The 144179-nt window shown below is 38.4% G+C and overlaps 1 protein-coding gene across 1 annotated transcript; it reads right to left on the bottom strand.

Moving 5' to 3' along the window:
• Window positions 1-46010: 46010 nt before the first annotated feature.
• Window positions 46011-101045, bottom strand: PLPPR4 (phospholipid phosphatase related 4). The gene is made up of 7 exons (XM_086394452.1): window positions 100491-101045; window positions 69347-69532; window positions 61687-61816; window positions 59360-59555; window positions 57559-57616; window positions 56658-56831; window positions 46011-49885 (listed from the first exon to the last, which is right to left on the bottom strand). The coding sequence occupies exons 1-7, from the start codon at window positions 100566-100568 to the stop codon at window positions 48557-48559; spliced, it is 2151 nt and encodes a 716-aa protein (XP_086250578.1). The 5' UTR covers window positions 100569-101045; the 3' UTR covers window positions 46011-48556.
• Between the last annotated feature and the right edge of the window lie 43134 nt (window positions 101046-144179).

The raw sequence follows: 144179 nt of genomic DNA, 5'->3' as shown, positions 1-144179 counted from the left end.
ACCCAGGAGTCAAAACTTCATCTCTTGCACTGGCAGGCAAATTCTTTGCCACTGTGAAAGAGGAAACAGAACAGGCTCTATCTTGAAAGCAAGACTCCATCTTGGGCCAGACTGTGGACTTTGAGCTATATGCCCAGTATCTATGGAAATGATGTACAAACTGCAAAACCAGGCCCCTGGAAGGAAGAGACCCAGGGCTCTCTGTTGCCTAAAAGAATACCGTAATTATCTATGTAACCGAATAGAATAATGCATTATATTATGCTTATTGGGAAATGACCACAGGCCTGTTGATAATTGTTCACTGTTAACTACCTAGGCTTAAGGCATATGAATCATGGGTTAACTTTGTATCTTTCTTTTTCCTTTGTTCAGACTAGTTTCAGGGAATTTGGGGAGGCGGGTTTGTGCACGTACACTTAGGGTATATAAGGTTTTCACAAAAACTGGTCGGGGCAAAGAGGAGACTTGGCAAAGAGGAGACTTGGCAAAGAGGAGACTCTTCCTTGGGCCCACCAGTGTAATAAGCTGAACTCCACTCTCTGCATTGTCTTTCTGAGTGAGTTTGTTTCCCGGAACGCGTGGCTACAACAACTGCACCACCTTGGAAGCCCATATTTAACTATCTGCTGCTGCTGCTAAGTCACTTCAGTCGTGACCCCAGAGTCACGACTGTGTGATCCCAGAGACAGCAGCCCACCAGGCTCCCTGTCCCTGGGATTCTCCAGGCAAGAACACTGGAGTGGGTTTTAACTATCTACTCCATATCAAAACTTATCTAGAAAACAGAACTATTGATTCTGTCCCCAAACTCCCTTAGTTTCCATCTTTGTAAATATCACTTTCCTTCCTCCATTTGCTCAGGCTTCTTCTACATTTCTTCCAGTCCATCAGCAAGTCCTGTTAGCTCTACCTTCAAACTATATCCTGAATTACCTTTATGACTACTATCATTCTTCAAGCCATTATCATTTCTCTCCTGGACTGTTGTAATAGATTCCTAACTTACCTCTCTGCTTTCAACTTTGTCACCCTGATGTCTCTGCTCTGCATAGGATCCAGAATGATAATTCTAACAAGGAAATTACACCACATCACTGCTGAATCTTCATTGCCTTCAGCACTTTCTGCTATATAGTTGTCACTCAGGATATTTTGTTGAATGAAGGCAAAAGAAATATACTTTAGAAAAAGGGATTCAATATAATAGCTCTGGTATGTATGTATATGTTAGTTCCTTTCATGGTTCAGTCTCATTATCACTCATAAACTTCCTTCTTGAATTTTGGGGAAAATTTTCAACCTCTATCATTCTTCCTTACCAACCCACAGCTGAGCGCCCCAAAATGTGATATTGAGAGTAGCCTTGTGGGTTTATCACAATAGAGAGCATATGCTGATGTTCTCCCTTTTGCTCTCTAGCATGCAATAGGAAATTCACTGACATGTTCCACTCCATCAATTTAAGAGACTATACCTTCATGATAGTTACAATTATTTTCAAGAACCACCATGTTTGTGCTGCAACTCTAAGTGTCAGGCATATAGAGCCTATAATATACATCTAACTATAATAGGCAAGGATTTCCCTAGGTGTCATTAGTAGTAAAAAGCCCACCTGCCAATGCATGAGACATAAGAGATGTAACTTCGATCCCTGGGTCAAGAAGATCCCCTGGAGGAGGGCAAGACAACCCACTCCAGTATTCTTGCCTGGAGAATCTCATGGACAGAGGAGTCTAGTGAGTTGCAGCCCATAGGGTCACAAAGACTTGGATATGACTGAAGAGACTTAGTATGCATGCATAATAGGCAGGATCACAGAGGGTTGGCGAGAGGATTTGTTGACTGATGAGAGAACTTGTACAGCTCCTCAGATCACACCATATACTTAATCCACCAATGTATAGCATCAGTCCTAACCTTGACATTCATTATTCAGTATGTAGATATTTTAGGAGGTTAGTATTCTGATTGGTTTCAGTAGTTTATCAATTTTTTTCTGAAGCTCAAATATGACAAAATGGGAAAAATCAGAAGTCTATTTTCTCTTTTTTCCTAAGAAAACTAAACTTCTTGTAATCAATCTACTGACTAGTTAATTAACAAGAGCTGAATAAAACCTTCAGGCCATGAAACACTTAATTTGCCTTGGGATTCTAATCTAGTTAAATGCCAAGTCTCTGGGGAGAGACACTATCTTGCTACATTGTATTCTTGGTAAACTGTTTGGAGTTAGAAAGAATCAGGGAAGCCCAGAAAGAATAAGTAGCTTTTGGCCCAAGCAGCTCTTTGGCAAGATAGACTTGGATGCCTGTGCTTGTCAGTCTCCATTAAGCGCTAAGAAAAGGAAAGAATGAGGAAAAAGCAATTTATGTCTCTGAAAGCCTTCTTGTATGTAACACAAGACAAACCAAATTGGTAAACTAATACAGGTTAGTTGTGCTATGTCTCTGTGACCTTGTTGTAACAAATGGTAAAAAATAATAGAAAGCTGTTGCCTTTTCACTAAATCTGCTATATCTTAAGATCATGAACTACTTCAATATATAAGAGAAAAACAATGCTTTTCAGTGTGAAACAACAGATGCCAAGATTTTATGGCTTCAGGGTCAGCATCCTGAAGAAAATTTAGTCACAAGAAGAGTAGAAAATTGAGTCTATAGTAATTTACACTCTAGCTTCTATTTTTGGCTTTATCTGATGACAGGAGACTCCAGGTTAATTATGGCAGGTCTAGTATTCAGGAAGAAGCAGAGTCAAGGCAGGGGTTGTGTGCTGTACAAACAGCTACTCCCATTAACTAGCCTTGGGATATTTCATTTGGGATGCCAGCGTTCAATGCTGCTGAACTTGACACCAATCGAGTGATATTTGAAAGGCTCGTTTTGCTTCAATAGCTTTCACTTCCTTGAGTCACAGTTAACGATGACACATTTGTTTGTCAGGTGAAGGTGAGTGGCAGTTTATGCTCATTAGGAATTTATTGAGGAATTTAAAGTCTTTTAAAATCTAACGTAATTTGCTTAAAGAAATTCATGTTCAATGCAGTGGCGGAAATCATAAATATGATCAATTATTGAAAAGAGAAAGTGGTTATGTTGCTGAAAAATGAATGGAGAAATAATAAAGTCAGGGGAGCCCTGTGATAAGGTGGGCCCTGTGCCCAGACCCAACAATGAAAGGGATTATTGTTAGTGAGTGTGAGACAAGGCCAAAGGCTCTTTGCTCCCATGGTCTGGCAGAGATAGGGAAAGACCAGGACGAGGTCTGCCCAGAAATAGGGCAGCAGATGGTGGATTGGATTGAGTAAGGGGTGACGTGTAAATGCAAGTTTTTAAGCCATATGCTTGTTTGTACAGAAAGTGAAGCACAGATAAAAATATGGAAAAAAACAATATTTTGCCACAAATTGAAAGTTAATATTAGAGTTATCTTTGCCAAGTGCAAGATAGCAGAGGATAGCTCAAAACGTATAATTTGATTAAAAGAAGTTAACACAGAATCCTTTCTTTGAGCTCAGACTCTTCGCATGCCAAGGAAAATGATCTCCCCGATCCCATGTTTCATATTGGAAAGGACTCAGAGGGTTGTATTTATATGCTGACTTTTAATCTGCAAGTGAAATTTTCTTTTAAGTAAAGAATAAATAAATTATTTCAAAGAGCATTTTGTTTCCCTGAAGTGTGTTAAAGATTCCAAGTATAAAAAGAATGGAATATTTTTGTTTCTTAATTTAAGGAGTTGGAACAGCTTCATTAATCTGTGCATGTGAATCTTTGAAGTAGACAACAATCATATGATATCCTTTCCATATTTCACATGGGAAATCTCTGGTAATAAGAGTTAATGAATGGGCTTCTGAACCTTAACAATAGTATGGGACTGGGAGGACCTACTAACGTAAGGTCTAGATTATAGTCTTAAACTTAGGGATCTTGTTAGTTAAGGCATGTGGCACTTAAATACATTTTAAAGATGCAAATGAAAGCATTTGGGTCTTTTGTTGGGCATATGTCTTGAAAGGCTGAAATTGGAATTAATTATTTGAAAGATGATTTAATTTTATCTGGGCTTTCCCCCAAACAGCTTCTAGCATAGATGTTGTAAATGTGCACAGATTCCTCAGCATGAATAAAAGATTACCATCTTCTGTCCCATGGGAAAAGTATAAGCTTATATGGATACCACTATAAATAGTGCTATACTTAAGAATATATTGATGTATATTCTATATGCCTAAGAGTATGCTAAAAAAAGAGTGCATTTACCTTAAGAACATTAAGTTAATGATAAAAAGATGAAACTATCCTATATCTAGGTATTTGCTAAGGTCAATTCTTGTTTTAGATAATTTTCTAGTTAATAATCTTGGTAATATTGACACCAGATAGGTGGTGTCTCTTTTACTCTCTTCGAACTGCAAGTCCACATCTTCCCATTGTGAAGTGCACTGTTTTAGACATGTCAAGGTGTCTTGGCGTCCCCATTCATGAGCAAAGATGATACCACTTAGCTCAGTGCTGTAGTGAAGGATAAATGAGAAGATGTGCATGTAGCAGGGACTGAAGGTAAGACTCACATGAGGTTTATGTGCATAGACAACACCACTTCATTGCCCTCCCTTAGATCTTCTCTGTGTTATCAATAGTCTAACAGTCTGAGAACATCCCAGGTTTGGTTCTAAACTATTTTTTGCATAGGACCACTCAGACTGCAGGGAAAGAACTTAAAGCTTGTCCACTGTGAGCTTCCCTGGTGGCTCAGTGGTAAAGAATCCACCTGCCAATGCAGGAGACACAGGTTCGATCCCTGATCCAGGAAGATCTCACATGGCACAGGTCAACTAAGCCCGTGCACCACAATTACTGAGCCTGTATATATGTAGATTCTTAAAAATCCAATAAACTAATGAATATAACCAAAAAAGAAGCAAACTCACACATACAGAGAACAAACCAGCGGTTACAGATGGGAGGCAATACAGGGGTGAGGGAGTGGAAGGTTCACAATATTGAGTGTAAGATAGGCTATAAGGATGTATTGTATATTATGGGGAATATAGCCAATATTTCATAATAACTGAGTATAACCTTTGAAAATTGTATTTTAAAAATATAAATGAACACTCAATGAAGTGAACAGTAGCATGGGAGGTGGTGGTGAAGATGAAGTCCAAACAGCTCTGAGTGGCTGGGGGCAGCTAAGCAAAGAAGCAATTCTTTACTTGGTGTTTAAAATGGTAGCAACATTGAATATGTATATCTTTCTTCTGTGGAATGCTAAAGTATTTTTTAAAAGAGAATCCTGACTCATCACTGCAGAAGCACAGAGCACACACTAAAAATAGCAGAATGGCTCTGCAGTGGGTGATAGTCGGTTTTGCTTTTCAAATAGAGGGGCGATCTACAGAGAATAGAATCATCTCCTGGCTAGAGGACCCTGTCAGGTGCCGGGGGGATTTTCCTTTCAGATGATTAATAGGGAACAGTGGACATAGAGGGAGGAAGAAGTATGTGGATTTTGAGGAAAGTGAGCTTCGTAGGTGGCACTAGTGGTAAATAACCGGCCTGTCAGTGCAGGAGATATAAGAGTCATGGTTTGATTCCTGGGTTGGGGAGATCTCCTGGAGAAATGCACGGCAACCTGCTGCAGTCTTGCCTAGAGAATCCCATGGACAGAGGAGCCTGGCAGGCTAGAGTATTTAGGGTCGCAAAGTCGGACATGGCTGAAGCGAATTAGCACGCATGCATGGTACTGTTTGTTGTAAGCATTTCTCCTCACTTCTATTAATGGAAATTAACATACACTCTGGTTTCCTCAAGGTCTAGATCAAATTGACTTTAGCCAAGAAGCAAGCCCAACAGATACCTTTACAAAGTCCTCAATTCTATTTTGGCTTAGATTTGGGAAAAGCTATTCTTCACAGCAGCCTGGTTTTGCCTGACCTCATGTCATGGCCTCAGAGGAAAGTCAGTTGCTGAGAAAGTTCATAAGAACAACAAGACACCTTCTACTGAATCTAATGTTTGGGCTCTTGACCATCCTCACAGTTGGGTTCACTGGTTTTTATGAACAAGTGACCAGAGTTACCAGCTAAAGAGCCTCAGTGTGAAACTGAGGGTATCTCCTGGCCAGAGCTACAAAGACTGGACCATCTCTCTGTTTCCATGCACAGTGGCTCTTTCCAAAGACAGACACTGCATCTCCCCACTGCAGTGAATTCTGGTCAACTCCAAGTGAGCCTACACACCCCATTAAAATATAGTTGATTTATCAAATCATTGATGAATGGCACATTTAAAGTAGAATCATTAAATGCTGTGCTTTAACATTTTGTAAGAAATTAGTTGAAAGTAAAAGGAGAGAAAGAAGGATTTTTTTAAAAAAAACCTTCAGCTTATATAATGAAAGACTGCAAAATTTAGTCTAATATTTTATTATACTCTAACATATATTCAAACATATTTCCTTCATTTTACAAACATAGTATGAATATATTTTGATTAAGAAAATTTTCTATTATTTTTATTCAAGTTTCCAGCTTCAAGAGGAGATTTCTGAAACCAACTGATTCTGCTATTGATGTTTTGATAGTTTATGCAACCTCTTTTGGTCCTATTATCTATCTATGACACTTTAATAGAAATACTTTGAAAACAGAATTGTTGAATATTTTAAATAATAGCAGGTGTGCATAATGCTTGCTTTAATGTTCTTTTCTTGTATCTTGACATGTTACCCCAAATCTTCAATGACTTGAATATCATAAAATGTACAGTAATGACTCTTAAAAACACCTAAACTATGTTTTATCTTGAGCTGAGTGGGAGTTATGCTAGTGAGTCTCATTGTGGCCACTGCTGCAAACTCTTCCCTGAGACATTGATAAATGCAGAAATAGGCCTCTTTACTGTTAAGTTTCTCTGATTTGCCCATTCTATAGATATCACTGAATATTAAAGAAGAAAAATTTGTGGGTCCTTTAAATAGCCTTTAAGTTTCAATATAAACACATTTATTGAGTAGTCATTTCAGTATCAATTTCTATGAAAAGAAATTTTCAAAGATGAAATATGTAACATTCCATTCCATATCAGCTTTCAAGAATAAACATTTGCAATGATTTTGATGTTATAGAACACTAACTTAAATCCCAATTAAGAAGATGTTATTCTCCCTCAAATAACTACTTTCATGTGTGTACCTGTATTAAAGAAATTGTTTTCAAATATTATAGTTTGAATTCTGTCAGTAAAAATTTTGTGAAATTTTGTCATCTCTCTTGTTATAAAAGTGCCAGGTATTATCCTTGATTTTGCCTCCAGGCTTACAAAACCTAAAATATTTGTTGTTTAACCCTTTATAGAAAAAAATATGCTAACTCTGTTTTAAGGAAATCGTCCTAGTTGTAGGAGGGAAGATGGATTGTAAGGTGGTGAAGGGTTGGCTGAAGGTGCTATTGTAGATGTTCAGGTGAGAGAAGATGGTGTTTAGAAACAGGCAGGAGTGTCAGAGTGGTCTTCTGCCTGAAAGGAGAGTGTTACAACCTTTTCCACGTACCCTTGGCAAGAGTAGGGAGGGATGGAAGTCACATTCCCCTGATCTAAAAGAGTTTCTTTAAAACAACCGCTACTAGAAACTAGGGTTGATAATAGATAACACATATTGATTGGTACTTTTATCAGGTACTATTATAAGAATTGCTGCCCAGGTGGTGCTGGTGGTAAAGAATCTGCCTGCCAGTGCAGAAGATGCAGGAGATGCGGGTTTGATCCCTGGGTCAGGAAGATCCCTGGAGAAGGCAATGGCAACCCACTCCAGTATTCCTGCCTGGAAAATTCCATGGACAGAGGAGCGTGGCGGGCTATAGTCCATGTGGTCACAAAGGGCCAGACAGTACTGAATGATTGAGCACACACATTTTAAGAGTAGTACAAGTATTAACTTATTCAATCATCGTAATAACCCTATGTGTTAGGAGTTATTTTATCTCGATTTTACAGACTGGGTGTCTGAGTTACTGAGAAATTTTACCAGTGTCACAAGGGTGGTAAGTAGAGGCACTGGGATGTAAACTGAGGCAGTCTGGCACCTGCGCTTGTGTCTTTCCTGACTATGCTGCCTCTTCCATAAAGAAGGCAGGCAGCTAGTGCAGGTCATGGCTGAATATCTGCAGAGACAGTAAGCTCGTTGCTCTGCTCCCCATACTTAGTAGGGCAGGGGAAAGAGAAGAGGTAGCAGGTGGATTCTCAGTGCTTGGTGTGGCAAGGACAGAGGGATCAGACAGACTCTGTGGAAGAAGCTGGGCTGCAGCCGTCTTGTGAGTACCTGATGGCAGAGTTCTGCCTGCTGAGGTAGAACTCCGCAAACCAAGAAGTGAGAAAGAAAATGGGGGAGATGGAGCTGCAGAGTATCTTTCGTATCAGCCAACTGTGCATTGTGGAGACTTGTGTATATTTTCCTGAAGAACTTATACACGTGCCACTTGCTGAGTGTGGCTGGGATGGGGTGGGTAACACCAGGACGCCTGCCACTCAGAAAATGACGATAGCCTACACAAGTGTTCAGTAACAAAAGATGCTTTTTAAAAAGTGTCTCTTTTTCTCTACCTCAGCTCACCCCTAACACTGCTAGAGATGTAATGAAAGCAAAATTGGGAGTGGCAGGCTGGTGGGGAGCAGAGACAGAATGAGGGCAAGAGAAGGACAGATAAGTCCAGCTTACTTCTCACCTTAGTTCTTCCATGTTGTTCTGAGTGAGTGAGTGAGTGAAAGTCGCTCAGTCGTGTCCGACTCTTGGCGACTCCATGCACTATACAGTCCGTGGAATTCTCCAGGCCAGAATACTGGAGTGGGTAGCCATTTCTTTCTCCCAGGGATCTTCAAAACCCAGGGATTGAATCCAGGTCTGAGCCTGCCTAAATGGAAAGTCCAAATTTCTCTCCTACATAGACATCATATACTTAGAGAATGTGAGTCAATTTTTACTGTGGAATAATGCCAATAAACAGATGTGATTATCCAAAGAATGCTGTAAAAGCATTTCATGGGGCAGAACAACTTGATAGTATTGACTACATGTCATGTTATATAAATTCCTTTGCAAATAGATTTATCTTAATTTTGAAAAATCTTCAGTGAAAATCGGTGGCTCTTTCCCAGGTTACTCAGCGGTAAAAACTCTGCCTGCCAATGAGGTAGATGCAGGAGATTCAGGTTCAATGGATCCCTGGGTTGGGAAGATCCCCTAGAGGAGGAAATGGCAACCTGCTCCAGTATTCTTGCCTGGAAAATTCCATGGACAGAGGAACCGAGCAGGCTACATCCATGGGGTCGCAAAGAATCAGACACGACTGAATAAACAACAACAGCATTCACTATATACAGTGTAGTTTCCCATTTCCACCCTCAGTTTCAATCTGTGATGAGCCCCAAGTCATGCAGACAAATCTAAAGTGAAATGAAACAGCTTGATTCATGGTAAAGAACTGCTCATCTTAGAATCTGAGAGAACTGTCTGTATCTATGTAGGACTTGAAGATTATTATAGTTAGTAAGCCAACTGCAACTGATTTGCCAAACAATTACATCATCAATAAAACAGAACATTGGATCCTATAATGAAAACAGATCCTATAATATTCAAAAAGCCACACTCTTATTCTCAAATTTCATCCATTCAAGCAGTGTAAAAATATCATAAAGACTATATTCATTCATTTATTCAATAACATTTTATTAAGGGAAAGCTTGCTTTAGGCACTGGTGATTCAAACGTGAAGGAAATAAAATTCCTTTTTCTTGTAGAGCTTATATTTCGTAAATATATATAGATGTGGGTGGTTTGTGGGGAGGGAGATAGAGAAGAGACAGACAATAAACAAAAAATAAGTGAATTATATAACAGGCTAGAAGGTGACAGGTGTCATGTGAAAAAAAATCTAAAGCAAGGTTGGGAGTTGAGGGTTGTGTAGGGAAGTGGTTTGCAATTTTAAAAAAGGGTTTTTCCCAGTAATATATGTGTATATGTAAGATTAGTTTTCATGTGGCAAAACATTTTACAAAGGCTAGAGTTTTTTTTTTATTGGTTAGGGGAATTACAATATAGGCATCCGTTTTCCAAGATGGGAATATGTAATCTTGTAATGAAGAATGTACAGAGGTACAGAATAGCCTACTTAAGCATTATGTGCTCATCAAGCATCTCTGCACCACAGTCCCTAATATCTTCTAGTGAAGAAATAAAACTATTTCATTGGAACCGGATGCCCTTATGGTTCTTATAAGGAATGTAAGGAACAGTTTAGAATGGAAGACTAACATAAGATATATTTATTTCTATACTGCTTTTCAAAAGCATCCAGGTATCAATCATCTATTCATCCATCCATCTATCAACCCATTCATCCCAAATTATTTACTGAGTATGTATCATATAAGATGATGCTGTTAAAGTGCTTCAATCAATTTGCCAGCAAATTTGGAAAACTCAGCAATGGCCACAGGACTGGAAAAGGTCAGTTTTCATTCCAATCCCAAAGAAAGGCAATGCCAAAGAATGCTCAAACTACCCCACAATTGCACTCATCTCACATGCTAGTAAAGTAATGCTCCACATTCTCCAAGCTAGGCTTCAAAAGGACGTGAACCATGCACTTCCAAATGTTCAAGCTGGATTTAGAAAAGGCAGAGGAACCAGAGATCCAATTGCCAACATCCATTGAATAACTGAAAAATCAGGAGAGTTCCATAAAAAACATCTGCTTCTGCTTTATTGACTATGCCAAAGCCTTTGACTGTGAGGATCACAACAAACTGTGGGAAATTCTTAATAAATGGGACTACCAGACCACTTTACCAGCCTCCTGAGAAATCTGTATGCAGGTCAAAAAGCAAGTTAGAAGTGGACATGGAACAACAGACTGGTTCCAAGTTAGGAAAGGAGTACATCAGGCTGTGTATTGTCACCGTGCTTATTTAACTTATAAGTAGAGTACATCATGCAAAATGCCTGGCTGGATGAAGCATAAGCTAGAATCAAGACTGCTGGGAGAACTATCAATAATCTCAGATATGCAGATGACACCACTCTTATGGCAGAAAGTGAAATAGAGCTAAAGAGTCTCTTGATGAGAATGAAAGAGGAGAGTGAAAAAGTTGACTTTAAACTGAACATTCAAAAAGCAAAGATCATGGCATCTGGTCCCATTACTCCACGGCAAACAGATGGGGAAACAGTAGAAACAGTGACACGCTTTATTTTCTTGGGCTCCAAAAATCACTGCAGAAGGTGACTGCAACCATGAAATTAAAAGACTCTTGCTTCTTGGAAGAAAAGCTATGACCAAACTAGACATCATATTAAAAAGCAGAGACACTGCTTTGCTGACAAGGTCCATCTAGTCAAAGCTATGGTTTTTCCAGTAGTCATGTATGGATGTGAGGTTTGGACTATAAAGAAAGCTAAGCACTGAAAAATTGATGCATTTAAACTGTGGTGTTGGAGAAGACTCATAAGAGTTCCTTGGAAAGCAAGGAGATCCAACCAGTCCATCCCAAAGGAAATCAGTCCTGAATATTCATTGGAAGGAGTGATGCTGAAGGTAAAACTCCAATATTTTGGGAAGATCCCCTGGTGAAGGAAATGGCAACCCACTCCAGTACTCTTGCCTGGAAAATTCCATGGATGGAGGAGCCTGGTAGGCTACAGTATGTGGGATCACAAAGAGTCAGACAGGACTGAGCAACTTCACTGATGGGAAGAACTGACTCATTGGAAAAAACCTTGATGTTAGGAAAGATTGAAGGCAAGAGGAGAAAAGGATGACGGAAGATGAGATGGCTGGATGGCATCATCGACTCAATGGACATGAATTTCAGCAAGCTCCTGGAGTTGGTGATGGACAGGGAAGCCTGGTGTGCTGCAATCCATGGGGTCACAAAGAGTCAGACACGACTGAGCTACTGAGCTGAGTGATGTATCATATTGTAGGACTTTTGAAAAAGGGCTGGAACTATAAAAGTGTTATAAAGCTTCTAGGTGAAAGAGATAATAGAATTAATATTAATATCTAATTAATAATAGAATTAATTAAGGATTATATTCTAGAGATTTAAGTGCTCGCTATACTATTTAAGGAAAATGTCTACAAATTTCACTTAACATTAGAACAAAATACAAACAATTCCTTGAAAAGTGAAGTAACATACCTTCTTATATATGGTATGCAGAAGATCTTTAGTTTAATGGTAGAAGTGATGAGCCAAGACAGACTTCCACAGGAAATTTCATAGTTTAAGTATTATAAAAATCAAATGGAAAATAAGAAGAGTTAGCTATTGAAATGTCTTCCAAATAGTATTACTAGTTAATATTAGAAAGAATTGCTATTGTTGTTCAATTACTAAGTCATGTCCAACTCTTGGCAACCCCAAGGATTGCAGCTTGCCAGGCTTCCCTGTCCTTCTCCCTGTCTCCTGGAGTTTGTTCAAATTCATATCCACTAAGTCAATGATGCTATTTAACCATCTCATCCTCTGCTGCTCTCTTCTCCTTTTGCCTTCAATCTTTCCCAGCATCAGGGTCATTTCAGTGAGTTGGCTGTTTACATTAGGTGGCCAAAGTATTGGAGCTTCAGCATCAGTCCTTCCAATGAATATTCAGGGTTGATTTCCCATAGGATTGACGGGTTTGATCTCCTTACACTCCAAGAGACTCTCAAACATCTTATCTGGCACCACAGTTAGAAAGCATCAGTTCTTTGGTACTCAGCCTTCTTTATGGACCAACTCTTACATCCTTACATAACTACTAGAAAAACTATAGCTTTGAGTATACAGATCTTTGAATTCTAGTTATTGGCATAGTAAAAGCCACATTTGAGTAGAAATAGTTTTATTTCCTTTTGTGCAATTTTCAAGATGGCACTGACAACTTCATGTTAGATCATTTTCAAATTCCTGTGTTTATAATCATTTACTATTTTAAACATTGTATGTTTTAATTATAGAAATATTAAATAAATGCATTATCATAACTATTTTAAAAAGTCAGATAAAATAATAGTTTCAATTATCATTGTTAATTTTTTCTATGTGCTTATTTCATACATATACATAGAGAATCTATAATTTTGTGTAACTAGTTTATAAAATAAATGATACTGTAAATGCATTGATCTACAACTTGCACTTCTGCTTTATAGTATACCCTGGAGATTGTTTCACACTGTGTAAATACTGATATATTTTTTTTAAGAGCTACACTGCATGATTTTACATAATCATTCTTTTGTTAATTGGACTTAGATTGTTTTCAATTTTCGGTGTCACAGACAAAGTTATGAAGAAAGTCATTGTATATACCCTCTACACGTGGGTAGGTATTTCTTTAGAAAAGGCGCTGAAGAGTCCAATTGCTGAATGACAGCATAGAATGGTTAAAAGTATATTTTGACTTCTAATGGTACTTAGAAATTATTGTCTAAAAGAACTGTGCCAATTTTCACTCCTACCAGTAGTGTATTTGGAGAAGGAAATGGCAACCCACTCCAGTGTTCTTGCCTGGAGAATCCCAGGGATGGGGGAGCCTGGTTGGCTGCTGTCTACAGGGTCACACAGAGTCGGACATAACTGAAGTGACTTAGCAGCAGCAGCAACAGCAAAGCAGGAGAGGTGGGTTTGATCCCTGGCTCAGGAAGATCCCCTGCAGAAAAGAATGGTAACCCACTCCAGTATTCTTGCCTGAAGAATCCCATGGACAGAGGAGTCTGGCAGGCTACAGTCCATGGGGTCGCAAGAGCCAGACATGACTCAGTGACTATCACTGTTTTGTAAATTGACAGTACATTTGCCTAATCTATAGCTTTTAAAAATCTGTCTATGCTGTGCATCTGGGCTTCCCTGGTGGCTCAGCTGTAAAGAACCTGCCTGCCAGTGCAGGAGATCCAGGTTCGATCCCTGGGTCAGGAAAAACCCCTGGAGAAAGAAATGGCAACCCGTTCTAGTATTCTGGCTTGGAAAATCTCATGGTCAGAGGAGCCTGGCAGGCTACAGTGCTTGGGATTGCAAAAGAGTTGGACACGACTTAGCAACTAAAACAGTAGTAAAAATGCTGTGTATCTATCTATGCACCTATAGATGCATCTATATAACTACCTACCTATCACATCTTTTATTTTTTTCCATCCATCTATTAATGATACTTTGGTTGTTTCTGTATCTTGACAACTGTAAATAATGCGTGACTAAGTGGTTACACTAATTAACATTCCTACAAACAGCGCAAGAATGTTCCCTTTTCTCTATACCCTATACCCTCATCAGCGCTTCTTATCACTTGTCTTTCAGTAATATTATCCTTACTGGTGTGAGGTGCTATCTCATGGTGGTTTTGATTTGCATGTCCCTGATAATTGGTAATGTTGAGCATCTTTCCATGTATCTGTTGGAATGGTATTATATTTTTAAATTTCAGATCCTATTTACTTATTCCTGGTATATAGGAAAGCCTTTGGCTTTTCTATATTAATCTTGTGTCCTGAAAACTTGCTATAGTTCCTTATTAGTTGCAGGGCGGTTTTGCTGTTGTTGTTGTTGTTCATCCTTGTATGTGGTTGTTTAGTCACTAAGTAACGTCCGACTCTTTTGTGAGTCCATGGACTATAGCCCACCAGGCTCCTCTGTCCATGGGAATTTTCAGGCAAAAGTACTGGAGTGGGTTACCATTTCCTTTTCCAGGGAATCTTCCTGACACAGGGATCAAACCCACCTCTCTTGCATTGGCAGGTGAATTCTTTACTGCTGAGCCACCAGGGAAGCAGTTGTGCAGTTGGTAAAGAATCTGCTTGGCAAGGTGAGAGATGTAGGTTCAATCCTTGGGTCAGGAAGAGCCCCTTGAGGAGGAAATGGCAACCTACTCCAGTATTCTTGCCTGGAAAATTCCATGGATAGAGGAGCTTGGTGACTGAGCACGCACTCACTCCAATCCTTGTATGTTTTCTACATAGGTCATCATGTCATCTGTAACAAAGTGTTCGGTCTTTCTTTATGCTTGTCCGTCTGCCTTTTGCATTGTTTTCTCATCCTTTTACATTAGCTAGTATTTCTGGAGAAGGAAATGGCAACCCACTTCAATGTTCTTGCCTGGAGAATCCCGTGGACAGAGGAGCCATGTAGGCTACAGTCCATGGGGTCGCAAAAGAGTAGGAGACGACATAGCAACTAAACAGCAATAGTACCTCCAGCACAATGTTAAAAACAGATGGTGAAAGGAGAGATCCTTGCTTTGTTCCTGGTCTTAGCCTGAAAGCTTCAAGTTTCTCATCATTAAGTATGATGTTAACTATAGTCTTTTAATGGATATTCTTGATCAAGTTGAGGAAACCCAATCTATAGCTGTTTTCTACTTTTTGAAGTTTAAATTTTGGCATAGTCAAAATTTCACATGTTTCCTTTACAGCTTCTGTGTTTCTATATTGTTTTTAAAAGCCTCTTCTATCTGAAGTTATAAGCATAGGTTTCTATAATGTTCCTGTAATGCATAATATAATTTTTCTTATAACGTGTTTGAGGATTTGACTTTTACCTATATAGCTTTAATCTGTGTGGAATTTCTTTTTGCCAATGCTATAAAATAGAGATTCAACTTAATTTTTTTCTCTCAATTTGAAACAAAATTCCATATGTGTCTATCCTCTCCCTGCTGAATTATATTAACTGCCATTATCAATTATTGAACATTTATCCATATGTGGGTCCATTTCTGGACTGTATTCTGTTACAGTAATCCATTGGTCTCTTCCTGTATCCATATCATGATGTTTTAATTCCTGCATTTTTCTGACTTTACATTGCCTGCCACTTACATGTTAATGTTAGCAAACTAAATACCATGTTTCCCAGAAAGGATCCTGGCAGAGAGTAGGAGTTAAACTGACGTTTATTGAATTTTTTTCTTTAGACTTTGAGTTGCCTTTGGCAGACTAAAAAACTAATGCACTTGAGAATAAGATAAATTGGCTTTTCTATTCTCTTTCCCAGCCTCCCATCTTAGAAATTTTGGATTCAAGTAAACCTGATTTATTAATCTCCACCTAGGGGAGAAGTTGGCAGGCCACCATATTCTGCTTATAAATAGTTGTGTTTACCGAAAGATATGTTGGGCTGGAACCACCAGTAGCCCTTACCGTCAAGGGTTTAAAGAAGCTGCAGTTCTTCCTTTGGATTGTTATTATGTATCTTTGAAGAAAGTAGCAGGATCTGAACATGTTAACTACCTGAGAAAAGTGTATTCCACAAGCATTGCTTTCAAAAGGTTTTATTGATGATTTTAAAATGGAAGTAAATATCAACAAAGCAGCAGAATACACAGCATGACATAATCAAAAGTAAAATAATTTGAAACTTTCACTAAAAGGGTCAATTATATTAATAAGAATATTGTGAAAAGAAGTCCTGAATATGGTAGAAAAAAAGTAAGGAGGATAAGAGATGAAATAAAATACCCCTAGAGACCATTACCCTATTTGGCAGTTAAGTCATTTCTCATTGCTGGATGGGAAGTAATTTTATTTTTGTTTTTATTAGCTATAATAACTTTCCAAAGTCATTTGGATTTAGGTCAGAATAAAGAGCAATATACTTTCAACTGTTCTAAAATGTACATTAGAATAACTTACTGCTTAAATGAGCTAATTAATGCATGGTAGCATTTCCCTTCTTGCATTCCCACAAACTTTTCCTTTTATTATTCATCATTGAACTCTTTTGCATTTATGACCCTTATTCTTTCTGCATGTTTGTGCTATTGGAGTAAATTTAATGTATTTGACATTTTTATCTTGAGAAACTATGGATACAAATAAAAAAATCATTGATCATTATAATTCATCAGACATTGTAGACCATAGGAGGTAGAATATGAATGGCACCTATGTGTGGTCTACAGGAGGCTGATGGAGACCTGGGAAACTATAAGCTGAGTTTGGGGAAAAAGGAAAAGTGGATCTTGCTCATTCTGTGCTAAGGTCCTTCTTTTGCTAAAGCCTTTAGGTTATTGATTTTTAATCACGTGCCAGGCCTAAGAAGAAAAGCACTTTGCAGCACCTGGGAATCTAAGTGTGAGTCTGTCTGGCATTGATAAACCACATCTTCTTTGATCCTTCTTGACTCTTACTCATATTCTATAAGATGTCATCTAGCTATTGTTGCATATTTAAAAAATAATGAGAAGACATTTAATCAAAATGTAGTTCCTATGGTAAAAATTACTTTTTGAAAACCAAATTGTTTCCAAATATGTTCGTATTTTAAACTGATCCTCTTTAGTGTTTAGGGGTAAGGTGAAAATCTTAAGTTTTTATTTGTATAATGTTGATATATGCTGCTGCTGCTGCTGCTAAGTCGCTTCAGTCGTGTCCGACTCTGTGCGACCCCATAGACGGCAGCCCCCCAGGCTCTCCCGTTCCTGAGATTCTCCAGGCAAGAACACTGGAGTGGGTTGCCATTTCCTTCTCCAATGCATGAAAGTGAAAAGTGAAAGTGAAGTTGCGCAGTCGTGTCAGACTCTTTGCGACCCCAGGGACTGCAGCCTACCAGGCTCCTCTGTCCATGGGATTTTCCAGGCAAGAGTACTGGAGTGGGGTGCCATTGCCTTCTCCGTGATATATGCTACTGCTACTCAAATAATTTTAATCCCATAGGGTTTAGCACTGCTGTTAGATCTTATTGAAACTTTTTAAAGTTTGTAATCAGATTTCCTAAAGAAAAGGAAATAAAAGCAAAAATGAACAAATGGGACCTAATTAAACGTAAAAGCTTTATCAACAAAACAAAAAGGCAACCTACTGAATGAGGGGAAATATTTGAGTTGGTGAAGGACAGGGAGGCCTGGTGTGCTGCGATTCATGGGGTCTCAAAGAGTCGGACACGACTGAGCGACTGATCTGATCTGATCTGATTTGCAAATGATATGACTGATAAGGGGTTAATATCCAACACATATAAACAGCTCCTTTCAAATGTTAATTAAAGGTGGGATATGACAAGGGTATATCTGTTAGTCCTATTGGAGTTTCAGCTTCAGCATCAGTCTTTCCAATGAATATTCAGGACTGATTTCCTATAGGATGGACTGGTTGGATCTCCTTGCAGTCCAAGGGACTCTCAGTTTGTCAATTCTAAGTATATTGTTTAACCTTGCTTTGGCACTGTTGCTTAAATAACAAAACAGCAATATAGTCACAAGAAAAGAAGAATTCAAGCTAGACTCAATTAATTTCATCATTGTGATACTAAGAAAATTAATCTCATGACTACTTGACTTAAGAAATAATTCAGTAAGTCATGTTGTACAGCAGGCTCTTATTAGTTATCTGTTTTATATGTAATAGTGTGTATAGGTCAGTCTCAACCTCCCAGTTTATCCCTCCTACTTTACCCCCTGATAACCCTAAGTTTGTTTTCTACATCTGTGACTCTACTTCTGTTTTGTAAATAAGTTCATTTGCATCTTTTAAGATGCTACATATAAGTGATAAATACGATATATATCTTTCTCTGTCTGCCTTACTTCACTCAGTATGACAATCTCTAGAACAGGGGACTCTACTCAATAGTCTGTAATGGTCAATATGGGAAAAAGAATCTAAAAAAAAAGGAGAGAGAGGGACTGTATATATGTACAACTGATTCACTTTGCTGTACACCTGAAACTGATGCAGCATTGGAAATCAACTAGACACCAATAAAAAAATTAAATAGATCATGTGTTCACAGGGCTATATGCCTGACAAAGTATCTTCTGTATTTTCCTTCCAGTCCCTGGCAAAGTAGTAAAATGCATGAATTTGAAGTTCAGGTCCCTGGATTTGCCTGCTACTTGGTACTAGAGTGGCTTTGACTAAAACACCTAGTCTGTCTGAGTTCTGTTTTCTCTTGCTGAAAAAGTGGCAAATGTCTCCTTCCTCACAGACCTGTTGAGAGATCAAATAGGTCTGTGCATAAAAGCACACAGTAAACTAGAGAAATATATATTAAACTTGTTAGGCAAATATTAGGCATTCCTTATGAACAAGTGCGTATAGAATTAGTGTAGAACACTTAGTTCAAAAGGTCCTCTGATCCATAACAATATTTCATTTGCCTTTGGTCCCACCAAAGGCTTTACTGCAATTATATTACAGCTAGGCATCCTGCAGTTACAATTGTAAGGTCAGAGAAGATTGTTTCCATTCTCCCTCAAACCATTTTCCAGTTCATTTTTCTTTTCATATCCTATAAGATGAACATTAAGACATAAGACCTGCTTTTAAAATTCATGTAAGGATGTCATGAGAAATATGAAATTCCTTTCAAAAAGTGCTTTAGATATACAGAGAGATATTCTTTGTTTCAAATTCTTTCATTTATGCAGGTGAAAATACCTTGAATACTCATACTCAATACAAGCTACACAGTAATTTAAGACTGTCTCATACCTTCTATGTGATGAGGGTCAGAAACAGATTTGCCTTATTTTGTTTGCTTTTCTGTGAACCTCTTACTGTTACGTTTTCCATTTTTTCTTTGAATTGTAATTTTATTGTTTTCATTTCTAAAATCTGTATTATTTTTAGACTCTTCTGTTACATTTACAGATTATTATCATTACTGGAGCTTTCTGACATAGGCAGTTTCTGATTTTCCCTTATATGTAATTAATCTCAGTGCTCCCAGAGGCTTACACAATCTGCAGACTCAGATTCAACAGTAGAAGCTCAAAATGAAGTAAAATCAGATACAATTTTAGATTATGCATTTAATGTATAAACAAAATTTGCATTTAAGTTCCCCTTCTTCCAAGTAATCTAAAAATAATTCATCCCAAATCTTTTCTGGATGAACATGAATGATTTATCAGTCTCAAATTCCAGTCCTTGAGTATTGGATAGACATATTGTTAAAAAAAGAAAATTACTGATTAACATCTCTCCATTTCTTTCTCTGTTATACCAGTCCTTCAAACATGCATAAACTGGATTTCAGAATGCTTTGAAGGAAGCATAAGTTTTGAAAAGTCTGTTTTTTGGACAGGGACCTTGTGTTTGTATTAAGTACATTTCAGGTACATAGTAAGTTGCTCAGTGAATCCTTGTTGATTTTAAGGGAATAGAAAGAATGGAGAAAGACCTTGGCAGTTGAGGGTGGGAGAACATAGAGACAAAAGTAATGCACAGGTTGGAAACCAGTCTTAAAAACAGAGGTGTATGAGCCATGTGAAGAGATCCAAAATAGAACTTAGAATGAGTCAAAGTTCACACGGTGTAACCAATGCTGTATTCCATGAGAAATTTGAAATCTGAAAGATGTGTTCAGCAAAGCTGGCTGAGGGAGTCTACATGCTGGCAGAAGAAGAAACCACACCAGAGTCAGAAGATCTCTCTTTTAGAGAAAGCTGGGAACATCTTGAGAGAAGGGAGCAGTCAGAGGACCCTAACTCAAAGACATTGGGTGAGTGAAAAGACCATCTGAGTATTGTAGTGAGAATAAATAAAGCAGAGCAGAAGGAAACATGATGGCAAATTGTTGGAAGAGGATGTTTGCTATGACCAGTGCTTTCTCTTGGTAAAACTCTGTTAGCCTTTGACCTGCTTTGTTTTGTACTCCAAGGCCAAATTTACCTGTAACTCCAGGTATCTCTTGACTTTCTACTTTTGCATTCCAGTTCCTTATAATGAAAAGGACATCTTTTTTGGGTGTTAGTTCTAGAAGGTCTTGTAGGTCATCACAGAACTCTTCAATTTCAGCTTCTTCAGCATTACTGGTCGGGGCATAGACTTGGATTACTGTGATATTGAATGATTTATCTTGGAAATGAACAGGGATCATTCTGTCATTTTGGAGATTGCATCCAAGTACTGAATTTCAGAGTCTTTTGTTTACTGTGATGGCTACTCCACTTCTTCTAAGGGATTTTTGCCCACAGTAGTAGATACAATGGTCATCTGAGTTAAATTCACGCATTGCAGTCCATTTTAGTTTGCTGATTCCTAAAATGTCAGTGTTCAGTCTTGCCATATCCTGTATGAGCACTTCCCATTTGCCTTGATTCATGGACCTAACATCCAGGTTCCTATGCAGTATTGCTTTTTACAGCATTGGACTTTACTTCCATCACCAGTCACATCCACACCTGGGTGTTGTTTTTGCTTTGGCTCCATCTCTTCATTCTTTCTGGAGTTATTTCTCCACTGATCTCCAGTAGCATATTGGGCACCTACCGACCTGGTGAGTTCTTTATTCAGTGCCCTATCTTTTTGTCTTTTCATACTGTTCAAGGGGTTCTAAGACAAGAATACTACTGTAGGATAGTCAAGACACAAAAGCTTTGCTGTCCAACGGACTCTCAAGAGTCTTTTCCAGCACAATTTGAAAGCATCAATTCTTCAGTGTTCAGCCTTCTTTATGGTCTAAATCTCAAATACGTACATGACTACTGGGAAAACCATAGCTTTGACTATGTGGACCTTTGTTGGCAAAGTGATGTCTCTGTTTTTTAATATGTTGTTTAGGTGTGTCAAAACTCGCCTTCCAAAGAGCAAGCATTTTTTAATTTCATGTCTGCAATGATTTTGGAGCCCAAGAAAATAAAATCTGTCACTGTGTCCACTATTTTCCCTTCTATTTGCCATGAAGTGATGGGACCAGATGCCATGATCTTAATCCTAGTTAACAGAATTAGCCATTTCCTCACAGATACTAAGATCTGTTTTTTAGCATCACCGCCCATTTTTAAAATTATTGCTTTTCTGATAACTTATTCAAAAAAATACCATTAACAGTGATATAGATGGAATAAGTTCTGCTTTGGATACATTTCACTTCTTTGAATATATCAGGAAATGGAAATTTTGCTGATATTTGATTTTTGAGGCTATTTTTTCCTTCCCAAACTTACAACAATTATGTGTTTTAAATGTATTGTTTGTTGTAAGCATGCCAAATATAACCATTTAAAGAAATTGCTGAGTTTCCTTAGCATCAGAAGTATGTATTTAATCATAATCTACTGTGCCTCATAAATAATACCTGCGTGATGTAATTGAATCTCATTTCTGTTATAATAGAAGATATTTTGATTATTACAAGATAGTTACTTCACTTAATAGGCATCTGATAAGGTCAACTTATCCTTTTAAATACAGAGCAGTTTAAATGTCTAACAGACATTAAATATCTGACATACACAGTCTCCTCTGAAACAAATGCAAAAATGCATCCATTAATGGAATATTGTACTGCTTGCAATAAAATCAATACTATACTGCAACTCTTTCATGCTATCACAATCATTCTCTGAAGAAACCTCAAAAGAAGTGATTAATGTGAGTCTTAACTGTTAGGAGTAATTTATATTTGTCTATGCTAACATGTTTTCTGTATATTAAAAGAGCACAAGAAATACAATTTATTGATTTGTGTCATGAATCTAGCCAGAAAGTACAATGCTAACGATGTTTACAATCAAAATGCAGAATAAAAGGAAAATGAGCAGTATTCAAATTATATTAATGTTTTGCTTAAAAACTTTTTCTAGAAAATTAGATGTTTTTTAGTATAGTCACTTTTGCTATTTTTGTTTCCTTATGTGAGACACTTACAGGTAGCCCTTTGATGATTCTGATTAAGGTGAAAAACTTTTTTTTTTTTTTCAGTTGAATGCACAATAATCTGGTATGTAAAAAGCATTTAGGAATAAGACCAAATGTGGTAAAAGAAAATACAATTCTTTCAAAGTAGAGTAAAATTTCATAAGCATAGACTTCAGTCAAACTGTGGGTTTCTTTGATAATCAAAAATAATTAGGTAGTAAGGAGTGGTCAATTTATCGAACAATGTTGAATGAGTGCATTGGGTGGGCCTGGGGTACTAACATTGTTAGGTGGATCTATACAATTTGAGGAGTTCACAATTCATTGGTGATTATATCATGTGAACATTTATAATGCACTTTAAATCTAGGAAAACATTGAAATTAATATTTTTTATAAGAAAGAGTGAAATGTTACTTATTTTGCAGAATTACAGTTCCCACTGTCTCTAGATACATATTAATTGGGACAGGTATGTACAGACTCATGTGCATTTATGTATATGTACAATCTTGTTTTTCTCCAGGATTATGGTACTTTGGAGAAGGCAATGGCACCCCACTCCAGTACTCATGCCTGGAAAATCCAGGCATGGATTTTGATGGAGGGGCCTGATGGGCTGCAGTCCATGGGGTCGCTGGGAGTCGGACACGACTGAGCGACTTCATTTTATTTTTTCACTTTCATGCATTGGCAACCCACTCCAGTGTTCTTGCCTGGAGAATCCCAGGGACGGGGGAGCCTGATGGGCTGCTGTCTATGGGGTCGCACAGAGTCGGACACTACTGAAGTGACTTAGCAGCAGCAGCAGCATGGTACTTTTATTTTTAAAAGCATACAAAAATCTTGAGAGCTATAGAAATTGGTTTACAAGTTTTGTAAGATATGTGGTAGTAAAGGAAAGTGTATCTTAACATGCCTTTAAATATTTATATATAAAACAAAAAAGCAAATAGAACTAATAACAGAGTATAGTTGAATGATAAAATGCAAGATAAGCATGCTAACCTTGTTGTAGTTCACGTACAATAGCACAAAACTACACAATTCTATCTGAACAGGGAATAACATGTCACTGTATTGTTGAACATAAAACCAAGCAGAGTGTCTACGTTTGTAGACACTTCCTCTGTCTCTGATTGGGAAAATAAAAGGTTATATAGATGTAAATTGTTCCTTAATTAAATAATAGACTAAATGCTAATAGTAATAGGGATTTTATGGAACTTTAAGTTGATTTTAGGCTCATATAAAAAAGCAAATAGAATAATAACACATTTGAAACACACTTATTTATATTAAACATGTTATTTAAGAACTATCATGGTACAGGGAGGGAGGAGGGAGTGGGGTTCAGGATGGGGAACACGTGTATACCTGTGGTGGATTCATGTTGATGTATGGCAAAACCAATACAATATTGTAAAGTAATTAACCTCCAATTAAAATAAATAAATTTATATTAAAAAAAAAGAACTATCATTGTGGGGACAGAAAAACAAATGAAGGAGCTATAGTACAGGGACCAAAAATAGATCTACGTACCTTTGAAATTTAATACATAATAAATAGAATACTTAAAATTATCAGGAAAAGGATAAGTGCTAAAATCCAACTGCCTTTCTATAAAAAATTACTATCTCACACTAAACAAACAAGAAATTCTGGAGCAATTAAAAGCATAATACATTTAAAGACTATTTAAAAAGAGAAGAAATGTAGGGGGATGTTTTTTATCAATATAATATTGCAGTAGGAAAGACTTCTAAGTGAAACACAAAATCACGTGCCACAGAAGAAAACTGACGTATTTAACTACATCAATTAAAATAACTGTATGGCAAATACAGCCATAATACAAATAAAGTTAAAAGATAAAGAATAGGATGGGAGATTTTGTATGTGTATGTATATATATATATATATATATATATATATATATATATATTCTAAATGGAGAAGGAAATGGCAACCCACTCCAGTACTCTTGCCTGGAAAATCCAGAGTGGACGGAGGTGGCTGGTAGTCTACAATCCATGGGGTTGCAAAGAGTCAGACACGACGGAGCGATTAAACTTTCAAACTTTCAATATGTTCTAATGGATAATATTCATACAAGAGAGTTTCCACAAAGTCACATTGAAGAGCAATATTAAGATGCCAGTGAAAGAAATGGAAGCTAGATAGTTCATATGTGGTTAATAAATATTATTTTTTTAAGTATCATGAAATTTTTAGTGGGGGCTAAAATAAAACAGATATCCCAACTGTACATTTTTCTTTTTAAATACTCACGTATTCTCTCTTCTCACTGTGTACTTGGCAACCTGCACCTACATGAATTTTTAATTTTAGTCTTCTATTTTTACACCCTGACATGTATAAGATATCTGTTTCCTTAAACGTTTGCTTCATATGTTATTTTTCTAGCAATTCTTTTTGCAGAAGGGTATTCAAGAAATGAACTTTCATAAGCCTGCTGTTACAAAATATCTATTTATAGGTAGGCAACTGGCAGAGTTACCATAGAAACTAAAACAGTAATCAATTCAGAAACAATGAAAGAGTAAGTAAAGATGTATTATGAATAGAAAGCATTAAAACACAAAATGCCTCATAATTATTAGAAAAAAGCAAAATAGAATTTTTTCAAAGGATGATGATAGAAGGGAAAACAATTATGGTTTATCTACCAGTATAAGTTTGTGCAACTGTAATAAAGGTTGGCATACTCTTATTTTAAGATGCCATCAAGAAATCAGTTAAGAACCAGAAAATATAAAACTCTAATGTACTTTGAGAGCTCTATATACTAAGACAAATGACTATTATTCCTCTTTCTTAATTTCCAATATTAGACATATTTCAAGTGCAATTTCCAAATCATTTTGATTTGGCAGGGAGATATCTTGACTCAAAGGCTTCCCAGGTGGTACCAGTGGCAAAAAAAAAAAAAAAAAACAAACCCGCTTGCCAATGCAGGAGATGTAAGAGATGTGGGTTTGATCCTGAAGCCTTGGAAAACTGATGCTTTCAAATTAATGCAATTATTGCATAGGTGTTTTCAGCTGACCTATTTGGTGCACTAATGAATCACAGTTTGAAAGCATCAGTTCTTTGGAGCTCAGCCTTCTTTATGGTCCAGCTCTCACATCCATACATGACTACTGGAAAAACCACAGCTTTGACTATATGGACTTTTGTCGGCAAAATGATGTCTGTTTTTAGTACGCTGTCTAAGAGTCGGACACAACTGAGTGACTTCACTTTCACTTTTCACTTTCATGCATTGGAGAAGGAAATGGCAACCCACTCCAGTGTTCTTGCCTGGAAAATCCCAGGGACAGGGGAGCCTGGTGGGCTGCCGTCTATGGGGTCGCACAGAGTCGGACACGACTGAAGTGATTTAGCAGCAGCAGCAGCAGCAGGTATAGCATAGCTTTTCTTCCAAGGAGCAAGTGTCTTTTATTTTCATTGGCTTCAGTCATCATCCAGAGTGATTTTGGAGCCCAAGAAAATAAAATTTGCCACTCTTTTCATTTATTCCCCATATATTTGCCTTGAAGTGATAGGACCAAATGCCGTGATCTTAGTTTTTTGGATGTTGAGTTTTAAGCCAACTTTTTCACTCTCATCAAGAGGCTCTTTAGTCCCTCTTAGCTTTCTGGCATTAGAGTGGTATCATCTCTATATCTGTGGTTCCCTCTGTAATTTAAAAAGGATTATATTGGAGGACAGGGAGATTTCAGAGTTAGTTCACTTCAAAAATAATTCTCTTAATGAAATAGTAAACTTGCTATTTGACTGAAAATGTTAAAGGTCTCCCATTCATTTTAACACCCAATTAGAACACGGTAAATATGAGAACAAACTAAGTGTGGGCCATTTTAACTAAGTGTAATGAGAAAAAGAACAGTGGTTGGCAACTCTTAGCATAAGAAACCCTAATAATAAAGACAGTCATATGATGACTTTTATGAATCAAATTAAAAACAAAGGAAAATTTTTCTTCTGTTTTTATTTGAGTTTAATTAGAATATTACAAATAGACAATATGTGTGAAAAAAAATTCTATGAAAGAACTTTCACCGCGTGAACCCTCAAATGTCAACAGTATACAAGTTGAGGAACAGTATATTGCCAGCATCCCAAAGCTAGCTTTATACCCCTTAGCAGTCACCACCCATCACTCCCAGGGCAAACCATTATTCTTACTTTTACTATTATGAAATAGTTTTATCTGATATGAAATTTATAGGAGTAGGATCACTCTGTTGGTACCACTTTATCTATGGGGTTCCTTTTACTCAACATTACATTTATGATATTCAGTCAACTTTTACATGCATTTGCATTTTTTCATAGTCATTGCTGTATAGTGTATGGCTATGTCAGTTTTTTCTTTTAAATTTATTCTACTGTTGACAGGTGGTTTTTATCTGGGTTTTTCCAAATAGAGCTACTCTGAATATGATTGTGCATATATAGTTTTTATCAACATATTAATAAACATTTTTGGAGGGTGTTCACTGTTAGTGGAAGGAGAGTCTGGAGATCCTTCCTTCTGTGGGCCTTGGTTTACAGTAAGGATGAAAAGAAGAATCTAAAGTCTTACCCATTGCAAGAAAGTTTATTACCTAAGGAAAGACTAGGTTGCAGAGAATTGGAGGCAACTGAGCACAGCAAAGAAAGAACAGAGAGAATGCAAGAGAGAGGTGGGCCACGCTGAGGGAGGCAAATGGCCCTGGAGGACCAGGGTACAAACTCAAGGCAGTCATTTGCATAATCCAGTCATTTGCATAATCCAAGGGAGTTGTTGACTGACAGACTTGATTGACAGCTGCAGGTTATATAGCAAGATGCTTTACTGTGCATGATCTTCCCATAATTCAGCCTATTATAGTTAGATGTACGTACTGATGGAATTGAGGTGGTGGTATCTGCCAGTGCAGGAGATACAATAGATGTGGGTTCAAGTCTTTGGTTGGGAAGATGCCCTGGAGTAGGAAATGGCACCCCACTCCAATATTCTTGCCTGGAAAAGTCTGTGGCAGACCAGCCTGGTGAGCTATAGTCCATGGGGCTACAAAAAATCAGACATGACTGAGTGACTAAACAACATTCCAACAGATACTTGGAAAGAGGCTCAACATCACTGATTATCAGGGAAATTCAAATCAAAACCAAGAGATAGTACCTCACACCTGTTAGAATGGTCATCACCAAAAGATAAGGGATAAGAGGTACTGGTGAGGATGCGGAGAAAGGGAACCTTGTGCATTTTAGGAATGTAAATTATTGTAACCAGTAGGGAAAACAGCATGAAGTTTCCTCAAAAAATTGAAAATAGTACTATTGTATGATTCAGCAATCCTGCTTCAGGGAATATATACAATGGAAATGAGAATATGCTATTGGAGAGATATCTGCTCTCCCCTGTTAAATAACACATTATTTACAGTTATCAAAATATAGAAACAAAGTATCCACAAATAGATGAGCGAATGAAGAAGATGTGATAGGTAGGTAGCTAAAACAGATGGAGAGATACACAGCATTGTTGTTGTTGTTTTAGTCACTAGTTCAGTTCAGTTCATTTCAGTCGCTCAGTCACATCTGACTCTTTGTGACCCCATGAATCACAGCACGCCAGGCTTCCCCTGTCCATCACCAACTCCCAGAGCTTACTCAAACTCATGTCCATTGAGTTGGTGATGACATCCAACCATCTCATCCTCTGTTATCCCCTTCTTTTCCCACCTTCAATCTTTGTCAGCATCAGGGTCTTTTCAAATGAGTCAGTTCTTTACATCAGGTGACCCAAGTATTGGAGTTTCAGCTTCAACATCAGTCCTTCCAATGAATATTCAGGGCTGATTTCCTTTAGGAGGGACTGGTTGGATCTCCTTGCTGTCCAAGAAACTCTTATGAGTCTTCTCCAACATCACAGTTCAAAAGCATCAATTCTTCTGGGCTCAGCTTTCTTTATAGTCCAACTCTCACATCCATACATGACTACTGGAAAGAGCATAGCTTTGACTAGATGGACCTTTGTTGGCAAAGTAATGTCTCTGCTTTTAAATATGTTATCTATGTTGGTCATAACTTTTCTTCCAAGGAGTAAGCGTCTTTTAATTTCATGGCTGCAGTCACCATCTGCAGTGATTTTGGAAACCAAAAAAATAAAGTCCCTCACTGTTTCCACTGTTTCCCCATCTATATGTCATGAAGTGATGGGACCAGATGTCAATATCTTAGTTTTCTGAATGTTGAGGTTTAAGCCAACTTTTTCATTTTCATCTTTCACTTTCATCAAGAGGCTCTTTACTTTCTGCCATAAGGGTAGTGTCATCTGCATATCTGAGGTTGTTGATATTTCTCCCAGGAATCTTGATTCCAGCTTGTGTTCCTTCCAGTCCAGCATTTCTCATGATGTTCTCTGCATATAAGTTAAATAAGCAGGGTGACAGTATACAGCCTTGATGTGCTCCTTTCCTGATTTGGAACCAGTCTGTTGTTCCACGCCCAGTTTTAACTGTTGCTTCCTGACCTGCATACAGATTTCTCAAGAGGCAGGTGAGGTGATCTGATATTCCCATCTCTTGAAGAATTTTCCAAAGTTTGTTGTGATCCACATAGTCAAAGGCTTCGACATAGTGAATAAAGCAGAAGTAGATGCTTTTCTGGAACTCTCTTGCTTTTTTAATGATCCAATGGATGTTGGCAATTGTATCTCTGGTTCCTCTGCCTTTTCTAAATCCAGCTTGAACATCTGAAACTTCATGGTTAACATACTGTTGAAGCCTGGCTTGGGGAATTTTGAGCATTTCTTTACTAAAATAGCCTCCAACTCTTTGTGACCCCATGGACTGAGCACATTCATGGAATATTTAAGAGGAGTTAATGAGTCCAATATTGTCACCCTGCTTATTTAACTTTTATGCAGAGAACATCATGAGAAACGCTGGGCTAGAGGAAGCACAAGCTGGAATCAAGATTGCCGGGAGAAATATCAATAACCTCAGATATGCAGATGACACCACCCTTATGGCAGAAAGTGAAGAGGAACTCAAAAGCCTCTTGATGAAAGTGAAAGAAGAGAGTCAAAAGTTGGCTTAAAGCTCAACATTTGAAAACAAAGATCATGGCATCTGGTCCCATCACTTCATGGGAAATAGATGGGGAAACAGTGGAAACAGTACCAGACTTTATCTTTTTGGGCTCCAAAATCACTGCAGATGGTGATTGCAGCCAGGAAATTAAAAGACGCTTACTCCTTGAAAGGAAAGTTATGACTAACCTAGATAGCACATTCAAAAGCAGAGACATTACTTTGCCAACAAAGATCCATCTAGTCAAGGCTATGGTTTTTCCAGTGGTCATGTATGGATGTGAGAGTTGGACTATGAAGAAAGCTGAGTGCCGAAGAATTGATGCTTTTGAACTGTGGTGTTGGAGAAGACTCTTGAGAGTCCCTTGGACTGCAAGGAGATCCAACCAGTCCGTTCTAAAGGAGATCAGTCCTGGGTGTTCTTTGGAAGGAATGATGCTAAAGCTGAAACTCCAGTACTTTGGCCACCTCATGCGAAGAGTTGACTCATTGGAAAAGACTCTGATGTTGTGAGGGATTGGGGGCAGGAGAAGATGAGATGAGGGGACAGAGGATGAGATGGCTGGATGGCATCACCGACTCAATGGACATGAGTTTGGGTGAACTCCGGGAGTTGGTGATGGACAGGGAGGCCTGGCGTGCTGCAATTCATGGGTTCGCAAAGAGTCAGACACGACTGAGCGACTGAACTGCATGAGTCCAATGGCCACCAAAAGTTACTTCAGTACAAGAGAATGTGAGGTGTGTGCATGTGCTAGAGTAGGGAAAGTCCTGCCAGTTGGTGGGTGGGGGGTTTTATGCCCCCTGACTATTTTTGGATTACTGTGGGCATGTTAGGAGCAGGGCTGGGAAATTGCTTGGTGGGATTAGGCAGCTATTGACTGGATGGTTAGCTGAAGGGTCTGCCTCTCCTTACAGTCAGGTAACTTCCTACTTATCATTCACTAAGGAAGTAAACTGCTGAGTCATGTGTTACATGCGTATTCAACTATAGCTATCACTTTGAAGAGCAGCTCTTCAAAGTAGTTAAACCACTTTAAATTCCCATCAACAGTAGATGAGGGTTCTGGTTGTTCCATGTCTTTGAAATACTTGGCATTTTCTGCCCTTTTCTTCTAGCTATTCTATTGGGTGTGTGATGAATTCTCATTGTTTCTAATTAGCACCTTGCTAAAATGTAATGAAATTGAAGGCTTCTGCATATGGTTTGTAGACACATGAATCTCCTTGTTGTGAAGGGCATACTGCAACAACGATTGCTTCAGGAGGGAAATCTGTAATTTGGTGTACATATTAATGACTCTACATTTTAATGAATATCCCTGGTGGTGATTATGATAGTATATACAACGTTTGCCATCTGTATTCACCATCAGGACAGGGACTGTATTTTTGTTACCATTGTATTCTGGTATCTAGCAGAGTGCTTTGTTTTAGATAACCGGCTTTGCAGTTAAATATGAACATTTTAAACCATAAATTTCTTTATAAGTACTGCATCAGCACTACTTTAGCTACATCCTGCTAGTTTTAGTCTATTATGTTTTTATTAGCACTTAATAGGAAATATTTTCTAATTTCCCTGTGGTTTATTCTTTGCTCCATCAGTTACTTAGAAGTTAATTTCTAAATATTTTTAGATGTTCTAGATATCTTACTGATTTTTTTAATTAAATGCAGTTATGATATGAAAACACATAATTTTAGTTTTTAAAGATTTATCCTGATTTGTTTTATGGCCCAGCATGTGGTCTGTCTTAGTGAGCATTTCATAGTACACTTAAAAAGTATATTCTGCAGTTTTGTATAATGAGTAAACATTAGTTAGGTCAAGTTTGGCAATGTTAAATCAAAACTTCAATGTTGTTACTGATTTTTTTTGTTTTTGCTTGTTCTATCAATTACAAAGAAACAGATGTTAAAATTACTACCTGTGAATGTGGATTTGTTGATTTCTCCCTCTTGTCCTGTTAATTGTTTTTTAAGTCTTGAGGCATTGATCTCTGGCTTGGTTCATCTGGCTGGGCTAATTATCAGTACCTTTAGTTCTCTTCTCTTGTGCCAGTCAGATTTCACAAAATGAATTTTTCAGTCTTTGACCTGGAGATTATTAGTCTATCTGTCATCATTTCTGAGATCCCAATGAGAGAAAAAGTTGGGTTTTCAAAATTCAGTATATGACCTATAGACTTTGACTTAACTCAGCTTTTAATATGGATTTCTGCCCCTATCTGTGGGGTGCGCTTCCAAGGGACAGACTTCTTAACCTTCTCAAATAAGCTTCTGTGTCACCATCTCAAAGACAAATGTTCAGTCTTCTGCAGAGGTTGGGAATGGATGGTAAAGAAGATTATTTGATGACTCTTGCTGATTCTTAAACAGCCTCTTGTTTTCAGCCTCATTATGTCTCCAGTTTAAGGGTAGCTGGTACTATAATTTCAGGATGTGGCAGAGGTGGTACAGAACAAATTAGGTTGCTTCTAAGTTTCCAAAGTTTTGTTGCAGAGCTGATGATTGTATATGAAGGAGTTAGTTGCTGAAAGTATGCAAATTGAGACTATTGCAGTCTACAGCTGTGTTATTGCTGAAATTCTAGCATCATATATTTAGTTTCCTATGAATATTTATTTGTTTACTTAAATAAAAAAATGTTTCTCCCATTTCTAAATGATTTCAATCAACACATTATTTTGGGGAGATTATAAATCTCCCTTTTAAATTCAGATTGCCCTGGGTAGGAAGTGTAACACACTGACCTCCTTGTTAGTCATTTACATTATATTTCAAAATCACTGAACCAGGCACATGTGGCAAACAAATGGTAAACCAGCCAGTTAGGACTGGGAGTGTGGGCAAGGAACTACAACAAGGAATTTTGGAACATTGAAGCTTGCAAAGTGGGGACCTAGAGCAACTGGGGTAAAGAAGGGCTAGAGTGATGTCATGGGTTATGGATGAGAATTGACAGAAGACAGAGTTTTATGATAAGTTGGGCATAGAGAGAGAGGAAAGAAGAAGAATTCAAAGATAATTCTGAGATCCAGGACTTATCTGTTGTCAGTATTTAAAAAACTCCTCTTCAAAAGCTATAAGCAGAAATTTTAGCGTTCACCTGAGAATTATTTTTCTAAAATGAAATTTTTCCTCTGGACCTTTAAAATATAAATACAGATCAGATTTTCTTTCTTATATTGATTATCAGGAGTTGTTTGTAAGTTACCAATTTTTCTTTTAAATTGAATTTTTTGCTATTAATTCATCTTGTAAATTTAGAAAACTTTAAAAAGTTATGTATTACTTTATTATTATTTTTTGATTCTTCAGGCTCTCTGTTAAGTACTTAATGTGTTTACAGTTAGATGTACTACAAAGTTAATATTTTAGAAAAAGTGATTATTTTATAATACTTTAAATTTCTCCTAGAATATTTGTGCTTTAGCTGGCTTTTCCCTCCATATTCGAATAGTACCAACCAAAATTTTAAAAAATATAGTTAATATACTGATTTAAAGTATTTTTGTTTTCAGAGACCAGACAGTTAATTTTTGTATGGTAGTCTATCAAGGAAATGGCAACCCACTCCAGTGTTCTTGCCTGGAGAATCCCAGGGATGGGAGAGCCTGGTGGGCTGCCGTCTATGGGGTCGCACAGAGTCGGACGTGACAGAAGTGACTTAGCTTAGCAGCTATCACTATGGAAGGTTTTAGATATGACTTTTGAAAATGCAATTGAATTAGGTAAATGTGTTGCTCATAACACTCTGTGAGTTCAGTTTCCCTTCAGGCAATACTCTAGCTTTAACAGGTTTTTTCCCATGGTTATATTCGTTCCTATGGAAACTGACCTCTTTTGTCCTCTTCTCTCTCTTTTTATCCCTTTAGAAACAGGTTACAGAAGCAACAGCCAGGAGGAAACATGAAATATTCATACCATCACTACTTAGAAGCTTCCGCTAACATACTAACAGCCATATGTTTTCTCTTACAGGCTATGCACAGACATGCACAAACCCACATGTCACAGATTTATATATGTTTAACAATCTAGACCACAAAAACTGGAAAAATTCCTCTGATTTGTTAATGAGGCTACCCACTGATGATGCTCCAGAGCCTTGAAAGCATGTGAGGAAGTGGCCAGGATATGGATAACAGAGCTGAAAGGTGATGATTATTCACTGGGAACATCTCAGCTCTAAAGACTGCATGAATGTGGAGGCTCCTGCCATGCTCCTGGTGTATGTCAATTAACAAAATGTTAGAAATGGATCAAAAACTCAGTTTAGAGAAAGGAATCCTGATCTGGATCATCTTGGATTTTGAAAGAGTCCCTTATGTTTTTCCCCCAAGACTGCTTCTAAGGGATTCTAAACAAACTGTGGTATTTTTTTTAACCAATAATAATAATAATAAATGAGAAACAGAATTCATATTAGAACAAGGCCTCTGTTCAAAGGTCCATTAACAAATGAAGCAATATATTTTTTTGCTATTGATAAGGAAATTTCCAAGCTAATTTCCCTAGATGGGATTTTGATGGATTAAATTTCTTGCTCCACTTATCTCCACATCTAAATGTGTCCTCCAGACTGAGTTGGACATTTTTGAGCCAGATACTCAACAAGAAGGAAAAAAAGTCAGATTCTTGTGGCACACCATCACATACATAGTTGCAATCCCAAAATCTGGCCTGCCAGATTAACAAATTCACTAATAAGCTCACTAGTTAGTGAGTTTGACAGTCTTCTAACTTCTTAAAGTTTCTGTCTCTCATTTTTCAAATTGAAACAATAATACCTAAATTGTCAGGAGAATTTAATAAATTCATACGGATGCTTTTGAGTTTCTCCAACACCAATGCACTTTAGTTGACACTCCAGAAATACAATGGAAAGACATAGTTCCTGTTCTGAATAATACTGCACAGTGGAATGTTTTCCAAGTGTTAGGTGAATAATTGTCACCTCGGGTACTTATTAAAATGTAGAATTGTTAAGATAATGGCTCTAGGGGGCTGGGAAAGAACTCCTTACTGGTGCGGAATGGAGTCTGCTCTATGTTCTCCCTAAGTGCTGACTTACGCAGTGACTAACATTAGTCCAGTTAAACCAACATTGCCTTATGGCTGGATTTTATATTTCTTAAAGTCCTGCTCTAAATGACATTTTCTTTGTTACTATATAAATACATGTATTTAATATTTGAGCAGTAGATTTATCATTAATAAATATCAAATATCCTCTTCATTGGGCTTCCCAGGTACAGTGGTAAAGAATCCACCTGCCAATGCAGGAGAAGCAGGAGATGTGGGTTCAGTCCCTGGGTTGGGAAGATCCCCTGGAGTAGGAAATGACAACTCACTCCAGTATTCTTACCTGAAGATTCCCATGGACAGAGGAGCCTGGTGGGCTACAGTCCATGGGGTCACAAAGAGTCATACATGACTGAGCATGAAGACTAAACCAAGGAAAATAATATCACAAAAACTAATGAACACTTATTCTTAAATATCAAGAAATAAAAAAATTCTTCCCAAGAAGAAGCGGTATAAAAATTCAAAGAATTATAAGAAAATATAAGAGAATGAAAATTGAGATAGCAGTGCTTGGAAAGAAAGAAAGGAAACAGAAATATTCACAGTAGAAAGAGACAAAGAGAATTCAATAGTTAATTGGTGAATCAATGGTCCTATCTACAACTCATTTGATGGGAAATTCTCAAAGTGTCCAAATTTAAATTTCTTGGTGGCACTTGGGGAGCCCACATCCTCCCAGAACCTCACTTCCTAGGACATTATTCTAACACTTAGAGCTTAATAAAAGATAGGTGGAATCGGCTGAACTGGCCCATGTCAGTAATACATGAGAGATTTGCTCAATGGAGATTAGGAAAAAGAAAAGGTGTTTCAATACTAAAGAAATCGAAGCAAAGTGAGAAACTAAGGCAATGAATTAAGGACCTTTATGAAGAGTTTAACTTCCTAGATTCTTCTTTCTTTAATTATAGGAAATTAATGTTCAGCACAAAAGCTTTAATATTTTTATCTTCCATGTTTATAAGTTCACTTGATTATATCAATATAGACTCATGTGATTGTGTGGAGAACAAAAGAATGGAGCCATAACAAGCTACCTCTCCTCATTCTTCCTCCCATTAAACCTAAGTGAAAAGAACAGTGTTGTATTAAGCCACCATGTCTAATCATCCTTGGTGGTGACAAGCAGAGACATAAGCATATATCAGCACAACAGGCTGAGAAGCAACTGGTGGGTGGATAACTCAAGATATGATCTGAGAGAACAATATTCCAACAAAAATTATTTTAAAAACTATGGCTGATTCATACTGAGGTTCAACAGAAAACAGCAAAATTCTGTAAAGCAATTATCCTTCAATAAAAAATAAATTAATTAAAACACACACAGACAAAGACAGGATCTGAGATAACAATCTGCCTTTATTTCCTAAAAATACTACCACATGATGCTTAAAAATGATCACAAAAGTGACAGCTGGGGTATGATTTATAATCTTATTTAATTCTCCCAACAAACCATTCTTTTACTAAATTTAGATTTAACAAAATAAAAGCAGAATTCTCAGAAAGGGTAGAAGAGCTGCTCAAGGTCACAGAATTGTTGAGTAATTGAGCCAGGGTTTTACTCAGTGTTCTCCATTTCTCACAAGTTGTGTTTACTTTTCACCACTTGTGGCAATACCATAATAACTGATAAGAAAAAGGAGTGAAATATATAGCTTAGATTAAAAAAAATATATATATATATAGCTTTTACCAAAGTATAGCTTAGCTTATATTTTTTTGCTTTGCTTTGGTAGTTGTAGTGGGGGAAAGACAGTTTGCTACTATTAAGACAGAGAAATAAATTTGGGAATATAAATCAGAAAATGTATTCTGAAAATGTTAAATTTGAGACAATTATAGGTATGTAAGCAGAGATATCAATCAACTAGTCAGTTGCTTATTTGGTTCTAGAGTTCTAGGAGAGATGAAGACTAGAGATAATGAAATCAGAAAACAATGCTCAAGATTAAGAACAAATATATTGCCACTGCCACAGAGTGTTTTTAATGATTTGCATATATTTATTTATTTAATCACCACGACAACTCTAAGTTATTATCCCTATTATATAGGAAATGGGAACACAGTAGGTTGATTTAGAATTTGAATACTTGTCAGCCTGATCCCAAAGACTCTTTTGCTACTTCATAATTCTGAAAATAATTGTGATATCTTAGCAGCAGATGGGGTGAGAATATGAGACAAGTGGACTAAATAAATTGCTATAATTAATGGACTCTAATAACTAATTTTGAATTTGAAAAATAAACTTGAATGCTGACTATGCAGTGCTTGCTATTTTTTAGTGATCAGTTCAGTTCAGTCTCTCAGTTGTGTCCAACTTTTGAGACCCTGTGGACGGTAGCATGCCAGGCCTCCCTGTCCATCACCAACTCCCAGAGCTTACTCAAACTCATGTCTATAGAGTCAGTGATGTCATCCAACCATCTCATCCTCTGTCATCCCCTTTTCCTCCTGCCTTCAATCTTTCCCAACATCAGGGTCTTTTCCAGTGAGTCAGTTTTTTGCATCAGGTGGCCAAGGTATTGGAATTTAAGCTTCAGCATCAGTCCTTCCAATGAACACCCAGGACTGATTTCCTTTAGGGAGACCAGTTGGACCTCCTTGGAATCCAGGGAACTCTCAAGAGATTTTTCCAGCACCACAGTTCAAAAGGATCAATTCTTTGGTGCTCAGCTTTCTTGATAGTCCAACTCTCACATCCATTCATGACTACTGGAAAAAGCATAGCTTTGACTAGATGGACCTTTGTTGGCAAAGTAATGTCTCTGTTTTTTAATAAGCTGTCTAGGTTGGTCATAACTTTTCTTCCAAGGAACAAGCATCTTTTAATTTCATGGCTTCAGTCACCATCTGCAGTGATTTTAGAGCCCACAAAAATAAGGTCTATCACTGTTTCCATTGTTTCCCTATCTATTTCCCATGAAGTGATGGGACCAGATGGTCTTTGCTTTCTGAATGTTGAGTTTTAAGCCAGCTTTTTCACTCTCCTCTTTGACTTTGATCAAGAGGCTCTTTAGTTCTTCTTCACTTTCTGCCATAAGGGTGATGTCATCTGCATATCTGAGGTTAGTGATATTTCTTCTGGCAGTCTTGATTCCAGCTTGTGCTTCATCCAGCCTGGCATTTCTCATGTTGTACTCTGCATATTAGTTAAAAAAGTAAGAGTGACAACATACAGCCTTGATGTACTCCTTTCCCAAATTGGAACCAGTCTGTTTTTCCATGTCCAGTTCTAATTGTTGCTTCTTGACCTGCATACAGGTTTCTCAGGAGGCAGGACAGGTGATCTGGTATTCTCATCTCTTGAAGAATTCTCCACAGTTTGTTGTGATGCACACAGTCAAAGGCTTTGGCATAGTGAATAATGCAGAAGTAGATGTTTTTCTGGAACTCTCTAGCTTTGTTGATGCTCCAGCAAATGTTGGCAATTTGATCTCTGGTTCATCTGCCTTTTCTAAATCCAGCTTGAACATCTGGAAGTTCATGGTTCACATACTGTTGAAGCCTGCCTAGGAGAATTTTAAGCATTTCTTTGATAGAGTGTGAGATGAGTGCAATTGTGTGGTAGTTTGAACATTCTTTGGCATTACCTTTCTTTGGGATTGGAATGAAAACTGATCTTTTCCAGTCCTGTGGCCACTGTTGAGTTTTCCAAATTTGCTGGCATATTGAGTGTAGCCCTTTCACAGCTTCATCTTTCAGGATTTGAAATATCTCAACTGGAATTCCATCACCTCCACTAGCTTTGTTCATAGTGATGTTTCCTAAGACCCACTTGACTTTGCATTCCAGGATGGCTGGCTCTAGGTGAGTGATCACACCATCGTGGTTATCTAAGTCATGAAAATCTTTTTTGTATAGTTCTTCTGTGTATTCTTGCTACCTTTTCTTAATATCTTCTGCTTCTGTTAGGTCCATACCATTTCTGTCCTTTATCGAGCCCATCTTTGCATGAAATGTTCCCTTTGTATCTCTAATTTTCTTGAGGGATCTCTAGTCTTTCCCATTTTATTGTTTTCCTCTATTTCTTTGCATCAGTCACTGAAGAAGGCTTTCTTATCTCTCCTTGCTAGTCTTTGGAACTCTGCATTCAAGTAGGTATATCTTTCCTTTTCTCCTTTGACTTTCACTTCTCTTATTTTCTCAGCTATTTGTAAGGCCTCCTCAGACAACCATTTTGCCTTTTTGCATTTCTTTTTCTTCAAGGTGGTATTGGTCACTGCCTCCTATACAATGTCATGAACTTCCGTCCTTAGTTCTTCAGGCACTCTGTCTATCAGATCTAACCCCTTGAATCTATTTGTCACTTCCACTGTATAATTGTAAGGGATATGATTTAGGTCATATGTGTATGGTCTAGTGGTTTTCCCTACTTTCTTCAATTTAAGGCTGAGTTTGGCAATAAGGAGTTCATGATCTGAGCCACAGTCAACTCCCAGTCTTGTTTTTGCTGACTGTATAAAGCTTTTCTCTCTTTGGCTGCAAAGAATATAATCAATCTGATTTCAGTACTGACCATCTGGTGATGTCCAGAGTAGAGTCTTCTCTTACAGGTTGTTGGAAGAGGGTGTTTGCTATGACCAGTGCTTTCTGTTGGCAAAACTCTGTTAGCCCTTAACCTGCTTCATTTTGTACCCCAAGGCCAAATTTGCCTATTACGCCAGGTATCTCCTGACTTCCTACTTTTGCATTCCAGTCCCCTATAATGAAAAGGACATCTTTTTGGGGTGTTAGTTCTAGAAGGTCTTGTAGGTCTTCACAGAACCATTCAATTTCAGCTTCTTCAGCCTTACTAGTCAGGGCATAGACTTGGATTACTGTGATATTGAATGATATGCCTTGGAAATGAACAGAGATCATTCTGTTGTTTTTGAGATTGCATCCAAGTAGTGAATTTCAGACTCTTGTTTACTATGATGGCTACTCCATTTTTTCTAAGGGATTCTTGCCCACAGTAGTAGATATAATGGTCATCAGAGTTAAATTCACCCATTGCAGTCCATTTTAGTTTGCTGATTCCTAAAATGTCAATCTTGACTCCTGTCATCTCCTGTTTGAGCACTTCCTATTTGCCTTGATTCATGGATCTAACATTCCAGGTTCCTATGCAATATTGCTCTTTACAGCATCGGACTTGACTTCCATCACCAGTCACATCCACAGCTGGGTGTTATTTTTGCTTTGACTCCATCTCTTCATTCTTTCTGGAGTTATTTCTCTACCTATCTCCAGTAGCATATTGGGCACCTACCGACCTGGGGAAATTTATCTTTCAGTGTCCTATCTTTTTGCCTTTTCATACTGTTCATGGATTCTCAAAGGGAGAATACTGAAGTGGTTAGCCATTCGTTTCTCCAGTGGACCACATTTTGTCAGAACTCTCCACCATGACCCATCCATTTGGGTGGCCCTACATGGCATGCTCATAGTTTCATTGAGTTAGGCAAGGCTGTGGTCCATGTGATCAGTTTGGTTAGTTTTCTGTGATTGTGGTTTTCCTTCTGTCTGCCTTCTGATGGAGAAGAACAAGAGGCTTATGGAAGCTTCCTGATGGGAGAGATTGACTGAGGGAGAAACTGGGTCTTGTTGTGATGGGTGAGGCCATGCTCTGTAAATCTTTAATCCAATTTTCTGTTGATGGGCCGGGGGTGTGTGTTCTCTCCCTGTTGTTTGACCTGAGGCCAAACTATGGTGGAGGTAATGAAGATAATGGAGACCTCCTTCAAAAGGTCCCGTGCAGACACTGCCACACTCAGTGCCCCTGACCCTGCAGCAGGCTACCTCCAACCCATGCCTCTGCTGGAGACTCCTGGACACTCATGGGCAATCTGGGTCAGTCTTTTGTAAGGCCACTGCTCCTTTCTCCTGGGTCCTGGTGCATACAAGATTTTGTTTGTGCTCTCCAGGACACTGTTTTCCCAGTCCTATGTAAGTTCTATGGTGAGGTTAATGGTGACCTCCTTCAAGAAGGCTTTTGCCATACCCGGGTCTGTTGCACCCGGAGCCCCTGCCCTGGTGGCAGGCTACTACTGACTCATACCTCTGCAGGAGATACTCAAACACAGTTCTGGCTTACTCTCTGTTGGGTCTCTGGATCCTGGTGCATATAAAGAGTTTACAATTTAATGTGTAGTAAATATCAATGTCTTATTAATTGGTGATTAATTGTACAAATTATATAAGTTTGACTACATTGGCCATGAAAAACACACGGGGCTTCCCTGATAGCTCAGGTGGTAAAGAATCCACCTGCAATGCAGGAGATCCCTGGTTTGATTCCTGGGTTGGAAAGATACACTGGAGAAAGGGAAAAGCTACCCATGCCAGTATTCTGGCTTGGAGAACTAGTCCATGGGGTCGCCAAGAGTTAGACAGGACTGAGCAACTTTCACATTTTAGCGATAGCTTAAGTATAATAAGTATTCTTCATTGGCACTTGCCTCTACAGAAATTACTGTGGAGGTGGGAACATTTGAACAAACAACTGTTGCAAAATCACATCTATTGTGAGAAGACAGCTTGTTCCAAGAAATCTGGCTTACACCATGTCAACATTTTTAAAAGATGCTTCAAATAAGAAAAAAGAGAAAAATATAAATAAATTGGCTTCAAAATCGTGAAGGGATTTCTGAGAACTGTGGAACTTCAGAGAGAAATAAAATGAACAACTGTTCCTTTCTGTTCCAAGACCCTTCATATTTTTAACTTTATATAATAAATTCTATTTACTTATTTTCATGAATTTTTCATACATAATAGGTAGAACATACTGAACTCTTTCAAATATTCTGATATTTGTTGATCATTTATTGTGTTAGATGCTGCATATAAGGAGGTTACAGTATAGTGTGTAGTAAATATTCAATGTCTTGTTAAATTGGTGATTAATTGTACAAATTATATAAGTATGAATACACTGGTCATGAAAAACACAGGTATACAAACATTCTCAACCTTTTTGAAAAAGGTACCAACTGTGGTGTCACAATATTTCATTCATTCATTCAAACATTCATTCATTGTGAATGTTTTCTTACTGTCTAACCTATGTGGTAGGTGATGTGCTAAACAGTAGGAATTACAAAATGAACACAAGGTAGTTGTTTCCTGCTCTCAATACCCTCCTGGAACCTACCAGTTGTGTGACTCTGAGTAAGTCACTTCTCATGTGTCTTACTTTTCTTGAGACGTAGATAATTAGGCTATTATACCTAAAAGGATGTGAGATATCTGAAGTCCCTTCTAGCTCTAAAGTTGTATAGGGGAAGATTGAAATTTAGTCTTGAAGGACAAAAGAGATTTAAAAATGAATGCAAAGACTTTCTGGAAGGAGAGTTAAAATTAAACCACAGACATACAGCCAAATACACACACAAATGTAGAAGTGAAGCCTGTTGCACAATAGGTTTGTATGGAAAAGTAGTGGCTTATAAGGGTCTATACATTGTACTATGAAGAGTCTTGAAGCTGTATGACAGAGACTGTTCTCATTTATAAACCATTCTGATTCTTTTCCATCTGGTTAGAGAAGACACAAACTTTTAGTTGGTAATAAGTTCTCTGACCAAGAGACTACATTCTCTGGCATCTTTTGCCACAGGATAATCCAGTTTGCTCCCACTGGGTGGATTATACATGACAGATACAACTTCAGTGTCATTTTGTTCAAGACAAAGCTGCTTATCCTTGACTTCCTCCTTCCTAACCCCAATCCTTCTGGGAAATCATGTCAACTAGAGCAATTTTGGAAGCCATATATTAAAGATGGTAAAACAACTTCTCTAGCCATGGACTGCTCCTATCTGTGTTGTGTGAGATGGAATCATACAGGTGTAACCTTTTGGTTTTTTCATTCAGCATACTGCTACTGCTAAGTCACTTCAGTCATGTCCGACTCTGTGTGACCCCATAGACGGCAGCCCACCAGGCGCCCCCTTCCCTGGGATTCTCCAGGCAAGAACATTTGAGTGGGTTGCCATTTCTTTCTCCAATGCATGAAAGTGAAAAGTGAAAGTGAACTCGCTCAGTCGTATCCGACTATTCGTGACCCCATGGACTGCAGCCTACCAGGCTCCTCCATCCATGGGATTTTTCCAGGCAAGAGTACTGGAGTGGGGTGCCATTGCCTTCTCCATCATTCAGCATAGCACCCTGGAGATTCATTCAGTTGCATGTATCATAGTTCATTTCTTTTTATTGATGAGTAGTAGTCCATGATATGGTTGTATAACAGTTTGTTTAACAACTCACTCAAGGAAGGACATCAGGATTATTTTCAGTTTGGGGCTATTATTAATAAAACTGAGATGAATTTCTTGTGGACATAAATTTTTATTTCTGTGGATAAATGCCCAAGAGTAGGAAATATAAATGTAAATTTGGTTTTGCAAATAGGTTATACTATTTTATATTCCCACCAGCAATGTGTCAGTGATGCAGTTTGTCTACATTCTTGTTAGCGTTTGGCATTATAATTTTTTAAATTTCATCTTTATAGGTATGTAGTAATATTTCATTGTGATTTTAATTTGTATTTCTGAAATGACTAATAGTTTTGAACATCTATTCACATGCTTATTTGTTATCTATATAGCCTCTTTGAAATGTCTCTTCATGTCTTTGATCATTTTTATTTTACTGTTTTTCTCTTTTAGTCTCTTCTGTTTACTGTTATTGAAGTTTTTACTGTTGAGTTTTGAGGATTTTTTATATAGTCTAGATTTGAATTTTAAAAAATAACCCATAAAGAGAAAAGATAAATTGAACCTCATCAAAAATAATAACTTTGCTCTTTGAAAGACTCTACTCAAAGGATGATGGATAACTACAGACTGAAAACAAAATATTTGCAGACACATATCTAACCAGGGACTAGCAGCTAGTCTTTGTTCTATATCCTAAAGATTTTCTCCTATATTTTTTTCTAAAAATTTTTTAGTTTTACATTTTACATTTAAGTCTTTGACTTATTTTGAGTTTATTTTTTTTAATACCTCTTTTTATACTCTGGTGGCTCAGATGGTAAAGAATCTACCTGCAATGCAGGAGACCGGGGTTCAATTCCTGGGTTGGGAAGATCCCCTGGAGAAGGAAATGGCAACTCATTCCAGTATTCTTGCCTGGGAATCCCATTGACAGAAGAGCCTATTGGGCTACAGTCTATGGGGTCACAGAGAGTCAGGCACAACTGAATGACTTACACAAACACACATACCTCCAGAAATATCTGTGATTATTTAGTTTAGGTGCAGAATGGGAAAGACTGGGCTGGAGGTGGAGTGAAATTAGTTTACCTAATACTGAAAACCACATATCTTTTCTCAGAAGTATATCACAGACTAGAAGTTACAAACTACAACAAGGGAATTTGTGGGGGGGAAATTCCTCTTATAGAGAATATCTAGCTTTCTTTCTATAAGTTAGTGTGTGTGTTTGTGTGTGTGTGTTAGTCACTTAGTCATGTTCGACTCTGCAAACACATGGACTGTAGCCCTTCAGGCTCCTCTGTCCATAGAATTCTCCAGTCAAGAATACTGAACGGTTGCCATTTCCTTCTCCAGGGGTTCTTCCCAACCCAGGAATAGAACCGGTTAGTAGCCAGGTGTAAAGTGTCAGGAGGTGACTGAGAGAAAGGGAGATTATACATGAATATGATTTCATATTTTTTTTCTTCTTTAAACTCATTCACCTACTTGTCAACTGTACTATTTTTAAAATCTAACCCTAGAGTTTAGATAGGTTTTTCTCTTAGGCTATGACTGAAAATCTTAATGAAGAAGGAGTAAAGGAGACAAAATGAACACTCAATAAGTCTGTTAAATAGAATTGGCGGCAGAACTATAGCTTTGCTCAGTTTGCCCCTCCTTCTCATTGATGATAGTGAATAAACACTAGCAGTTAGGGACTTTTATTGACCATCGTTTGGCCAGTGAAATGAGAATCATTTCTGTATCAGAGGACTCATCTAGACATTTTGTTTTCTTTTTTTTTTTTTCTTTTTAACTATTAGGAAGCATTGTCTCTGGGAATCTCCCATTATTGGGTCTCATCTGTAATATCATATGTGCTGTGCTTAGTCACTCTGCTGCTGCTGCTAAGTCGCTTCAGTCATGTCTGACTCTGTGTGACCCCATAGATGGCAGCCCACCAGGCTCCTCTGTCCCTGGGATTCTCCAGGCAAAAACACTGGAATGGGTTGCCATTTCCTTCTCCAATGCATGAAAGTGAAAAGTGAAAGTGAAGTCGCTCAGTCACGTCCAACTCTTTGCGACCCCATGGACTGTAGCCCACCAGGTTCTTCTGTCCATGGGGATTCTCCAGGTAAGAATACTAAAGTGGGTTGCCATGCCTTCCTCCAGGGGATCTTCCCAACCCAGGGATGGAACCCAGGTCTCCCGCATTGCAGGCAGATTCTTTACCATGAATCACCAAGGAAGCCTACAATATCATATACTATGACTGAAATCTATATTTCCTTCAAACTGTAGCATTTGATCTTAGAGCATAGTAGAAACTTTCTACAGAATAAAGACAGGAGACATTTAATAAGCAGAGAAAATTAAACACTCAGTCACAAACAAACCATTACCCATTTTCCAGGCCACATTTCCCTTTTAGATTAAACCATTTCAATTCCTTTTGATTTCCTTCAATTATTTTAATTAAATTACGTTCTGAATAATGAATTTCCATATTCAATTTGAATTTGAATATGAAATAACCCATAGATATCAAGTAAAGACTTGACCTGTAAAAGGCATAAATGATATGGCTTTAATGATAACTTCTTACATGTATAACCCAGAAACCACTCACCTGATACCTCATGAGAAATGTATTAGGATCAGGGTTACTTATCCAATCATAGTATAAGGGGTACTTACACAAATGATTCTTTCCCATTTTCTTTTTCAATACTCTGTAACATTGATATGTGAAAAATCTAGGTCTAAATAAATTTAAAAGAACTTCTTTAATAAGCATAAAACCAAAATTCTAAACGATAAGGAAACATTATGTCATAGTTTGAGAAGCTTTTCCTTCTTAGTGCAATACTTTCTTCTAATTATAATCAGTTCTGGGTCATTCTAATTTTTTCAGCTGTTTTCCTATAAAGTATTATCAATTCATACTCTGAAGTAAAAGACCAAAATGCTCCAATTTTGATGAAGAAATCTAATCTTTATTTCTATGATGTTAGCACAATATACTCACACAATAGCTCTGATCTGTACTTAACAAAATACATTATAGCACTTTACAAACTTTATCAGTTTGGAAAACATTGCATAACATTTTATTAAACACAATACTTTATATATATCATATATATCTTCATAATTTTATTTACTTTAAAAAGATAATTAACTCTCTTTATTCAATACTTGGTTTTATCAATAAAGCACAGCCTAACAAAGGAAGAAGTGCTCTCATTAGCAAATAAGATAAATAGAACACTAAGAAGAGATACCACCTGTTAGTCTCATTTGTTTTAAATTAAGGTACCAGTGGAATGTAAACAAATAATTCTTTGTAATCTTTTGTTTACAAAAGATGTGTTATCAAATACACATGCAGAGGTCTGAGTTCTAGCGACCATCATTATATATTTCCTTAACAATGTGGTACAATTTAAGTCATTAAAAACTGTAGCCTTTGGCACTTTGAGTAGAAAAAGAATATATCAATATTCATGTAAAGAAAAAAAAAAAAACTTCAGTGACTAGAGAAGTACTTTAAAATCTTTTGTTAAGAAATAGGAAAGATTAGCAAATATCATACTGCACCTGAAATGCTGCAGCTTTTTTTTTTTTCTTCAGAGCACTAAAACCAATCCACCTTTCTCTCTATAATTGGCAAAAGCCAGTAGGAGTGTCATAATGGTGGTGGTGGTGAGAAGTGGGGAAGGCAACATTTTACTCCCACTCCCCTCTCTGAGAAGGAAATTGCCAGAAGGGATATAGTTGAATCTGTATTTTATTGCCAGAGTTTTCAGTTCTGATGGTTTCAGCTAAATCCCTAATGCCGTAGGAGGTTGGTTACTCTAGAAAGCTCTGCCCTTTTCCAGCAGAAGTTGATTAAGAATGTGGTACTTACTCATCTCTAAACAACTACTTCTGCTCTCAGTGAAAACTGAACTAAGATTAACCTGCATTGTTGTTACCTTTTGTCCCCATGGCAATCATGAGATGTACATCAGAATTCTTAGGAAATGGTGTAAAAAGGTTAAATGCGAAATTACAAGAACCAAATATTTCTTCATACTTAAAGTTTTATGTTGGAAAAACACCTCAAAATGTTTTGCTTTTACTTTCTTCTTATTGACAATATTGGTTTCCATTGATTTAAGTTGAAGGCTTCATTCAAGATAGGTAGCAAAAACTGTTATTTGTAGTTGAGCACAAAAACTGTGCCTATCTATTTTGAAGAAATACATTCTTAATGTACACTGTGAGATATTTTTACTTATCAATTTTCTTTTTTTTTTTTAGATTCATCCTGTTAGTATACAAATAACAAAATATTTTAGAGAAGATGGCAAAACCCAATCACTGTGACTTTAACTGGTTATCAGGATATCAAAAAATGTTAATAATCTGGAACAAAATGAAAATTTTGGATTACTTAAGTTAGAAGTTTAAGCCAGCTGGCTGGAAACATCTAAGGTTAACATATGATCAACACTGCTGGCAGTGTAACCCACAATGTCAAGTTTTGGTTCATATTTCTTGTTTATAAATTCACAGCAGTATATTTTGCTCAAGGAATATCAACTGTTATTTCTGCATTAAAAATAGAATGTATCTATAACATAAAAATTTAAGTCAATAAATAAAGGAGAAGCCATAAAATGCAAAATATGATCACATCAATTTCAAAAAACTCTAAAATAATATTTTAAATTATGCAAATTTACTCACTAAAAACTGATTTTTCATTAGCAGTAACTTGAAATAAAAAGTAAACAGCAAAAAGCTATGCAGAAAAGTACTGGTTATTCCCTTTCACTGAAAATATCCTTATAAATTTTTGTTGTTGAAGAAAGCAAACTTTTGAAGAAATGCACAATACCTTTTCATTTTTTGACTGTGACTGAGCCACTACAGAGAAGCTGCAGGGTGTCCTATTCTAACACAAAGAAGCCAACATCTTCTTAATAACAGTAGCATTTCTTTGACAAGGAATTGCACACCACTATTTCACAGCTAAATAGAAATTGAGAGTTTACACCATATATGTACTATAATAATCAGCACCACCCATATTGAGCTTTTGGTGCAGATTCTGCAAAATGAATATATAATACTGCATGGCCTCTGCTGCAGGGAAAACGTGTGTTCTGGATTCCCACAGCTAATTATAAAGAAAGAACCCTAAAGTTGGCACATTCAGGAAGTACGATAGTATACACTGAAGGAAACCGCTTTCTTTTGATATTGCCCTCTGCAAACGTTTTGCGTTTGAAGGTAGGTCTTAGGAAGAGTCTTCACATTATCGCATGAGTTAGGTTCTTGCATTGTGCTTTTCCCTTCCCTTGATGTGAAGTCTACAAGCTTGGGTGGAATAGTTCTCGAGAGTCAGTGAATCGCGGGCTGATGGTGGATACTCTAGTTTGGTGAGAAGGTTCCCGATTTGCTGAAACAGAGCACTGGTAGAATCAACACGTTGTCTCTTGGGGTGACTCAAGTGATTTGAATGACTATCACTCAATCCTTATAAGCCCGTGTTGGGGAGGTTCCCTTGTAGAAGATATTCCTCGTGTTTTCGGGGCTGTTGCTTCTTTCAGGGATTAAAATGATGTTGCCCTTTCTCCGCAGGGTGGAGTCGCGGGAGGAAGAAACGGACAGAGTCTCTGAACCGATTTCGCTGCCCTCTACCGGGGTGACGCGGATGGTGGTGATTCCGTGGTGGTGATGCTCACTGTTGTCAATGTTGCTTCTCTTTCGATCTCCGGAACCAAAACTGTCTTTCAGGGACTCACAGCTTTCTGAGTCCCTGTTGAGATCGTTGAGCTCGTACGTTTGGCGAAGGCTGCCCTTTTCAGGGGCTTTCCATTTCCAGGAGCCACTGCCTTCGCCTTCGGTGGACGGGATCTGTATGATGGGCCTGTTGTTCTCCGGGTGGGCCTCAACCCTCACGATCCCACTGGGTTCGTGGTCTGTCAGGGTTTTGTATCGGATGGAGCCGGTGCAGGAGACTGTGCTGCCTTCAGTGTTCTTGGGGCTGCTTTGGAGGACACCCTGCTGCTTGGACATGGCTATGACTTGCATGATGCGAGGCTGGCTGTTGCTTCTATTACAAGCCACAGTCTTCTCCGCAGCTTTCAGCCACTTGGCCCGAGCAGAGCTGCTTTTGGGGGAGGTGCTTATGTTTTCCTGCGTCTCTTCAGGGATGTGTACTAACTGTGAGGACCCGGGGCGGGATTGAATGGACACTCTTGGTCCCCCAGGCATGCTATTGTTACACCCAGGGACGGTGCCAGGCTGGATCTTGAGATACTGATTGCTGCTGGGAGCGTGGTGGTCTCCATTGACCCCCACCCTGGACGGCTCCGAGCTTGATCTCATTTCAATGGATCTGGGTGGTGACTGTCCCGGCTCGGTCTCTATAACCTGCAGAGACAGCTTGCGGCTTTCATTCTTGTTCTTCCACTGGGTGAGGAGCTGCTTGGATCTAGCAGAATCCATCGAGGCATGAATGCTGGCGTTTCTTCTCACAGGGTCTTCCACGGATGGGGTGTTGGCTCTAGGCAAGGTATTGCTGAAGGTAACCATGTTCTCCTTCCCCATGGGGCTCCGTGGAGTGATGATTTCTACATCTGCATTTGCCCTTTTGAGGTTGGTCAAGGAGCTAGCATCTCTATGGTTTCGGTTCAGGATGCCTTCAGTGTGAGCAATTCCGTCAGTGCTGCTACCATTTTTAGCAGCTAAAACTCGGCTGGGGTCTTGATTGAGGTCTGTCAGAGACCTGAGGGCTTCTCTGTGCTGAAACACACTCTCTTCGCTAGGCAGAAAATTCCCCACAGCATACAGACCCTAGTGTTGGGAGAAACAATAAACATCAGGCACCAGACGACATGGTTACTGAGAGTTTGCATTGGAGGATGTAGTGAGGCACATAAAGATGTGTTCGCTATACCCCACTGACACAAACAACCAAAACTAAAAGTACAGTTACTCAGGAAATAGTTGTAAGTTATATCATCAGCCACTGAACTAACTCTTCAGAACTATAAAGTCCATTATTTTTCATTATTAGTTGGGTTTTCTCTTTCTCCATCCCACCAGATGTTTTGGACAGTCTTATCCTCTGTATTGAGAAGAGAAGTCAGACAATGAGAGAAATAAGGGCATTCTTCTGTTTTTCTTTTTAAAATTTATTTTTCAATTAGATGGAAATTGCTTTACAATGTTGTGTTGGTGTCTGCCATGCAACAACGTGAATCAACCATCTTCTGTTTTTTCAAAGCAATTCATTTTCCTGGATTTATGAACTGCTTGTTGAGTGACACCTCAGATGGCTTAACTGATGTACTTTACCTTCCATTTTCAGTCATACCTCATGATGGTACGATTGAAATCATACCATTCAATCATACCTGCATGTGGAAATGCAGAACAACAAATCATTCATAAAATATGACATAGGTTTTGTATTGAGGTCAGAGACACACATCCTCGCAGCTGACATGGAGCTCAGCACTATGTGTGCAGCATTTTACAGAATGTTCTGGGAAAAGAGGGCAGAAACTGTCCCTATATTGGGTTCTTAGTTTTTTTCCACCTAAAACCTGATCTTAAATTTTGAAAGTTATATTTGATAAGCTCAGTATTATTACACTAAACTTAAGCTGAATTTTATTTAATCTTGTCTTCACACTCAGGTGATCAAAATTTTTTTTTTTTTTTTTTTTAGATTTTGGGGATAAAAATCTGATAAAGGCTAAAGATAAGATTCAGAATTTTTTAACCTTTTGACATGCAAAAGATCTAATACCTGCTGAATTTTCAGTTTTTGAGATGCTTAGTTTAGAGATAAGAGCAAGAAGCAGATAACTATTTGCATGTTAAGCTCAACAGAAGGGAGCCACTGTCTAATTTTCAGACCAAACCAAAGGAATTCCACAGATGTGATATTTTGTAGAGTGCCTAACAATGAACAAGGGCATAGGCTTAAAATGGATAAATTAATAATTTCAAGGCAGAGTGTAAACAGGAACAGAATAAAGTCAGGCTTCTCCCTCTCCAAGTATTTCAATTCCTGGCTAAAATCTTCTTCTAAACAATACCTATCTATGTTCTCACTACAAAAGTTTTCAGGGTAAACAATCTCTACCTCATGTTCCATTAATAATTATATTTAAATTCATACATCTAGGACCATCTTCCACCAGACTGTACATCAGTTCAGTTCAGTTCAGTTGCTCAGTCGTGTCTGACTCTTAGCAACCCCATGGACTGCAGCACGCCAGGCTACCGTGTCCATCACCAACTCCCAGAGTTTACTCAAACTCATGTCCAATGAGTCAGTGATGCCATCCAACCATCTCATCCTCTATTGTCCCCTTCTCCTCCTGCCTTAAATCTTTTCCACCATCAGGGTCTTCTCTAATGAGTCAGTTTTTCCCATCAGGTGGCCAAAGTATTGAAGTTTCAGCTTTAGCATCAGTCCTTCCAATGAACACTCAGGACTGATTTCCTTTAGGATGGACTGGTTGGATCTCCTTGCTGATCAAGGGACTCTCAAGAGTCTTCTCCAACAACACAGTTCAAAAGCATCAATTCTTCAGCGCTCAGCTTTCTTTATAGACCTATTCTCACATCCATACATGACTACTGGAAAAACTATAGCCTTGACTAGACGGACCTTTGTTAGCAAAGTAACGTCTCTGCTTTTTAATATGCTGTCTAGGTTGGTCATAACTTTTCTTCCAAGGAGCAAGCGTCTTTATTTTCATGGCTGCAGTCACCATCTGAAGTAATTTTCAGATCAGATCAGATTTTGGAGCCCCCCAAAATAAAGTCTGCCACTGTTTCCACTGTTTCCCCATCTATTTCCCATGAAGTGATGGGACCGGATGCCATGATCTTAGTTTTCTGAATGTTGAGTTTTAAGCCAACTTTTTCACTTTCCTCTTTCACTTTCATCAAGAAGCTATTTAGGTCTTCTTCATTTTCTGCCATAAGGGTGGTGTTATCTGCATATCTGAGGTTATTGATATTTCTCCTGGCAATCTTGATTCCAGCTTGTGGTTCTTCCAGCCCAGCATTTCTCATGATGTACTCTGCATAGGAGTTAAATAAGCAGGGTGACAATATATAGCCTTGATGTACTCCTTTCCTAATTTGGAACCAGTCTGTTGTTCCATGTCCAGTTCTGACTGTTGCTTCCTGACCTGCATATAGGTTTCTCAAGAAGCAGGTCAGGTGGTCTGGTATTCCCATCTCTTGAAGAATTTTTCACAGTTTATTGTGATCCACACAGTCAAAGGCTTTGGCATAGTCAATAAAGCAGAATAGATGTTTTTCTGAAACTCTCTTGCTTTTTCCATGATCCAGCAGATGTTGGCAATTTGATCTCTGGTTCCTCTGCCTTTTCTAAAACCAGCTTGAACACCTCGAAATTCACGGTTCACATATTGCTGAAGCCTGGCTTGGAGAATTTTGAGCATTACTTTACTAGCATGTGAGATGAGTGCAGTAGTTTGAGCATTATTTTGCATTGCCTTTCTTTGGGATTCGGAGAAGGCGATGGCACCCCACTCCAGTACTCTTGCCTGGAAAATCCCATGGACGGAGGAGCCTGGTAGGCTGCAGTCCATGGGGTCGCGAAGAGTCGGACACGACTGAGCGACTTCCCTTTCCCTTTCTTTGGGATTGGAATGAAAACTGACCTTTTCCAGTCCTGTGGCCACTGCTGAGTTTTCCAAATTTGCTGGCATATTGAGTGTAGCACTTTTACACCATCATCTTTTAGGATTTGAAGTAGCTCAACTGGAATTCCATCACCTCCACTAGCTTTGTTCATAGTGATGCTTCCTAAAGCCCACTTGACTTCACATTCCAGGATGTCTGGCTCTAGGTGAGTGATCACACCATTGTGATTATATGGGTCGTAAAGATCTTTTTTGTACAGTTCTTCTGTGTATTCTTGCCACCTCTTCTTAATATCATCTGCTTGTTAGGTCCATACCATTTCTGTCCTTTATGGAGCCCATCTTTGCATGAAATATTCCTTTGGTATCTCTAATTTTCTTGAAGAGATCTCTAGTCTTTCCCATTCTGTTGTTTTCCTCTATTTCTTTGCATCAATCACTGAGGAAGGCTTTCTTATCTCTCCTTGCTCTTTGGAACTCTGCATTCAGATGGGTGTATCTTTCCTTTTCTCCTTTGCTTTTCACTTCTCTTCTTTTCAGAGCTATAACCTCTACCTACATTGTTCAGAATTCAGTGCCCAGAACTCGGCTTAATAAATATAGTTGTTTGAGTCCTTGTTATGATATGAGGCAAATAGTTATTATCCCCATTTTATAGATGAAGAATCAGGCTTCTGAATGGCTACAAAATTGGCCAAATAGCAGAAAAACTGAGATTCGAGCCCAAACCCTTGGGACTCTAAGACACCATGAAAATAAGACATATACAGACAATGCATGAACTGGAGAGTGACAGTTCTCAGTCTTATTCTCTAACACTTGTTGCCAAAGAACACTCCCAGGACAACCCAGGCTTATGCACAGTTCCTGGCACACATTTTCATTCGATGGCTTTCTCCTTCACTGAAGAAAGTATGAGTAGGAAGTATGAGATCTGAAGTGACAGTCCTGACTATGCTACTAGTATATAAAAATGAAAAAAATAAATCATTGCTCACTTTAATATGTTTCCTTTTTTTAATTAATGCTTTTCACAAGTATTCCAAGATCACAAGATTTAGAACTGCTCCAATAGGCAGTTAATTTTTATTTCTCTGTAGATCCTCTTAGTTTCTTTCATTATGGCCTTTTCCTCTGCATGCTACTTGCATATTGGTGATTTCCTGGCTTCTTTTATTCTTCAGTTCAGTTCATTTCAGTCGCTCAGTCGTGTCTGACTCTTTGTGACCCCATGAATCGCAGCATGCCAGGCCTCCCTCTCCATCACCAACTCCTGGAGTTCACTCAAACTCATGTCCATCGAGTCGGTGATGCCATCCAGCCATCTCATCCTCTGTCGTCCCCTTCTCCTCCTGCCCCCAATCCCTCCCAGCATCAGAGTCTTTTCCAGTGAGTCAACTCTTCGCATGAGGTGGCCAAAGTATTGGAGTTTCAGCTTCAGCATCAGTCCTTCCAATGAACATCCAGGACCGATCTCCTTTAGAATGGACTGGTTGGATCTCCTTGCAGTCCAAGGGACTCTCAAGAGTCTTTTCCAACACCACAGTTCAAAAGCATCAATTCTTCGGCACTCAGCTTTCTTTATAGTCCAACTGTCACATCCATACATGACCACAGGAAAAACCATAGCCTTGACTAGATGGACCTTTGTTGGCAAAGTAATGTCTCTGCTTTTGAATGTGCTATCTAGGTTGATCATAACTTTCCTTCCAAGGAGTAAGCATCTTTTAATTTCATGGCTGTAATCACTATCTGTAGTGATTTTGGAGCCCAAAATAATAAAGTCAACCACTGTTTCCCCGTCTATTTCCCATGAAGCGATGGGACCAGATGCCATGCTCTTAGTTTGGAAATTTGGAAGACTCAGCAGTGGCTACAGGACTGGGAAAAGTCAGTTTTCATTCCAAAGAAAGACAATGTCAAAGAATGCTCAAACCACCACACAAATGCACTCATCTCACATGCTAGTAAAATAATGCTCAAAATTCTCCAAGCCAGGCTTCAGTAATATGTGAACTGTGAACTTCCAGATGTTCAAGCTGGTTTTAGAAAAGGCAGAGGAACCAGAGATCAAATTGCCAACATCTGCTGGATCATGGAAAAAGCAAGAAAGTTCCAGAAAAACATCTATTTCTGCTTTATTGACTATGCCAAAGCCTTTGACTTGTGGATCACAATAAACTGTGGAAAATTCTTCAAGAGATGGGAATACCAGACCACCTGACCTGCTTCTTGAGAAACCTATATGCAGGTCAGGAAGCAACAGTTAGAACTGGACATGGAACAACAGACTGGTTCCAAATTGGGAAAGGAGTATGTTAAGGCTATATATTGTCACCCTGCTTATTTAACTTCTATGCAGAGTACATCATGAGAAACGCTGGGCTGGATGAAGCACAAGCTGGAATCAAGATTGCCTGGAGAAATATCAATAACCTCAGATATGCAGATGATACCACCCTTATGGCAGAAAGTGAAGAGGAACTCAAAAGCCTCTTGATGAAAGTGAAAGAGGAGAGTGAAAGAGTTGGGTTAAAGCTCAACATTCAGAAAACTAAGATCATGGCATCTGGTCCCATCACTTCATGGGAAACAGATGGGGAAACAGTAGAAACACTGTCAGACTTTTATTCTTAGGATCTGGCAATTTTATATATTCCCATAACTATAATGGTATTTCCACCTATAATGTTCGTGATTTCCAAATCTATCTTCCACCAGTCATTGCTCCTTTAAGTTCCAGACCCAACTATTCAACTGCCTATTGATCTTTAAATTCAGCTTGTACAAATCCATTCAGTCAGCTCATGAAGTCACCATCTGCCGGTCTTCCAAACTAGAAACGTGGCCATTATCTCTCATTCCTTCTGTTCCCTCACCCTCCACAAAGACTTGATCATTCATATGTCCATCTTTTTTCATATGTAGTTTCTTCAGCTTGAATGCCCTCCTCCTTTCTTAACCCTAAGAAACTCTCATGTTTTAAAAACATGAGTATAACTCTGTGAAGCCTTCCTTAGCTTCCTTAGGCAGTTTGCTATCCTCAAAGTACTTTGTTTATACCCTATTTTGTCATTTAACATATTGTAACCATTTATACTTTTCTTAATCTTTGCACTATAAACTTATAAATGATAAATCTTATTTATCAGTGCTGTGATGCTCAGTATAGTACCTGGCACAGATCAGATTTTGAATAAATGTTAAGGTAATGAATGCATGAATGAAATGGACAATTTCAGTTCCCTTATGCTGAAGATATTTCCCTTAAAGGAAGATCAGGTTTGGAAATGAAGGTTGCTAAAGAATTCAATGGGACTTCTCAGGTGGCACAGTGGTAAAGAATCCACCTGCCAATACAGGTGGCAAGAGACATGGGTTCAATTCCTGGGTTGGGAAGATACCCTGGAGAAGGAAATGGCAACTCAAGCCAGTATTCTTGCCTAAGAAATCCCATGGACAGAGGAGCCTAGCAGGCTATAGTTCACTGGGTTGCAAAGAGTCAGACATGACTGAGCACAAACACACACAAAGAATTAAATATTAGCTGGATTACAGTTATGTCCAGGTGCCACATTTGTGTTATTGGGCAAAGTATATAATTTTTCCATTATACTTCTACTCTCTTTAACTTACTTTCCTCATCTATAAAATTATACTAGTAATAGCAGTCCTTGACTTTTTTTTTTGTGGGAGAGTGATAAGGGAAAATGTGATAATCTTTCTAAAATCACCTTTTCTGGCCCAATGTATGAGTTTAATAAATGATTTTACTGAAAGTAGAATATATGTTTTGGCTTAGAATGGAGAAGGAGCCAGGGATTTTCTCATAGATATAAACTACATTGGAAGTAAATTATTATAGTGCAAGACATTTTGTGCATGTTTTCCTTTTTAAACTGTGCTTTGTTGAATAATAGTAAATTATTTACCAAGTACAGAGCAATTCCTCCTCCTATTAAAAAGCCACAGTAGACATCAACTGGGTGATTCTTATACTGAGTTATCCGTGTTAGCCCACAGATGATTCCACAGATGATAAAGGTGAAGACCAAGAGAGGTTTCAGAAGCTTAGAGGAATCCGTTAGTGTGGAATTGAAGTACATCTTTAAAAAATGAAAGGACCAGGGTAAGTATGTTTAAAAGGTCATTTTTTCCATTCCATTTTAATCAAACAAAAAGGTAAACTCAAATCTCTGATACACTTGATGTCAATTTTACTATTCCTTTCCCCCTGCTCTGGCTAATTTCTGTACCTGAAAAAAAAGAGATGCCTGACAAAATCCATCAAATAAATAACAGACCACTTATGTGATTACACAAAAGTCTGGAAAAAAATTAAAGCAGTAGAATTAGCCAGATAACTGGTTAGTCTCCATGTTACTTGTCATTTAATTTCAATCCATTTTTTCACATAAAATCTAATAAACTGTTATATTAATAAGATATAGTGACAATTCATTGCAGAGCATTTATCAACTTACACTTACTTAGAATTTGCTGTTACATAATGATTGAAATGAAAGTGTATGCTGTGTGTATATACTTAACGCAATTTTTTCAGTTTTACAGTTTTTAACATTCATGTACTTCACAGTACTCTCTCATGAAGTATAATATCACATTAAAAGAGATACAAGGCTAAATGAATACTATGACTATTTCAAAAATTATCTTACTGTTATATTGTTTATACTAAATTCTATTTTTTATGCCATTATACTCTTCTGTTATTACCCAGCTGTAATATAATCTAATTGGTGTTTGGAGACAACACTCATTTCTCTGATTTTCTCTAGGACACAGTTTGATGAAAAAGACCCAGTTACTTACCGAAACGTACACAGCTGCAAAGGCAGCAAGGGTCGCATGTTGAGAAGGGAATGATTTTCTGCCAAAGGAAGAAGTCAAATTATGCCTTCTATTTCTGATACACTGCTAACAATTATCTCAAGAACACTGAGTGGTTAAAATGTTCAACTAAAAAGCTGCAAGGTAATAAGCAATAACTTTAATTTCTGTTTGATTTTCTGCAGAAAGATCTGAGTGATAAAATAAACACTGTTAATCACCATTAGTATTAAAGAAGGGTAGTGATACACTTTCCAGTATAAAGTGTTAGCTTTCTAAGGGATCACTTCTCTACACTATTGGAATGCTGGTTGAAAGCAGAAATGGGGTGGAAAGCATTATAACTGTTTATTGGTGTTATAATTATGTCAGGTTAAAGTAAAAGCCTATAAAACCTAGATTTTAATGCTTTTAAACTTTCTCTATGCTTCTAAATATATGGTTTCATTTACATAAATATTTAAAAGAATAATTACATTCTCACAGTAGTGGGTCTAGAATTGTTTTTTACACTTTAGAAAGCATAGGGAAAAAAATCTAATTTTAGCAAAATGTTTCTCTATCCCACTTTAAAATGACTATTATCTCAAGAATTGCAAAGTATATTGTTTAGTTAAATAAGAAGCAAGGTGCAAGAGGTAGAACAGAGGACTGTGAAAGACAGAAGGAGAACAGAGATCTTTTAATGAATAAAAAATGGGAAAAATTCAGTTTTATTAATGACCTCCTAATTATTTGGTACCCAATAAAATGGATTACTATTCAACACAGACAAGATAATGTAGAAAAATTGAGAAAGAATATAGAATATAAGTCTTAAATGTAAGTTCAAAATTAATTGAATTGAATGGACCATATGTATATAATTATATAATATCAGGTTCTGATTCTTCAAGTGTATTTAAATTATTTTTGACTCTTAAATCAATCTTTGGGAACTGACTGAATGAAAAATAAAATTCTTATATCAGTCTTTTGCTGCCTTCACCCTTCTGTAATTTATTTCTTTTGAACTTCTCTTGCCATCTAAGTTTCTGTCTTTTTTTTTATTGATTGAAAACAGTTTAATGCTTTGGTAATTTCTTAAGCTTTTCAGTTTTTATTTTCTGAAATGCAAGGTCAGGAGCTGTACAGACTTTCTGGGTTTATTCAGAGGAGACACATGCAATCGTAGATGCTATTTCTTTTAAAACTCTACCAAAAGGAAAATTCATATGATTTCTTTTTTAATAAAATATGTAACGGAGCTGGAAATATCATATATAGTCTTCTACTTAAGTCACTACATGACACATACTGATTATAAGCCGTGACTAACTATAAACATCTAAAATAAACCAATTTGTGATAACCTAAACCCATAATTCGGAGAAGGCAATGGCACCCCACTCCAGTACTCTTGCCTGGAAAATCCCATGGACGCAGGAGCCTGGTAGGCTGCAGTCTATGGGGTCGCAAAGAGTCAGACACAACTGAGTGACTTCACTTTCTTTCTTTCTAAACCCATAATTAGTATAGAGGAGATTATAGAACATGACTGGGGTTTGGTGATATGAAGTTGAGTGGAATGAATATGGGGCTGAAATTTGGAGAGAGAGAAGGAGTTGGAAGGAGCCACCAATGGGTTTCTATGGTATCATCCCTAAAGAGATCACTGAATTGAAAAGAAAAATAAAATCCAAGTCATTGTGATTGAAAAGGGCATGCCTATGATGATACCCCCAAGCTATTCATGAACAATAAAAACACCAACATGGAAGTTTTCATAATCTCCATTTCTAACCTGCCGCTGTTGATAACTGTAAGGTCAGATCCTGAGCAAATGTCTTCTACAATGTAGGAATTCTCTTTGCAAGACACATTCAGAGAGGTGTAGTTTGGCTTGCACACAGTCAGAAAGTACGGTGCCTGGTAGCCTGTGGAGAGCTGGATAATGTCTGTGATAAGAGCTGTAGAGCAGAGTCCAAAGATATGAACACCTATAAAGAAAAGGAAAGAACCTGTTACCAAGCTAGCACTTGATGCCAGTGTGGTGCCATCATCAATCTTGCGTATTACACAGTAACATAACAACCTTGACATCTACTGTGATCATTTTCTCTGAGTTTATTTCAGGAAGATAGTGAAGAAAATTTCTAAACTTCCAAACAGATGCTGAAGGCAATGAGTATCTCCAAAGTTGTCATTTGAAGGATTTTTGTCTGTTTGGTTATATCAGGCCAATTCTTAATATTATTAACTGTAGGTCACTTGACAGATACCTGGAACATGTTAAGATGACAACTGTGTGATTTGAAAAGGATTCAATACGGGGAATGAAGCAAAATTCAAAATCACTACAAACTGCTTAGCAGAATTGTACTCCCAGGTCTCTCTCCCCAGTAGTTCCTCACCCCAGACACAGTAGGCAAACCCTACTGGATTGGTTCCTGGTATGACTACGTACAGATGACTAGCATACCAGGAATGCTAATTAAAACAGAGAAGACAGCAAGCCAGCCCAATGGTGAAAAAAATAATCATACAAGTACCGGGCTGTGGGAGGCTTCCTTCATTTTGGAATACAGAAATGGCATTCTTAAATCTCTTGATTAAGTTCTTTCTTTTCTCTTCTGGGACCAGTTTGAAATCATAAACTGACAAACCCTAATTCAGGCTTGTACATTCGATCTCCATTCTTGCTTCAAGTTCCTTGCCTGGTCTTATCCTTGGGAGTCTAGCCTACCTGCTCCCTCTACACCCTGGAGTCATTCTGACTTGAGATTCTGATTCACGATTTGCTCATAGAAATCACTGTGACAGGCAGCCAGGTAACCCGACAGTGTTCTCCTTCTGGCCTGGCCCCTTTTGCATTTTCCTTCTCTGCCTGTTGTCACCTAACAACCGCTCTCCCAGTTCTTTCTCTACTTATTCACCTCAGATTCGTGACCTTGGACCTTTATTTCTATATTCTAATTCCTAGCAGCATGTAAGATCTTGGGGAGGGGTATGAGTAAGTGAGGAAACCTACCCATCTCTAGGCCCCCAGGGCATGGGCGTGGTTGACTCTGGGACTGGGCTCTCCAGGATAAGATGGAGCATCCTCATAGTCATGAGGTTTTTCAGAGAGGTTATGTGCCCCTTTGCCACGGCATTGTGTTACATTAGGAAAACTTCCTCTGAGATCAGCTAGATGTCCTAAAGTTTTACTTCTTGGTCTTAGTTCATGATCCTGGTAAGGGGATTATTCTTGCCATACAGTCTTTGTGGAGCAAAAATGTGCCTTTCTTAGTGGGGCAGAGTCTAGGGCATGATTTAGACCAGATTTTTTTTTTCTCCAGTGGAAGAGATGATGGTACTTAATTTTCTATTAGGTATTAAATGAAGCTACCTCTTTGAACTGAGAGGTTACAGGTGAAAATAACTTTTTGCTGATTTACTAGGAATGAATTAAAACATTCACAGTGGTGTGATGTAATGTGGCTTGACTTTTCAATTCAGTTAAAAAGAAACGTCTGTGACTCAAATAATATTAAGACAGTCACATGCTAATCAGAAGAGATGAAGGTTTAGATGCTCATTTGACTCTGATACAGGCCTATGGATATTCTGTAGGTCTCATAAAAATAGGAGGCAGAGTTAGATGATATAACCAAGGAAAAATAGCCTTGATGCTGTGCTGCATGGTGACATTTCCATGGACGGTAACTTCTGGATGAAAACACCGCAGGACAATTGAAATGGAATCACTGATGTGGCTAAAGTAATTTCTGAAGGGTTATCCATTTATATTGGTCTGCTGATATTTACTCTCCATTTTAAAAAATGAACCCAGATCCAAGAAACCATTTTAAAGTAAATTCATGATTCTACCAGAGCTAAGACAAAAATAAACTGAAATGCATGGCATACTGGCTCTCAAAACAAGGACCTTAACTATAACACATTGTGGATACAAAACTTAAATTAGGGTGTTTTTAACAGTTTTTTTTTTTTTTTTCGTATAATGTAAAATTCATCATGTACCTGACACTATACATCTAAATTACAGCTTTAAAGATAATATCTGTAATTAAATATAACATTTCTATTTGAAAAACATTTTCTTTCTTTGTGGTTTCCCACACCCACCAACGAATCTGACAGCTCTTCTAAGGAACGAGTTGAAGTTGCAGCCTCCAGCGTTAATGTTGGGCTCCAGGCCAACCCCATTCCTTCTTTTGGACAGGCAACAGTAGAGGATTCCTTCCCCTACCATAATCTGTGAAGACAAGAGGGTATTCAAAATGGATTCAACGGGTGCAGATGAATTATATAAGTTATCTCTTACATATGTATGCTCAGTTGCTCAGTCGTGTCTGACTCCTTTGAGACCCCATGTACTGTAGCCGCTAGGCTCCTCTGTCCATGGGATTTTCCAGGCAAGAATACTGGAGTGAGTTGCCATGCCCTCCTGCAGGGGAATTTATCTCTTAACATGCCATCAATTAAATTAAGTAAAGATGTACCTTTTGTAGGCACTTTAGAGATGGGAGGATTTCTCCTGAGAATTTGCAGAAGCAGTGAGAAGTAATCAGGGAATTGTAACTAGCGTAGTTGGATCTTCTGTGCTCCTACATACTGGTCAAAATTGTGATAGCATCCTTTTATTGCAATGTGGTTGCAGACTTTGGCCCTATGCCCAACAATACCCAGTGTTACTTAGCTGATTAATCACATGGTGACTGATTCTGATCTGACGCCTAGAATCTTAACATTTTATCCTTAAAACTATGAAAACAAGATGCCCAAGGAGAGAATAAAATAAGTACCAGAGTTAGAATCAGGAATATTTTATTAGCATATTATTTCAATAAAATTTGGAATTGGGCAGAAGGATCACCCATGTAAAGCAGACATGAAAGTAGAAAGGTTCAATCTAAAGCAGAGCTATCTGCTAAAATTTTCTGTGATGATGGACATATTTTCTGCTTTGTCCAATATGGCAGCCACTATTGAGCACTTGAAATAGCACTGTTGGCTATTGAGCACTTGAAATTTTTTTGCTACTGCAATCAAGGAGCTGAAGTTTTAATTTCATTTCATTGTACTTAGTTAATTATTTAAAATGTAAATCAATCAGATTTAAAATGAAATAGTCACATGTGGCTAGTAACTATCCTATTGGAGAATGTAGATTATAAGAGAATCTATCTAGGTAAGCAGTAACATTTGGATGAAAATGCTCCAGGACAACTGAAATAGAATTTGATGTGGTTGATTTCTGAAGAGTTAACCATTCATACTGAGTAATGTTGAGTAATAGTGGTTCGGCAGTAAAAAATACTCCTGCAATGCAGGAGACTGCCTACAATGTAGGAGACATGGGTTCAATCCCTGGGTAGGGAAGGTCCCCTGGAGAAGGAAATGGCAACCCACTCCAGTTGCCTGGGAAATCCCATGGACAAAGGAGTCTGGTGGGCTATAATCCATGGGGCCCAAGAATCAGACACATCTTAGCAACTATATCAACTACCACTACCAGTGAGTAATACGTCTTAAGAATGAAATATTTAGAAAATGTGTTTTCAGTAAACAGAGGACCATACTTATGATAAGGAACAGCACACTTGCTGTTGGGTTCTAAGACACAGGACATCAGTGACAAACTCAATACATTTAGGCATCATTTCCGTCAAGAACTTTCCCTTGAAATCCCTTACTATATCCTAAACTGAAGTATGCCCCTTCTGTGTGGCTCCCTTAGTATCTTGTCCTTCCCTCTAGCATAGCTGGATTATTTCTCACTTGACTGTGACCCTCTGCGGGGAAATCATCTTTTTGTTTTACCTTTTATTCTCACTATCTAGCACAGTGCCCCGCATTGCAGGGTTTGCTTTTGTTACCTTCACTGTGGGATTCTCATTGGCTAATTACCTTGGGCATTTGGGCTGGTAGTTATTAAGAAAAGTAAGACTTGAAATAATGTGGTTTTTTAAATGCAAAAAATCAAATATTGGGGGTTACTGTGCCTCAGAGATTATTGTGAAATTAGAATCAGTATGGCTAAAAATGTGGAAGTGAGAAACTGGGAACAGGCAGTCCCTTAGGTATAAGTGATCATGTCACTTTAAAGATTATCACCGTGACTGGGAACTGAAATATATTTTCCAAGGAAAAGTTCCCAGTTCTCAACACCTACTTAACATTTATTTTATAAAGTACTTAAATTTATGATTTTTAAAACTCATGACTAAATCTATGACCTTATGCTTCAAATGTTCTGTCTGATCTATTTAGTTCCATATGGTGTATGTACAATTATAAGGAACCTTTATAAAAACAATTTTCTTAATAAAATTCTACCAATAACCTTACAAGCGTGAAAATCTTGTGGTATACACTGATAAACTCCTTTATGGATAACTATATAAATAATCAGAAGGAATTTTTTTTCAAATCATTGAATACTAAGTTAATTATACTTTTTGAAAAATACCATACTACATTATCACTTCAAGTTAGACATAGAAACACAAAAGATTCTATACTATTCTGCACAGATAGATGTGACATGTTGCACCATGCAAGTAGAATAATATCATAATTATCCCAAATTCATCATTTCAAGAAAATGAACCACTCATTTCTGAAACGTGTCCTGAAATGCATTGAGAGGCTCATTTCATTTTCATTTCTTTAATAATAATTCTGTGAATAATTTTGTTTCTTTTTAATTATACATGTAAATAGTGATTCACATATTATCCTTGAATGCTAAAGTATGCAAGAATTTATTTGTTTAGTGTCATTAGGGAAATGCTTCTTGTCATATAACACAGCAGTCATTATCTCAAGTGACCTTGAAATTTCAAGAGTTTTCATTTATTTGCTTAATAAGCTCAAAACTCATATGTCAGGAGAGTGCTTTCACATCCTGGTTTGATTATGGATGGAGGTTTCTTGTCAGTATTTTGACATCATCCAACTCTCCCACTCTCGAAGGAGCACATTAATTTTCTCTTCACACTACTATTCATTTAACCTTGACCTACATGTCACTGTATGCATTTTCAAAATGATTTAATTTGCTTTAAAGATAGAATTCTCCTCAGGGAAAGGATAGATGTTTCCTGATGTATTTTCAAATATGCCTGCTTGTCTCCCCATTCTGAATGACATGCTGTTGTGATGCAATATGGTTTCAAGGATTAGGTGTTGACAACAGAATTATTTGTTGCTGTTGTCATTTGGAAATAGAAAACAGTATATGACAAGTATCTTCTCACAATATTCTGTTTATGCCGTATACAATCCTGAAAAGAAACAATACCATTTTGTGCATGTCAGATATCATGGACAGGTTTTTGAAAGAGATTCTAAAGTGACTGTTTCAGGGGAGACGCAGAGAGGAAATACATTGCTTATTATTATACGGACACTGCCCTTGGAAAAGCCACTTAAAGGAGAGTATATACTCTCCTAAAGCTAAGGTTACCTCCCAGAAACAATAATAAATTTCAATACAATTCTTCTATAAAACTGGATATGCTTACTCTTTAATCCCTTTACTTCCAGGGAAGAGAACATACACATGTTTTCTATTCATATAGATTTCGGAAAGATTTATGAAAAGCCTTAATATTCTGTGCTATTTTCCTTGAGAATCTCCAAAGGACTAAACAAAATGCTTGTTTAATTATCACTTAAAAGTAAGTTAAAAGTTAATGTTAAAGATGAAAATTTAAAGACAGTTTCAAAAAATAAGAATATACATTTCACAGACACAAAAGAAGTTTTACAATTTCTTGCGTAACAATACAAAGGCAGGTAATTTTTAAAATATCTTTCACAGCATCAAAAAAAAATCTGAGGGGCTTCCTTGGTCCAGTGGTTATGAGTCCACCTTGCAATTCAGGGGACACTGGTTTGATCCCTGGTCTGGGAAGATCCCATATGCCATGAAGCAACTAAGCCCATGTCCCACAGCTACTGAAGTTCGTGCACTCTAGAGCCTGTGCTCTGCGATAAGAGAAGCCACCACAAGGAGAAGCCTGCATACCACAATGAAGAGTAGCCCCCTGCTTGCTTGCTCCAACTAAAGAAAGCCAGCACACAGCAACAAAGACCAAGCACAGCCAAAAATAACTAAATAAATTTTAAAAAAATTTAAACCTGAGCAGCAAACATCACATGAGTTATATGTAAATGCCTGTATAAAAAATATCAGTTGATCTTCCTTTTGTAAAGAATATAAACCTCCTTTTAAAGAATACTACCCATGTGTGGTCTTTTGTTTTGCTTTGCCTTCTCTTCATATGAATGGGTGAAAATAAGAAGCACCTCTGCTTACACCAATGGACTATGAAAGTGATTTTCAAAGGAGAATTCATCCTGCCTCTCTGGCTCCCCCACCATTCCATTTTGGAACAGATTAATACTGCCAAAAAAGAAAAAAAAAGAAAATGGCATCCTTGAACATAGGGAATTAGAGTCTGTTATTTTCACTTTCAGGAAGAGTAGGGAAAGAAGTTGGAGCAGTAACATACGTAGTAAGTTTAGAGACAGAATCATGGCTCTGGCATAGCAGTCCCCAACCTTCTTGGCACCACAGACTGGTTTTGTGGAAGACACTTTTTCCACAGATGGGGGGAGGGATGGTTCCAAGAGGATTCAAGCACACTACATTTATTGTGCACTTTATTTCTATTATTGTTACACTGTGGTATATAAGGAAATCACTATATACCTCACCATGATGTAGAATCCATGGGGGCCCTGAGCTTGTTTTCCTGCAACTAGGTTTGGGGGTGATGAGAGACAAGTGGCAGCCACTCCCACCCAGCTTGCCTCACCACCTCAGCTCCACCTCAGATCATCAGGCATTAGATTCTCATAAGAAGCGAGCAACCTAGATCCCTCACGTGCACAGTTCACAGTAGGGTCCATACTCCTATGAGAACCTAATGTTGCCAATGATCTGCCGGGAGGTGAAGCTCAGGGGGTAATGTGAGTGATGGGGAGTAGCTGTAAATACAGATGAAGCTTCGCTTGGTTCCTAACGGGCCATGGATTGGTACTGGTCCATGGCCCTGGGGTTGGTGACCCCTATTTTACGACTACAGTGACATACAGACACAATAAAAACCAATGTTTTGGGAAAAGGCTTTAAAACAAGGGAAAATGAAATTAGAAATTTAGAGAAGATATATGTTTAGAGAGTAAGATGTAAAAGACAGTTATTTGATGTCCATGAAGTCAAGATTAATTTTACCATCAAGTTGTTTACTCAAAATCCATGAAGGAAGTGTGGAAGAAAAGAATCACTGACATCTTGGAATATCCTGAATGATCAGGGGAAGATCAGGGACCTAGCAGTGTAAATATTTCCCTAGTTTGCCTCTCCTCCCATAAAGAGGCATGCAACAGCTTATGGAGGAGGCCCAGGGGCAACCTGGGAATTCAGGCAGTCTTTGCCGAAGGAGTTGGCACTGGGTTCCCCAGGTCAACTTGGTAGAGGTAGTCAGAGCAAACTTGTTCTTCCACCTCTCAAGGCTCAAGAAAGAAAGTGTTGACTCAGAATCTCCCAGAAAGCATCCTTAATTGCATTTCGAGAATTTATTACTGGAAATGAGGGAGTCAGAAAAGCAGGAACACAATAATGAGGCCAAGGTCATTGACAGGACCTGTAACAGTGTCAGCAAAGGGATCAGTGTGAAATAAATGATGCTGGCAGGAAAAGCCACAATTAGATGTGTTCTCCTAGCCACTTAGTCTAAGACCCAGGGAAGAAAGACGTCTGGGTATATAAAGAAGAAATTATGTAACTGATGAAATGTCATCATAGCCTCTTCAGTAGAGTCACAAGCATTTGTATTTTACAATTGTACTTCAAATATATTAATTACAATAAATTTTTGCATTATATTCTAATTAGGAGAAATGCTTTCTGGTCTACTAGATTTAAAACATGTATATTTTTTGCTTTTGTCAAATAACTGGATGATAATAGATTTTTTGGTAAGTCATTAGAGAAATGACCAGAAAATACTGTTACTCTGAACAATAGCGAAAGTGAAGTCATTCAGTCATGTCTGATTTTGTGACTCCACAGACTGTAGCCTACCAGGTTCCTTGTCCATGGGATTTTCCTGGTAAGAGTATTGGAGTGGGTTGCCATTTCCTTCTCCAGGGGATCTTCTCAACCCAGGGATCAAACCTGGGTCTCCCGCATTGCAGGCAGACGCTTTACCGTCTGAGCTACCAAAGAAGCCCACTCTGAACAATATTGCATGTTAAATATGCTTTTAGTCAGAGTCTCAGCTACTTCCAAGTACATCATTAACAGTTCCAATCATCCTGGAGTTACTGAAGTTCAGATAACTCATTTCTTAAAACTTACAAAGTGTTTTGAGACCAAAAGGTCTCAAAATTCATCTTTTAAGTATGATGAAGTTCTAGGAAAATTTAAATTTCAGTTTTATTTTCTGATAATATTTCATGTAATTTATAGTGTAAATAGAATGCTGTTGTTTAATGTGAGGAAATTAAAAAAGAAACAAATCCAAGGGTATACAAAAGGTCAATGCAGAGACTTTTCTAAAACTGCCATATAATGAACCAGAAGAGACCAGTTCTTTAGGGGATCCTATAAAAACTCCATTCAAATACAACTTTTTATTTAATGACCACTTCCTCTGACATTCATTAGCATCATAAAAGTAAAGAGTTCCTGCTGTTAGAAATAAATATTATTAACCCTGAAACATGATTCTTGTCCTTTTAGGTAGGTTTTGGGGGCCAAAGAGATGCTATAAAGACTATGTTTGTGTTATTTATTAATAAATTTATTGAAAAATATCTAATTCCCAATTTGTATGTTAGCAAACTAAAAATAACTAGATTTCTAATTCAATTTCAATAGGTTACATCATTTCTTTAGGTTAAACATTTTAAAATCCAAATGCTTATTCTGAATCTAAATTATTTTATTTTGTGGTGGACAGGAATGTGAGTTGTACCCTCTTTTCTGTACAGTTGTGCATGCTCAGGGCTAAGAATCAATAAAAAGTGCTAATCTGCTAAAATTGATAGCAACATGCACTTTGGAGAACAAAGTCTGTTGGCTATAGAATTATTTGTTTCTTTCCCATAGATTCTAAGACTTGAGACATGGTATGAATGCATGCTGCTGCTGCTGCTAAGTTGCTTCAGTCGTGCCCAACTCTGTGCGACCCCACAGACAGCAGCCCCCAGGCTCTTCTGTCCATGGGATTCTGTAGGCAATGAATACTGGAGTGGGTTACCATTTCCTTCTCCAATGCATGCATGCATGCTAAGTCGCTTCAGTCGTGTCCAACTCTGTGCAACCCCATGGACAGTAGCCCACCAGGCCCCTTTGGCCATGGGATTCTCCAGGCAAGAACACTGGAGTGGGTTGCCATTTCCTTCTCCATGAATGCATGAGAAATACATTAATGAGGAAGTGTATCAGAAACTTATTGTTTGTTTTTAACCCATTTATTACATGAAAGTGAAAATTAGTTGCTCAGTCCTTCCGACTCTGTGCGACCCCATGGACAGCGGCCCACCAGGCCCCTCTGTCTAGGGAATTCTCCAGGTGAGAATACTGGAATGGGCTGCCATTCCCGACTCCAGGGGATCTTCCCAACCCAGGGATCAAACCCAGGTCTCCCGCATTGTAGACAGATTCTTCACCATCTGAGCCACCAGGGACACCTCATTTATTACATAAATGTGGTCATTCTTAGTCTTCTGGGGCTGACAAACACAATTTGGGGGCAATTCTTACCGTAATTGCAGGTCCAGCAAAAGCCAAGCTAAGCAACATGAGGAAAGGAATTGCCTCCTGGGTGGGTTCAATGTATGGCATGCTAAGACTCCGGTCATAGCAGCTGAATCCAGAGTGCACGGGTTTGAAGACATCCGTGAGTTCAAGGAAATACAGGCTAACCACCGATGATGCCAATATAGGCAACTGAGAATGAAGGACAGAGAAGATAAATTTATTTTTCTACACAGGTCATATATAGAATCAGTACATATTGAAATTAGAAACACAAGTGTTTTCCATTTTCTCTTACCACTCCTCTCTGATCTCAGAATTAAAGTCATTCGTACTTACTATTGCTTCTGCCTTCAAAATAAACTCTAATTCATCCACCTCTGTCACCAGCTTTCTCTGAACGCACGGCATGCCTCACCTTTGCTCTTGGATTACTCCTAAATGCTGCTCCACTTTCACACTTACCCTCCCCATCCCATCTATCCAATTTCTACCCAGCATCCTAAATATTCTGAAAATATTTTATTTTAGGTCATATTGCTCCTGATTTTAACTACTCCAGTGGGTCCCATTTTGCTTGAATAAAATTCAAAATTTACACCATTGAATGCATGACCTGGCTCTTGCTTCAGTTTCTTACATCTTTTTATACCATATTTATACTATTCCCCAGCCCCCCACTGTAGAATCTGCCTACAATGCAGGAGACCCGGGTTTGATTCCTGGGTCAGGAAGATCCCCTGGAGAAGGAAATGGCAACCCACTCCAGTATTCTTGCCTTGAGAATCCCATGGACAGAGGAGCCTGGCAGGCTACCGTCCATGGGGTTGCAAGAGTTGGACACGACTTAGTGACTAAACCACCACTACCAGTCCCCTTGGGCTTTACAGGTGGATCTGTGGTAAAGATCTGTGCCTGTCAGGCAGGAGAGGTGGGTTCCATCCCGGGTCAGGAAGATCCCCTGGAGAAGCAAATGGCAACTCATTCCAGTATTCTTGCCTGGAGAACCCCATGGACAGAGGAGACTGAAGGGCTACAGACTATTGGGATAGCACAGAGTTGGACACAACTTAGTGACTAAGCAGCAGTAGCAACCAGCCCCCTAAGCACTATAAGCCAATGGGTCACCCCTTTTGATTGAGACATAATTGACATATATCAACTATAACATTATATTAATTTCAGGTATGCAACATAAGATTTAATATTTTTATATATATTACAAAATGATCACCACAATAAATTTAGTCAACATCCCACTACACATACTTAACAATTTCTTTTTTATGATTAGTACTTTTAAAATCAACTCTTTTAGCAACTTTTAAACATAGAATACAGTATTATTACCTATAGTGTCTATATGAACATCACAACCCCAGGACTTACTTGCCTTATAACTGAGCATCTGTGACTTTCAACCCCCTTTACCCATCTTGCCCACTGTCATTCCCCACCTCTGGCAACCACCAATCTGTTCTCTATTTCTATGAATTTGATTTTTTATTGCTGTTGTTTCTTTGATTCTACATATAGATGAAATCATATGATATTTATCTTTCTCTGGCTGACTTATTTCACTTGGCATAATGCCTTAAAAATCCATCCATGTTGTCTCAAATGTCAGTATTTCCTTCTTTTTGAAGGCTGAATAATATTCCATAGTATATATGTACCACATTTTCTTTACTTCTTCATCCATCAGTGGACACTTAGGTTGAATCCATGTCTTGATTACTGCAAACTATGCTGCAATGAATACAGTGGGGCATATATCTTTTCCAGTTGGTGTTTTAGTTTTCTTTAGATAAATACCTGGAAGTGGAACCATGGGATCATATGGCACTCTTATTTTAATTTTTTTAAGAAAACTACTGTTTTCCACAGTGGATGCACAGGTTTCCATACCCAAACAGAGCACAATGGTTCCCTTTCCACCACATCCATGTCAACACTTGTTATTTCTTGTCTTTTTGAGGATAATCATTCTAATAGGTGTCAGGTGATACCTCATGTGGTCTTGATTTACATTTCCTTCATGATTAGTGATATGAGCATCTTTTCCTATATCTATTGCCCATTGTATATCTTCTTTGGAAAACTGTCTATTCAGATCCTCTGCTCATTTTATAATCAAATTGCTTGGGTTTGCTTGTTTTGGGGGAGGTTTTTTTTTTTTTTTTCTGGCTATTAAGGTGGTGGTGTTGTTTAGTCACTAAATCGTCCCTGACTCTTTGCAACCCCATGGACCATAGCCCACCATGTTAGCCTCTGTCCATGGGATTTCCCAGCCTAGAATACTAAAGTGGGTTGCCATTTCCTTCTCCAGGGGATCTTCCCAACCCAAAGATCAAACACACGTATCCTGTATTGCAGGTGGATTCTTTACCACTGAGTCACTGAAGAAGGCCCTATTAAGTAGTATGAGTCCCTTATATGTACTTTGGACATTGGCCCTAATTATAATAGATTTTGTTGTTCAGTCGCTAAGTCATTTCTGACCCTTTGCAACCCCATGGACTGCAGCACACCAGGCCTCCCTGTCCCTCACTATCTCCTGGAGTTTGCCCAAGTTCATGTCCACTGAGTTGGTGATGCCATTATAATAGATAAATGATTTATAAATACTTGTTTACATCTGATTGGGCTTCCCTCATAGCTCAGTTGGTTAAGAATCTGACTGCAATGTGGGAGACCTGGGTTCAGTCTCTGGGTTGGGAAGATCCCCTGGAGAAAGGAAAGGCTACCCACTCCAGTATTCTGGCCTGGAGAATTCCATGGACTTAGTCCACGGGGTAGCAAAAAGTCGGACACGACTGAGCAACTTTCGCTTTCACTACATCTGATTGGCTGTCTTTTCATTTTTTGATGGTTTCCTTTGCTGTGTAGAAGCTTTTTAGTTTGCTGTAGTCCTATGATTTTCACTCTTACCCTGCAGCAGTCAAATTCATTTCTACCTAGGGTTTTTCCATGTGCCATTTCTTCTTTCTTTTGTGCTCTCCCCCAGCTCTTTGTCTGAATGGCTTTTCCTTATCATTTAATGATGACTTCTGTATCATCATTAAGAAGGTAGTCATTGATCCATCTTTCCCTCTACCCCTATCATCATCTTTTCATTTCTTCATGACGTTTATCATTAACTGAAATTGTCTTGTTGATTTAACACTTCACTTATTTATTTTTCTTCTCCCCTCATCTCCCACTGAAATACATGCTCCATGAAGTGAGTCTGCCAGTGTTATTTATTGCTGAGTCCCCAAGGTATAGAATTATTCCTGGCACATGGTAGGCATGCAATATATCATTTCATAATTTAATAAAACAATAAATGCCTGTTGATAAATGACTAATTGAATAAACAAGCAAATATTAATTCATTACAATAACTAGACTAGAGTTACCAGATTTAGCAAATGAAAATACATCACTCAGTGAAATTAGAATTTCAGATAAGCAATAAATCACTTTTAGAGTGGTACCCATGTAATATTTGGGAAATACCAACGTTAAAAATTGTTTATCTGAAATTCTAATTTTACTGGATGTCCTCCAGTTTGTCTGCTAAACCTAAACTAGGCACAATTTACTTTCTACACTTTGTGTCATAGATTGAATTATTCATTCGTTCAACCTACAATGTGCCAGGTACTATGTGGGTCCTTACTATGATATGGCAAACAAGACATGGGCTTGGTGATTAAGGATCATAAGCTTACTTAGACACCTGTTCTCAGCTAGAGAAAACTACTTCAAGTACAATGTCCAATGCTAGGTCTTTCAGAATCTGAAGACACAGATTTCTACAACATTGAAAAAATTATCTATCTTAAGGCTTACTTACTAGTGGAGGATACAATATTTATTTAACAAAGCAGATCAAGTTTTGTTAAAAAAAATATTATTGACCATCCACAATATCTGGTCATCTGTTTTAAAAATAAATAAATTTACAAGACAGTATTATGTCTTCTATTCCCAATATAGTTTTTGTAATGAGGTGAGAATTAAGTTTATTGGAAAAATTAATAATGTATGAAACTAATCTGGCATTGTCTTTCTGTTTTTCAGATGGGTGTTTTTCAATAGAGAGAACAAAAGCCTGTAAAAACACTTACATTTTTCTTATTAAAATCCATGACCATTTGACCACTCTAACTATCTGGTCATTCCTCCTCACCATTTCCCTCTCCTGTAAGAAGTAGTAGCTTCCAGACTCAACCAATAAATCAACACTTTATGGTCTATGTGCACAATTAAGGTTTTTCCATTTAAATTAAGTTAAATATATTCTATCTTTAATTCAACAAATACTTTAAATATCACTCAATATGACAGATAATTTTCTGTTTTTGAAATTTTAATTAATTTTATTAATTTTAATTCATCTAATTAAAAACTTTCAATTATGACATAAGTGCTATTTGGGAGGTATGTATGCTAAACAATTATTTATACTTTTCGGATAGATAAGCTCAGTATCCTCTAGCAAGTAGAAGTGGTTGGATTTCGAATTCACAAATTGTAGCCACAAGGTCTTCTTTCTTAAACATAGCTCTGTGCTTCATTTCCAAAAATGGGAGTAGAGTTTTAGGATCAGTTCAGTTCAGTTCAGTCATTCAGTCCTGTCCAACTCTTTGCGACCCCATGCACACCAGGCCTCTCTGTCCATCACCGACACCTGGAGTTAACTCAATTTACTAAAACTCATGTCCATTGAATCGATGATGCCATCCAACCATCTCACCTTCTGTCGTCCCCTTCTCCTCCCGTTTTTAATCTTTCCCAGCATCAGGGTTTTTTTTATTATTATTATTTTTTTAATTTTATTTTATTTTTAAACTTTACATAATTGTATTAGTTTTGCCAAATATCAAAATGAATCCGCCACAGGCATACATGTGTTCCCCATCCTGAACCCTCTTCCCTCCTCCCTCCCCACACCATCCCTCTGGGTCGTCCCAGTGCACCAGCCCCAAGCATCCAGTATCGCGCATCGAACCTGGACTGGCAACTCGTTTCTTACATGATATTCTACATGTTTCAATGTCACTCTCCCAAATCTTCCCACCCTCTCCCTCTCCCACAGAGTCCATAAGACTGTTCTATACATCAGTGTCTCTTTTGCTGTCTCGTACACAAGGTTATTGTTACCATCTTTCTAAATTCCATATATATGCGTTAGTATACTGTATTTATGTTTTTCCTTCTGGCTTACTTCACTCTGTATAATAGGCTCCAGTTTCATCCACCTCATTAGAACTGATTCAAATGTATTCTTTTTAATGGCTGAGTAATACTCCATTGTGTATATGTACCACAGCTTTAATGAGTCAGTTCTTTGCATCAGGTAGCCAAAGTATTGGAGTTTCAGTTTCAACATCAGTCCTTCCAATGAACACCCAGGACTGATCTCCTTTAGGATGGACTGGCTGGATCTCCTTGCAGTCCAAGGGACTCTCAAGAGTCTTTTCCAACACCACAGTTCAAAAGCATCAATTCTTCAGCACTCAGCTTTCTTTATAGTCCAACTCTCACATCCATACATGACTACTGGAAAAACTATACCTTGACTACATGAACCTTTGTTGACAAAGTAATGTCTCTGCTTTTTAATATGCTGTCTAGGTTGGTCATAACTTTCCTTCCAAGGAGTAAATGTCTTTTAATTTCATGGCTGCAGTCACCATCTGGAATGATTTTGGAGCCCAGAAAAATAAAGTCAGCCACTGTTTCCACTGTTTCTCCATCTATTTGCCAAGAAGTGATGGGACCAATTGCCATGATCTTAGTTTTCTGAATGTTGAGCTTTAAGACAACTTTTTCACTTTCCTCTTTCACTTTCATCAAGAGGCTGTTTAGTTCTTCTTCACTTTCTGCCTTAAGCATGGTGTCATCTGCATATCTGAGGTTATTGATATTTCTCCCGGAAATCTTGATTCTAGCTTATGCTTCCTCCAGCCCTGTGTTTCTTATAATGTACTCTGCATATAAGTTAAATAAGCAGGCTGACAATATACAGCCTTGACGTACTCCTTTTCCTATTTGGAACCAGTCTGTTGTTCCATGTCCAGTTCTAACTGTTGCTTCCTGACCTGCATATAGATTTCTCAAGAGGCAGGTCAGGTGGTCTGGTATTCCCATCTTTTGAAGAATTTTCCACAGTTTATTGTGATCCACACAGTCAAAGGCTTTGGCATAGTCAATAAAGCAGAAATAGATGTTTTTTCTGGAACTCTCTTGGTTTTTCAGTGATCCAGCAGATATTGGCAATTTGATCTCTGGTTCCTCTGCCTTTTCTAAAACCAGCTTGAACATCTGGAATTTCATGGTTCACGTATTGCTGATGCCTGGCTTGGAGAATTTTGAGCATTACTGTACTAGCGTGTGAGATGAGCATTTTTTGGCATTGCCTTTCTTTGGGATTGGAAAAAGCAGCATATCTGCTTTTTAATATGCTGTCTCGGTTGGTCATTGCTTTTCTTCCAAGGAGTAAGCGTCTTTTAATTTCATGGCTGCAGTCACCATCTGAAGCAATTTTGGAGCCCCCCAAAATAAAGTCTGCCACTGTTTCCACTGTTTCCCCACCTATTTGTCATAAAGTGATGGGACCAGATGCCATGATCTTCGTTTTCTGAATGTTGAGCTTTAAGCCAACTTTTTCACTCTCCTCTTTCACTTTCATCAAGAGGCTCTTTAGTTCTTCTTTGCTTTCTACCCTAAGGGTGGTATCATCTGCATATCTGAGGTTATTGATACTTCTCCCGGCAATCTTGATTCCAGCTTGTGTTTCAGCTCACCGTTTCTCATGATGTACTCTGCATATAAGTAAAACAAGCAGGGTGACAATATACATCCTTGATATAATCCTTTTCCTATTTGGAACCAGTCAGCTGTTCCATGTCTAGTTCTAACTGTTGCTTCCTGACCTGCATACAGATTTCTCAAGAGGCAGGTCAGGTGGTCTGGTGTTCTAAAATACAATTAGCATCAATGAATGGGGGTACTGTTTAATCTGCAGTTCTGTTTAAATAAGAGTTTATATTTGCAAATCTGTAGTTAACAGTAAGTTTCACTTAGCATAAACATTATCTTAGAAATGTGGTTTCAATAAATTTATAAAAAATTTTCCTCCATTAATTTGAATGTCAAATATTTAACCAGATTTGATGATCCACATTCTTCCCTTGATGCCATTAGTTCATATTTTAGGCCTTCACATGCGTTTTAAACAGGAGTCATGTTTGAGATGGTCGTTGCTGTTATACATATTAATAATAATACACTCCTCAAATGTCACCTTTCCCACTTGCCTTACTTGGTAATCCTTTTTGAGAGTAATTTCCTCTTTCTTAATTTCCCACTACTTTGTTTTGGAAATTTCTACACACTGTTCTTTATTACAGTGATCTGGTATAGATTAGTTATAGCCTTTCTCTGCTTCTCCAATGAAAATATCCTTAAGATGGGGCCTAAGCTTATTTTCTTTAATATTTAAACTAATAATATAATATCATAATGTCTTTCAAATATATATGCATATATATTATAAATATATGTGAAAATAATTTCCTTCATTGTTAATATTATGCAGTTTAGCCTTTTAAGACATTAGCCTCCTTGAAATGGCTAATATTTCCAGTTTTTATAATCTGTATATCTTTCTATCCATATGTTAATATCTTTTATATAGTTCTATTGAAGCATGTTTCAAGACTTTCATCTGTCTTCAAAATAAGAATCATATTTTCATTCCCTTTTGATATTTGTTTCTCTGACTTTTTAAAAAAGGTATCTTTTACTCTTTGCCTTTTATATCAATTTTGGTTTTTAAGAAAGATATTTGAACAAAATACTTATTAAAATATTTAGGGTAAAAGTAATTTTAGACATCATTTTCCTATACTGTATTTTACTACTGGACAGTGTAATGGATTAAATGGCAATGTTTGTTTCTAACATACTTATCTTCAAAGATTATTTTTACCTTTTTAAGTACCCAACAATAACTTTCTTTTGAATGTAAGAAATTTAACAGACAGTATGTGCTGACTTTGGCATATAGAATTGATATATATACATAAAATGATATATGTACATAAAATCACACAGACAGCTTTCGGTTGCATTTAAGATGAGATTTAAAAAGACATTTTAAAAGTCTTATACAGTTAAATATTAAGAATTTTATTCTCTAGTTATGTCAGAGCAAAGGAAAAAAGTGTGAACCACACTATTTTTATGCAGCAATATAGAGAAGGGAAATTATCTGAAGATTGGGAAGATGGTTTTCAAAAGGAAAAGATTGATTTTTATAATTATCCTCTGATACAAGTCTTGTGAGTAAAAATAATAGGGCAATTTTTAGAGAGAAAATTATAATAGTTTAGAGAACAGAGCAAACAAAAGAAATGTGTTTCAAAAGATGATGTTTACAAGATAATATTGATTTTTCTGATGCCAACTTGAAAAAGACAAATACAAGATGTACATCAATGTTACTGAAACATTTTATGGAATCTATCATGACATTTTATCTAGGTCAAATAGCTTGCTTGTTTTTAGCATCTTGATAATAACAAACTTTTCTCATTCAGTGAGTTCACTTGCTCTCAGCCTACAGACCTATCAATTCCATTCTTTTCCTTTTACACGGACATGGTAAATTTGGAGTCCACTGAGATATTCATAAACTGGTGGGATTATGGTAACAAAAGGTCAGTTACATACATTGTATCCATGGCTCATTTATTTATTCATTCAACAAATATCTATTGAAGCCTACTAGTTCGAGGCATTGTTCTACATCCTGGGAATACAGCTGCAATAAAAGACAAAGTCCTTATTCTGATGAAGACTTCATTCTTTCTGAAGAATGCAGATAAAAATTAAAAATTACAATATTAGCAAGAAAACATATTATAAAGAAGACAAGACAGGGGGCTGTGGTAATTGCCTATATTGCTATTTTAGATCAAGGAAGACCTACCTAGGTAAGTATCTTTAAAACAGAGACCTGAGTGGGCAAGAATGAACTAACCATATAAAAACCAGGTAAAAGGCATAGTCAAAAGGAAAGCTAAAGTCAGAGAGGTGGATTTGGGACCAGACTTCACAGAACATTGACGTTCATGGCAGGCGTTCGTATTTTATTCATTTTCAAAGTACATTTGGAAATAACTTTGGAGTGTTTAAGCAGAGATGTAGTAAGACTCAAAATATATTTTAGGAAGATCACTGTGGCAGTTGAGTTGAGAATGATTGTGATGGGTCAAAGGTAAAAGCAGGGTGAAAATTAGAAGGCTCTTCAAAACCCAACAAATACTTATTGAGTGCTTAATATGTGCTAGGGCTTTCTAGGCAGCACCAGTGGTAAAGAATCCACCTGCAAATGCAGGAGACATGGGTTCTATCCCTGGGTCGGAGAGATCCCCTGGAGGAGGAAATGGCAACCTGCTCCAGTATTCTTGCCTAGGAAATCCCAGGGACAGCAGAGCCTGACGGGCTACAGTCCATGGGGTCGCACAGAGTTGGACACCACTGAAGCGACTTAGCACTACACATAGCACACAACACTGAGACAAAGAGATGCTGGCAGATTCTGGATATAACTTTAGAGACAAAAATGACAGGGCTTGTTGATGAGCTGGTTACTGAAAAGGAAACAATAAAGGTTGATTTTAAGGATTTGAGGCTTGAGTGATTGGGCTAGGGGGTGTCATTTACTAGGATAAGGAAGGCTGGGAGAAGCTTAACTAGGAGGAACCTAAGGTTTTGTTTTGGAAATATTAAAACTGAGATGCCTCTCAGGTATCAAAATACCAAGAAGAGAGTAAGATGCCAATCTGGGTCTAAAGAGAGTCCAAGGTTGCAGGGAGAAAGCTGCATATCATTGATACAGGATGATTTGAACACTATCACCTTCAGTTTTGAAAAACACCACTTGCACAGGAAACTTCAAACTTAAATTAACTTGGTTTTGATACAAATAATGTCACAAGAATCCAAGAATATAATTGAGTATATTCATACCACTTATATGCAGGAGATAATTTAAGAGAAAAAGAACATTTTTTATTTAATAACAAACTTTAAATGTTAGACTCTGAATGAATTCAAGTATCCCCCAATCATACAAAATATGAAACTTAAAACATATATTTATTCAAATGGAATTTAAACTGGAAGAAATATTAGCAGATGAAAGTAATTTTATTAAAACTGGTGGCCAATAAGAACGTGGTCATAGGTCAGCACACAGTGACAGAGTTTTCCATTTCCTATAGCACAATCTTTAATGATATCCCTCAGAATTTTTACTGTATAGTTAATAGAGATAAATATTTCCTTTAAATACTGAAAAATAATAATAACTAGTAATATACTATAGGGCTTTATGGTTTATTTTCAACATAGTTGTAGCATATTTAGGTTAACTATAATGAACCTTAAGAATACAGATCATGAAAAGCATACTAACACTTGTAATGTCATTATGAGTAGGTCAGAATGTGTCTATAACGTATTCAAGGTCTAGAAATCTAAACAAGTTTTCACAAATAGAATGGATGTGGCTTATGTCAATGACATGCATTGATACAAATTAAAACAGGACAGTGTGACTGAGGGAAATCAATGCTGACCGCAGGACCAGAAAAATTCAGTTTCTTCCCTCAATTATTCCACTAGCTTTTGGACTTCCCTGGTGGCTCAGTGGTAAAGAATCCACCTGCAATGCAGGAGATGAAGTTTTGGTCCCTGGGTTGGGAAGATCCCGTGGGGAAGGAAATGGCACCCACTCCAGTATTCCTGTTGGGACAATCACATGAACAGAGGAGTCTGGTGGGCTACAGTCCATGGGGTCCCAAAGAGTCAGACACAACTGAGGAACTGAGCGCATACACAGCTTCTGGGATTTGGAGCAGGTCACTTAACCTTTCTAGGTCTTATTTGTCATCAGTGAAATGGGGGGCTTCTAATATTGTCATCTAGATCTAAAATTTTCTATGTGCTGTCATGATGTAAAAATCATCCCTCACACTTCTCTTACTATGACATATAATGTATGAGATTTTTTTACCTCTATTCTCTATAATTTGTTTCATCCTCCATAATACTTCAAGTCTAATTTTTCTGGAATTCACCTCTAATCATGACTTTCATGATGCCATACTAATTACTAAATAAAATGCAAATTTCCCAGAATAACCTTTTGTATTATACATGATCTTTCATATTACAACTTCCATCTGCCTTTCTTGTTTAATTGTGCTCTGTACCTACTCTTCACTTGCTCAACCACAAACACTTATGACCCCCTTACATTTATGTCCTAGACAGACATGTTCAAGTCTCTGATTTACATTTTCACATTTGCTTCCCATAAAAACTATCCTCGTAGAGGTTGAGATCACGTAATTTTTTCCCCCTGAAACCTCCCTCATAGTCTCCAGCCAGAACTGAAGAGTTTGCCTCACGTGCTCATATATATCTTTATTGTAGGACCTGTTAGTCTGCCTTGGATTGTAGTTATTTGTATATTATCAGCCTTTGGTAGGCTGCAGTCCATGGGGTCGCTGGGAGTCAGATACGACTGAGCAACTTCACTTTCACTTTCCACTTTCATGCATTGGAGAAGGAAATGGCAACCCACTCCAGTGTTCTTGACTGGAGAATCCCAGGGACCGGGAGCCTGGTGGGCTGCCGTCTATGGGGTTGCACAGAGTCAGATACGACTAAAACGACTTAGCAGCAGCAGCAGACTTTGTCTTAAGATCTGGTACTACAAAGTAAGACCTTTGTAATTCACACAGTGTCTTGAAAATTTTGGGTGTCCAATAAAATGCTTGCTGAATTTAACTGAAAGAAATCAGGATATTACTATTAAATAAACAGAAAGCATGGGCAGTTTGTTAGTAGTACGTAGACTGTGTTGAGGACCTAGGTGAAAGATACTAGGCTAGTTCTATAATAGAGTGCTGCATTCAGTTCTACAGCCCTATATACCATCTATTGGTATTCCCAATTTACAGATGAGAGAACTGAGAGAGGTCACATAAATTGGCCAATGGTCACAAAGCAGGTAAAGGGGATCACCCAGATTCCTACCTAAGTGCCTAGGTGTAGGAAAAATGCTCTAAACTGCTTTGTTCCTAGGTCTCAGACTGCTTTCCTTCTTGATATTGCTGCTGCTGCTGCTGCTGCTGCTAAGTCACTTCAGTCGTGTCCGACTCTGTGCGACTCCATTGACGGCAGCCCACCAGGCCCTGCCGTCCCTGGGATTCTCCAGGCAAGAACACTGGAGTGGGTTGCCATTTCCTTCTCCAATGCATGAAAGTGAAAAGTGAAAGTGAAGTCACTCAGTCGTGTCTGACTCTTAGTAACCCCATGGAGTGCAGCCTACCAGGCTCCTCCATCCATGGGATTTTCCAGGCAAGAGTACTGGAGTGGGTTGCCATTGCTTTCTCCGCTTGATATTGCTACAATGGCTGAAATTCTCAAATGGGAAGAGGGTGTTGCAGAGGAAATGTGCAGTATGAAAAAGCTCCCCCTTCCTCTTAACTCTTAAATACTCCTAACAGTTTCTCTGTGGACTTTTTATCACTCAAACATGAAAACTGCTTCTTTTGGGCAAATCTAGTATCTATCTTTACTAGAGCTCTCTTCATTTTGTTTCAGAAAGAATATATTGAGCACTTCTTCCTAAAAAAAAAAAAAAAAAAGAAAGACTATATTGACTTTTTATTTAAACATTTCCCCATAAGTTTTCTGGGAACTTAAGATAAACTTTAAGATGAAGACCCTGCTCAAGATAAGGTGAACAGCATGCCTGGATTCTAAGTACAGGCCAATTGTAAGAACCCAATCTGTTAAATTCCTGGAAGCATGAGTCCCATTACACCCTGCTGCCGCTTTGGTATATGTCACCGCGGCCATCTGGCACTAGTCTGGTGCTTTTCAGGAAAGAATAGCCCCAGGCTTCAGTGGAAATGCCAAATCAGAGGACAGAAGTTCAAGATGGCCATGTGTACAAGAGGTTTAATGACACCCAGAGCAAAGGGGTGCCAGGCACTTTTGAATCATGCTCTTAATTATATGGTATTCTAAGGTCTTGATTATTTTTTTTCCTGTGCTGTTTTCTCCAATGTTATTATTTTTTTAATATTTAAAGAACTTTAATTATATCTTGGACATGGTTGACTTTCATCTTCACTTCTATTTTCCATAGCAAATGACTTCAAGTACAAAATATCAGGAATTGGCACATCTCAAGCTCCCCAGATGCTTTCCTATCGTGTTGCCTTTGGATCACTTTCTCTAACTGCACAGAGATGGCCCGATGAATGCCTCTGACATAGCAATTGTCATTTGGGATGGCAGTTGTTCCTTTACTTTTCTCTCTTACTCAATGAAGAGATCCTGAGAGCAGGGAAATGATCCCATTCACTTCTCTATCCAAAGGGCCTAGTATTAGGGGAGGACCTGCCCTACTGGGTAAACTTGATGTACAAAATTAATGCATATATGGATGATTTGAATAGAAATATCAATGTTTACATGGTTCTTATAAACGTAGTTAACTTGACTAAAGAAAAATCCCCAAGTTAAAAGACCCTTGTTTACTTCTACTGTAGAAAATGCTCCTACTGTGAATTTCTAGAATTCTAATAATTTTTTTCAACATTACAGAACACAAGAAGCTCAAATTGAGTGCTTCAAATAGTAATGGTAATTAATAGGAAAGAGAGAACAAACCTAATATATATGTTACGTTTAAGGAGGAAAATGTTTTGTATGTCTTTATGAAAAGTGAAAGTCTGTCACTAAGTTGTGTCCGACTGTTTGCAATCCAATGGACTGTAGCCCGCCAGGCTCCTCTGTCCATGGGATTCTCCAGGCAAGAGTACTGGAGTGGGTTGCCATTTCCTTCTCCAGGGGATCTTCCCGACAGTGACTGAACCTGGGTCTCCTGCTTGGCGGGTGGATTCTTTACCACTCAGCCACCAGGGAAGACCCCTTATATCTTCATGCCCAAATATAAATTACATCTGTACAGATCTAAAAAGACTAGTTAAAATCACCGTGATCTAACAGTGACGTTTAAATAATGGTATGTGGTTGTTTTATTGGGGTTCCCTGACAGCTCAGTTGGTAAAGAATCTGCCTGCAATGCAGGACACCCCGGTTTGATTCCTGGGTCAGGAAGATCCACTGCAGAGGGATAGGCTATCCACTCCAGTATTCTTGGGCTTCTCTTGTGGCTCAGCTGGTAAAGAATCAGCCTGCAAAGCAGGATTCTTTTATTATGTAGGTTGTTTTATCACCTGAATATTGATCTAGCATTAAGCTTGGAGTACTAAGCTTTGTAGTCATCAGCTTTAACCCAGGGATGGGGGAGCCTGGTGGGCTGCCATTTATGGGGTCACACAGAGTTGGACACGACTGAAGCAACTTAGCAGCAGCAGCAGCAGCTTTAACCTCAGGTTCTGATTTGCTCCTCTTACATAATTACACAAGTATATGTACTGTCTTGGAAAGCATTTTGTTCTTTAAAGCTAATTTGAGACTAAGATCTGAGGCTGGAGACCTGTCTTTCAATTCTTAAAAGTAATTGCTTTGAAATATTTTCTTCAGTTCAGTTCAGTCGCTCAGTCGTGTACGACCTCTTGAGACCCCATGAACCGCAGCACGCCAGGCCTCCCTGTCCATCACCAACTCCCGGAGTCCACCCAAACCCATGTCCATTGAGTCGGTGATGCCATCCAACCATCTCATCCTCTGTCATCCCCTTCTCCTCCTGCCCTCAATCTTTCCCAGCATCAGGGTCTTTTCCAATGAGTCAGCTCTTCACATTAGGTGGCCAAGGTATTGGAATTTCAGTTTCAATATCAGTCCTTCCAGTGAACACCCAGGACTGATCTCCTTTAGGATGGACTGGTTGGATCTCCTTGCAGTCCAAGGGACTCTCAAGAGTCTTCTCCAACACCACAGTTCAAAAGCATCAATTCTTCAGCGCTCAGCTTTCTTCATAGTCCAACTCTCACATCCATACATGACCACTGGAAAAACCATAGCCTTGACAGCTGTAATTTCTTTGCCCATAGAACATATACCTATTTTTAAAAACATGGGTACAAATCACAACTTAGTGCTACTAATATGTACCAGGTATCATTTAAAGTTCATACTTTTACATTTCTGAATTCATCGGAGCTTCACAACACCTGTCTGATGAAGGTACTATTACTATCCCCATCTTACAGATGAGGTAACTGCAACACAGAAGTATCACATGGTTTATACAATGTTATACAGTTTGTTAACTAGATTATAAAATCAAGAAATTTAGTATTTGAGTTCATGTTTGTATGCCAACTACCTTTTGCTAAAAATGTTTACCACTGACCTTACTCTCCAGCAGAAATTGAGAAATAGCAGAAAATAATATAATGTACATTTTTTCTTTGTATACTATGAATGTCATCCTACAATTTCTGCTGTGAGTGGTACTCCTAAAAAAAGTAAGATATTAATAAACACAGATTAAATAGTAATTTTTTATCAAATAGTATTTTTTGATTCCCTGGTGGCTCAAACGGTAAAGAGTCTGTCTGCAATTTGGAAGACCTGGGTTCGATCCCTGGGTCAGGAAGATCCCCTGGAGAAAGAAATGGCAACCCACTCCAGTTCGTGCTTGGGAAACCCCATGGACGGAGAAGCCTGGCAGGCTATAGTCCATGGGGTCACAAAGAGTCAGACACAACTGACTGACTTCACCTTCACTTTCAAATAGTATTTTAACTATTAGTGTAATTATTTTATTCATATAGAAAAAACATATATATTTGGACCTGAATAGTTTAATAAAAGAACACATAGTATTTTGGGATTCAACACATATGTCTTAATATCAAATGAAATAGGAAGTAATGAAAAAGTGGAAAAATATTAAATGATGTCAGAGTAATAAAAGTAACTAAAAGTTCTGTATTTGAGATATGGAATAAGAGAAACAAATTTCTGATTTTAATATTTACTGTGACAATCTTAAATTATATACACATAAATTATTGACTTTGAGACATCAATATTTGTAAACTACTTCTTTTGAGTTGTGTACTAAGTTAAGTATCAAATTTATCCTTAAAACATTTTATTTTATGTCATACTAACTTCAAAGTTTATTCAAAATGTAGTTTTTACCACGTTCTTTAACCATTTTTAAAATTGAAGTATAGGTAGTTTATAATATTGTGTTAGTTTCAGATGTACAGCAAAGCGACTCAATTATATATGTGTGTGTGTGTTCTTTTTCAGATTACTTTCCATGCTGAAGAAGCTGAAGTTGAACAAGACCTTTTAAAACTAACACCCAAAAAAAGCCTCTTGATGAAAGTGAAAGAGGAGAGTGAAAAAGTTGGCTTAAAGCTCAACATTCAGAAAATGAAGATCATGGCATCTGGTCCCATCACTTCATGGCAAATAGATGGGGAAACAGAGGAAACAGTGTCAGACTTTATTTTTTGGGGCTCCAAAATCACTGCAGATTGTGATTGCAGCCATGAAATTAAAAGACACTTACTCTTTGGAAGGAAAGTTATGACCAACCTAGATAGCATGTTAAAAAGCAGAGACATTACTTTGCCAACAAAGGTCCATCTAGTCAAGGCCATGGTTTTTCCAGTGGTTATGTATGGATGTGAGAGTTGGACTGTGAAAAAAGCTGAGCACCGAAGAACTGATGCTTGTTAACTGTGGTGTTGGAGAAGACTCTTGAAAATCCCTTGGCCTGCAAGGAGATCCAACCAGTCCATTCTGAAGGAGATCAGTCCTGGGTGTTCTTATAATATAATATAATATAATATATTATATATATGATATATAATTATATATCATATATATATATAGTGTGTGCATCTAATAATCCCAAACTCCTAGTTTATCTCCCTTCACTCAGCTATCCCCTTTGGTAACCATAAGTTTGTTGTCTAAGTCTATGAATCTATTTCTGTTTTGTAAATTAGTTCATTTGTACATTTTTTTAGACTCCACAAATGAATGATGTCATATGGTATTTATCTTTCTTTTGTTACTTACTTCACTTAAAATGATAATGTCTAGGTACATCCACACTGTTGCAAATAAACCATTTTATTTAAGGACTATAAAAGTTTATGTTTTGTATTATGTAATAACTAATTAGTTTATCTAGCAAATGGTTATTGAGTGTTTACCATATGCCTGATATATTTCATTCAATCCATAAATTTTCCGGAGAAGGGATCTAATCTACTATGGGAGATGATAATTCAGCAATATATCATTAGCCACTGTCTTTTCAACCTTGTCTCCTATATAATTGTTGTTGTTGCTCAGTTGCTAAGTCATATCTGACTCTTAGATCATATTTAAATGCACATTATAGGCCCACCTTCAAGATTAAAATCTTTCCAAGGCTGCTTAAGACCTTATTTACTTGAATATATCTATAAAAGGGATTGATGAATAAGATATTGAAGGGGGGCTGTTAATGTGGGGCATTAATAACTTTTTCCAACATCCTAAGGGTATGATTAAATTAAGTATGATTGTTATGTGTTTCATTGTGAGATGCACCAAAAAGTCAAATTATGAACAAAATATATAAAAGAAATAAAACCTAATATGGGATACAAATATATCTCACAAACACATTTTATTACTAACAAATCAAATAATTTATTCTACCATAGCAACAATAAAAAAATGTCTTTGCTGGCATGTGTACTTTATATCAAATAATTTTCTATGAAAATTAAAACTACAAGTTCTTTGTTTAAATATGCCTCTTTTTGAAGTTGCAAATCTCAAATAATTCATAGGTATGCTCCAGATCATAAATGAGCATAAATGTAATTAAGAATGAGGACTTATATATCTTAGAGATTGATTCAATCTTAATCTTCATCACAACTTGTTTTTCATATATAAATGTCTCCACTGGCTGAGAAAAAAAGTTAGAAAAAGAGTTATGTTCATAACTATTAGTCTTATTTTACTCCATCCATTCAATAGAACTTTATTGAAATTCTACCATAGATTAGAAGGTATGCCAGTAATGATTCCATACTATTTCCATTAATTTAACCAAAAGGCATATAATCATCAATATTTATTAAATGAATAAATGAATTTTCATAAAAGTACAAACAGAATACACTCTGCTATTTTACTTTGGCACCCATTTTGGAGTATATTTAATATAAGATTGGTCTCTTTTAGACCATTCATGACGTCCCAGTTTCTGAGGCATGAATAGAACTTAATTAAATGAGGATTTTACCATCAAAGCAGTCCTACAGCACAGGCTTTGGTGAGGACATTAAATTGTAGACAATACATCCATACATATTTCCATGGTTATTACTCACAAACAACAGTCCACTAAATGTACTGATAACTTGTTCACCTTTTCCTGAAAATACATCGATTTTTATTATCTTCATTTCTACTTCTCTTTAATTTGTACCTAAATGGCCTAATGTCACTTTTAGAAGAATGTACAGAAGCCATCTTGATTTCAAAACCAAGCCCAAGGTGTCCCTGGGAGGCGAGAGCAGGAAGGGTTCCTTGTTGGCATTCAGTTTTTTTGTGGCATAAGATGGCAGAGTAGAAGGGACTGCGCTCATCTTCTGCGAGAACTCCAAAACTACAACTCGCTGCTGAACAACCCTCAAATGGAGAATGTTAGATCCCATCAAAAAAAAAAAATACTCCACATCCAAGGGCAAAGGAATAGCCCCAGAAAGACGATAGGAGGGGCAAAATTGAGTTTAGAATCAAACCCCTTACCCACCAAAGATGCTCAGAGGGCTCAAACAATGCTTATGAGCACAAGGACCAAGAGACGCCACAGAGACTGAGCCAGAACTGTGTTTGAGTGTCTCCTGAGAAGGTCAGCAGTGGCCTGCCACAGGGGCAGGGACTCTGGGTGCAGCAGACCTGGGTATGATATAAGCCTTCTTGGAGGAGGTTGCCATTAAACCCACCATAGAGCTGCCAGAACTTATACAGGACTGGGAAACAGACTCTTGGAGGGCATAAACAGAAACTTGGGTGCACCAGGACTCAGGAAAAAGAAGCAGTGATCCCACAAGAGATTGACCCAGACTTGCCCGTGATTGTCCACGAGTCTCCGGTGGAGGTGTGGGTCAACAGTGGCCTGCTGCAGGGCTGACCCTGCACTGAGTGTGACATGCCTCCGTGGGACCTTTTCAAGGAGGTAGCCATTATCTTCATTAACTCCACCATAGTTTGGCCTCAGGTCAAACAACGGGGAGGGAACACAGCCCCACCCAGGAAGCTTCCATAAGCCTCTTATCCTTATCCATCAGAGGGCAGACATATGAAAACCACAATCACAGAAAACTAACCAAACTGATCACATGGACCACAGCCTTGTCTACCTCAATGAAACTATGAGCTATGAAGCGTAGGGTCACCCAAGATGGACAGGTCTTGGTGGAGAGTTCTGACAAAACAAGGTCCACTGGAGAAGGGAATGGCAAACCACTTCCGTATTCTTGCCTTGAGAACCTCATGAACAGCATGAAAAGGCAAAAAGATAGGACAATGAAAGATGAACTCCCCAGGTCAGTAGGTGCCCAGTATGCTACAGGAGATAAGTGGAGAAATCACTCCAGAAAGAATGAAGAGATGGAGCCAAAGCAAAAACAACACCCAGGTGTGGATGTGACTGGTGATGGAAGTAAAGTCCAATGCTGTAAAGAGCAATACTGCATAGGAACCTGGAATGTTAGATCCATGAATCAAGGCAAATTGGAAGTGGTCAAACAGGAGATGGCAAGAGTGAATATCGACATTTTAGGACTCAGTGAACTAAAATGGACTGGAATGGGTGAATTTAACTCAGATGACCATTATATCTACTGCTGTGGTCAAGAATCCCTTAGGAAAAATGGAGTAGCCATCATAGTAAACAAAAGAGTCTGAAATGCAGTACTTGGATGCAATCTCCAAAATGACAGAATGATCTCTGTTCGTTTCCAAGGCAAACCATTCAATATCTCAGTAAGCCAAGTCTATGTCCAAAACCAGTAATGGTGAAGAAGCTGAAGTTGAATGGTTCTATGAAGACCTACAAGACCTTCTAGAACTAACACCCCAAAAAGATGTCCTTTTCATTATAGGGGACTGGAATGCAAAAGTAGGGAGTCAAGAGATACCTGGAGTAACAAGCAAATTTGGCCTTGGAGTACAAAATGAAGCAGGGCAAAGGCTAACAGAGTTTTGCCAAGAGAACGCACTTGTCACCGTAAACACCCTCTTCCAACAACACAAGAGAAGGCTCTATACATGGACATCACCAGATGGTCAATACCAAAATCAGACTGATTATATTCTTTGCAGCCAAAGATGGAGAACCTCTACACAGCAAAAATAAGACCGGGAGCTCACTGTGGCTCAAATCATGAACTCCTTATTGCCAAATTCAGACTTAAATTGAAGAAAGTAGGGAAAACCACTAGATCATACAGGTATGACCTAAATCATATCCCTTACAATTATACAGTGGAAGCGACAAATAGATTCAAGGGATTATATCTGATAGACAGAGTGCCTGAAGAACTATAGATGGAGGTTCGTGACATTGTACAGGAGGCAGTGATCAAGACCATCCCCAAGAAAAAGAACCACAAAAAGGCAAAGTGGTTGTCTGAGGAGGCCTTAATAGTTCTGAAAAGAAGAGAAGTGAAAGGCAAAGGAGAAAAGGAAAGATATACCCATCTGAATGCAGAGTTCCAAATACTAGCAAGGAGAGATAAGAAAGCCTTTCTCAGCGATCAAAGCAAAGAAACAGAGGAAAACAATAGAATGGGAAAGACTAGACATCTCTTGTGGAGAAGGCAATGGCACTCCACTCCAGTACTCTTGCTGGAAAATCCCATGGGCGGAGGAGCCTGGTAGGCTGCAGTCCATGGGGTCGCGAAGAGTCGGATACGACTGAGCGACTTACCTTTCACTTTTCACTTTCATGCACTGGAGAAGGAAATGGCAACCCACTCCAGTATTCTTGCCTGGAGAATCCCAGGGACGGGGAGCCTGGTGGGCTGCCGTCTATGGGGTCGCACAGAGTCAGACACGACTGAAGTGACTTAGCAGCAGCAGCAGCAGCAGCAGCAGACATCTCTTGAAGAAAGTGAGAGATACCAAAGGACTATTTCATGCAAAGATGGGCATAATAAAGGACAGAAATGGTATGGACCTAGCAGAAGCAGAAGTTATTAAGATGAGGTGGCAAGAATATACAGACAAACTATACAAAAAAGATCTCCATGACCCAGATAACCATGATGGTATGATCATTCACCTAGAGCCAGCCATCCTGAAATGCAAAGTCAAGTGGGCTTTAGGAAGCATCACTTACGAACAAAGCTAGTGGAGGTGATGGAATTCCAGTTGAGATATTTCAAATTCTAAAACATGACACTGTGAAAGTGCTGCATTCAATATGCCAGCAAACTTGAAAAATTCAGCAGTGGCCACAGAAGTGGAAAAGGTTAGTTTTCATTCCAATCCCAAAGAAAGGCAATGCCAAAGAATGCTCTGACTACCACACAATTGCACTCATCTCACATGCTAGCAAAGTAATGCTCAAAATTCTCCAAGGCAGGCTTCCAGAGTACGTGAACAGAGAACTTCCAGATGTTCAAGCTTGATTTAGAAAAGGCAGAGGAACCAGAGATCAAATTGCCAACATCCACTGGATCATCAAAAAAGCAAGAGAGTGCCAGAAAAAACATCTGCTTTATTGACTATGTCAAAGCCTTTGACTGTGGATCACAACAAACTAGAAAACTTAAAGAGGTAGGAATACCAGACAACCTTACCTGCCTCCTGAGAAATCTGTATGCAGGTCAGGAAGCAACAGTTAGAATTGGACATGGAACAACAGACTGGTTACAAATGGAAAGGAGAACATCAAGGCTGTTTATTATCACCCTACTTATTTAACTTATATGCAGAGTACATCATGCAAAATGCCAGGCCAGATGAAGCACAAGTTGGAATCAAGATTGCTGGGAGAAATATCAATAACCATAGATATGCAGATGACACCACCCTTACGGAAGAAAGCGAAGAAGAACTAAAGAGCCTCTTGATGAAAGTGAAAGAGGAAAGTGAAAAAGTTGGCTTAAAGCTCAACATTCAGAAAACTAAGATCATGGCATCTGTACCGTCACTGCAAGGCAAATAGATGGGGAAACAATGAAACAGTGAGAGACTTTATTTTCTTGGGCTCCAAAGTCACTGCAGATGGTGACTGCAGCCATGAACTTAAAAGATGCTTGCTCTTTGGAAGAAAAGCTATGACCAACCTAGACATTAAAAAGCAGAGACATTACTTTGCCAACAAAGGTCTGTCTAGTCAAAGCTATGGTTGGATGTAAGAGTTGGACTATAAAGAAAGCTGAGCACCGAAGAATTGGTGCTTTTGAACTACGGTGTTGGACAAGACTCTTGACAGTCCCTTGGACTGCAAGTCCAGGGACCAAACCAGTCAATCTTAAAGGAAATCAGTCCTGAATATTTATTGGAAAGACTCATGCTGAAGGTGAAACTCAAATACTTTGGACCCTTAATGAGAAGAACTGACTCATTTGAAAAGACCCTGATGCTGGGAAAGATTGAAGGTGGGAGGAGAAGGGGGTGACAGAGGATGAGATGGTTGGTTGGCATCACTTCTCAATGGAAATGAATTTGAGTATGTTCCGGGAGTTGGTGATGGACACAGAAGCCTGGCTTGCTGCAGTCCATGGGGTTGCAAAGAGTCAGCCATGACTGAGCAACTAAACTGAACTGAATTGAATAGAAACCATCTGATGATAAAAAATAAGAAAGCAGTTATCATCCCTATGATGATTTAGGTAAATGTTTGTGATTTAAAAACAACCAAACAACCGACTATATAGCAAAGGAAACTCTACTCAAGCTCTATGGTGACCTAAATGGAAAGGAAATCCAAAAGAAAGGTGATATATGTATATATATAGCTAATTCATTTTGCTTTACAGAGGAAACTAACACAACATTGTAAAGCAAACACACTCCAATAACAACTAAAAAAAACAAAAAACAAAAAAAAACAACAAAACAAAACAAAGACCCAGTGATGGACCTAAGAGGTGATTGATTCAGCGCCTAATTAAAGACTGGAAAAACACATTTACATCAATTTTGTCCAAAGAAAAGACAACTCATTCCAGTATTCTTATCTGGGAAATCCCATAGAAGAGGAACCTGAGGGATCACAGACTGTCGAGTCGCAAAAGAGTCAGACACAATTTAGCAACCAAGCAATAATAACCTTGGCTTTCACATTCCAAAACCCAGCTCACTGTAAGGAAATGACTCTATTCCATAGTTACATGGAAGTACATGTCTCAATTAATTAATTCTAGAAGAAACTAAAGAAAGCTGAGATGTTTCTTATTAGACATTTTACAGTAAATACAACCATTTTTCTTCTTGTGGTCAACAGAGGAAAATAGCACTACTTGGGCTTTAGACAATTCTTGTACCTGCATGAGTCTCTTAATTTGTTACTTAATTTGTAAAACAGACAATATCTACTCCTCTGTTGTATTAAAAGGATCACATGAAATAATATATGTGAAAAAGTAACATTAAACTATAATGTAAATGGTTTTACCAAAGTAGGCTTCCCTGGTGGCTCAGTGGTAAGGAATTTGCCTGCCAATGCAAGGAGACCTGGGTTCGATTCCTGGGTCAGGAATATCCCCTGGAGAAGAAAATGGCAACCCATTCTGGTATTCTTGCCTGGGAAATCCCATGGACAGAGGAGCCTGATGGGCTACAGTTCATGGGGTCGCAAAGAATCAGACACGTCTTAGAGACAAAAAAACAACAAACTGTAAACAAAACTCAGTTATTTTGTCACTGATATTGTCAATTATATCCTCACTCCTTTCAATGTTTCCACTTTCCTTTCCTGTCTGTCAGAGACCTCATCGTGTCCCAAGAAGTCATTGTGAAATGATAAGTAGACAATTAGGCAACGAGAAAGAAAAGTATCACTTACAATTTTATGATTTTTAGCTGTAAACATGCTTTTCAACAAGCCTAACAATTTGGAAAAGCAGAAGATCCATTCATAATTGCTCTAACTTGCTAATGCAATGTGACATGAAATATATAAAGGTATTTAGATATAAAGTTCAAAAAGTGAACACAATTTGTTCATGTGTAGAATTATAATGACCTATATTGTATTATAATCCAGAGGGAAACCCTGTAATGTAAGGAATTCTAGAAATAGTATAATTAGAGAGGAGCAGTAGAACAGCAGTGGGGAGACAGGCTGTATTCTTGTCTGATATTAACCATAGTGTGTTTTTAGGTAACTCAGTTAACCTTTTCAAGCCACAGTTTTCTTATTTGTGATAGGGGAATCAAACCAAGTGTTCTGGGAGTACATGACTTTATTACACCTAATTAAGCAATGAGACATTTCCTCACATTTTGTTGTTAATACGTTGCATGAGAAATAGCCTGTGATGTATACAAATGCAGGGAAGAAATTTTTGTGATAATATCCATAACAGATTCCCAAAGTAAAGACTAAAAATTGCACCCTTAATGCTTTTTATTTAACAAGCCAATTTAGACAACTCACATCCCTAAAGGAATGGCCATGGCTTGCTCACAGATTCGATGTCCATTGCCTTCGCATGCCTTTTCTCCTAATCCTCCTTGGTCTAACCTCCCTCCATTTCTGTTCTATTAGGAATTCTTTCCTCTGTGCTCTATCATTCTCATAGACATACACAATCTATTTTTCTAAATTTTTTTAAAATTCTGACTCTGCCCTCTCAGTCTACCCAAAGCTCCATGTCCACTCTTCGTTCACAGGACTCTCAAGGGTACCACCTGTGCTTTCCCAAAGGAAGCATCTTTTTGGGTAGAGCCCCTGTGCCGTCTACACATCTGTGTTAGAATTAAACCAGTTGCTCTCAGCAGAAGATAGCACTATCAAAGCCAAATTCAGTAGCTAAATGAAGAGAAAACTCTGTTCCACAGAGTAGAACCCCCACGAGACATCACCCACACACATGACTTCCAAAACCACAAAGCTAGCCAAGTCACGGGAGAGGTCTCCCCAACCCACTCCCTCGTTAAGGTTAGCATTATTTGAGTCATTGTGAGGTAGACTGGGGTAACGGTAATTCAAGAGGGAGATGGATAAGCACCCGAATTGTGGCTCTTCACTTAACTGCTGTGTCCCCAGAAAGACGTTTAGCTCTTTGAGTTACAACTTATTGATTTAAAAAATACAGATAATAATGCCTTCTTGATAGTGTGCTGTGCTGTGCTTCATCGCTCAGTCGTGTCCGACCCTCTATGACCTTACAGACTGTAGCCCGCCAGGCTCCTCTATCCATGGGGATTCTCCAGGCAAGAATACTGGAGTGCGTTGTCATGCCCTCCTCCAGGGGATCTTCCCAACTGAGGGATCAAACCCAGGTCTCCTGGATTGCAGGCATATTCTTTACTGTCTGAGCCACCAGGGAAGCCCATGAACACTGGAATGGGTAGCCTATCCCTTCTCCAGGGGATCTTCCTGACCCAGGAATCGAACTGGGGTTTCCTGCATTGCAGGCAGATTCTTTACCAGCTGAGCTACCAGGGAAGCCCCTTCTTGATACTACCTTAATACAAATAATACTACCATTTAAAGTAGTTCTCAGGATTAAAGATAATGTATACATAGTCTGTAATATAAAGGAGGCTTGAAATCGTCTATTCTTTATTATTATTATCATTAACACCCTTTAAGGTTGGTAGAATGCACCCATTTTTTTCCCTACTAGGACAGGGATCACTATGAGTGACTTGACCATGGAGACACAGTAAGACAGCGGAGCAACCTAGGAATAGTATAGAATTCCCTAACAGTTGGTTCTATGTTCAAGACCTGGTTTCAGTATTTGTGGAAATGTCCTCATTTAGTGTCTCTAGAGCCCAGGACTCTATTATTGTCTCTATTTCCTTTTTGTTTTTCACCAAAGGACTCTGCATTGTAACTTTAAAACAAGAAGAAAGATTTGTCAGCTTGTCTCTCTAGGTAGGGTTTGGACTTCTTTGAGTGGACCACCTATGCCACGCTGAAAAGGGAAAAACCCTACAACCACTATTTTGGTATGTGCGATGCAGAAATGTTGTCATTTTGTACTTCCTGCTGATGCTAAAATTTATGTAAATGGCAATCAGGTAGACTTCCCAGGAAGATCGTGTGAGTTATAAAATTTTCACATAGATCTTGAGCTAAACAGAAATCTTATGAATTAATGTTTGCTAAAATTAAGATACAGTGGACACTTTCCAGTGAGGAAAAACATAAAAACATATTAAGGTTCTGTCAAGACACAATAATGTACGGGCATGATGTTCAGACTGAACTAACCAGAGTATCTTTGCTTCCTTAAACAAAGGCCTTTTGAACTTCTTCAGGCAAGTCAGTAACAGAGAAATGATGGCTTTTACTCCTGAACGCAATGTCTAGATATTGATTTAAACTATAGTAACTAACCTGCATTAACAAAATCCTGAAACGTATCCATTAAGTACAATATTCAATTAGTGAAAATTTTCTATATGATTTCAAGCCTGTCATGTTTAAAATATTTTGAACTGGCTTCAGGTAGTTATTTCACATTCAAAGGCTAGAGAATCTTTTCCCCATTTATTTATTAAGAACTTGCAACTTTTGGTTTCAAGGTTAATTTGTCATTTGTTTATAGTAGATACTGAGTCAGTGTGAACTCATATCTTGGAAAAGGATGACTAATGAGAACAAAATTGTGAGTCTGAGCACAGGTGGAACCATTGTTAAGCCTTGCATAAAGGAAATGTATTAGGCACAGAACCAGCCTTCTCATGGATAATATTGGGTTCTTAGGCTACAACACCTTTTATTAATTTGAGGTGTGCTGCCGGCTGCAATTGCACTGTAAGTGATACAACCATCACTTGGAGAGGGTTTTGGAACTTTAAAGGCAAGAGAAACCTTTTCTTCAGTGGAATGTTCCTTTTCACCCGCTTTTCTGTTTAACCTGATAAGGCCTAGGGTATGCTTGTTTTAAAGTTCCTTTCATAACTCGACTTTTCTCTTCCCAAATTAAACAGTGCAAAATTGAATTGTCGAACATGTTCATAAAGTGAGGTACCATGTTGGAAATCATTTGTGTTTTTCAAATTAACATGTAATATTGATATATTTAATTACTGTCAACCATAAACCCCTTTATCAGCATAAACAATTGGCAGCATAAAGCAAAAATGTAAGAAAAAATTAATTCTATCCATTAATTTACCATTTGTTTATCATCGAGTTTGGACATCACCTAGGACATGATTACTTGATTTTAGTGACTGAGTACCTCAGCCTATATATAGGATATAATTTCTATACCCTGACACCATGCAAAAGCACCTGATACATCCTGAGTGCATATTCTAGGTCAGGTATGATAGCTGGTATATTTCATGCTTTAACTGCATAATATTTTCTAAGATACATGGATATTATAATTGCTAGTACATATGAATAAATATATTTATGTCATATCATATAATTTTTATCACATATGTAGAAATTGAGGATGAGAGAAGTACCTTGGCCAGAATTATCCAAGTAGTATGTAGAACAGGTGGTATATGAACCAGGTCAATCTGTCTATCAGACCAGGTTTTCTGGCCATAATTCAATTTAGCCTGATTTCAGCCCCATCTGGTTGGAATGAATGTTGTTCTTCACTTTCCTAGTTAGTTTCTTCATGTGCTATGCTGTGCTTAGTTGCTCAGTCATGTCTGACTCTTTGTGACCCCATGGACAGTAGCCCACCAGGCTCCTCTGTCCATGGGGATTCTCCAGGCAAAAATACTGGAGTGTGTTGTCATGCCCTCCTCCATGGGATCTTTCCAGCCTAGGGATCGAACCCAGGTCTCCTGCATTTCAGGCAGATTCTTTACCATGTGAGCCACCAGGGAAGCCTGAGAATACTGGAGTGTGTAGCCTTTCCCTTCTCCAGGGGATTTTCCTGACCCAGGAATTGAACCCGGGTCTCCTGCATTGCAGGTGGATTCTTTACCAGCTGAGCTACCAAGGAAGATGTAGTTTCTTCATATTTAATGCCTATCATGAATAGCAATTTTAAACAGCCTGAACTCCAAGAAGAAAGGCAAAGTTTAAATTGTCCATGGTATCACTGACTTGAGACCCAGAGACTTTTTCTCTAAAATTTCTTTAGAGTATCTTCTGTTATAGAGAAACTTTATTTAGGATGATAGGAAAATGTGTTAGTCTTTTCCTATATTATTTCTGACTTTAGTTATATGTTAAGAAAGGTCTTTCATACTGTAAAATCTAAAAATATATATGGTCATGCTGTTATTACTGTTTCGTTTTTAACCATTTCTTAAAATTTAAATTATTGGTCTGTCTGGAATTTATTTTTGTATGGGATATGGTACATGGTTATGGAACCTAACATAGTTAGTTACGGAACCTAACTAACTAACTAACAATTCTTAGATCCCATTTTTCTCTTCAAATTCTGGTCTTTTTAACCTTTTTGCTCCTTACATTACTGTCTGACGTAACAGAAAAGACTTGAAGTATGTGCTTTGGGTTGATATGTGGTGAAAGGCTCACTCATGTTTCTTTCTTCCATTTTAATTACTAAGGTCTGGGGAAACTATGCTGGAAAGCAAAGTGCCATTAGTCTAGAGCATTTTACTGACATGTTAATTCATGCTATATTTGTTCATCCTCCAAAAGAGATACAAAGCTCATTCTCACTGCCTACAAAATGAGCTATTCCAAAGGAGTACAGTAGTGCATTCTGTCAACTCTTTAAATAATCGGTGTACTAATGTCTCCTCCCATTTTTGAGAGGCTCTTTAGTGGTTCATCATGAATATAAATTTCAGAGAGACCATCTGCAATCCAGTTTTGTGGCTCTTCCCTTGAAGTCTGTTACTCTCAAGACATAATGTCATAAGTGCACATGCAGACTCCATGAATTGTTTTCAAGCAATTGTTCTATAGCTTGCCCTACTAGGGAATCCATAGAGGGTATGTGAATGGGTCAAAGTGAAGGTAATGATTTTGGGCTGTTTCCACTCATGGAAAAGAACAAACATTTGTGAGATGTTTGTTCCTAGAGAACATATTTCAAATGAATTTTGAGGCATTTTTACTTTTAAAATTTTAAATTAAAAGATAATGTACTCCTATTAAAGGCACCTCAAAAGTGCACACATAGATTCTTTTAAGATGGATCCTTAATTCTCTGGTTTGCATCCTCTTTCATGAAAGTGTTTTCCTCGAAGTCATACAGCTACAATCTAAATGTGGTCAGATTCTAGCTGACTTCAGGTGCACTCTGTTCTGGAGGCAGAAGCCAGCAATTAACTGATTTCTCCTGGACAGATGTAATAGATCCAGAAGGGAATGAACGTGCTTTTGCACAAAACCACAGCGGATTAGCAATGCGACAAGTGGCCTGACAGGATTTAACTTGAAGGCAGGGATCTCATCTCTCTATCCCTTAACCCTGTTCATCATGGAATCTTCTGTGCCCACATTTTTTTCCTCTGGAAAACTCTTCATAAGCTTTCAACAAAATTATCTAAACCATGGCCTCAAAATCCCTTGTGAAAAGAGAAAGGACAAAAATAAATGAATCAATTAATTACTTTAAATAAACAGGTCAGTTTTTTCGCTTCTTTTCTATGGGTCATGGATGAAGGAATCACCCATCATTTCTCTGAGACTTATGCAAATCACGTACATCTTTTTTTAACCCTGAAACCATTTTTTTTTTTAAATTTGCAAGACCTAAGGGAAACTTGCAGGTATACTGTTATCTATAAAAGCAATCTGACAATGTCACTTCTCCCAAGTTTCAAAACAGTGACTATACCTCAACACAGATAAGCCTCACAATCATCAGATACAGAATCTACTATCTGTACTTGTAAGTGCTAAACCTCCATATTTGGCTGAAAAGACAACCAAGGAAGGATATTTATAATTCAGCAATGGTCTTATACTTCTCTCTGCAATCCAGGCTCTAATTACACAGAATATAGTTTTATGCTTAAAAACCATATGATTTCACTAAACATATCCAACACATCTCTCCTCTACCTATGATTTAATAAACCTCTTGCTTAAAAATGTCTTCCTAATGCAATGGACCACAGTGCATGGAATCACCGGACCTGTCAATCTTTATAACCCTCCCATAAATTGTTCCTCCCTTAAATACCGCATTTTGGTAACTTAGACGCTCATTATGATTATATCTGCATGTTAACTGCTTATCTGTGATACTGCTCAGCGCAGAATAAATGCACATGTACAAACCATGTAAAATCAGATGATGTCATTTATTTTAAAAATATTATACATACATATATATATATACACATATACATGTATATATGCATATAATTTTTGTTAACCATGGAAAAAAGCCAATAGATTGATACCTAGAGATGTGGACCCAATTTTAGAAGCAGATGTGAACATCATAGTAATTTTAGTAGGGGAGGGGCTTTTTGTTTTTGTTTTTGTGTAATAAAGCAATCGATATTCCTAATCCTATATAAATATCCCCAGCCCTCAAACACCCAGGGCATGACTATGTTTATTTGAACTCCCTTAGAAAGCTCACAGAGTTCTAGACAGGTATTTGTAGATTGAGGACACAAATCCTAAAATATCAGCATCATGGCCCTTACAGGCCAGGGACGACGCTGTGCACACAGGCAGTCCAGGAGGGCCAGGGAACTAGCCCCACACTCACTCACACAGGTACCTCCCCGTCTGCAGGCCACCTAGCAGTGGCAACGCTACTGGCAATCAGCCTGGCTGGCGGGCACTCACAGGCACACTCCGGGGAGATCCCGAGAAACCTAGGGGGGAAAGGGGAGCGTGGGGGCATTTGGGGGCAGCAGCGCGCACCCAGCACGGTCTCTGCGCCTCCAGCATCTTCCGGGACCCGAACTGGCTCCAGAGCCGCCCGGAGGATCTGCATTATGCCAAGGCGCTGGGCCAACTCACCTCCACGAAATAAAAGCAGGGCAGGAGGGTCACGCTGTCCTTGATCACTTTGCCCTTTGGCCTCTCCTTCGCCGACATCCCTGCCGCCTGCCCGGGATGCGTCCTCCCCGGGGCGAGGTGTGCACAGCGCAGCCAAGGCGAGATGCCTCCTCCAGCCGCAAGCGCCCGGCGCCGCTGATGTCACGTTCCCCGCGGGCACCGCTGGAGCCAGAGCGGTGCAGGCAGCGCCCCCGCCTCTCCCCGCCCCTTTTTGCAGCAACCCAGCGGCTCCCAGAGCGAGCAGGTCCTCCGCCTCCCCTACTCTGGCTGCCACCCCCAGTTTTTCTCGGCGGAGACGTCCAGCTCCTTTCTCCAAGCTGTTGCTGCAATGGCTTCCCCTCCCCGCCACCCTCCCTCTGCTCTCCACAGCCCTGGCGAGGCTTCGTGGCGGTCGGGGCTTGACGTCAAGAATCGGCAAAGGGGGACGCACCCCTGGATGCTGCAGCAGCGAGGCTGAGGAGACCAGGCACCCACGGGCCCCCGGGAAGCCTCCTGGATCCGTCTAGGAACTCTAACTTCGGGATTGCTGGAGAGCGGAAGCTCAGCTCTTGCGCACTGACCCGCAGCGCGAAAACCGACCTCCACCTGCGCGAAATTAAAACTTAGATCCCATACTGAAAAGTAGGCCGTGGTGGGAACTCACTGAGAGCTGGCTGCCATCCAGGAATGACTTCCCCGACTGAGGATTCTCTGCCTAGGAGATCCCTGGCTCCCTAGGACACTGACTTAACCTGCTGATAAACTTTCACTATTGTCTGTCTGGGTATGGTGAGGCACTGGTGGAGGCGGATGTGTGGGCATCCTCATATAGCCCCAAAGCCACGGTATTATGCTCTTACCTCATCATCGCACCCCCGGAACCACGTCAGTATTACAGTCATAACCGTAAAAGGAGGCACTTCTCAGCCATTAACAATCTAAATTAAGTCCTTCACTTTGTTGTTGATGTTCTTGGCTTGTCTCAACTTTATGATGATTTTGGCAACCCAGAGGTGTCAAATGACATAGAGGAAAAAAAAAACCTAAAAAATATAAAATACTGTGTTATGCTAAGTAAGATAACCCACTTCCAGGATTACATCGCCCTGGTCATTTCAAAGTCTCCACATTAAGCATCTGAGAGCCAATTCGCACCGAACTTTTCAACTCACTTCGATTGCTAGCCTGTCTTAGTTAGTTTGGGCTTCTATAAAACAAACAAACAAGCAAACACATAGACTGGGTAGTTTAGACAACAGATTAGTTTCTCACCATTCTGAAAGCTAGAAGTGCCAGTTCAGGCTGCCAGCAAGATCAGGCTGTGGTGAGGATTCTCTTCTTGGCTGTATGCTTACATAGAGGAAAAAGAGAGCTACTTTTCTGGTCTCTCCTTATGAGGGCACTAATCCCATCATGAGGGAACCAGCCTCATTTGTTGTTATTTTTCAGTTGTTCAGTTGTGTCAGACTCTCTGTGACCCCATGGATGCAGCACACCAAGCTTCCCTGTCCTTCACCATCTTCCTGGAGCTTGCTCAAACTCATGTCCATTGAGTCAGTGATGCCATCCAACCATCTCATCCTCTGTCACCTGCTTCTCTTCCTGCCTCAGTCTTTCCCAGCATCAGGGTCTTTTCAAATGAGTCAGCTCTTTGCATCAGGTGGCCTAATATCGGAGCTTCAGCTTCAATAACAGTCCTTCCAATGAATATTAAGGGTTTATTTCCTTTAGGATTGACTGGTTTGATCTCCTTGAAGTCCAAGGAACTCTCAAGAGTCTTCTCCAACACCACAGTTCTAAAGCATTAATTCTTTAGTGCTTAGCCTTCTTATGGTCCAACTCTCATATCCATACATGACTACTAGAAAAACCATCCTCATGACCTCATCTAAATCTGATTGCCCCTCAAAGATCTCACCTCCAAATACTGTCATCTTGGGGGTTAGGGTTTCAATATATGAATTTTGAGGAGCCACAAATACTCAGTCCATCACATACTCCAGTCGATCTTTGGCAGCATCAAGATAGTCTGATCTACCAATGTCCATATTTCTGATCTACCACTGCCACTACCATCTCATACCGTTACCTTCTACTGGTTTAGGTTCCAGAATTCAACAGTATTATCTCTCAGTTCCTACTTCTTGTTCACCACACTCACCTGGCAAAACCCCAGCTCAGTTAAACCCAATTCTCTGCCTTTACCAGAGGTGGATGGAGAAGAACTCACAACTATGTGGTTCTGTGCCACATCAGACTCAGGACTACAAACTTCAAATAGTCCCTACTACTTCTCACATAGTCTTACTCTGTTCACTTTCTTATTCTCTGAGGACAAACTCACACCTCTTTTAGTCTCTTCAAACCTTGACATTTTCAGCTAATGACTTTAACTTGTTTTCATTCAGTTCTTTGTTGTTCAGTTGCTCAGTCATGTCTGACTCTCTGTGACCCCATGGACTGCAGCATGCCAGGCTTCCCTGTCCTTCACCATCTCCCAGAGCTTGCTCAAACTCATGTCCATTGAGTCAGTGATGCCATCCATCTCATCCTCTGTTGTCGCCTCCTCCTCCCACCTTCAATCTTTCCCAGCATCAGGGTCTTTTCCAATGAGTCAGTTCTTTGCATCAGGTGGCCCAAGTATTGGAGTTTCAGCTTCAGTATCAGTCCTTCCAATGAATATTCAGGACTGATTTCCTTTAGGATTGACTGGTTTGTTCCCTGGACTTGCAGTCTAAGGGACTCACAAGAGTCTTCTCCAAATCCATAGTTCAAAAGCATCAATTCTTCAGTGTTTAGCCTTCTTTATGGTCCATCTCTCACATATATACATAACTACTGGAAACACATAGCTTTGACTAGATAGATCTTTGTTGGAAAAGTAGTGTCTCTGCTTTTTAATACACAATCAAGTTTTGTCATGGCTTTTCTTCCAAGGAGCAAGCGACTTTTAATTTCACGGCTGCAGTCACCACCATCTGCAGTGATTTTCGAACCCAAGAACATAAAGTCTCTCACTGTTTCCATTGTTTTCCCATCTATTTGCCCTGAAGTGATGGGACAGGGTGCCATGATCTTAGTTTTCTGAATGTTGAGTTTTAAACCAGCTTTTTCACTCTCCTCTTTCACTTTCATCAACAGGTTCTTTAGTTCCTCTCCGCTGTCTGCCATTAGGGTGGTGTCATCTGCATATCTGAGGTTATTGATATTTCCCCTCTCAATCTTGATTCCAGGTTATGCTTCATCTAGCCAGGCATTTCACATGATGTACTATGCATATAAGTTAAACAAACAGGTTGACAATATACAGCCTTGATGTTCTACTTTCCCAATTTTGAACCAGTCTGTTTTTCCATATCCAGTTCTAGCTGTTGCTTTTAGACCTGCATCCAGATTTCTCAGGAGGCAGGTGAGGTGGTCTGGTATTCCCATCACTTGAAGAATTTCCCACAGTTTGTTGTGATCCACACAATCAAAGGCTTTAGTGTAGTCAATGAAGCGAAAGTAGATGTTTTCCTGAAATTCTCTTGCTTTTTCTATGATCCAACAGATGTTGGCAATTTGATCTCTGATTCCTCTGTCTTTTCTAAATCTAACTTGAACATCTGGAAGTTCTTGGTTTACGTACTGTTGTAGTCTCTCTTGGAGAATTTTGAGCATTACTTTGATAGCATGTGAAGTGACTACAATTGTGCTACAGTTTGAACATTCTTTGGCACTGCCCTTCTTTGGGATTAGAATGAAAACTGACCTTTTCCAGTCCTGTGGCCACTGCTGAGTTTTCCGAGTTTGCTGGCATATTGAATGCAGCACTTTAACAGCATCATCTTTTAAGATTTGAAATAGCTCAGGTGAAATTCCATCATCCCCACTAGCTTTGTTCATAGTGATGCTTCCTAAGGCCCACTTGACTTTACACTCCAAGATGTCTAGCTCTAGGTGAGTGATCACACCATCATGGTTATCTGGATCATGAAGATCTTTTTTGTATAATTTTTCTGTGTATTCTTGCCACCTCTTCTTAATATCTTCTGCTTCTCTTAGGTCCATAACATTTCTGTCCTTTATTGTGCCCATCTTTGCATGAAATGTTCCCTTAGTACTTTAATTTTCTTGAAGAGTTTTCTAGTCTTTCCCATTCTATTGTTTTTCTCTATTTCTTTGCACTGTTCACTTAGGAATGCTTTCTCATCTCTCCTTGCTATTCTTTGGATCTCTTCATTCAGATGGGTATGTCTTTCCTTTTTTCCTTTGCCTTTTGCTTCTCTTATTTTCTCAGCTATATGTCAGGCCTCCTCAGATGGCCATTTTTTCTTTTTGCCTTTCTTTTTTTTGGGGTATGATTTTGATTACTGCCTCCTGTACTATATCATGAGTCTCAGTCCATCATTCTTCAGGCACTCTGTCTATCAGATCTAATCCCTTGAATCTATTTCTCACTTCCACTGTACAACCATAAGGGATTTGATTTAGGTCATATCTGAATTGCCTACTGATTTCCCCTACTTTCTTCAATTTAAGTCTGAATTTGGCAATAAACAATTCATGATCTGAGTCATAATCAGCTCCCTGTCTTGTTTTTGCTGACTGTATAGAGCTTCTCCTTCTTCGGGTGCAAAGAATATAATCAATCTGATTTGGGTATTGACCATCTGGTGATGTCCATGTGTAAAGCCATCTCTTGTGTTGTTGGAAGAGCACATTTGATATTACCAGTACATTCTCTTGGCAAAGCTCTGTTAGCCTTTGCTTTGCTTCATTTTGTACTCCAAGGCCAAACTTGCCTATTACTATAGGTATCTCTTGACTTCCTACTTTTGCAGAATGGTCTCTGTTTGCTCCAAGGCAAACCATTCAGTATCAGAGTAATCCTAATCTATGCCCCAACCACTAATGCCAAATAAGCTGGAAAGGAAAGGAAAATGAAGTTGCTCAGTCGTATCCAACTCTTTGCGACCCCATGGACTATAGCCTACCGGGCTCCTCTGTCCATGGCATTTTCCAGACAATAGTACTGGAGCGGATTGCCATTTCTTTCTCCAGGGGATCTTCCCGACCTAGGGATTGAACCTAGGTCTCCCGCATTATAGACAGATGCTTTACCGTCTGAGCCACCAGGAAGCTGGAGTTGAATTTTAATCAGAGAATGAAATTAATCAGAAGAGAATTCTGCCTTCTTCCAAACCTGACTACTTCCCTCCAACCTCCATCCTTCACAGGTACCACTGTCTCCTTCCTGGACTGGCACCATAGCTTCCAGGTGTTCTACCAGCTTCTTCCCTTGCTACCCTTATAACCTACAAACAAGTCCCTATGCAGCAACCAGAAATATTTTGACAAGTAAATCTAATTTTGTCATTCTTCCCAAACCCTGCAAGAGCTTTCCATCACATTCAGGAGAAAATCCAAACTCCCCGTCTCTTCTGCAAAGCCCAGGTACCCTGCCTGACTCATGGACCTCATTCATAGTGCTTTGTGCCTTAGTGGTTTGGCAATCCCAATCTAGCTTTGTATTATCTCAGGGACTTAGATAGTACTATCTCAGGGACTTGGACTCTTTGCAACCCCAGGGATGGTAGCCTGCTAGGCTCTTCTGTCCATGGGGTTTTCCAGGCAAGAATACTGGGGTGGGTTGCCATTTCCTTCTCCAGTTAATCATGCCAGGCCTCCATTATTCTTTATTCTTACACATTATTTTCTTTTTCTTCATAGAACTTATAATTATCTGATAGCTTATGAAGTATTGATTGGCCAGCTTTTTCATTGCCTTCTCTCCTGCTAGAACGTAAGCTCTATAAGATTGAGCACTTTTTTTTTTTTTAATCATTAAGTGTCTAGCTAGTGGGACTGTTTCTGGAAAATAATAGATCTTCAGTAAATATTTGTTCAAAAACATGGATGAGTCAGTTAAGTGATGCACATAAAATCATGTAGCAGCTGCTCCCACCTACTAAATGTTCAATAATTGCTAACTGATTCCATTATTAATTATCATGTTATTGACCAGATGTGTTTCTCACTACTACCTAAGCTACTTTGTGTGTGTGAGTATTTTTTCTTCAACTTTCTCAATATCTAGACAGAATTGACAATTCTTGGTAGGTATTGAAAAGTAAGTTAGAACTTTCCTGAATTTATCATCCTGGAAACTCAGCATTTATGTATAAAGGTAAATAAAACACAAGGCTAAAACTATAGCTCTCTAATGTCATTGGCCAGGAGCTGAAAATACATGTCAAAATACCAGAGATACATCCTGACTGCACCTCAATAATTTAGGAAATATATTGAGACATCAGAAAGGCACTCACCTTTCCTCTCTAGGTTATTTGACCAACTTGACCTGATCACATGGTCAGGGATCAAGAAATACTTCAGAATTCAAAGCCAATTCCTATTGCAAATTCTTTATCACTCTCTTACCCAGTTTCTCTTTCTTTCTCTCCCCGTTCTTTTAAAATACTCTTCCCTATGTAAAATCATTTCACTAAGCAATCAAGCTACTCATGCAATCCCTTAAATACTAAACAGAGTAATAATGCCTATATTAGGGTAACAGTTTAATGCATTTTACCTACTTGAACTTTTGATGCTCAAACAAAGCAATAAGCAGGGAAATTTTCCCCCTATTTTTTAGAAAAGTCTTGAAGACAAGATTCAGAGATGAAAAATAAATAAATAAAAGATTGAATCAGAGGAGAAAGAGATTTGGAGTCAGAAGAACTGAGTTCAAGCCCAGGATTTGTTACATTTGAAGTATGCTCTTGAGAAAGTCATTTAATAACTCTAAGCTTCAGTTTACTAACTTGTAAAGTGAGAAAAGTATTTGGTATCACTGACAGCACCATTCTCTAGCTCAAATGTGTGCAAATGCAATTGGTAGATGATCAAATTGGCTCATCCATTCATACATTCATCCATTCAACCTACAAATATTGATTGACCCTCAACTGTGTGAGAGGTATTTTTCCTTCTGAATATCTACTGGAGAGAAGAGATATGGTTCCTGCCCTCACAGAGCTCACAGTCTAATGCAGGTGGAGAGGAGAGAGACACAGATAACACATTAATCACAGCAATAAGAAAACACTTACATGATGCTCACCACAGATGAGGCACTGTTAAAAGTGCTTGGCACATGCTACCTCATTTAATTCTCACCACATCCTTAAGAATGGGTACCACCCTCCCACATTTTTTCAGTAAAAGAAACTGAGAGTTGGAGAGGTTAGTTATGGTTATGCAAGTGCAACGAGTATAATTACTACAATTAGTGAAGCTGAGATTTTGAACTCAGTGGATTTCTTCAGTTCTGTGATCTTAAGGGCTACACATACTGCTCTCTTAGAAAACATATAATTAGGTCTTGTGCTATACACTACTGAGTAAACATTAGAATGCAGTTATAATTACTATGAGAAACTTAAGTATGATGGCCAAGGAAGACCTTAGGAGGAGCTGACATTCAAGCCCGTTTATAGTATTGAGGTTACTACAGGATGGTCCTGAACTGAAAAATATGCTCCATCACACTTTCAAACCATGTAAATCCACCTTTAGGTCAAGGATAGAACTCATATGTTGAATATCGCTTCAGGTATGCCAGCTGCAGGTCCTCATAATTACAGTGGCATTAGAAATAATTTAAGGTGCCTCACAACACTTGAATATTTTCCATGAAAATCCTGTTTCAGTGCATTCAAATGAAAAATGGCTCCCACTGAAAAAGCTGCACTCTGACATTTTACAAGACAGTGTACTTCCCAGCACAAATAACTTGGAAAAATATGCCTGAAAATGCATTTGACATCATCATTAACACCGTCAGATTCCAGAGATAAGAAAGAAGCAGCTCTTCTATATATCCTTTTTGGTTGCCCACAGCCAAATACAAACCCTTCTTCAGCTTCCTGGCAACTATTCATCCTCAGAATATTTGTCTGACATTTATCTTTAAGGTTATAAAAAAGTGTATTTCATTTAGTAATGTATTTCCCAGAAATCAGCTCACTTCATGGTATTTTGAGGAGACACTGTAAGATTTTATTTCATTTTTCTAAGAAACAGAGGTTTAAAAGAACTGAACATCCAGATTGTAAAGGAGGAAAAGTACTGAAATGAGGAAGATCCTGGAAGATGGTAAAGGGATTTTCTGGTCCTGGCCTCATCACTGACTAACAGTGAGGTTGTGGAGAAGAACATTTTTACCTCAAGGACTCAAGTTTCCTCACCTAAAAAATGGAGTAGACTTGGTAAATTGAACATCTGTTGTTTCTGTTTGTTCAAGATCTGTCGTTCATTCTTCTTGAGCTTGTTTCTTAAATTTTCCTGATGGACTGTCCTGCTGGTCACAGTCAGGACTGGGCCTGGAATAAAGGCGCTCAGCTCTCTCTGGAGCTGGGGAGGGGGTGGTGAGCCAAGGTAAACAACTGGGCTCTGCTCGCAGGAACTTGAATCTTGAGGAGAGTGGTCCTGAGACAGAAAAGTCTTGGTATCGATTCATGGCAAAAGCAGAGAGAAAGTGATTAATGTTGGTCTTTCAATTTTCAGAATGGCCCTTGACCCATTTCTTTCAGAAGTCTGGCTTTTCTCATTTTGGTACATCCCATATTCTTTCAAATAAATTCTTCTCTCTGTCTCTATCTCTCTCTTCCTCTCCCCATCTCTCATTTTTCCATTAATTTAGCCACAACCCACTTCTGTGACCCCAAACACCTAACTATTACAAAGAATCACAAGACATTTGCTAAATGATTAACTTAAGATCTAAAAAAAAAAAAAAAAAGCAAGCAAATAAAACAGAAAAACCCTTAACACCTAACAGTATCCTCTGGCAAGAGACATAGGAGATAATTTTAAATCAAATTTTATATTTACTATCAATGAATTTGGCCCACCATGGTCTCCTGTGATTCCCTATCAGGGCATGGTAGAAGGTTATCTGCACAATTCTAGTGAATGTCATTCCCCAGAATATGCCTTTCCTCTGGGGTAGGGGCTACCCCAAGAAAGTGAAAGTGGCTCAGTTGTGTCCGACTCTTTGCAACCCCATGGACTATACAGTCCATGAAATTCTCCAGGCCCAAATACTAGAGAGGGTAGCCTTTCCCTTCTCCAGGGGATCTTCCCAACCCAGGGATCGAACCCAGGTCTCCGGCATTGCAGGTGGATTTGTTACTGGCTGAGCCACAAGGGAAGCCCAAATTCCATAGCAATGACTCAAAGAACAGAACAAAAGTTTGCATTACAGAGCTTTGGTGTGGATGTGCTTTGGCATATTAGTGTGCTGGGAATGGATTACATCTGTCCCACAAAATATTTGTCTCTTCAGGTTGCTTCTGGTTGTGAGCATCCTGGTGGGGAGGTGGAGTATCCTCTGTTAGTATGCCCTGAGGGCTGCTAGCAAGAAAACCAGAGGACTTATATCAGAACTTGCTATTCCAGTGCACTGAACAGAGCCAGGAAGGAACCCCACCACCTGGAAACCCACTGAGGAGAGCCTGGAATCACTGAACATGCATCTGGACAGTCAGCTGCAGAACATGTTACTGTCACAGCCTCAGGTGTGGCCTGTTGGGGCTGATGAGAGAATGGACAGATCCAGAAGTCTCCTCATGGGTATAACTGATATCCCTCTTAGATCTGTTAAGTCTGTCCATGTTTTTTATGGAGTGTCCAGCCCACTATGTAGCAACTGCCCCCAAATACATACACTTTCTGCAAATAAGAACATCATTTTTGTTTTGAAACACTTGACATAAAAATACATAATTGGATTTAAAAACATCCAAGTTATTGCAGAAATGTAAAGGTTACTTTTATCAATGAAGGCAAATTTATTGGATTTTTTCAATGTAATTTCAAGGGTTGCTGTATTTTTAATGATTACAAAGCAACGATTTTAGATTTTTATTAGCTATGTGTACAGTTTCTCTTTAGTTATGACTATCAAGAAAAAGAATTCAAGTTTTTCTGCCATACAACACCCCTCTGGATAAATATGCCACTCGACTTTCCTTGTCTCAGCTAAACAGCCTTGTTCCCTGCTCTGCAGACTGTCCTCTCCTCTGATGAGCTCGTTTGACCCATACTTGGACCGTGTTCGTTGTTCTGTCCCTGTGCCTCCTCGTATGTGTTCCCCTCCCCTGAAATGCATTAACATCTCTCCTTTCTGAATTGTATTCATGCTGCTCTAACGTTCAGTGACCTCTCTCTGAACACCAGTGGTCCTTGTTTTGCACTCTACATTCTAGCTCTTGATTATGAACTCTTTATTTGATACATTCTAATCTTGTCCTCCCAACTGTAGGAGTGAACTGGGGGAGAGATACTTGCATTTTTCCTTCTGTCCATCTCCCTCCCTTCCACCTCTGCTCTCCCCATTTTGTTCAGCTCTTCATTAGTTCTATGACATTAGAATAGGCTCCAGGCCAGTCTCCCTGGATTCATCTCTTTGTTTTCTGATCAGTTCTTTAATTTAGTAGCAGGATAATTCTCCTAAGCATAATTTTGATTATGCCACTTATCTGCTCAAAATGCTCCATAATTTTCCAGTCTTTATATTGATGTTTATTTAAGGGCTTCCTTGGTCTGGCCTCCACCAATCTGTCTCACTCCTTATTCTCCCCTATTCAGAGCCTACACTCAAGATACACCAAACTACATGGTATTGCATAAACTGTACTCTTCTGCAATGAAGGTTTTTATGTTTGCTTCCTTTTCCACCCTCAAAATTCACAGACAAAAAACAACTTCCTGATGAATCTTACTCAATCTTTTCCAAGTCTAAAAGTCTTTTAAGACTTTCTTTGGACACTGTTTGTAGATCATGTTATTTTCAGCATCAATTGTCTTATTTTTCCTCAAAGATATTTTGCTTCTTGTAAGTATGGGTCATATCTAACTCATCATTCTTTTTCTCTTGAACCTTCAGCATAGTACACATACAAAGTTCAGTAAATATTTATTGAACGAATGAATGAATTCTATCATTTCTACTCTCCCCGCAGTAGCTAGCACAGCTCTAGAACAATGCAGAGATTCTGAGTACATACTTATTAATTAATTTAGGGTTTTATGAGCCGTGATTCTGTAGGAATAAACACTCTCTCATTCTTTCTCCTTCTCTCTCCCCAACACTTTGAAAATACTGACAATTCTCACAAGAAGTGCAAAAGGACTCTGACACACACCAATGAAAACTTGTTTTAATTAGTCCAGAGTGACTCCTGTTCTCTCAATACTTCAATAATTATTCAGTATTATTCAGACTGATTGCACAGTCTGTCTAATGATTAATTCAACACGAGGATGTTGAGTATCTGTCTGGAGCTCCTAAAAAGTGTGCTCCAGTCACCAGATTTTCATCCTCTTCTCTTCTCTGCCCAGTGTCTAGCCAACCAACAGTGATCTCTCTTAAATATTATAGACCAAATTCTCCTAGAGAGACAAGTCCCTTAGGAAGCTACTTTAGGCTGGTCTTCAGGCTCTAACAGATCCAAACATGTTCCATCGTCCATGTGCTAGCTGTCTTCTTTCTCTGAGCACCTGTTCAGTTATGTGGCCCTTGTGTATATCCTCTGGCCTATTCTGGTCTCCGTAGCTGTTGAACTCCTCTGTGGGCCAAAACTTCTGCTGTGTTTGTCATGCTAAAGTACATTTATCTTTATGCTGTCTTAATTTGACTGTCATAATGATAAATATTATGTTTTATTTTTATTGAGGTATAATTAACATGTAATACTACATTGGTTATAGATGTATAACATAAAGATTTGGTATTTGTATACACTGTGAAATGATCACCACAATAAGTCTAGTTCATGCTTGTACCCATGCATAGTTACAGGTTTTTCTTATAATGAGTGTTTTATTATCTACTCTCTTAGCAACTTTCAAATATGCAATATTTCAAATATACCATTCAACACTGTTAACTATAGTCACCATGCTATGTTTCATAATCAACTATAAGAAAAATTAGAGCAGCAGTCCAGATGATTTTAGAAGGATTTATTGAAGGGAAACATCTTCCTTTATTTATTTATTGAAAAGCACTGTAAAATGATGTAGAAAAGTGGCTCTGAACCTTTGACACCACTCACACCACGTTTATTGTCACAGTATGTGCTCAAAGCACTTATGGAAAGATCAAAAGCAAGACAGCTCTTAAGATATCTCGTGACTTTAAAATAAAATAGAATTATAGTTTAATTTCTTAGTAATATATAAACTACATGAAAATTACATATTTAAAACAAACTTTACTCCTTTAGTTATATTTTTGATAAATATTTGTTCACTGATATTTGAAAAATAACCGTATTCATGTTGAACTTTATTTTAATGTGCTAAATTAATACAAATTTGATTTCACATAAGTATGGAATCACAAATGGGAGAGGATCTCTTCTGTCTTTGCAGATGTATAGATGTTGCTCACTCAAACTCTGGAATTCTCAGATTCATTGACTCAAGTTTTACATGAACTTGTATGTCATTGATTTTTAATCTAGTGAAATATTTCCTCACCCAATTTTTATTTTTTATAGGTTCCAGGCATAGGAAACATGTGCTGCTTGGTTTAAAATCACTCCTTCTTCTGAGATAGGACATCTGCTCCATATACAAATTGATACATTATTCTGAAGCATGAGGGCATTTATTGTCATAGAATTCACCATAGTGGTCATGGAGGGAGCACACAACTGAAGTGAAGCCTACCATATGTGACACTCTATCCTCTGGTCATGAAGATTTACCCAGAGATGGTCATGAAACCAGTGGAAGCCTATCAAAACATTCTCCCAGGAGTTTTCTAACTAGAGATAGGAAGGAAGGATGCCCTTCCCTTTTTGGTGGTAAGACTAAACAAGTGTTAAATCCCAAATTGCCTGTGGTCATGTTTCCTCAACTAAATGAAGAAAGGCTCATAGTAGTAGAAAAGAATAAGGCTGAATCAAAAGAGAATAAAATATCAAAGATAGAGAGAGATTTCTGGGAGTCTTGAGTCCTTGAATTCAATTACCCACAAGATCAGTTGCATAAAAATCTGAGATATTCAACTACATGATTCAATAATCGGCCCCTTCTCCAACCACCTGTGCCTGAATTACTTTTCTTTGAATTCCAGTCATTTGTAACCAAAAATCTCTGTGTAATACACACTCTACAAGAATAATACTACTAATGATATTTTAAGAGTTCTTCTCTGGGAATAAAGTATGAGGTGTTCACAATCAGTGTCTAAATGATGTCAAGCTACAATCTTACCATGCTGTCATGCTGCAATGTATCACAACAGACTACAAAGTAAACCTCAACACAAGTTATTCATCATTGTATAACTTGTTGGAAGTGATGATGATAAGAGTGTCCGTGAACCATCACAGGAAGTGATTCTGGTGCTTCATTACTTGTGGGCACACATAGCTTGCCCATGTATATAACTCACTGGGACTAACTGAAGTTGGCAAATTTTGATTGGAGAATTGTTTAAGTTGTGCAATGGGCCAGCATGTGTGAGGTGATGCCAGAATAAAGATAAGCAGAGTACCAGCAATTTAAAAGAACTAAAATATGCAGTGTTCTTGAATTTGCATTTTGGATAATTAACTTTTATTCAATTTAGAAAGCCTAGTCCTTCCAGAAGGAATGACCCAGGAAAACGACCTCACACCGAAATAGGAACTTCTTTTAAATAGGGGTAAACTTTCTTTTTATGATAACAAACTGCTAGTTTATTCTACAGGCAAAGAGAAAAGTCACCTTGGATCAGATCTTTGCTTTGAAAAGGTTCAGTTCAGTTCAGTTCAGTTCAGTCTCTCAGTCGTGTCTGACTCTTTGCAACCCCATGAATCGCAGCACACCAGGCCTCCCTGTCCATCACCAACTCCTGGAGTTCACTCAGACTCACTTCCATTGAGTCAGTGATGCCATCCAGCCATCTCATCCTCTGTTGTCCCCTTCTCCTCCTGCCCCCAATCTCTCCCAGCATCAGAGTCTTTTCCAATGAGTCAACTCTTCACATGAGGTGGCCAGAATACTGGAGTTTCAGCTTTAGCATCGTTCCTTCCAAAGAAATCCCAGGGCTGATCTCCTTTAGAATGGACTGGTTGAATCTCCTTGCAGTTCAAGGGACTCTCAAGAGTCTTCTCCAACACCACAGTTCAAAAGCATCAATTCTTCGACGCTCAGCTTTCTTCACAGTCCAACTCTCACATCCATACATGACCACTGGAAAAACCATAGCCTTGACTAGACGGACCTTTGTTGGCAAAGTAACGTCTCTGCTTTTGAATATGCTATCTAGGTTGGTCATAACTTTCCTTCCAAGGAGTAAACATCTTTTAATCTCATGGCTGCAGTCACTGTCTGCAGTGATTTTGTAGCCCCCAAAAAGAAAGTCTTACACTGTTTCCACTGTTTCCCCATCTATTTCCCATGAAGTGATGGGACCAGATGCCATGATCTTAGAATTCTGAATGTTGAGCATGAAGGCAACTTTTTCACTCTCCTCTTTCACTTTCATCAAGAGGCTTTGTAGTTCCTCTTCACTTTCTGCCATAAGGGTGGTGTCATCTGCATATCTGAGGTTATTGGTGAACTTATTTTATAAAATTTTTATTGAAAAAAGAGACCCAGACTCTGACACCTATTTAACTGGGTACAGACTACAGGTGACCTAGGATAGCCCTAAACAAGTGTCTCCTGGTAGGAGGAGACATAGAGACACAAGACGAACACGCTGTAAGGCAAGAGTTTCTGATTCAGTGACCCTGGTCCAAAATAATAGGGCCCAAGCAATGTCAAAGACCAGCTCCCTTTTGGAGGGATATGTAACTAAGCTGGGAAGTCCCTCTGGACTTGACTCTGACATGGTGTGGTGTTTAGAGGAACAATGATGAGCATTTGCAAAACAAGACAGTTCTGACCATGGTATTGTTACAGCCTGTGTGAGATGACACCACCCTTATGGCAGAAAGTGAAGAGGAACTCAAAAGCCTCTTGATGAAAGTGAAAGAGGAGAGTGAAAAAGTTGGCTTAAAGCTCAACATTCAAAAAACTAAGATCATGGCATCTGGTCCCTTCACTTCATGGCAAATTGATTGGGAAACAATGGAAACAGTGGCTGACTTCATGGCAAATAGATTGGGAAACAATGGAAACAGTGGCTGACTTTATTTTTCTGGGCTCCAAAATCACTGCAGATGGTGACTGCAGTTATGAAATTAAAAGACGTTTGCTCCTTGGAAGAAAAGTTATGACCAACCTAGACAGCTTATTTAAAAGCAGACAACTTTTACTTTGTTACTTTGCCAACAAAGGTCTGTCTTGTCAAAGCTGTGGTTTTTCCAGTGGTCATGTATGGATGTGAGAGTTGGACTATAAAGAAAGCTAAGTGCCGAAGAATTGATGCTTTTGACTGTGGTGTTGGAGAAGACTCTTGAGAGTCCCTTGGACAGCAAGGAGATCCAACCAGTCAATCCTAAAGGAAATCAGTCCTGAATATTCATAGGAAGGACTGATGCTGAAGCTGAAACTCCAATACTTTGGCCACCTGATGTGAAGAACTGACTCATTTGAAAAGACCGTGATGCTGGGAAAGATTGAAGGCAGGAGGAGATAGGAACAACAGAGGATGAGATGGTTGGATGGCATCACCGACTCAATGGACATGAGTTTGAGTAAACTCTGGGAGTTGGTGATGGATGGGGAGGCCTGGCACGCTGCAGTCCATGGGGTCATAAAGAGTCGGACATGACTGAGCAACTGAACTGAACTAACTGAGATTCTGAGTCACTGAGGGAATCTGAGCAGCCTTAGACTAACCTGAGTTGGACTGTGGATGATGAAGGTATGGCAGCAAATGGAGCAAAATGTCAGAGGAAGAGTAAGATTTGTGATTCTCTCTTCTGGAGTTGGCAGTGGACTCAGCCTTTTGAGCAACTAATCAGCCCCCTGTGGTCCTTGGTCTCTCCAGAGCAGGGCTGGTCACTGACAAGCTCACAGACCAAAGCTAGCCTTCTTTTCTAGTGTCATAGGACACAACTGCCCCCATTCCTTTCTGTATTGTCTGTTACTGCTTTGGTGCTCCTGTGGCAGAGTTGAGGACTTGTGACATAGATTATATCCCCTCACAAAACCGGAAATATTTATTCTTAGGCCCTTTACAGAAACCATTGCTGACTCCTGATATTCAACAACTTTCACAATTTCGCTTTACCTCACCTATTCTTATTCCCAATTTTTGTCTCTGAGTTGACTCTGAGCCCACAAGTTTGCTCTTATCATCTTCAGAATGAACCATGACTTCTTTACGTATCATTTTCACCCATCTTGCTCATGGCGAGTTCTTAAACACCCATCTCGCTCATGAGTTCTTAAACAACACCCTGTGTGTGCATGCTGTTGCTTCAGTTTTGTCTGAGTCACTGCAACCCTATGGACTTTAGCCCATCAGGCACCTCTGTCCATGAGATTCTCCAGGCAAGAATGCTGGAGTGCTTTGTTGTGCCCACCTCCAGGAGATTTCCTGACTCAGGAATCCAACCCACATCTCTCGAGTCTCCTGCATTGGCAGGCTAGTTCTTTACCACTAGTGCTATCTGGGAAGCCCAAACAACATCCTACTCCACTACAATATCAAAGTGTTTGATTCTTCAATGTCACATTCTAGGGACATGAAATCACTGAGTGCAGTGAACTTCTGACATGACTTCAAATACACAGAAAAATTTGAACACAAATTTGAGTTTAAAGCTTATGTTTAAAGATTTAAGGGAAATAAAAAATATTTCCTAATATATCACAAAATATAGTCAAGTACTAGTCTTTATAATATATTTAAATTTCAGACATCCATTTGCCTTTGCAGATATTATTCAGAGAAAATGTTAAGCTTTAAATGTCGTAAAATGGCAAGGGCCAAATCAAACGAATATCATTAATTTATTCAATCTGTGCTGAATTCTTTCAGAGGTATTTAATATGGCTTGCAAATTAGAGTAAATCCACCAATTTTTCAGGAAAAACAGATGGGAACTTGGTTTTACTGTCATTTGAACACTGAAACCAATAGTTGTATTGACTAGAAAGGAATATGACTAGATTTAATGGAAATAATATTACAGTTCATTGACTCATTATATTCCAGTTACTTATTGTCATCATACACAATACAATTTTTTAAAGTATATATATTGACTACATACACAGTGAATGTGAAGAAGTAGCTACTCCTGGCATATATCTGCCTCTCTATAATTAACCAAATCAAAATTTAATAATTCAATAACTGGTTATTAAAGAACAACCTTGTTCAAGGTACAGAGATAAATGAACACATTTGTGTTCTCAACAAGTTCATATTAGGCTAAGGAAAGTTATGCAAAATCAAATGCTCAGAAAACAGATACTAGTTTTCTAAATTTTTTCTCATCTACCCCTTAAAATGATACAAAAAAATGCTTTTCCTTGTCCAATTTGTGTTAGTATCAATTTTAAACATATGTTTAAATGATTGCAAAAGATATAATTTTAGCATGTTGTAAATATTTACAACATTGGATAAATCTGTTATATCATTTTAGAACGTGTATCCCATGGAACCTAAATGCCATTATGATTTGATACCTACCTTCATTTGCTGGTGGCTCAGACAGTAAAGCATCTGCCTACAGTGTAGGAGACCTGGGTTTGATCCCTGGGTTGGAAAGATCCCCTGGGAAGGAAATAGCAACCCACTCCAGTTCTCTTGCCTGGAAAATCCCATGGATGGAGGAGCCTGGTAGGCTACAGTCCATGGAGTTGCAAAGAGCTGGACATGACTGAGTGATTTCACTTTCTTTCTTTTATTTTCATTCACTAATGATAATAAATGAAAAAGAAATGTTTCCTGTAATGGCAATTTAGGTGGTTGAGACTAACACTCTTGGTAAATACAACAGACAATATTGAGAAATATCTTCATAACAGCATCAGGTACCCAACAAGTCCATGAAGAATAACCAATCTTAGGCCAGTGAGAGTGAATACTACAAAGAGGTGAACTGGAAATGTTGACCTTGGGGACATTTGTCCATGGAGAGCAGGCAACTCATACTTAAGTAAGGAACTAGCGCAACTAGGAGGGAATTCCCCATAGACAGCTTTGGGGCTGGTTTTTGGAGATGAGGGGACTGACCTTAAGCTCAGTGACTGCCAAAGGCAGGAGCCTAACATAACTCACTCTTGTTATGGGCAAATACCTCATAGAGACAACCTGGGTAACTCAAGAGAAACCTCATACCTTGATCCTGTAACTGCAAGTGTCCATGGGTAACTGGGAACAGGAAATAAAATTCTTTCTGAAGAAGATAATAGCATAAGTGATACATTTTATCACTAATTTTTTCATTTTATTTATTTTAACTTTACAATATTGTATTGGTTTTGCCATATATCAAAATGAATCCACCAAAGGTATACATGTTTAAAACTGGCCAGCAAATCATTTAAAATTACAAAGCACATGAGTTTACAAGAATCAGAATGAGCAGCAGTAGACAGAAACTGACCCAAAAGAACTTCAAATACTGGACTTATCAGACATATATGGGAATAAAACAGATACATTCTTTTCATGGACATAAAATTGAAACTCAAAATGTTCATAGAATGTAGTTTTGCAGACTTGAAGAGGAACTATCTAAAAACTATATAATTCAAAATTATATAGATAGATTTAATAGGAGATTAGATCCTTATTAAAGTGTAAAGTGGAGAAGGCAATGGCACCCCACTCCAGTACTCTTGCCTGGAAAATCCCATGGATGGAGGAGCCTGGTGGGCTGCAGTCCATGGGGTCGCTAGGAGTCAGACATGACTGAGCGACTTCACTTTCACTTTTCACTTTGATGCATTGGAGAAGGAAATGGCAACCCACTCCAGCGTTCTTTCCCAGAGAATCCCAGGGATGGGGGAGCCTGGTGGGCTGCCGTCTATGGGGTCGCACAGAGTCGGACATGACTGAAGTGACTTAGCAGCAGCAGCAGCAGCAGCAAAGTGTAAAGATGAAAAATAAACATGATCAAGAGAGAATCAAATCTATAGTATTTTAAACTTTTAGTTTGTATTACAAGAGAAGAAAAAGAGGAAATAAAGACATATCAGGTGAAGAAAAAATTTTCAGGTAGAACAAGAAAAGCACATAGGAGAATGGAAGATATAAGCATATGGTTCATAATGTGAGTGTATAATTCATGGGCTTCCCCAGTGACTCAGTGGTAAGGAATCCACCTGCAATGCAGGAGACATGGGTTCGATTCCTGGATTGGGAAGATCCCCTGGAAAAGGAAATGGCAACCCACTCCAGTATTCTTGACTGGGCAGAAGAACCTGTAGGGGTACAATCCATGGGATTGCAAAGATCACAACCTAAGTGATTAGACAATAACAACATATAGTACATAATTACATATGTAATTACATGACTTCAAATTGATTAATTTAGCTAAAATATGAGAACTAGCACACAAATTTAAAAATTAATTATACTGTATTTACAGAAGATTTTGAAAATTAAAGTATAAAGAAAGGAAATATTACACCATATAAAAACAACCAGAAGAAACTGATGTAGCTCTATTAATTTATAATGGAATAAAAAGTTATCAAGTTGCTGTAGGAATTAATCAAAGGCTTTTCAAGACATCTACAGTAAAAGTTAAAAAAATTTAATGGTAGAAATTATAGGCCTAAATAAATGGAGAATTATACCATGTTTGTGGAGTAAGACACAATACAAAATTGTCAATTCTGTCTAAAGCCACCCATAAATTCAAAGCAGTCCCAATAAAAATTCCAAAATATTTTTAAAAGGAACTTGAAAATCTGATTATAAAATTCATATGGAAAGATTTTGCCTGTCTTGAAAAATAATTTGTTAACTAGGCATTATAATCATTTGTTTTCTCAATTTATTACAGGTACATGAAAATATAGTTCTAAGACATAAATAATCATTCACTTAGAAGCACTCTGTTTATCAAGTGAAATTTATATGATATAGGAAGTTAAAAAAAAAGCCTGTAAAATCAGAAATTGTTTGTTTTTGGAATTTGCCTTTAACTTCAAGTAAAAACTTATATTTGTGCCAAATCTATTTCAAGCATCACTCAAAGTACTAAAATACAAAACAAATGAACAGAGATAGACAAAAGAATTATTACACATAAATTGACATAGTTATGGTTAATAATTATTACATTTACAATTATGAATTGGGCCAGCACATTTGCATTTTCAGAGGATTAATTGATATTAATTAATTAAATTGAGTTGCTTAAATTCAACATATTAAAACCAAGATTGCATTTTCAGGATCTGCTACACTACAATAAGAGTCATAGTGGGTGAGAATTATATCTGTCTTCTGTAAAGTCAAAAGAATGTCACATTCTCATTCCCTTGGAACAATGTGTGGCAAGTATATAGATGAACCCAGGCTAGTCTGCGGGTTGATGGGAATCACACAGCCCTATTGTGTCCTCCATCCATCAGACAACCATCAGAAGCAGAGCCATTTAGCTCATTGGCAATTGATAACAGACCCATAAAGGAACCAGTCTAATTGTCAAACTGCAAAGCTGTAAACTAAACAAATGGTTCCCACTAAAATTTTGGAATGATTTATCACAAGCAAAAGCTATTTCAGCTGGAATGATTTTGACTCAGTTTTGGGCTGCAAAAGCTTTCTTTTTTCTTTCCCAAGCCTGGTTTTCAGCTTATCTGGTGATGCTGAGATAAGTTCCTTTTCTGCTTAAATCAGCTAGAGACGGTTTCTGTTGCTTGCAACTGAGAACTCTGACAGATACACTTGTAATGAGATAGAATTTGATATTCCAATGCATTTTTATTGCACTGGCAGTAATGTATATCACTTTATAATATTTTTTTTACTCAAAATAGATAATATATATTACATCCTAACTTACTTGGAGAATAGATGAAATATATTGCAGTGAACCGAAAACGTAGCTCTTGGTATAGAAAAAAACTTAGAATGAAAAAAAAATGTTTATCATTTTCCTTTTCTATTCTACCAGCCTTGGCACCCCACCAACTCTAGAGCAAGATACCACTGTCTTGGAAAAAGAGAACAAATTGTAAGAGGACCAAGTGAGCTTTAAGAAAGGTGGGTTTAAAAAGTAGCATGGATACCAATAATATACTGATATAGATTAGATATAGATCTAAACATAAACATAGACATAAAGATTGATGATATATACACAGACTTAGTGATAGATGATGTAGATATAAATGTAAGGCAATATTTTATGTTTGTAAAACATCTTTTCTTTGAATCCGTTTCAGAGGTGTTTACTGTCAATGGAATATAATAGTTGGAAGAATATTTAAGTTTTACCTAATTCAACCTAAGGATTATTTTTTCTTTAACATCACTAACAGATGTTTACTAGCTTCTGTCTGATCATTTTTCACTTCAGGGTTAGAAAATCTTAAGGTTAATGGATTGCAACATAGCATATTTTCCAGAAAACACACCTGTGAAAAAAAGAACAATGAATTATGGAATAATAAAACCATAAAACATTGAAAAATTTAACACTGAATCTTTCATTACAACCAGGGATGACTTTCAATTAGTTAAAAAATGTAATCAATGCCTTATTCTTTGTCTCAGGAAATCAAATAATTCTTCTAACCTGAAAGAAGATAGGAAGAAGTTAAATTCCTCTTCAATCAAACGGCCCCTGGCTGAAGCAATAGTTTTCTACAAGCCAGTAAACAGTGCATATTCCTTTTCTTTGAAATTTCTGTTTTTTCTAAAACTATCCCCATATTCCTACTTCATTCAGAGCCTATAATTCCCAAAAACCAGCAGGGAGAGACTTGCAGTGGAACACTGCTTGCTGGGAAGTTAATTCCCCAGAGTAAAATAATTTGAGTTGAAGCAGATGATGTCTAAAAAGCCTTGTAAGAGTGCAAGCCAAGCACTGCAGTTTTCCTAGATTCCATTACTTTATTAAGAATCAGATAGCAGTCCATGGGGTCACAAAGAGTCAGACACGACTGAGCGACTTCACTTTCACTTTTCACTTTCATGCACTGGAGAAGGAAATGGCAACCCACTCCAATATTCTTGCCTGGAGAATCCCAGGGATAGGAGCCCGGTGGGCTGCCATCTGTAGGGTCACACAGAGTCGGACACGACTGATGTGACTTAGCAGCAGCAGCAGCAGGAGTTCACGAAGTCCCACTTCAGGACAGCAGAACTGCACCAAATGCATGCCTTGTACACATGCGTTGAAAATGATAGAGTAGCCATGTCCCTGTACTACCTTTGCATTCATTCACTCACTCAGCAAATTATTTATACTTGAACAGTCTAGGCATGAAGAATAGAGCAGTAAATGAAAAAGACCAAGTCCCTGCCCTTTAAGGAACTGCATTCTAACAGAAGGGAACAAAGAAATAAAATACGTCTGTGGCTCAGCAGTAAAGAATCCACCTGCAATGCAGGAGACCCAGAGACACAGGTTCAATCCCTGGGTCAGGAAGATCCCCTGAAGGAGAAAATGGCAACCCACTCCAGTATTCTTGCCTAGGAAACCCCATGGACAGAGGGGCCTGGCATGCGACCTTACATGGGGTCGCAAGAGAATCAGGCATGACTTAGCAGCTAAACAACAAACAAAAGTGAACTTAATGAATGAAAAATAAAGAAAGTTAAGCCATATCGGCAAGGTTGTGTGAGGAGTGCTCACTGTTACATACATGAGGTCAGGGAAGGCTATTTGTTAAAGTCAGTCTGAAAAGGTGGTCTGTAGGAAGACACCAAGCAGCCCATGTTAGCTTGTGTGCTGAGAGGAAGTCTGAGCATCTGCAGCTGGCATGCCCTTCCTTAAGTTACTTGCATTGTCTCTCCTTCACCTTCTTCAGTATTCTGAAAGAATAGATTATCCATGACAACAAAGAATTAGAGAGCTGCCAATAGACTTCTCAAGGAGAAAGAGTGTCTAATGTCAGTTTTTGTATTTTGAGATAATAATGTCTTTCATAATCATACACTAAGCTTTTGCAACCCAAAGCATTATTGACAGGCCTAAGAAGTGGTAGATCTAAGCCACCACATGGAGGTGTTTGTAAAGGATGGTTTCTTTTCTAGGGCTGCCGTGATGCATAACTGCAGAGGACACTCTTCATAGCATATTCTATATCCTGATTAGAATTGTACAGTTGACTACTTTCTGCCCATTGCATCATCTACACAAAGAAAGAAAGAAGAATCCATGGACAATTTGTCTTAAGTTTATGGTTTGCCACTCTCCTCCTTCTCTTCCCATTGCATTGGTATTTATTTCATGGTTTACTCCAGCATCTATTTCATTGTTGTTTTTTATATGCATACTGGTGCTTCTCATTAGCTGGTAGATTACTTGAGGACATACATACATATGGGTCAGCTTTGCCTCCTTAGTCTAATATAAATAATTGCTAGATAAATGATTCAGGAAATTAAAAAATATAGAAACTTGTTAAGCTTGTATTCCCTTTTTTGTCTGTGTGTTATTTTCCTCAAATATTTCTGAATCTAAAACATGCAAGAGAATATAATTTAGCGTCAATAGCCAAAACAGCTTCAAAACAGTTGTGTCCACTTATTTAGGGCATGCTTGTGAATGGCCTTTCATCTGGGTTAAGTAGCCATTCTTTTAAGAGAAGATGGCATTGTAATCATAACCATACATCTGGCCAGACACAGATAGTCCATTGTTTTCCTAAGTCCAAATAAGGAGCTTTTCAAGCTGTTTGTCAGACCCATCGGAGGCAGAGTATTTTTAACTGAGTTTTGGCAACAGGAGGGACGTGATAAAGAAAAATTCACCCCAAATTGTAATGATTATTTTCTAGGCATCTTAGCATATAAATTTTGGAGTCAACATATAAATGTTTCAGTCTGATGCATTTGGGTTCACCACAAAGGGTTTACCAACATTAAAAAAAAGAGAGAGAGAGAGCTAGAAAGATATTATCTTTTGGGCCAGTGGGTAGAATTAAGTCAATGCAATTATTATAATCACCGATAGACTGTTAAGGAATATAACAGACTGTAGTTTGAACAGTGTCAGTAAGAATCCAGTTTGCTTATATTACCTAAGGGAAATTTCAAAGTAAAGTTTGAAATTAGAGCAAGGACAGAAATGGAAGAATAAAAGGCAAATAGTTTCCTTCCTAAAAGATTAAAATTTTAGTGACAAGTTTAGAAACTTAAGAGTGACAAGGCTACACAGTCATGAAAGGCAAAAGAAGATGAATTCAAATCTAATAGTTCTTAAAGATGAGACTTCAATAAATGGCAAACTGTGTTCATTAATAAATCGGAAAGGATGGCTAGAACTAAGTATGGCCTAACCTAAGGGAAAAAAGGCAACACTTCAAAGAGTAAATGTCTTTCAAGAGGAACCAGATACAGGAAATTATTGGAGGGTGTAGAATCAATGATAAGAGTGATTGAGGAATTGCCTTTTTTTATTGGAAAACACGGCTGAGAAAAATTTTACGTGGAAAAAAAAATGTTGAGTGAATTTTCAGTGTAATTGCAGCATGATTTGGAGTTAATTTTAATAATTTTTTGCCCAATAAGAATTTCTGGAACATATTGTTTTCTCAGAAGGACATAGAATTTTTGCATTTAAGAAGTGGATTTATGAAGATGGACACTGAGCTACCCTCAGTAAATTTATGAGGTCGAGCACTTTCATTTTTATTTCCATTGATGAAATCTAATTTCCAGAGGAATAGTTCCAGTTCTGAAACATTTCTCTAACTCTGAGTGAGATAAAAAGTGATACCTCTGATGAGACAAGGAGGAAAATACTGAGTGCATATTTTTCTCTCTTTCTCTTTGTCTCTTTCAGATCTTGTAAAGTCACAAGGATAAACTGTATCCCTGGTTACGCAGTTTCCCTGCCTGTGAAATGACTGCATGAGGGAAGGGAGGGAAGAATGGAGAAATGGGAAACCCAGTATATCCACATGTCTGCATTCTCTGATTCAGTTTCATCAGCAATAAAGCTAGTATTTCATTTCTCAGTTGATTCTGAGAGGGGGACTGAGCTAAAGCTAACCAACATGCTCAAAGCCCTCAAAATTCAAAAGCACCCAGAATGAAAAGCAGCAGCTCTCCACCCTGTACCCCACTTCAGCTCCAGAGTTAACCATTTCAGCTTTTAAAATCCTTCTGAGGGTTACTGACATAACCTATGTATCTACTTCTTGATTCACCAACTTTGAATAACATTACTGACCCTTGCTCTTTTCTCTTTTTATTAGTTTTATGTCCATTTCTAGTTCACCTAGTGGTTTTATTTATAAATGATACATTATGTGTCCATTTCTTGAACTATCAACTTTGTTGTTCTTCAGTCACCAAGTCCTTGGGACCCCATGGACTGCAGCATGCCAGGCCCTCTGTCCTCCACTATCTCCCGGAGTTTGCTCAGATTCACGCCCTTTGGGTCAGTGATGCTATCCAACCATCTAATCTTCTGCTGTCCTCTTCTCCTTTTGCCTTCAACATTTCTCAGCATCAGGGTCTGGTGGTTTTTGGTTTTTCATCTAGTTGTTTTATTTATAAATGATGCACTTAAATCTCTACTTCTTGAACTACCAAATATAGATAGTATAAAATTGACCTATAATCCTGATTTCATCTTTCATCTTCTGTAACTCTCTTCCCCTTCCAAATTCTGTCAGTTCTATTATTATTGCTTTTACAATGTCAATGTTTACATTATTTATATTTGCATTCTTTTCTAACACTATACCTAAAATGTCAGTTTTTTGTTTATATCTTGATTGCAAAAATTGAACCAGACAGTCCAATGTTATAAACACATAAATCATTATTCAGTGAAGAAAAAATAATGTGATTGTGCTTATAAAGCAGAAAATATTACTTTATTTATACTGCTTTAAATTTGCTAATAAAAGGAAAATATTCCAAAGAGCAGTTTCATATGGATTATTTTTTTCTCATTCCCCATTATTTATTCAAAATGTATCCAAAATCTTTATTTTGGTTTTGAGCAGTGGTTACGGTTAGAGCTGTCATTTCCCCCAGCATTTATTTCATATTTTATTAGCTGATAGAATTTAATATATTCCACAGAAAATATATTTTTGTCTTGTCATTAAGAAATTTAAGATTTTTAATTGAACATACAGTTTACATTTTCAAATCTACTTCCTTCTCTATGTCATTCTTCTGAAGATTTTCTGACTTTCTGTTATAATCTAAACTGGCTTCTAGCCTAGCTTCAGAGCTGCTTCTGGGATTTCTTTTTCTCACATTCCTAGGTTATTCCTACTGTTTCTTGTAGTGTACATCCTGCTTTCCAAAAAAGAACAGTTCCCATTTTGTTAGAGCACATCCTTAAATAATTTTTTCTCAGAAAGTGTGTTTCAGAGGTAAACTTTCTATGTAAAATCTTCCAGTGGCTTTCCCCCCCATATTTGAGTTATAGTCTGATTGGATTTAAATTCTAATTTTAAGGGGAAAGTGGCCAAGATGGCAGAGTAGGAAGACCCTGAGCTTACCTCCTCTTATGAGCACACCGAAATTACAATTATTTACAGAGCGACTATGGATGAGAACAAAATGAAGACTAGTTGAAAAGATTTTCCACATCAAAGGATATAAAGAAGAAATCACAATAAAGCAGGTAGGGGGTGGAGACCCACAGCCCTGCATAGGCAACACAAAAATGGGAGGGAAATCACAACTGCCGAGGTTCTCCCCAAGAAGCAAGGGGTCCAAGCCCACAGGGCTAAAAGAAATATAATTTGATAAATGTTATACTTGAGGTTTTGATTCAACAAATATTAATTGAACTATATACTCTGCATTCTAGAGCTGTGTTAAAGAGCTTAAAGGCATTATCTCATTCAATCTTCAATCTCATGATATGAGAAAGGTATTATTAATATTCCTTTTTTAATAGATGAAGCAACTAAACCTAAATACCTAACTCTAAAACTCTTTCTCTTAATTGTGAATTCCTGAGAAATGAAGTGACATTTCCACTGCTCTTTGGAGAATGAATGGCATTTGCAGCATATATTGGGAGTACTAATCTCATTCTGCCTTCAATTTTCTCACATTGTCTTAATTCTCTTTCCTTGTTCTAAACAATGTTTTCATATTTTAGTATGGTTATCATTGCAAACTATGTCAGATATCTTTTTGGAATGAGTGAATAATAATAATCATAGTGTCTGATAAAAATTTTGTCTATATTTTCAAACCTAGGTATGAATGATTTCCCTAGGTGACATAAATCTATTTCCTTGATAATAATAATTATTATTACCAATAATTACCATAATAATTAATCCATTATGTATCATCATAACTCTAATATTATTTGCTTTTGTTCTTCTATGTTATTATATCACAGAAAACTGTCCAATGCTTTGCTGACATCTAAAAGTATTAATAATTCCTGCAACATTTCCCTAATCAACAACTTTACTCTTTAGAGAAGAAAAGATATTAGTGTTGAATTGTTTTCTAATAATTCCACAAAGAAAAAAACTATCATTCTATGTGTTTCTAAGATACACAAACCATCTGTTTGTGTTTTAGAGCTTCTTTCAGAAGCATTCATTTGTATGATGATATTTTTATTTTCAAAATATATGGTATTTTATGCTGCTTTGCACACAATGAACTAGATTATTCTTGCTCGTGAACTTCCCTGAGGACCAAAAGGGGCATTTTGAGAAGCTCCACTAACTGTCAAGTCCTGTTAGGGCACCACTGATGAACTTGCTTCTCAGATGCTCAGAAATAAAGTCTTAATGACTTACAAAATGATTTCTCGGTAATCCAGAAGTGTTTAACTTTCAGGCAGGGTCAAACTTGCCTACAAGCTCCCAATCTAGGAGTCAACCTTCACGATTTCTAAGCCAGACGCTGCTGTTAACTAATTGTTTGCTGTGGCAAATATTTAACCTCTCAAGTTCTCAGTTTCTGTATCTGAAAATAAAAGGGTTGGATTGCATTGACCCCAGGAATACCTTCCTGCTCTGAAAGGAATGGTTCACAAGAAGGGACTCAGCTTTATTATGTAGCAAGATCAAAAGGGTTGCATGGCAGTGCATGACTATGTCTTTGTGTGTGTGTGTAAGGTCCGTCTAGTCAAGGCTATGGTTTTTCCTGTAGTCATGTGTGGATGTGAGAGTTGGACTATAAAGAAAGCTGAGCGCCGAACAATTGATGCTTTTGAACTGTGGTGTTGGAGAAGACTCTTGAGAGTCCCTTGGACTGCAAGGAGATCCAACCAGTCCATTCTGAAGGAGATCAGCCCTGGGATTTCTTTGGAAGGAATGATGCTAAAGCTGAAACTCCAGTACTTTGGCCACCTTCATGTGAAGAGTTGATTCATTGGAAAAGACTCTGATGCTGAGAGGGATTGAGGGCAGGAGAAGGGGACGACAGAGGATGAGATGGCTGGATGGCATCACTGACTCGGTGGAGATGAGTCTGAGTGAACTCTGGGAGTTGGTGATGAACAGGGAGGCCTGGCGTGCTGCGATTCATGGGGTCGCAAAGACTAGGACATGACTGAGCAACTGAACTGAACTGAAGGTAAAAATAGATCCACAGAAGGAGATTGTAAGAAAGGAACACCTTTCAAAAGGTCTGTCTCAAATAATAATCCACAAATTATGAGAATTTATTCCATTATACATATACTGCATTGTACATTACAGCATAATAACATACAAAAGCAACATACTGCGATATATGTATGGCAGTATGTGTGCACTTAGTCATTCGGTCATGTCCGATTCTTTTTGACCCCATGGACTGTAGCCTGCCAGGCTCCTCTATCCATGGGATTTTTCAGTCAAGAATACATGAGTAGGTTGCCATTTTCTTCTCCAGGGGATCTTCCTGACTCAGGGATGTTTGAACCCGTGTCTCCTGTGTCTTCTACATTGCAGGCAGATTCATTATCTGCTGAGCCATTGAGGAAGCCATATATATTATATGAGAGAGAGAGAGAGATGTCTCTCTATATATGGAAATACAATATATTGTATAATACAAAACATACACAACAAAATAAGCACTTCCCAGGTGGTGCTAGTGGTAAAGAACCCAACTGCCAATGCAGAACATATAAGAAACATGGGTTGGATCTCTGGGTCAGGAAGGTCCCCTGGAGGAGGGCATGGCAACCCACTTCAGTAATCTTGCCTGGAGAATCCCATGGACAGAGGTGCGGGCTACAGTCCAAAGGGCCGCAAAGAGTTGGACATGACTGAAGTGACAGCATGCACGCACACACACATAACAAAATAAATGCGTCACAATCTGTGGGTTATTGAGGCAGATCCTCTGAAAAGAAAGTCCTTTTTCACAGTATCCCTCCATAGATCTGTTCCCTACTTCTCTGCTTCTTGCCTCTCTAAAGTTCTTTCTACTAAAATTTTCTCTATTGGCTGCAGTGGTAAAGCAACTATGCCCAGAAAGTGCTTACGTAGAATCTTTAAAAGAAGAAGGGTTCTTTTTTTCATCATGAGTTTGTTTATTCTGTTTGTTATCACTGATCAAAGACTTGAAAGTTGCAAATGGCAAACAGATTTGAGATCCATGAGATGGGTATAATATATGTAAAAAAAGTGTGGTACAGTCAAGAAATAATCCTATATCTGAACGTAGGGAGTAACTTTAGACTCCTAGGTTTTGAGGACCTCAAGTTGAAGTTCTGAAAAGATTGTCCACACCAACTTTCACTGACATCAAAATTTGTCCTAAGACTCCCATCCAGGAAGTTTCTTGTAAGAGAGTTTAAGTCATTTTGTATACACTCAGGGGACTCCACTACTGGCCTCTCATGCCAGTGAGAGGCCAGTGCAATGCAGTGTGCTTTGCATTGGTCTGTACAGCTGCTGTAATGCAATTGTCCTTCCCTGGATGACTTCTCAGTAACATTAGCTCTGCATGAAAATGTAATGATGCTACTCTGTTCTACAGGTTACCGGAGATATTTTGCAGAAAAGCTAGACTTGACTTTTTTTCCTATTCTTTCTATCACAGGGCAAGGACATCTGAGAATACACCAATCGGGGGATGCTACAAAACTCCTCTTCCCCAAGAGGATACCCCAAGGACTGAGTCAGTAAGGGCTTTGCAGAGATTGGCCTTAGTGCTAAACTATTTTCCTGATGTCTCACAGATCAAGTCACACTGCATATAAAGGACCTATGGATTACAGGATGTGTGAAAACACGAAGATGATAATTTTGGGATGAAAAAGTGTGTTTATATGCTTAAACGCTTTATAAAAAGCCTCAGGAATCTCTCAGGTAGTAATTTACAGTAGAAATGTAATAATGGCTTCATGCTTAAATTATTTCCTGCATTTGCTGCTGTTGTTTTTAATATTGAAGGGAAAGATGCTTAAAGTATTTTGCATCAACCATAGCTGAGAACTAATACTGAGGTTAAAATTGTATCTTTCTCTAAGAAGAGATAATACAGACTAGATTTCTTTCTAACCTAGTTTTAAAAAACAATGCATTATTTACAAATGAATTGGATTAAAAGACATTCTTACTGTTTAATTAATGGCTTTAGATTAAAAATATAAGAGAAGGTACCATACAAGCAGAATAACATTTTAACAACATCCCGAAGAGTTGCATAAAACTACAACTTTGGAGAAAATCTATGGTGCTGTGTGAGCTTTTATTCCAAGAGCATAAACTAATGAGTCAACAAGCATATGTGTAGCAAGAATTCCATTAAGCTTTTCCTGTTTTCATGTCAAACTAAAGTTTTCCAAAATGATAATAATCAATCATTGGGTTTTTAATAATATAAAATAAAAGATTTGTCCGAATTCATTCAAATTAGCACTCTGAGAATCCTGGCTCAGTGTCAGTAGATTTGTTGCTGTTGTAATAAAAGTTACCAACCATTACGTTTGCTGGCAATGGGTTAATTCCATAATGGTATTGACTATGATGTCGCTTAAGGGAAATTATGGAGTAAAATCTGTCGGAACAAATCTTGAGTAGGAGGAGTAAATGCTCCACAGCACACTGTGCTTCCACGTCCATCTGGTGTTCTGAAATAAGAAAAGCCAGAGAGGTCTACCAAATGCGCTCCATGGCACATGTGAAAAAGCAAATATCAGAAGAAAATGCAGGTCCATGTTTTTGTTTTATTACAATACCTATTAGCAAAGGACACCAGACTGAATAGGCCATAACTGTGTTTTGCCTGAAATAGAGTTTAGAGATGCTTTCCTTCTTGCTTGATGAAGCAAACATTGCTTCCAGATACATTTTACTTTTTAATGACAAAAAATTTCCAATTCCAAATGAAATTATGACACTAAAGGTGTCCGGTGACCACTTTTCCATACCATTGCCAAAATTCAGATACATGCTTCTTGTGTATATTATACCAGTACTGAATTGTTTAATTCTATCAAATTATTTGTGTATATGGCATTCTGGTGTTAAATATCCTCAATGCAACAACAAAAACCACTTGAAAACAGAAAATCACAAAGGAAAGGTACTTTTATTCCTATTGTCACAAGATTACCACTTTAAACATTTTGATGAGTCCTTCCACAATTAAAAAAAAATGCTACTGACATTTTACTTTGTAGGCTGCTCTCTGTTCATTTAGTAATCTAGCATGAGCATTTTCCCATGACTATAACCATTTAGGTATAGGTTTTAAATTAAATATGTTTAACAATTAACTTTATTTATAACTAGATGTTATAATCCTGATACTCATCCAGTTGTTTGTAAAAAATCATGGGCTTCTTTGCGGGGTGCGATCCTACTGTTTCATCTTTGGATTAGAATAAAGAGATTTAACTTCACGAGATCTCCTTCAGAGATGTCTGATGACATCATATCTCATGGCACCTGATGCACATCAAGAGGGTCTTCTTCTCCCTTGTGTCCATTGGCTAACTGATTGGCAGCATGTGGGCAAAACCCTTGTCAAATGCTATCCCCTGGGACAAGCTGCTGGAGATTGAAATGTACCCAGAAGCAGTAACAAAATTAGTGGGTTAGGGCTGTATTCATGTCAGGGCTATTAAGGATCAACCAACAGTAGCTGGGAATAGATAGCAATAACACATGCCTATCTGATGCAGCAGGAGTTTGTGTGGAGTATTATGTTTTCATTTCCTCAACAATTCACCACTAGAAATGGTTTTCTCTCAAAAAAGACTGTTTCTGAACTAGCTGACAGCACCTGCAATTTTCACTGCAAGGCTTTTACCCTAATTTTAGTGACTATTCCTTTCCTCCATCAAGCCCAAATTCTGAATGTGATTTGGCTGCCCTAGACTCTCTGGCCACTAGGCACAGGCCATCTGATGCTTTCATGCCTATAGGAGTAAGACATGAAATATATTGTCTGGCCCAAACACTTTTTAAGTCTCAGCTTAATCACAGTCTTTATCATGTCTTCCCACTTCATTCCTCAGTACCATGAGATCTTTTACTTCTTATTTCAACTAAAGTGCCTAGCTCACAGTAGGATATCAATAAATGTTTGTGGGACTATGCTTAAATGAATGAAAGTGTGACATTTAAAAAGTTGAATTTCCAGTGCTGTGACAGCAGATTTTTTGGTTCAAGTTTCTTTCTGAAATCTGTCAAATCCAACACAGAGTTTGTGTTTTTTTCTAAAATCAGACCTGAGTGGGAAACAAGTTTTGCAATATCACAGATTTGGCAAAAGACCTCAGACAGTTTCTGGAGGTACGTTATTGCTTCTGAAGGCTTAAGAAAATCAACTTCATTTTGACTCTTTTTTTTTTTAATGTAGGAATTAAAAATCTAAGGCTATTTCACTATTATCTGTCCAATTTCATCTAAGCAGGTTAAAATTTGAAGCTCTTGTTCATCTACTAGACAGGAATTCTCAGGGCTTAAGAGCATAGAAATATCCCTAGATTTTCAAATTGCACAAAGCAATGTGATGGCCACATGATGTGAAAAACCAACTCACTGGAAAAGACCCTGATGCTGGGGAAGATTGAGTTCATGAGGAGAAGGGGGTGACAGAGGAGGATGAGATGGTTGGATGGCATCCCTGACTCAATGGATAGAAGTTTGAGCAAACTCCAGGAGATAGTGGAGAACAGGGAAGCCTGGTGTACTGCAGTCCATGGAGTTGCAAAGAGTCAGACATGACTGAGCAACTGAACTGACTAACTGACAGTCACTATGATAGCTCCAAGGCAGACCATAAAGACCTAAAAGTGGGCAGAGGTCCAATTCCTGTAAATCTTTGCCCCTTCCCCAAAATAGTTGGAATAAATCCCCCCACTCATTAGCCTATGAAATCACCCACTTGTATAAAAACTAACCATGCCATGTTTTGAGGCTATGATCTCCTCCTGAGATGGTCCACACTCTGCCTGTGGAGTGTTTCTCTCTAAATAAATCCAGTTCTTATCTATCACTTTGTCTCTCACTGATCAAGAAATTAAGGTTCATCAAGTGCTGAGGCCTTCTGTAATCTGTCTCATGTCAATTTAATTTCTAGACCAGCCAGAAGAACCTAGAAGGGTAAAGGAAAATTTCTTCCTTCCTGACCCTACTAATACAAATAAGCCATAGTTAGGACTGTGTCTTATTCAGCATTATTTCAACTGATCCTAGAAAAGTACCCAGAATATTCATTGTTATTGTTAGTCGCTAAGTCGTATCCAGCTCTTCTGTGACCCCATGGACTGTAGTCCGCCAGACTCCTTTGTCCACGGGATTTCCCAGGCAAGAATACTGGAGTGGGTTGCCATTTTCTTCTCCAGGGGATCTTTCAAACCCAGAGATCGAACCCAGGTCTCCTGCACTGGAGGCAGATTCTTTACCATCTGACTACCAGGGAAGCCCTAGGTCACCTGGGAATGAGTTAAATAATTTATTTTCCTTAAAAAGTTTGCAGCCTATCTATTTTCTCCACATAAAAGAAGATATCAACTCCAGGGCACTTCTATCAAAAAAATTGCATTTCCTTAGTAGAGAAAGAAATTATTCCTGATGTTGCAATATTGTTTTCTAGAAAGAGCTATTATTCTGTTTTAAGAAAATAAACACCATGGCATTCTTTAATAAAAATAACCATTTCATAGTCTTTGTAAAAATGACATTATTATGACTATAGATCAACCTAACCTCCTTAAAAGAATATTTAGTTATCATTTATATCTGTCTTCTTCCACCCTGAAAATTTTTGCAGATTGTATCTTGTAATTTTTGGACTTTGAAAACATGAGTGAGTAATTATGGATCTAGATCAGACTTCAAGATACAACATGGCAAGAGCTCTGGAGAGGCTCTTGAAGATTCTAGGTTAATGTGTAATCCTAGCAAGGTCTCTTCTGAAGACAGCCAGAAAGGCTGAATGTCTGGGCAAAGTCACAGATTAAGTGGGATAATGGCTACAAAACTAAAGCAGTAGAAAGTATTTTGTAAAATTTGGAAAAAGTGTCATTGGTAGAAAAGTGAAAGAGATGAAGGTAGAAAGGTCTTTTCTTCAATACAACTCAACTCTCACAGAAAACAACGTGTGGAAAACAGCAAAGTTGCCAGAATATCCATGATGATGTGGATTAATCTAGTTTGGCCACCTCATGGGAAGAGTTGACTCATTGAAAAAGACTCTGATGCTGGGAGGGATTGGGGGCAGGAGGAGAAGGGGACGACAGAGGATGAGATGGCTGGATGGCATCACTGACTCGATGGACGTTGAGTCTGAGTGAACTCCGGGAGTTGGTGATGGACAGGGAGGCCTGGTGTGCTGCGATTCATGGGGTCGCAAAGAGTTGGACATGACTGAGCGACTGATCTGATCTGATCTGATCTGATACTAATCATCATGCACTTTATAAATAAGATCACCAGTTTGGGTGTCAGAAATACAGATGTAGAAAGAAGCAGACAGATTGAATCCTGGAATCAGAAAATATGACTTTTATTGAAGATGGTAGCTTTCAGTGGTATAGTTACTCTTTAACCTGAAAATTTTCAGCAACTAACATTAATAAGACCTTAGGCACTGTCTTAAAAGTTATCACAGCATATGAATAGCTGTTTATCTGATGACAATACTCCTTTATGGTTAACATTTATGTGAGTGAATTATATCTCTTGAAACAGGTAAATCTCATTGCTTTGTATTTCACTTCGGTGAAAAAAAAATGTTGTTCCTCTCCTGGATTTCATATCTGTCCTTCTAACACAGGAGAAGCCTATATTTCTTTTTGGATTTCTCAATATGCTGCTGTTTTTCATGAAGAGCTATAAAATTAAAAAAACAAAGGATGAAAAATGTTTGAGTGTTAAAGACCACAGGAGACATTTTTGCATTCAATTAACATCCAGATGATGCAATCACATGGACTTTTCTGTGTAATTTTCATGTTGAAGAGTTTACTCAAGCTGATTAGAGAGGATTTTATATAAAAGTTGGACGGCTGTCATAACAAAGCATTTTATTTTGAATAACACCTTAAGAGCATTCATTAGCAGTACTGATCTCTCAAATGTTTCTTTAACTCAAAGATTTCTGACAAATAGGAAAATCAAAACTTTTTAAAACCCAAGTGGACAATAATCTCCTTATTGCAGCATTGTGTTCACAATTCTTTTATCTAATGAATTGCATGTAAAGAAATTCCCTCCACAGTAACAGTATGTACTCATGGCTTCCTTATTATTGTGTAGGGAATAAATTTAAAATGAATAGTTTCTATAAAGATGCATTTATTTGTTATAAAAATACAAATGAACAGGGCATTTTGAAGTTATTTGGAAACTCAGGAATGTGTGACTAGAAACAGGTCAGTAGATAAAATCTCTCTTTTTAGTAGATTTCAGATGCTGGCAATTCATAAACACATATCAAGCCAAGCCCATTATAATTTTGGACCCCAGATGGAAGTTGTTTATGAACAACTAGAGAGCATCCAGTTATTTATAGTACAGAAAATCACTAACACTTGAAAAACAAAAAAGCAATTACTGTATGTCTAACCACGTAATGACCATGTTAGAAAGAAGAATCACAAATTTAGCTTCTTCATTCTTGAATCAAAAGCTGGATTGTAGAGATTTTGGCTGTGTTTGGAACATTATAGAAAAATAACACTTTCAGAATTATAACACAAAAGATAATTAAGCTGCTACCATTATTCTCCAGAACAATAAAGTTCTATTTTGAGAAAGATATAAAAGTCATCAGAGAAATATTAAAATAAAATCAATTAGAAGACAAAACACTCTTCTCTGTTTCTATCTCTCCTTCAATGGCAGATACCTTCATACAGCCTCCCTTTATTTTCAATTTTCCTTTTTCTTCAGTCAAAATTTCCCCCTTTTTAATATTTTTCCTTTTTCCTTATACATTCTTTTTAGTTAGCATATGATCTTCCACTATACTTTCTCTCACTTTCTTCTTTTTTTGTATTTTTTTTCTATTTTCCTTGTTTGTGTCTACAGAAGTACACCATTGGGAGTACTGAAGAGGAAGACATTTTTCCTCTGCCCTTCTAAGTTCTTCTGGCTGCTCTAAGAATTAAACTGACATGATACAGATTAACAGAAAAAAATCAAACGGAAGCTTAGGGGACTTCTCTGGTGATCCAGTGAAGACTTCACCTTCCAATGCAGGGGTTGCTGGTGGATCCCTGGTCAGTAAGCTAAGATCCCACATGGCTCATGGCCAAAAAAGCCAAAACATAAAACAGAAGCAATACTGTAACAAATTCAATGAAGACTTTAAAAATGGTCCACATCAAAAAACAAAAATTTGGGGGAAAAAATGTTTAATAACGTGTATACATGGGAGAGACCCCGGAAAACTGAGTAACTTGCCAAAGAGCAGAAATCCTTACCTTAAATATCATCTTCAGCTACCGAGAAGGTTAGGAGTAGTGGTTTGGAACTTCAGAGGAGAAGAAGATAATTCACATTGAGATGGAAAAACAAATATTTGGTAAATAAATGTTTGCTGGGCCCTGCAGAGACAATGGGACAGAGAGAGGACTCTGATGTTTAGATTCTATTGAATGTTCCCTGACAACCAAGCCCAGATTCTTTACTTACATCTGACGGTAATAGCTCTATTCTTGCAATAAGTCCTTTACCTAAATTCTTTTAGGCATTTAAGGAGGAGGTAGCAAGAAAAACTTCCTGAGCCTTTTGCTTCTTAAAAATAATAGCCTGAATTAATTTTCATGCCAAAGAGATGCAGTTTGCAGCGAAAAAACTTTTGGAAGAATTTTTTTTGTTCAAAAGATGGAAGGTCTTTCTAAATCTGAGCATTATCTACAATGGACACAACAACTTGTTAAACAGTGACTCCTCACTTTAAATGATCTATCAGAAGATGGTGGAGAGCTACTTAATGAAAAGTTGTAGTGAAATCTTATATCAAATAGGAGATTGAATTAAATGCCCTCTAACATCTATTTCTGCTTTATTGACTATGCCAAAGCCTTTGACTGTATGGATCACAATAAACTGTGGAAAATTCTGAAAGAGATGGGAATACCAGAGCACCTGTCCTGCCTCTTGAGAAACCTATATGCAGGTCAGGAAGCAACAGTTAGAACTGGACATGGAACAACAGACTGGTTCCAAATAGGAAAAGGAGCACATCAAGGCTGTATATTGTCACCCTGCTTATTTAACTTCTATGCAGAGTATATCATGAGAAACGCTGGGCTGGAAGAAGCGCAAGCTGGAAACAAGATTGCCAGGAGAAATATCAATAACCTCAGATATGCAGATGACACCACCCTTATGGCAGAAAGTGAAGAGGAACTCAAAAGCCTCTTGATGAAAGTGAAAGTGGAGAGTGAAAAAGTTGGCTTAAAGTTCAACATTCAGAAAACGTAGATCATTGCATCTGGTCCCATCACTTCATGGGAAATAGATGGGGAAACAGTTGAAATAATGTCAGACTTTATTTTTTGGGGCTCCAAAATCACAGCAGACGGTGACTGCAGCCATGAAATTAAAAGACGCTTACTCCTTGGAAGAAAAGTTATGGCCAACCTAAATAGCATATTGAAAAGCAGAGACATTACTTTGCCAACAAAGGTCCATCTAGTCAAGGCTATGGTTTTTCCTGTAGTCATGTATGGATGTGAGAGCTGGACTGTGAAGAAAGCTGAGTGCCGAAGAATTGATGCTTTTGAACTGTGGTGTTGGAGAAGACTCTTTAGAAGTCCCTTGGACTGCAAGGAGATCCAACCAGTCCATTCTGAAGGAGATCAGCCTTGGGATTTCTTTGGAAGGAATGATGCTAAAGCTGAAACTCCAGTACTTTGGCCACCTCATGCGAAGAGTTGACTGATGCTGGGAGGGATTGGGGGCAGGAGGAGAAGGGGATGACAGAGGATGAGATGGCTGGATGGCATCACTGACTCAATGGACATGAGTCTGAGTGAACTCTGGGAGTTGGTGATGGACAGAGAGGCCTGGCATGATGCGATTCATGGGGTCGCAAAGAGTCGGACACGACTGAGTGACTGAACTGAAATTCCCTTTCAGGCTTCCCTTGTGACTCAGTGGTAAAGAATCCGCCTGCCAATGCAAAAAAACATGAGTTTGATCCCTGGGTTGGGAAGATCCCCTGGAGAAGAAATGTCAACCTTCTCCCGTATTCTTGCCTGGGAAATCTCATGGACAGAGGAGCCTGGTGGGCTATATACATACAGTCCATGGGGTCGCAGAAGAGTTGGACACAACTTAGCAACTAAACAACAACAAAATTCCCTTTCAGCCCTTGAATAATATGTTCTGATAATTCTTCCCTTGGCCAAAGCAGATCAGCGTACTTCCTATGATGATGTACCACTTGGCAGTGTTCACAGAGATAAATGCTCTTTCATGTCTGTTTTTTTCCCGTTTGGGAAAATCTTCCTCTGAGATTCCTGAACAAGCACTTGATTATGTTTAGATCAACTCAGTTCCGTTTTCTTACTGTTTTGCTTTTCCATTTGATCATCCTCTTTGTTCTTTCCCTTGCTTTATTCTTTTTCTTGCCATGTGCCCATCTCTCTTGCTTCCTTTTTTTTCTCCTCACTCTGTTCTCTTTTTCATTTTTTTTTCTTTGTTCTTTGTCTCATTCTTTTTGCATACCTATTCTTGCCCAGGAAAGGCTTGCTTTAGGCTGTGGCATTCAGTCCCAAGGCTCAAAAGCAACTAGTCATGATAGAAGGAAAGAAGATACTCTCTGGCCTCTTTCAGAAATGAAATTGACTTCTCAAGCCTCCCTCCCTCTCTCTACCTGTCCCTTTCCCCCTTTAAATATTGATGATATCACACTAGCAGCCTGCTAATGTAACTGTGGTTGGCACTCTGCAGAGGCAAGGGGAGCTGTATGTACAGTCGCAGGTAAGAGACTTTAGCCATCTTTTTCTTCTGTTACTTGTTCTTCCAGCCCTGTGCTGCAGGTTTGCCAAGGGTAAAAAAACCCATGCGCCTGTCAGTAGATTTGCTGCCCAGGGAGAAGTTCTACTTCTCGCCTGAGCTGTAACATTTTCTGATGCTTATCAGCAGATGCACAGGCTACTATGGCAGCAGGAAGAAAGGTCAGGCCTTGTCCATCAGGAGGGGCAGCCAAGATTCTAGGTACTGTACTGATGTGATGCTTCTGTGTAGAGAAAGAAAACACATTTGGTGTAGGGTCCCCTGCTTCTAAATGTTACTTATGCAACGACATCCTGATGAACTAAATCTGTGGCTGCCTTTCTCACTGGTTTGATGGTGCCCAGAATAAGGGCAGTGTATTTTCTGGATTTTCAATGCTGCACCATCAGGTCCTAGAGAATTATGAAACAGCTGAGTGCTTAAATGCGTACCACTTAATTATGTGCCACATGTAATTTCAGAACAGTTCTATTTATAGGGGAACTTTATTTTTAAAAAGCTTATATTTCAGAGTGGGAGGCGATGCAAATCATTTTAGGCCCAGTAATGAGGCTTAAAATGTGACTCAACGGAGCTGTAAAATTGGCCAGCACTTCAAATGGGTCACATTCAGATCAAGATGGCACGGAGGACATTAATGGCATAACAACAAGCTTGGGATTTGAAAATGTGGTACTCTTCTTGGTCTGTGTATGTGTGTGTATGTCTGTGTGCCATTTCATGGTGTTTGTATTTCACAGAAAGGTAGTTATTTATTAGTAGTAAAAATAGGGAAGTCAAAAGAAATTCAGGACATCTGATAGAAACTCAAAATTTATGGAAATATCACACAAGGTCGTGTGTGCATGTGTGCTCCATCATGTCTGACTCTTTGCGACCCCATGAACCGTAGCCCACCAGGTTCCTCTGTCCATGAAATTTTCCAGGCAAGAATACTGGAGTGGGTTGCCATTTCCTACTCCAGGGGAGCTTCCGACCCAGGGATCGAACCCATGTCTCCTACATTAGCAAGCAGATTCTTTACCATTGAACCACCTTGGAAGCCCCATCAAACAAGGTCAGATTGAGTCAAATGCATATCCAGGGTGCAGTTCCACAAGGGAAGGACAGAAGTGAGACAGGCCAGGGCAGGAGCAGCAAAGCCCAGAGAGCTGAAGTGCTTAGGGGAGGGGCTTGTCAGAGTTGTCGTTCATGACACAGCAGCCAGGGGAGAGAGGAGATCCTGATCCTTCTTCTCCACTAAGGCCAAAGTGTGTGTGTATGTGCCTGTGTGTTTGTGTGTGTGTGTGTGTATGTGTGTGTTGTAGGGAAACATGACTGCTGGCTTATTAGACGGCTCCTAATCTCTTGTAGGCACAGTGACCTAGCTTCTCTGCTTTGATGTGGTGTGGAGAGTGATCAAAACGCAATTTCTTTTTTTTTCCCCTCCACTAAATGAAGACAAGAATGATAGAAGCTTGCAAATAATTTGGTGGGGGTGGGGGGCGGTGGGGAGAAGGGCACCAGAAAGTACATGGGCCTGGTCTAAAAGTGTTGACTAATGAAGCACTGTCCCTCTTTCCCCTTCTGTGTCCCCTCCTGCCCTGCCCTCTGCCCATGGAGACTGATCTGTCTTCAGCAACTCAGCTAGAAATGCAGAGGCAGTGCACAGATTTAGCTTTGGCACAACACCCATGTAACTGATTGCTTCAAATACCAGGTCTGTGGGGCAAGTGGTGAGCAAAGTTCATTGGTAAAAACAGTCCCAACAGCATGATAATGAGTGGATTGACAGTTTCTAGTTTTCTGGGACTGATTGCTGCACTGAGGAAATACAGCTGCCATATTTCTCATCGTCACCAAGCAGTTCTCCCTTATACTTGTATCCTGCTTGCTTGTGCTTCTCCATTCAGACTTTTCTTATAACAACTTTTAGGCACAAGCACATCTATTTTTGGCTGCACTGGTGCTTCAGTTGCTACTCAAAGGCTTTCTCTAGTTGCAGCGAGGGGGGTCTGTTTTCTGGTTGCAGTTTCGAACTTCTTAGTGTGGCAGGTTCTCTTGCTGCTGAGCACAAGCTCTAGGGCATGTGGGCTCAGCAGCTGTGGCACAAGGGCTTAGTTACCTCTCGGCATGTGGAATCTTCCAAGACCAGGGATCAAGCCTATGTTCTCCGCATTGGCAGGCAGAGTCTTAACCACTGGATCACCAGGGAAGTCCACAGGTACATCTTCTAACCAAGGTTGAAGTAGAACTCTAGCATCTCACCCAGTCTCCACTCCTCTGGTCACTATTCTTCACTCAGACCCTCGTCTGCATGTTTGACGAAGCAAATACACGTTCATAGCAAGGGAAATAAATCTCTTGCTACCAAACAATAGCCAAGAGATTAAATAAATATATTTTTAATATCTAGCACAATACACTATGAAAATAATAATGTGAAGATTGAATTTAATCCAACACTTCACGGCAAAATATCCCCTTTTGAATTAAAAACCCAAAAGCCAGTACCTTTAAATGTGGTTTCAAGGCATAGGGTAGTACTTCAAAAAGATCAAATTAAGTCTTGTGGATTGTTATTAACTAGTTAGTTCTTACCGCTGTTTAATACAGATGAAAAAGAATATTAATCTGAATATGAATTTATAAATCAGATTATTGTGATAAATATCACTATTAGCAGTAAATGATAATATGGTAATAATAAGAATTGCTAAAAATTATAATAGTAGCATTTTGCTTATTTAGGGCTTTTAAATTCTATGAGAGCAGGAATTGTGTTCTTGGGCTCCAAAATCACTGCAGATGATGACTGCAGCCATCAAATTAAAAGATGCTTGCTCCTTGGAAGAAAAGCTATGACCAAATTAGACAGCATATTAAAAAGTACTTTGCCAACAAAGGTCCATCTTGTCAAAGCTATGGTTTTTCCAGTAGTCATTATGGATGTGAGAGTTGGACTATAAAGAAAGCTGAGCTCCGAACAATTGATGCTTTTGAACTGTGGTGTTGGAGACGACTCTTGAGAGTCCCTTGAACTGCAAGAAATCCAACCAGTCAATCCTAAAGGAGATCAGTCCTGAATAATCACTGGAAGGACTGATGTTGAAGCTGAAACTCTAATACTTTGGTCACCTGATGTGAAGAACTGACTCATTGGAAAAGACCTTTATACTGGGAAAGATTGAAGGAGGGAGGAGAAGGGGACAACAGAGGATGAGGTGGTTGGATGGCATCACTGACTCAATGGACATGAGTTTGCATAAACTCCTGGAGTTGGTGATGGACAAGAAGGCCTGGCATGCTGCAGTCCATGGGGTTGCAAAGAGTCAGACATGACTGAGTGACTGAACTGAACTGAATAAATATTCCTGGGATGCTAAATGATTTTCATATATATGCTCTTTTGGTATTCTTAACAATTAAAGGGTCCTGTTTAATACATGCTTAAATCTTTCACATGCTTGGTACTGCAACTGGTAAATATGGGAGTTTAGCAAATTTTTGTTGATTGAGAGATTGGTGGGGCAGGTGTTAACATCTGCTTTGTGAATTTAGAACATACATCTATGGCCTGACCATCAGCTGACATTACTACAGACTTCCACAGGAAGCAAATATCTCCACACCTAAAGTGAACAGATATAAGATTACGTATTTTACATTAAATACATGTAAACAAGCCAATCTTGGACCATGCTATTGATAAGCCTTTATCTGAAGATTGCTGTAAAGGTAGAGTTTTCCTGTTCTGTCTATGTATTTATGAAGCATTGAGACTGGAGAAGCAATAGTTGGCTGCCAAGAGGAATTCTGCCTAAGGATTGACATCTGACAAATTTGGCATTCACATTTGGCATGGTTAATCGATCTTACCATGGGTTAGTGGGACATTACTTGGTGTTTCTGATATGTGCTTAACTAAAGAGTTTCACAGAGAAGGCGATGGCACCCCACTCCAGTACTCTTGCCTGGAAAATCCCATGGATGGAGGAGCCTGGTAGGCTGCAGTCCATGGGGTCGCTAAGAGTCAGACATGACTGAGCGACTTCACTTTCACTTTTCTCTTTCCTGCATTGGAGAAGGAAATGGCAACCCACTCCAGTGTTCTTGCCTGGAGAATCCTTGGGACGGGGGAGCCTGGTGGGCTGCCGTCTATGGGTCGCACAGAGTGGGATACAACTG

This window comes from Bos grunniens, chromosome 3 (assembly GCF_055505025.1).
Source record: "Bos grunniens cultivar Pamir isolate PY7600 chromosome 3, Bosgru_T2T1.0, whole genome shotgun sequence".
Lineage (NCBI taxonomy): Eukaryota > Metazoa > Chordata > Mammalia > Artiodactyla > Bovidae > Bos > Bos grunniens.
Note: the sequence above shows the minus strand (reverse complement) of the source record. Positions and strands in the feature narration are given on the sequence as shown.

Coding starts and splice junctions, on each gene's coding strand:
- PLPPR4 (XM_086394452.1), bottom strand. CDS start 100,568: ATGTCGGCGAAGGAGAGGCCAAAGGGCAAAGTGATCAAGGACAGCGTG. Junction 57,617..59,359: donor ACAGTTATCAACAGCGGCAG/GTTAGAAATGGA, acceptor TTCCTTTGGCAG/AAAATCATTCCCTTCTCAAC. Junction 56,832..57,558: donor TTGCAGCTGTGTACGTTTCG/GTAAGTAACTGG, acceptor CATTTTTTAAAG/ATGTACTTCAATTCCACACT.